Source organism: Neopsephotus bourkii, unplaced genomic scaffold, assembly GCF_033783945.1.
Source record: "Neopsephotus bourkii isolate Nb327-2 ecotype Australia unplaced genomic scaffold, CSIRO-AGI_Nbou_v1 NB_53, whole genome shotgun sequence".
Lineage (NCBI taxonomy): Eukaryota > Metazoa > Chordata > Aves > Psittaciformes > Psittacidae > Neopsephotus > Neopsephotus bourkii.
Genome location: NW_026900570.1, coordinates 8,698,224 through 8,828,487, shown reverse-complemented (window position 1 = coordinate 8,828,487; position 130,264 = coordinate 8,698,224). Strand labels below are relative to the sequence as shown.

At 38.6% G+C, this 130,264-nt stretch overlaps 2 protein-coding genes across 20 annotated transcripts; one reads left to right on the top strand and one right to left on the bottom strand.

Moving 5' to 3' along the window:
- Positions 1–21,916: 21,916 nt before the first annotated feature.
- Positions 21,917–71,729, bottom strand: CUL2 (cullin 2). Of its 3 annotated transcripts, XM_061349921.1 has the most exons (22): positions 71,261–71,418; positions 67,965–68,103; positions 61,912–62,014; positions 59,925–60,019; positions 53,221–53,326; positions 49,156–49,238; positions 46,324–46,410; positions 43,201–43,297; positions 43,000–43,110; positions 41,628–41,790; positions 40,347–40,471; positions 38,615–38,722; positions 36,813–36,872; positions 36,311–36,439; positions 36,128–36,214; positions 35,484–35,636; positions 35,034–35,111; positions 32,966–33,032; positions 31,426–31,628; positions 27,826–27,927; positions 26,989–27,105; positions 21,917–22,521 (listed from the first exon to the last, which is right to left on the bottom strand). In XM_061349921.1, the coding sequence occupies exons 2-22, from the start codon at positions 68,081–68,083 to the stop codon at positions 22,390–22,392; spliced, it is 2,325 nt and encodes a 774-aa protein (XP_061205905.1). In that variant the 5' UTR covers positions 68,084–68,103; positions 71,261–71,418; the 3' UTR covers positions 21,917–22,389. The 3 variants fall into 3 exon arrangements, with proteins under 3 accessions (XP_061205905.1, XP_061205886.1, XP_061205896.1); XM_061349902.1 differs by lacking the exons at positions 21,917–22,521; positions 26,989–27,105; positions 71,261–71,418 and adding an exon at positions 71,484–71,729 and having other exon boundaries at positions 27,739–27,927; XM_061349912.1 differs by lacking the exons at positions 21,917–22,521; positions 26,989–27,105; positions 46,324–46,410 and having other exon boundaries at positions 27,739–27,927.
- An 18,232-nt stretch (positions 71,730–89,961) lies between these two features.
- CREM (cAMP responsive element modulator) lies at positions 89,962–126,546 on the top strand. 17 transcript variants are annotated; one of them, XM_061350125.1, is made up of 9 exons: positions 89,962–90,182; positions 95,066–95,178; positions 95,841–95,964; positions 103,775–103,921; positions 107,766–107,857; positions 107,986–108,128; positions 113,494–113,682; positions 122,151–122,307; positions 126,385–126,546. In XM_061350125.1, the coding sequence occupies exons 2-9, from the start codon at positions 95,138–95,140 to the stop codon at positions 126,386–126,388; spliced, it is 897 nt and encodes a 298-aa protein (XP_061206109.1). In that variant the 5' UTR covers positions 89,962–90,182; positions 95,066–95,137; the 3' UTR covers positions 126,389–126,546. The 17 variants fall into 17 exon arrangements, with proteins under 17 accessions (XP_061206109.1, XP_061206056.1, XP_061206126.1 ...); XM_061350072.1 differs by lacking the exon at positions 126,385–126,546 and adding an exon at positions 124,406–125,125 and having other exon boundaries at positions 89,967–90,182; XM_061350091.1 differs by lacking the exon at positions 126,385–126,546 and adding an exon at positions 124,009–124,626 and having other exon boundaries at positions 89,972–90,182; positions 95,071–95,178.
- The last annotated feature ends 3,718 nt before the right edge of the window (positions 126,547–130,264 follow it).

Below are 130,264 nucleotides of genomic sequence, written 5' to 3'. Positions count from 1 at the left end.
TAAGAAAACTCCCATTAACAATACACTTCTGTTTGTCACATATGGCCTTAAACTGCCAGTCACCTGGCAAAGAATTACAGCCTACTGGGGAAGAAAGTCATCCTTGCCAAATCTTTCTCCAGAAGTCAATCTCACAGCTTTCCAGCAAACCCTCAGTCTTTCAAAAGAAGTTGACCACTGAATACAGCCAGATCTTGCCAGAATCAGAAATACAAAAGCTACCAACCTGCCCATAGAAGGTCTATGAGAAATATTCCTAATTCCTTAACCATCAAAGTTTACACGTAGACACCCAGTACGTAATGCATGTCATGCAGCGTATCAGGTCCTCGTGTAGAGTAGATGTGGGCAAAACCTGCCAACTACTATGTACTAGAACGAGCTCACAAGAATTATAAATAAAAAGGCACCATTATCAATTACCCTTGCAAAACAATAATTCCCTCTCACATCTCATTCCCAGTCATCAAGGAAGATTCACAAAATATTTAGGTTTAAATATTATAATATTTAGCATTAAATAGATACCATTTAGTGTTAAATGGTAACAGAACAAATAGAGGCATTGGGTTTATGTTCATTACAATTCTCTCAACACCTCATCTTCTGACTTGTCCCTATTCTACAAATGCTTTTTCTCTGTCTCCATCCATCACCTCTACTGCTACTGAAAGCCCTCTGGTAGCATCACTTCTCCCACAGATGGGCTAAGTAATTAACACAATTACAGATTACTTTTGTTTGGTTACTTAAAAATGACCTGCAGAACTTCACTTGTTTTATGGAGCAGTCCCATTCTGAGGAAACAGTCAATCCAGGGGTGTGATAAGGAATGAGTAGCTCCGGCAGGGTGGAATTGTCCCAGGTTTGTTTTGCTGCTGAGACAAATGTTTCAGAAGCCTGGGAGTAATGGTTTCCAGTGATATCTGCATCAGACTTGCTGAAATGCTTGCATATGGGAAAGCTTGACCACATTTCACATCAGCTGGTCTAATAACACATACTGCCTCTCCTTACAAACCTTCCTACTTCTGCAACCTTAACTATCACAGCTTGCAACACAATTGCTGTAAAAAAGCAAAAGAGCAAAGAGGAAAACTGCACAGGCACCAGGAAATAAACAGCCGGCTCCATCAGTGAAGGGGAGCAGGGAGGAGGGAACAGGAACCCCCAGCTGAGCAGCTGCCTGCTTATACTCTACTCCTACCTTGCTCAGAGAAAGAAGCTGATGTATGTTTTCAAACATTTGACACCCCCTCACATTCAATCACCTAGTGAAAGTCACACAGAAGACTAACTGCTGGATAGTGTATACTGTATTACACTGAGATATACAGAAGAGAGCCATGAGACTCAGCCAGCCTATTAAGATGACCCAGTCCCTTCCCAGAAGTACAGGCAGCTTGGAGATGAGCTCTGCTAATGGAAGCTTTAATTCTTCAACTTCTGCCCATGTTTCTGCTGCTGTGCCATGTCATGAAGGCCAGGCTGAATTTCAGATTATCTGAATGCTGCCTGTCTAGTCTGCTGTACCTGTAGAACTCCTTTTCAGACTCTTTGTGCTCATCTTAAGTTTCCTGACAACCGCTTCCACTTCAATTTGTGATACATGCTGAAAAAAAGTACTTTATGTAACAAGCAGTGAAAAAATACTTCGGTTTGGGGTTTCTTTGACAACCACCACCTCTCTCTTGAAACAGAAAGCTAATCTCCTGAGCACAGCCAGCAAAGGCCACGTCGTGAGCAGGGTGACAGCTGGAATTCCTGTAGCAGTTCTATTTTGAAAACGTGTCTGATGGGAACGCCTCCGCTGCTGCCAGCACAGGCTGCTGCTGCCTAGGTTAGACATGAAGACCAAGGAAATGCTTAATAGTATTTCAGAAGAGCAAAACTTCAGAAAACACTTTCTTTTGATGATTTTCTACTTTTCCCCTTACACAGGGAGATTTAGGTTAGATATTCTAACCTATGTTTAGAAATTACTATGAGGTTGGTGAGGCACTGAACAGGTTGCCCAGAGAAGCTGTGGATGCCCCATCCCTGGCAATGTTCAAGACCAGGTTGGATGGGGTCTTGAGTAACCTGCTCTAGTGGAAGGTGTCCCTGCCCATGGCAGGGGGGTTAGAACAGGATGATCTTGAGGTCTTTTCCAACCCAGACCATTCTGTGATTCTATGATCCACTTACAGTTGTTATGAAATACTTCTGTGAGGGCACAATCATCAGAATTGGGTCCTACATATACATGCGATGCAGTCTCTGTTGCACAAAGCTGACTTTCTAAGATAAAAGAGATTTGAGAAGAGTGACTTGAGTATTTAAACCAAATAAGCATTACTCTCTTTCCTCATATAAACCATAAATAGTAGCTTCTTTCCATTGTGCCACTTATCGTTACTCGTTGTTTCCATACAAAGATGAGTATTTTCGGGTGAGGATTCTCATCTTGCTGATGAAATGGGGGAGGGATCTTTGCATATAGAGGTAAATAGGAAACAAATGTGTGTATATGAATACATACACACATCTCTATATCTGAATTTTTAAAGAAAACAAGTGGGTGGAAAATGAAAGAACTACTGGTAAAATGAAGGTTATGGGTTAAGACAGGAGAAGGTAACAAAGAGGAGCAGAACTCTGAAAGGCATTTTAGGTGAAGAGAAGAAGCTTCAACTTTGTATGTTGAAATGAGACTCACACATCAGGAAGGAACATCCCTGAAATGACAGCCAAGGAAGCTTGCCATAGAAACTACAAACTCTGAGGCTATGCAAGGTCTCTGTCAAGTTAATGGAGGTTTTAAGGAAAAGCTCAATGTCAGAGTTCTAGCTGCATCCATAATCCTCAGTGCTGAAACCATCCAGTTTCCCACTGGATAGTATTCCTATTTCTTGCTTCTGCCTCTTGTTTTACATTGTCTCTGGTGCTTGTTGGACCTCACCATCAGAATATTCACCTTACTAAAAAGGCAGAAAACTAATCCTGCAATGAGAAAGGGAGAGCTTTCTGCCAGGCCGAGCCCAGGGTCTGGCAGGCAGCAGAACAGGGCAAGGGAGGGAAGGAAATAGATGGGAGCAGGCAGGAGAAAAACTTTCACATCTTGGTGATAACAAATCTAAGCCTAGCTTAGCAGTCACACTTAACTCAGTTGTGGGGGGAGGAGAGTTACAGGAAGCTCAGATGAGGATTTTGGTAGTTGGGGCACAAAGAAGGAGACTTGTAAATATTCATAAAATTAATGCACGATTGGTACACACCTTCAAGAGGGACAGAAGACTTAAAAAACACTCCCAGCTCTTAGACTCCCATAGCAAAGTTGACAGCAGTGATAACCAACAACAGCAGCTCTACTTTGAGTCTCAAATTTCAGTAGCAGTAAGAGATTAAGAAAAGAAGCCAATGGGAGAGCTTGGGGTAGCTGATGATTAGTGAAAGCCATGATGAATACAGGCATAAGAAAGATGAGACAATCAGAAACTGGTCCTCCTGACTGCTTTTGCACTGGCTGTAACTTCAGCACCTGTTATGGAAACCAGAGGAGGACTAGGTCATGAAACCACAATGGAAAAGGTTCCAACAATAGTGTGTTGCAACATAAAAACAGGGGTGGGCATTTTTTTAAAATACCAACTTTGATGTCTATTGATTGAATGTATTCCTGCATCCATAGATAAACAAGAGCAAACGAGACATGGACCTACACGTTTGTTTACTGGTTGTTCTGAAACCTAAAACCACTGGTGTATACCAAAATTGTTAACTATTTCACAGTTGATCTCTCAGCAGGTTGTGAAGAACCTGAAGCCCATAAGCCAGCAGCAGCTTGCAACATCACCTTTCTGGCATTTTGTCTGTTATTGCCAGATAACACAAACTATGCAATACCGTGTGGCACTTGGATTTAAACAGAATCCACCAGCTACCAAGCACAGCTTTGTGCTGTGGGCTGTCCCCTGCAGAAATCCAGGTTCCAAAATCAAGTTTCCCTTATGCTATACCCTGCATACAGCAACAGGTACACCAAGCTTGTGGTTACACATAGGCAGCAGGCTTGAAAAAATTACAATCTAGAGACAATAGGATACAAGTGATATGAAGATAAATTATCCAGCTGGCAACTGTGCTTACTTTCAGATTAATCACAAATCTTTAAATTGGAATATTTTCAATAATTCCTTGCAGGCTAACAAGATCATCAGATCCGATGAACTGCAAGCTCCAGGGTCCCTGCGGAGGAATTCGGGGTAATCAGGCATAAAACAGGGTAATTCAGGATAAAACATGGCAGTAGAGCAGGTAAATACAGCACCTTCTGCTTCCCATTTGCGTTTGATGTAAGATCCTTTCATGACTTCTGAGGCTTCACAGTGATGCATAAGCAGAATGACAGTAGCAGAGAGAATTCTAATACTAAATATTTTTGAGTAATCACTGAACCTGTACTCCCTAAATGCAGACAGGTTTTATGGTTTGTTTGTCTGACTTTATCAAAGAGGTCTGATCTCCCCCATGGGGGTTGCCCTACTACACCTTATCTGCTGTATCTCGTTTGTTTACTCTAGTGCTTTCAGAGATTGTTTTTATGTTGCTTTGCCTTTTTAAACACAGAGAGTATCTTGGTTTGCCTTTGAGTACAGCTTGTTTTCCCCTGTGCAAAGTCAGACAACACTCACCAGCTCTCTCAAAGAATGAAATATCAGACTGCTGATCCAAACTGTCTCTGAAGGGTCACTCCCAGGTGCTGCCTGGTGCCAACCTTGTGTTGGTGAGGAGTGTGTGCTTCATGAGTCGGTGAGCAGGACACACTTCAGATAGAAATGCACTTGACTGAAAGATATGGATCAGAGAAGACTGATGTCCTTGGACTAGATTGCATCACTTCAGCCTAGAGGAATACCCCATATCTCTGTGATAAAGCTACTGAGATTATAGGGGCCTGCTTAGGCAAGTTTGTGAGGTATTTTCTAGGGATGCTCAGCTTATGTCTATTTTATGTGGACTGAGCTTGAACCTCAGCCTGTTGGCCTGTGCAGCAGAATGAAAACATAAGACACAAAAGTAGTAGGTGGGTATGTGGTGAAGAGGAATTAGAGTGCTCAGTGGACCGAGGAATCTCATTTCTTGGATTTAGATCCGTTTTTGTTATGTCAACTTGTCTGATATAATTGTCTGAGGAATAACAAAGGCTGTGAGAAAGTATGGGCTCTGCAGGACACAGGCAGGTCTCATGAGGTAATCATGGCATCTGTTGAGTCCCTGGGTATCAAGTACATGTTCCTCCCCAGATACCTCAAACCGGGGAAAAGAGTGTGAGGTCAGGCCTATAGTATACATGGCATCTACAAACAGGTCTCATTGATTGCTACTTCAAAATCAGGAAAAATAGCAGTCCAGAAGTTACGAAGATGAATAGAAACTTGTTAGCATATTGATCCAAACTGCTGTTACTGGACAATCAGCTTGGAAAAAAGGGTCTTTTTTTTACTCTTCAAAAGTTTGGATTAATTCCAAACTACTCCTTTCAGTAACACATTCAGCTGACTGAAATACGTCTCGTGTCTATTTTTGACAGAAAAAAAGATGAGCCAGATCTTCTCAAAAGCTAATTTCAGGAATTTATAGATAATTGGTTCAGTATGTACAAACTAAGCACTGTGCAAGAGCAAATAACATAAATGGGAGCTTTACACATGCAGATTTGGAGCTACAACCTGCATAAGCTTCTCACCCTCCCTCACCTGAGAGCTTTATATTCCTGCCAGGAAGACACTGGTGAAGCATCAGTACTGGCAACAGCTCTTGGTTCTTGACATGAGGGGCTAGCCTTAATTTTCACCTTGACTTTCTGCTGTCACACTGAAGGCACTTTACTCTGAAGATTAATCAGCTCACCATACACATTCACTGCTAATTTTGGCATCTACTTCTGACAAGGCAGAAATTGTTCTCCAACAGGAAAAGGGAAAATAAACATTTGCTTCCTCCTTCCCTGACTTCCAGGCTGAGTAATACGACATTACATGTGGGAGTAAGTGTAGAGAAGTGGTAGCAGGCAATAACATAACAGTTTAGCATACACGCTCTTCTGCAACCTCCCTTACACACGGGGTAATTTCTCAAGGTATCAGTGATCACCAATGTTACTGCCTGCTGCCACCAAGGACACAGGTTCATTGCACTCTTCAAGGACAACTTTTAACTTGTAATAAGTATATGTTTAGGTTGGCTTTTTGTGGTTTATTTCTTTCCAATTTGGGTGGTACTTATGCTGCCTAAGCATTTATACAGCTTCCCTTGCTGCTAAAAGCAATACATTCCCATCGCAACTGTATGAGCACCATCATTCACATTAAAGAGGTATTTAAAAACCCTAAAGGCTTCACTGAGCAAAGGCCTCTATGCACACATGTTCATGGGAAAGTTGGTGCCTTTTAAAAACGCCCATACAATCTCCATCCTGTAAAGGTGACAGAGTCAAGAAAAGTAGCTGTACCATGACAAAAGAAGTCAAATGCAGGTAGAGTTGAGAATGCACAACTGCAGGTTGATCTTCTCCCAGGATTCCTGCTTATTGACTGACAAAATAGACACCCTGCGCATACTCCCGAGCCTTACTTCTAGCATGGTACCCAGCCTTTGCACCAAGTGTAAGTTTCTGAAAATGTTATGAACCTTTTACTACAGCATCTCAGTGCTTTTCTTCTCAATAACTCTAAACTGAGCAGACACCATGATCCTATTTCACAGTGAATATGTGAAGCAGAGGAAGATGGAAGCCAAAACTGCTGACAGTACGTCAGCTTTCAGATTCCTGCCCAAAGATTCTGAGCATCTCATTTGTCAGTGAATTTTGAACTTGGTAGAGCATTTGCATGTTCAAAATATACAGCCCAGTAACTGCAGTGCTTTCTGTGAGCACCCAACATCCCTGTAATGTGGGTTTAAATCAGGACATCCAGAAACAGTTTGGTTTTGAGACTGTTGCCCAGGATTATACAACTGCAGTTGCATAATGACAATTACATGGCATACTCAGAAATACTAAAACCAGATCTTCCAATTTAGCTCTTCCTATTGTGAAAACAGACACTGATCTGACATGCTTCCTTCAGCCTGGGCAATGTGCCGTAGCTGTGCTACCAGACCTTACTTGCCACAAGCCTACAACCACCTCTACTCTCCACCCCCCTGTCTTCTTCATGGAGATAGCAGCAAGAGTCCTGGTAGGCAGGACAGCAGACAGAAAGCTGAAGGCTGTCAATGCACACGCTGCTTTGTAGCAATGATGCAAACAGCTCTTTGTAGCTTATTCTGGAAAGCTGGATGAAAGTCTGACCTCAGCATTTTAAATTAGTTTTTGCATCTTCTAATACAGAACCAGATCTCCCAGAAGTGCTTTGGCATAAATAAAGTTTGGGGGTTTTTTTATACATTTTATTAGTTTTGTTCCCTTGAGATATCTCATTTAAAAAATAAGTATGAGTAAAGCTAACAAAAGAAATCACTATTATAACATAATAGGAAAATAAAACATGGCTCTGTGCTATGATGAACATGCAAGGTTGCTCTGGAATAAAGCTAACGACTTAAGGAAGATTAACACGTTTCATGGAAGTGAAAGAATATGCAAGAGTGGTTGCAAAAGTCAGCACAAAGGTGCAATCTAACCAGTATCTTCTCTCCTTAAGCATTAGCTTAAGTATAGAACAGCACAAGAACATATTGTACTTCTGTCAGTATTTTCTGTCTCCAGCCATTTTTAGGGACTTCTTGGGTGGATGTGGCCTCTTTGTATTAGTAGCCCCTAACAGATTTCCATGAACTTGTCTTGTCTGCTCCTAAGCCACAGGAACCTTTAGCAGTCACAACATCCTTTAGGCAAAGAGTCCAACCACTCCATTAATCACTATATGAAAATCCACTTCATTTTGTTTTTTATTGGTTTCAGCCTGACTCCTGCTAGCTTCACTTGATGTCCCAGTTTTTTAATGAAAAGAGACAGTGAACTCTCCCTACTCATAATTTCCACACCATTCACAGCTGTGACCTTTATCATGTTCCCCTCTGCTCCCACCTCTTCCCTAATTTCTGTCTGCAAAGCTGTCCTTCCCACTCCAGAGCCATGGGCAGGTACAATATGATGGCTCTTTACCACAACAAAGCTTGGTTGGGCAGGTTTTTAAAGCGTGGCTACGCTGCGTCTGGCACAGCGGGTGTCACTTTTCCTTTAGCTGCCTCATCCTAATTGCATTATTCCATTAGCTCAAAGAACAGAGCTTTATCTTGCAGTAATTGATGCACCAACAGCCTGAGCCTCATGATCACTGACTTCAACCTGGGAGGAACAGGTTATGTCTGTCAGCCTGGTGTTCTCTTCATAGACAACCAACCTTCAAGACTAAAGTCAACCACAGTAAGACCCCTCTGCTTACAACATCCTGGGTAATTCATTTCCCACAGCTGCTCCTGGGTCTTGGTCAAACCCTCAATATTCCCAAATTCAGGACAGAGAAATTGCAAGGTCTTTTCCTGACAAATTTTGGGCCCATCCTTGTTTTCCGCTCATAGCATTCCTTATGGCCAAGCTCCAAGCACAGCATTCACCTACGTAAATGTAGGTATCTATGTGTAATCTACTCACTCAAAGTTCCTCTCACAGTTGGTAGAGATCCAGTCAATAGCATCAAAAGCATCTCTGGAGCATTTCTTCTCTGCAAGGAGCCAGAGTAGCTCAGAGGAAACTACAAAGCACCTACTTTTTGCTAGTCACTGTAGAAAAACAGATGATGAGTATCTCAGGTGCAACCATTTATACCGTAGACTTCTGAAGTGTAACAGCTCATAACATCAAAAAGGATTATTTATGCTGTTAAAATAATGGACACTTTATTCAGATAAAAGGATATATTAATTCAACAAATACAGATTTTTAACAATTCCTACACACTGAGTTTCAAAGTTTGTTATTAAATGCAAAAAAGCTTATGATTATATACTGCCTACTCAGTGAAACAAAACCTAAATCATTAAACCAGAAGCCCTGTGCTTTCAGTAGAGATTTAGAAAATAACTGAGTGCTATAAACCAACTGTAACTATTCTGCAGCTCATTTAGAAAGACACAAACAAGTGTAATTTTATTTAAGACAAATAATCTAATTTCTTTTTGATCTTGTTGTATTTAATATCTGCAAAGGACAAAGAACAAAGCTCCTCGAAGCTCTGTGGATGTTCTGCCCCAGAATCTCAGTCAAAAGAAATTATAAATCATAGAATATCAGGTTGAAAGGGAGCTCAACAATCATCTGATGGAAACATCCTAAGAAGTAAAGACACTCAGGAGTTGCCACCATGCTCCAAGCCAGCAGCAGGTACCCAGCAGAGCAAGGTCATTCATACTGCGGTATCTGGTAGATTTTTGTTATCAAATCTTTGTGATTTGCCTAATAAGTTTTCGGATTAAAGCCTGTAGGTCAAATTCTCTCATCTCCTTATGTGTGCCTGTTTGCTAATGAGAATGCATAACAACCCGGCCTGGCAAATCTAATGGTATTCATTGTGCCATTCAGCTTCATGCTACCTGTTTTCACATTAGCTCCTCTCACACAGGTTTTAACTTTCTCATGCAATTTTATGCATGTTTATTTCATTAGGTCTTCTGAGTATAATCGCTGGCCTCAGCCCCATGAACTAGATGCAATTTACCCATAATTAAAGTCATTTCTCACCTGTAAGGTTCTATACACAGCAGTGTAAATGAGATTAACTGGAACAGCCTGAAAAGTAAACTGTGTGTTGTCCCATCTAGTATTCTCAGACAGCTTTATGTAACTTCAGCAATCTAGTTTCCTACTGGGGGGCCTACTGCTATTACATGTTAATGTTTTGCTGAAATGGGATGCAGGTGCCATTGCAGAGCTGCTAAATATGAGAAGCTTGAAGACGAGGTTGCACTCCTTAAGATTTTTTAATCTGTTTCTAAAAGTTTGCACTGTTAGCACTGCCTATACACTAGTGAAGATGCAGGTACCACTATCTCTTGGTAGCACTACATGCATGCACGCACAGAAGGCCAGTGCAAGCAAACAAGATAAATGAGAGGGTATGCCAATTCAAAGGAATCCATAGCACATGGGTGCAACTGTAGATGAAAGTGTGCCTGGGTGGAAAGGCTGAGAAGTTCAGTGGTTGAGGGATGGGAAGAAGAAATGAGAATGAAGTTTCTTAAGAACTTGAAGAGAGAAACGCAACCAGTGACTAGAGAGGGGGAGTACAAGGATGTGCGGGATAGCTGGTATCAGCAGTGTGGTGGAAGGAGAAGGCAGCCAGTGCATTCATGGTCAGCTCATGCAGAGACCTACAAGGAGTCCTGAAATATTTGCTTTGTTACAGCTTCCAGCTAACATCAAATACAGCATCCAACTAGAACAGGCTGTTCCCTTGCCAGTTCTCTGTGCCACCCCAGTCTAAGACTTTGCTGGTTTCATGTGTATGTTTTTGTCTTAATAATCATATAAGAGGATTTCAGATATTTTTCCCCTGGTGCTTTCACTTTATTTAGCATTGTAAAATCTCTGCTTTGTAGTTCAGCTCTGCCTAGGGTTTGTGTTTTGCACACTCTGATTGAATTGACTGAACTAATCCAGCAGTGGGGCTGCTCAGGAAAATTTGTTCAAAACCTTTGCCGCATGTTATCAAGGAAGAAAATTAAAATCTCTGCTTCTTACAGAGATGAGGATTGACTTTATTAGGCCAAGGTTATTCAACATTAAAATACCATATTGCCAAGCTAAACCAAATAGTGACAAAAACTGTGATCCTAAAAGTTCATGCATAGAGGCACCGTACTTATTTTGATTTCCAGATGTTCCAGACAGGTGGTGTCTCACCTGTGTGCGTGCCCACAACCACCTCAGTCTCAACAGGGCTGAACAGCTCAGCATTGCAGCCAGAGCAGGCTCCAGAATCATAAGTCCCCAGAGGTACTCAGTCTGAAGGGCTTTTCTCAGAGCACACAAGACAGGTGCCCTCTGAAGTGCACTGATGACAGATACTTCCTTTTAAAATAGAACCAAAGGAAGGCAGCAACCGTCTCATCTAGCCTTTTTACTTAATAGCCTGATGGTTAGAACATAGAGCCAGGAAGGAGAAGAACCATGCTCTATTCCCTAAGACTAGAAGTAACTCAAAGCAGCCTCTTAGGGGCACCTAGCTAAAGGTTAACCTGGAAGTGAGCCCTCTCCACTGCTGCTACTTTGTGCTGCTGAGTATAAAGGAATTCAGGACTCCATCACTCCAGACAGAAAGCACATCCGTTTCTTAGCTCCTGCTCCCAGATGAGCCTCTCTGTATTCCCCCAGATCCACAGCACTGTCTACCTTGGTGTATGCATAAAATTGCTTAGTACCATGTTCTTGGGTTTGAGGGACAAGGTTTCATTGCAGATTCAGCAGCCTTAGTTTTATAGTTGAACTCAATACCTTAAAGGTCATTTCTGACATAAATCATTCTATGATTTCTTCAAGGACTGTTTCAAGTGGAGCAAAAGACATTACCTGGGAGCCAAAGTGTGCATTCAGCCCTCCCCACTGCTGCACCAGTGACCAGCCCACCAAACCAGGATCTCTTCTTGGCTCTACTTCTGTACACATGTATCTTGAATTCCCGTCAGTAGAAATAACTACCATTTAAAGAAAAGGGCAATCCACAGTTAAAACCTGTAACTAATAATTGTTCCAACACAATGTCTATTACCTAAAAAAACCTGCATAATTAACTGGCCACAAGCCACTCCAGAACTTCTCAGAATCTCTGCACTTCACTCCAGTTGGACCATGCTCTTCAATGTTTTGAAGCAGAGATCTTTTTTTTCATTGAGTTTGAAGAACACATGTCTTGACTAAATAGATTTTATATGTAATTAATTTCAAACATCGTAACTCTTGCTTTCTACTTTAGATCTCAAAGATCAATGTTCTATGAACTCAGATATTACCAGACAGCAAAGTCAGGTTTCCTCTCCTTAGCAAAACCAAAAGACATTTGCAAAATATACACTCATGTTCTATCTGAAAGTTCAACGATTAGGCCCTGACTTTAGATACAAAAGGCTCACAATGCCATCAGAGGGTCACATTGCCTAGCCATACTTATTTCATCTCTCCTTCACAGAAGCAAGAATCCTGCAGCTAAGTTGATTCACCTTACCACGCTGACACTTAAAATCACAGAGTCATTAGGGTTGGAAGGGACCTCTGGAGCTCACCTAGTCCAACCCACTGCCAAGGCAAATGCTTTCAGCTGGTGTGCTGAAAATGCAGATGAATTTCTGAAAACAAGAAATCATAACATAAATGGTTACATTTTATAATTTTTCTCACCACAAGGTTGTCCTATGTATTCCAACCAGATGGCTAGAACCAGACAATTAAAAATTATTTCTCAATATTTGTTTCTGCCATAAAAATAGGAAAAAGACTCCAAACCCATAAAGACATTAAAGAGAAAGCAAACAGCTTTGAGCCAGGAACCTCAAAACAATAAGGAGGCATTAAGTAGTACAGCACTAACCTCCTAATGGTAGGATTTATTATACTTGTTTTCTATTGTCACACCTTCTCCCACCCATTATGATTTACTGCAGTGTGCTCCAAATGAAAAAGCAGGTATACGTTCATGGTCTGTTCCTCTGCTTCAGGGCTTCTCCCATTCTGCTACAACACTGCAAGTTTGGAAAGAAAGTTTTGTATCTGCACCTGGAGCTGTCTTTGCTTTTGCTATTTCTAGCTTCTTCTCCAAATCAAGTTTAGATCCCGTATTTCATTCACTCAGCACCTGAAAACTGAGGAGCCTTTTGTTTTCAACAAGGGTTTAAAATTTCATGCCATCAGATACTCCACACAGAACTCACAGGAAGAAGGTTTGGAGTTGAGAAAGCAGCTACTGGGAACTCAAAAGTAGTAGATTATGGGGAATCAAACACACAGTTTCTAATTTGAAGTTGTGCTTACAAACTGCCCAGCTGAAGAGCTAGGTTAGAGGTTTTCTCCCATCCTAGACTGAATGCACCACACTTTGAAACACAGAAACTATTTCTATACCACTAGCTCTGTGTCTGTCCTTCTATTTCATACACCCTTCAATCCCCAAACTGTATTTTCCTCCACCTTTTTAGAACCCATCTACTGTAACAGTGATTTGGCTGTTAAAACAACTTCACACCAATCTTGTTTCTCAGTCCTTTTCTCTCCCTGTCTTGGCAAGTGAAGTATCAATACCTTTCAAGAGCTGCACTGCTCCCAGGCCTCCTCAGGATCAATGGTAATCTCCACCCAGATGAATTCTAGTGGCAAAAAAAGGGGTTTTCTGCAAGATGTGGTATCCTTGCTCAGAAAAGGCATTCAGCTGAGATAAAAAAGCATCTTCCCCTTTTTACCCTCCCACTCAAATTTGCTAAGTGGCTGCAGCTGTCCCAGCAGAAATGCATCCCAGGCAGGGTCCTAACTTTCAATCACACCCCCAAAATCATAAGAGCATGGAATCAGCTGGGTTATCTCTTCCCAGCTCCAAAGTGTGTATGCATAAGTTTCACTGATTCTTTATGAACTGTGCTCTTTAGGCTCTCCCTGGCCCCATTCCCTTTTCTAAAGCATCTGCTAAATACTGGCTCCACAGTGAAAACTATTTCCTTTCCTAAAACGTACTGTTAAAACATACTGGACGCTGCTGCTGTGAGAAGCTGGCTTTGGGACTGCTGAATCCTAGCAAGCAGGAAGAAACCAGAGAGGACGTGGTGAGAGCAGGGAGGAGAGAGTCAGTGCCTCTGCCCAGCTCAGCTCCCGTAGCTACCTCTACTGGCAGAAGGCTGCAGTGGGGCCTCTGCTGTAGAACAGGCTCATGCACCTAAAATGTCATCACACTACCAAAGGAAAAGCAATGCATTTTAATTTCTTCATATTTGTCAACCCAGTATTTGACCTTTTCAGCTGAATATAGTGTCACACCGCTCTGCTCCCCCATGGTCACCAGGGCTGAATGCCTCCAAGAGCAGCAGAGATTCTGCCGTAACAATGCATTTTAAAGACAGTACCCATGTTTCCACAGAGCTGTGATTAAATTAAGAGTAATGCTCCTGCAGAGCTAGCAGGGGAATCACATCACATGAGAGCAGCTCCAGGGAAGATGAGGACAGCCCACTAGCAGTACCTGCCCCAAGCAGGTTTGATAACTTTCTGCCGCCCTCCCCAAATATTCCCAATTAACCAAATATTCTGTTGATTAATGAACAATCCCACTGTGTGAAAATAAAACAGTGGAAGGATCTCTTCCTTCCATGCTGCCGCTTCTTTTAGAAACAGTGATTTTAGAGCAGTTGTTACTGAATGTAACTACTCTACAATCTCTGAAAGTCTTTTAGCCTCCAGCAGAGGATGAACACAAAGACACCCCATCACAGTTGCTTCCTCCATCACTGCAGATGATGTTTTGAAAAGAAGTTTGCATTTAAGTTGTCCACACTCTTAACTACTATGTAGATAACTGGAGGTTTTCACAAGCATTTTATACGTGCAAAAATGAATAAAATAACCTCCCAAAGGGTTTCTAAGGGCAAAAGAAGTTAATTCAAGATATTTCTCTCCAGTACATGAAACAACTGATGGTTTGCAGTGCTCCGTAGGACTGGTATCAAAACTCTAGTCTGCATGGACAGGATTTGATGTGATTTTTAGCTTTATAATTGGTGTTAAAACTAGCCATGACCAATGGCAGACTCCTGCAGAAAACCTGGGTATGTGTACGGCAAGAAAGAAGAGCTTGATGCAATGAGATGTACAAGAACAGCCTCTGCAAAGAGAAACGACTTCACTGTGCCTGGAGCTCAGCCAGCCAACCACTATTACAGATGGGGAACAACTCGAAGGCCATTTTAGATAGCACATAAGGAAATTCAGGGAGATGCAAAGCCCCGAGTCCTCCTGCATCAGCAGGACATGCAATTTAAACATCCCACAGAAAACCTCCAAAATAAACCTCTTGATAGCCCTTATTTTCCCAAGTCTGTGTTTTATTTTAGAAAGGGACATAGAAATCAATCAAGCAATCAAAAAAAAAAAAAGCATACCTGCATGTAGCATCCCCTTTACTTGATAGTTTAATCTTTGTCATTACATAGGACCCCTATAACCTGGTTTCCTGAGCTATCTCAGGTAATACATTATTATGAACTTTATCCCACATTTCTTGGCATTTTAATACACACAGTTTATGATCTTTGTCCCTATATTAGAATTAAGTCCACACATATCACACCCTCCTTTGCCACCCACAAATCCCCATGGCCACAGCGTGCTGCCACTAGCAGGGTACCTTTTGCCCACTGTGTTCCCAACATTTCCTCCCCTGCGAGCAGGCGACAGCACTGCCTTTCCCTATGAACCAGTTGGCAAAAGCAAGGCTTGTCCAGACATGTAGCCCTTACGCTCAGAGGAGCTGCACCAGGAAGGGAAAGAGCAGATATTCCAGCTCTGCCTGTCAAGTCTGCATTTCAAAGGTTGTGCCTGGGTGTGGGAAAGAATAAAGAGGGTCTGTGGGTCCACGTGCAAAACCCCACACTTTTGCCCCAACTGCGAGGCTGCCACTCAGGACCTGAATACGTGTTCTTACTTGCCCTTTCCCACTAAGTTAATGTCAAGCTCACGCAGTGACACAAGCTCTATTTCTCTCATTTTATCTGCCAACCTACATATGTGCCTTTTAAAATACACATTTTTAAAAACTAAATGCCTGATCGCTAGAAAGAGGGAACACATCCAGCACAGGCAAGGCTGCTGCCTTGAGGAAAGAGAGACAAGGAGCAGCTACTACAGTTCCTCCATTACTTTACTCAGCAATGGATGACAGGTACTAATTTGTGGAGTCTTCTTAATGGATAGAGGTTTCTTGAGGCTAGAGTCTACTTTCATGCAGATGGAAGTTTTCCTTAGCCCAAAATGAGACAACTGCCAGTTCTCAACAGCAACGTTTCATCTTCCCAAATCTTTCACCAGCTGCAACAGGCGCATCTCTGATTCACAACCATGACTCAGATTTTAGGGAGCGCATGCTTTGTAGGTGTACATCTGTTCCCTTTTAGGGAATAGATGCAGACCTACCTAATTTGAGGCTTCAGTGAGCCTTAGATACACCATTACCCGTACACGAAAACATGTGGCAGCAGACACCCACTCGGGGGAAGGGAGAGGAGAATTTCACTTGGAATCGCTAAGATGAGGCTACAGGTAAGGTTCACATGACTCATTTTCATGGCTTTAGATGGCAGTCAGGCAGAACATATGTGCAGATCCTAAAACGTAGTCCTGAAAGCCTAATTTCCAAGTCTTTCTGAGTCTCCAGGTGGTGACATGACCCCTAAACTTTAAGTGCTCACATACGCATTACCTGTAACTAGATCACTAGCTACCACTTAAGTCTATTATGGATGTCAATAAACGCAGAGGATGAAGTTTTCATCCAGAATTCTGGCGAGTGCTGCTTTCCTCCTGCACTGAGAAATCAGATGGCTCATCGTTAGTGTACCAACACACTGACTGGAACCCATACCCACAGCCACAGCTCCAGCTCCCACAGGAATACTTAATGACTAAGTTACACATTCCTTGTCCCAATTATTGGTTTTTACTCCCTTGAATATTGCAATGAAAAATACACAAAAGCCTTGGGAAGCAGGTAAGTGTTCACCCTTTTGACTTGATTTACCTTCAAGACAACTTAAGTTTGTGTACTTCCAAGAGAGGCAGTAGGCTGTGCTTGTCTTACTGGTTAAGACTAGGGCACTCTCCTGGTCAAGGAAAGAATGAAGACAGGCTCAAAAAGGCCAGGCCTCTCGTTTCTTGAATGTCCACAGGCATCAGTGCTTATGCCCTCTCTTTGAAACACAACAAACCCTAAAAAGAAAGTGTGATGTGCTAGAGCCTGTGCACACAGACACAGTAGGTCAATTTCCAAAGCATAAGAGCCAGCAGACCATTCGTACCCTTCCACTGAGTGTCCTCCTGACTAGTTCTAGGCAGCACCTCACTCCGTGTATTTTACCACTCTGAAAGAGCCAAATGCCTGGCACTGCTTAAAACAAATGCCACAAAACATTCTGAACTGGCTTCAAATACCCAGATGGCTACAAAATATCAGTTTCAGATTTTTTTTTTTGTTCAAACTCAAGTTTCGACAACTATAAAAAAGTTCAAAAGAAGAAAGGACCCATGCATAGAGTTTTTAAGAAAGCAGCCTAAGTATATCTTATGAAACTGAACCAAAACTGTTCAGCATGATATGAAAAATTACCCAAGTATTACTTGTTAGCATACATACCTAGTAAGTTATCGATGATATACCCAACAACAAAAGACAGGCAACAGCAATCTGCCAAGGTTCAAAACTGTCCTCAAACCACTCATCTTTAATAACTGTTGGCAACTACTCTGCTACTGTTCACAGCTACTGGAAAAGAGCTTGATACACATCAGAACTACCAGCTTCCACAAACAGGAGTTAATGCAGTGTTTACCTTTCAATGATTATGATAAGAACAGGCCTCTTTAAGATGAAAACACAGCTAACAATCTACTTATGTATCTATTGCTCCTGTAAACACTAATAAACTTCTGGTTGAAGAACAGTCAGTCTGAAATAATTGGTGCCTTGGCTATACAGACATTCAGAAATGTTTCATCCATCCTACTTTACTTTCTGTCCCAAATTTGTAGTCCCAAATTACATTATTTTCTGTTGCTGGTATAGAACACTACATCAAAGAAGATTAGAAGAGCATTATTTACAGAAACACTAGTGTATGATTTATCTCAGTGGAAGAGTGGAAGGACACACAAAGTTAGTATAATGCTTCTCAGTATAAAATACCAATGGAGACTGATGGCTACACCAGAAGCTCTGGAAAGGATTCATCAACAGCAAGTTCACCAGTGGTTCACATGCAAAGTTTTCACTTGATATTGTCATAGACTAGTAATACACACACCCATCACTTTCGCCATCTGAGCACTGCATTAACTCCACTTCTTGTGGAGTTAACACAAGCTGTGTGTCACTCCAGCCAAAGCAATCAAGTGAGCATTTCAGGTTTGCTTAAATCATTGACAGCTTTCAGTCACAGGGTCAGGTCATAAAGAGGGTGTAGAAATGCATGGTGGAAGTAACTCCCTAAACTGCTAGAACTGTTTTAGAAGTGACTAAGAGTACCTTTTGATTTGCTTAGTACTACTCCTGAGGCTGAGAGTCTTCACTTCTCAGAGAGTAGATTTACTGGGCAGATTAGGGAGTTTTCATGCAGTCTTGTGCTTCATGCTCCTGGGAGAGTTGTTGGGAGCACCACCAACACATAGCTATGTCAAATGCATTACTTACTGCTTTGAATACTCCAGCACACTTCTTCCTCAAATGGGTGCCAAGTAATCATCAACACTGAACTAAAGAGTAATCTTGTTAATTAACACATAAATGTTTAAACTATTCAAATATAAAGAACACAAAAATACAATTCCATTACTTCTCAAGGGAGATCAACTGGCATGCACCCCTCGTCCCTTTTGTGACCTGTTATTTTCTCCCCTTATTGATGCAATTGTGAATTCTGCAGAAGCGAGACAGTAAAAAATCCATATCCAAGCTACATGTGCCTAGTTACTTTTACTGTCATACTTGTTTACCCCCTTCTAGAAAAATGCACATACTTGCATTTAGCAGTCTTGCATTGTTTTAAAATTACTATACCCAAGCAATGTTTTGATTCTTCCTCTTTTGCCTGAAAACTTGCAAAACCTCTCTTTTGTTATTAGCTAGGAAGTGCAGTAAAACCTACCATAGGCAAGTAAGGATAACTTCAGATTTGTAATAAGGGAAAATACTCAGTGCAAGAAAAATTGCTTTGAAAAATATGTTTTTATAGATTGTAATACCTTAATTAACTCTAGGTACTTACCATATTTGGAAACCATGGACAGTCCTAACGTATTTGCTCTAAAGTACAAAGAATTATTCGGCTCAAAAATCAATACTATGCTTCAAGATTTGCTTTTAAAATTGACTTTTTTAAGAAATAGCTTTCTAAGCATAAAGGTATCAGCTTATAAAATGTACTTTTCCTTTAGCCAATTTCTGTACTTTGTTCCATATTTGGAAAAGTGCCATACTCATTGAAAGGTTTCTTAAAAAGTAACGATTCTCTCCGCTTTGAAGACTGCTTTTCATGGTATGGTGATGAGTACCTTTCCTAGTTCCAGCAGCCCTGTATGTATGAACACACGTAAATAAAGGTACGCATTTTTGTTTCCTAGAATAAGATAAGCAATCTGAAGACAAATCATCACAGAAATACATTTTCAGTTAGCATAAGAATTATCAACAATACCAGAGGTAAAACGCATTTTGACATTATAAATGTATGAGATGTATGAAATCATTATGCTTCCAGAGTCAGCCCTGTGGCTCCCAGGAAACCAGTGGGTCATACATGTCAACAGGCTGATAAGGAATAAAACTATCTATACAATTACAGCAGTTTCTTCTAGTGAAAAATTAAAAATGCACAGCATTTTTAGATGTCTTATCTTTCTATAACTTGCCTCTCCTGGTAATACCTATTAGCACTTTGTATTTTTAAATGGTACTTGCCAGATGTGTTGAGCTGTCAGGCTGTAGCATAAACTACATCATCTATAAACTGCACCATTGTGTGCCAGCAATGACTTCAGTGACCTAACCCAGCTAGAGAGGGCTGAATCTCTGCACTACTTTTTTCCTTGGGGGAAGGTGTGAGTTATAAAGGAGAATACAAAATGTTTCCCAGCTACAGCCATGTTTCCCAAGAGGCATTGAAAAGTCTGAGTTTGTGTGTAATTATGAAAGACACTGTCTGGGTATGCCAACTGCACTGAAATAGATGAATGTTTTTAACTTGCTAAACATGTCTCAACTCAGCAGCATGCTTATCTAAAAAGCAAAATAGTACTTTTGATGGTTTTGGTATGCAAAAATTCAGAGATAAGGTAATGCTAAAACCTTACGTATTTGGGTTAGAGGAATAAAGTTTTTGTTTTGTCTATAAAGTGATTCTGAAACAAAATCTGTTAAGGACTGTTAAACCTCAGTCTTAAAATTTTGCTACTGCAATCTGTATTTAAATAAAGCTTTTATTAACCCTTTTATGAAGAAACAAGCTTAAAATCTGTTGACTCATACACAAATTACAAGATAAAACACATTTGTTTCCAAAAGCTTTGGTGTCACTCTTTGTTTGTTTTCTGGAGAAAGGATGTGACAATTCAATTTTCAGGCAAATATTTTTTTTTCTATTGTGTCACAGAACATTATCTCTATTCTGTTTTCTGCCAAAAGGAGTAATGAATTCCTTTTTATAAAGCACAGAAATGTTTCACACCAAAATAGATTAGAAGCAATTCCCATCAAAATCTATGCTAACGTGTCTCCTGTTTATTACACTTACACTATAAGCACCTTTGCTGTCTCCCAACACAACTCTGAACTACCTCTTTAGACAATGACTTACTGAACCATATTATGTTCAGTTAAAAACCCCACTTCTTTAAGACATAAATCCGTTTAAAAAACCTAGATCTTAGCATCATGGGATAAAATGGCATAAATATGGAAGAAACGTTTAGTGCCCTTCATTGTTTATTGCCCGTTATCTGCCCTCACCAAAAGCCATGTAAGGAAAACACTACCACTTCTTGATGCATTTCCTTGATAAATACAGAAAGTTTACTGTACCTTCCAGGTAACATATGAATGCCATGCCACTTAAGAAATATGAGACAGCAACAGTCTGAGAGTCAGAGATAAATCTTTATACAGTGAAAAGCTAGAAAAAGAAAGAAGAAGGAAAAAGCTCCCACCAGAGGGCTTTTTCCCATAAAATCAGTTTGGGATCTCTGGACTTTTAGTAGGTGATGAAATATCACACAATCTAAAAAAATATTGCAAATAATATATATCTACATATATATATATTTATATGCACACTAATAAAATCTGGCAAAAATAGAACATTTAAATCCTGTCAATGATAATTGCAGGCATAGCTACGAGGAAGCTGTTTTTCTGCAGCAGGCATTCAGTGTGTTCACTTTCTTAATGCTCTTTAAACTCCAGTTACTTCCAGTGGTAGAGTTAGTAACTTTTAGAGTCATACATTGCCTATTTGAGAGTGAGTAGTCACCATACCACCCGTGATGAGAAACACAGGACATGGAACAGCCCATGAATTTGTCTGTCCAAATAGCTAGAAATACAACTGGTGCAGAGGAAAACAAAATACGGTAAACACAACTGCATGAGTCAGGAGTGAAAACAAGGTAAAAAAAAAAAACTAGTATAGGCTTATGCGGAAACAAACACAGGTACCTATCCACACAGTGTTTCTGCCCAATGCACTAGTGAAACAACAGTTTTCAATTGCCTGTCTGCTATATTCTTTCCCATTATCAGGGTGGTTTCACAAGCCATATCTTTGATGTTCATAATAACCATTCCCAACTCTTTGCGCACTACACTACTGAAATCCCCCCAAATGCCTGTTTATTTTGTCTTGTAACATACAGTGTGAGATTAACAGACACAGAGTAGGCCTTCAGGCACTCAGAATGCAAATTACCCTAATCTCAAGAAAACAAGATGTGCGCTTCACCATATATATTTTTTTTTATAATCACATCAAACATAACAAACCTTGTATTCAGTTTTATATAAATTAGTTCTTATGTCAGATCTACTTCTGAGGTTATCCAAACCCCAAACATACAACATTATTTTAACTCGTCCAAGTCTGAATAATATTTACAAACATTAATGCTATATCCATTTCTACAATCATTCCAGACACATTATATAACTTTATTTTTTTATTTGACAAGCAGCAGTATCATGTTTGTCATGTTTTTTTTTACATTTTAATGTAGATACAATTATTAGGTTATCTGTCATATTACAATATTTAGGTTTTTTTTTTTTTTTTTTTAACTTTGTCTTAAGATACATTAAAAAACATCAACTGCAAACGTGAAAGGGGAGGGAGGGGAAAAAAAAGCATGGTACCCAACCAATTTTCCACATTTCAGCAATACTTCACTCATTCTTTTAGTAAAGTTTAAGAAATGTCATAATGACATGAGCTTGAAATATCTATAGGCATTTTCATTGACGCTCATGACATGGCACTGGTGATGTTGTAAACAGCAGAAAAACAGGGGCTGCCAAGTGACCAATTATGGAGGCACAGGCCTGCCTCTTCCCACAGGAACACACCAAACAGTGACAGCAATGATCTCCTTACAGTCATACCTGCAGGATAGCAACATCATGCTACATAACTGTATTCATCTGCAGAGGCCTGGCTTCGTTCTATGTACTGTTTGTCTATCAGAACTTCAATACACTTCTTAATCATGCTGATACTTGGGTTAAACCTAGCCCTTGATTGGCTAATTACCTGCAAGAGAAAGACATGGGGTTTCTGTTATTTTTATTCCCAACAGCTATAAATGCTACAGAAATATTCACACCGTACAAACGTAGACAGATATTCAGGTTAAAAATTAGTCAAATATTAACACACTTCTTCATTGTTATCACAGCTCAAGCAAAGTGAAAATTTTGTAAAACTGTATGTACCTTTCCATACTGGCCTTGGTAACTGATTTCCCTTCTTAGACTAGATCCCTTTTACTTCTGTTTATGTATTTTCATTGTTCTGGAACAGTCCTAGACTTGCAAATTTTGAGTTACAGCAGTCTTACTTGGAAATGTAATGCCTGGAGAATGTGCTAATCTTCGCTTTTATGATAACTCATAAAATTCTGAACGGTTAAATTTCATTGCATTGTATTTTTCAAAACTTCCTCTAAAGTTGAACACAATTTTCTCCTCATCCATTACTACTGTTTTTATCATAAAAAGAGATGACATTTTCACTTAATGAAGATTTGTGAAACCTGTGTTTTCTTCTTATCATTAAAAAGTCATGTTTAGGAGAACATATAAGCAGATAAATAGCAAATTACCCCCAAAATCTGACCATGTTATAAAAGCTTATCCATTCCTAAATAGCACGGTTTAACGATATTACAAATGCAGCCTATTCTCTGAGATTCTACTGCACTAGACAATCAAATCTGCATGAAAAAAAAGAATAACACTTTATCAAGCAATTTGCTGAAAAGCCCTAGATGACACTTTTCATCACAGAAGACGCAGCTCAAGTAGTAATCATTTTTGCAAAATTACACTACTTCATTGCTGCTGCAGCTGCCAGGATATGAGATGTGAGCTGGATTTGCTGTGTTTTGTTGAAGTTCCAGCCCATGTAGTGCTGTACACCTGATCCTGGAAGTCACCTGAACTGCTCAGCTGCTCAGAAGGTGTAAACAGAGTTCCCTATCACTGACCTCCTTTTGTAGGCAACTTGAGACAATCAAGATGAACTTCTTTTTGTTCACTGAAGCCAGACCTACGATTTGGTGAAATCTGGTTGGAACTTTGTAATACAGACAGTAAAAAGTTATTTACTGGGAAAGAAAAATAAAAATCTACATATGCATTGTGGAAGAAACTGCCACTGCAGGCAATACTTCAGATGTCTCTTAATACTTCTCAGTTTTGCCCATTCTCTTGTAGAGAAGAGGAGGAAATGATGTGTAGTTAACAGAATATGCGTTTCTATTAACTTAGACAATTTTTCAAACCAAAGATCTTACTAATCAAGTGTCACAATATATTTTGCCTTTAGTTTCTCATTTGTTCTGTAAAGGAAGTAATTTTTATTTCAGCTGGATTCCACGTTCTCTTTACCACTTTTCATGGCTGGCTTTGTCCCAGCTGTAGAGCTTGCTGGAGCCCTCTATGAGCCAATAGCACTCGCCAGGTATAGCTCACCCAGCAAAGCAAACAAAAAGCTCAAACAAGTGAGTTTTGTTGGGCTAGCAGCCAAGGGTCTGGTATGTTCCACAGCAGTACAAATGAGAAGAAACTTGCTGCTAACAAGCTAATAGATCTGCTCAGATTTCACCTAACTTCAGCCCTGCATTCATACTGATTACCATCATCATACTTCATGTATTTACTTAGGAAAGAGAGAACAAAAGATAAAATTTTGTACTGGTAAGGTTTTGCTTTATCAAAGATAATACAAATAAGAAAGATGATACAAATACCTGATAGTCAGAATAAAAAATATCCTGGGAATGACTGCATTCCCAGAAAGGACCTTTCCCCTCCACTTCTCCCACTGACCTTACTCATCTTAAGGGAAAAGCTACCTTGTCCTGCAAAATACTACAGCATGGAGCTAAAAGTAAAACTAACAGGGCATATCTAACACAATTAATAATTCAGCAAAGACAACGTGCTGACACACACAGGTCTACCGAGAACCTTGAGTATTTTCTTGGACACCTCACCCTAAATGAAATGTGTAGTTCTGTAGTCTAACTGCTACAATTAGAGCTAATTACATTAAGGCAAGAAGTCTTTCAATCATATCTCTAAAACCAGTATACTCCTGACCTTGTATCTCAGAAAAACACCTTAATGAGGTGAGAAAATATTAACCATTCATAGGAAACAGACTTCCTTTCAAATGATTCATTCTTACTCCTAAGAAATAAGGCTAGAAATTTTAAGTGAATACATTATATGTAAGTATATAAACATCACGATAAAAGTAACAATGTCACCATAATTAGTAACAATATCACTAATAGTCACTAAGAAAAAAAGGCTCTTGACAGTAAATCAAATCTTACTACAAGGTTAACAGGGGAGAAAAAGGAAGTGACAGTAACGGATTTTTTCAATAAAGGTCAGTCTAGTGAGAAAGCTGAGCATGTTCAACTCAGAACCACATGGCAGTTTGGCCTTATTCATACAACATGAAGCAAAATAAGTCACTGAGCTCAGTGCAGACATAAATTTCCGCTTAACATGAGATTTTCATCTTTGTATGAAAGCAATAATTATATAAAAACTTGTATCGCCACAATTTGCTCTAAAATCTGGCAATAATTTCTGAAGTGCCTAAAAAGTACATCTATATCACGGACTGTAGAGAAGACATTTAACATTTTAAAGGTTTCAGCAGCAGTTTAACTGAGGCAGCATGGGAACTGGCACAAGTTAATTCAGAATGCAAAAAAAAAAAGGAAAAATTACTGCTATTGGATTTTTGTACTGCTTCTCTTTATTGCTTGAGGTTTCACAACTGATCATGTGAGGCTACATCAAGGTCCCCACACTATACTGCAGAATAGATATCAATTATTTAGAAGCCTAGCCTTCAGTTTTAAATTCTCTAAGCCATCTAAGATGCAAGTAGTATTCAAAATTGAGAGCTAAAGACTAAATGATAAAGGACATGATTTTTTCAAAATTGTTAGAAATTTAGTTAAAAGCAAAGGTAGAAAAAAATAATATAGGTGGATGTGGCTGGTAATAGATAAATGAAGCACTAGCTTTACTTTCTGCTCAGTTTTTAACCAAGTAACAACCAAAATGTCCACCTATCCTGCAAGACATCAAGCTCCTGATGTTAATAGACTATAGTATTCTGCAAGAGAAAAATGCAGTAGAGGCATGTCAGACAGTGTCCCTTGAGTTAAACAAAGGAAGTAGTAACCAGAAAAGATCTTTTGTTTCCAAAACGAAAAAAATTGTCATTTATTCCACCCTTACAAACTGATCTCAAGCAAAATACACTTTGAAAACTTTTTCTAAGAATTTGAGAGTAAGGAAAAAGAAATATTTTCAAAGATGGAACAGGGCTTGCCTACCATTTTCTAGCTATAAATTCTTACAGGACTTTATCATAATTGCATGGATGATTTAAGTAACAGGAAACCAAAATAACCAAAGATTTTGATAATAACTGGGACCTGCACTGCCTCATCTTTTAGATATTCAAAATCAGATTTCTTAAATTAAGCTTTCAGAGTATCTGTGTACAAGAACTATTTCAATATCCAAAACCTTTAAGATGCCTCACATTGCAAGTTCTGGGCTTAGCTCTCTGCAGCTGTCTTTTTCTTAGCAAATAAACACTGAGTGGTGGGTGTGGTAAACTGTTTCGTCCCTCACCACAAGACAGAAAGCACACAGCATATCTCAAAACGACTGAAAGCTTCTCCACCCACATGCTCAGAATGGTTGAATACAGCAGGAATCTACTCCCTCTCTCACCAGTCCACTCTGAGGCTCTCCAAGCAAGGCTCAGGAGACATAAGAAATAATTAAACTGGAGAACGAACACCTTGGAATGCTGAGGAAACTAAAACTGGGAACTGGTTGGCAGGAGCAAAGGTTAAGTTGGAATAAGAAATACAGTTAGGCAGGCAACTAGCACAGATGGGAAAGTGGGAGAAAACTGAAAGAAATAGCACTTCTTTCCCAGCCTATCTGTGATAGTTCACAGGTAATTATCCTAGAAACTAAAAAACCTAGATAACCATACTGTTTAATGGAAAAGGGAGATTAAGAAGTACATGTCTCCATATTCAGACAACTTTAAACATTTAAGATATGAATTAGAAAAAGAAAAAAAAAATCACAATTAGAGCTCAAAATTGCCTACGTTCTTCTGTGTAAATTCCATATTTAGATTATACATACTCAGGTTTTCAACTGAACCTACAGCTCTGGCAATGATTCTTACAGGACAGAACATCTGTCAGCAAAGAACCAGCCAATGGGAAAGAGCAAGCAAAGGGACACTTAATGCTTTAGTGCTAGGACACATTTACAAGACTGAGGGTCTTGTACAGTGCTCCAGTTCAAAGTAGACTCCAGTAAAATTCTCACTAATTTCACTGGGGTACCAGCTCTGACATGGGGATGTTTTCTGGTCAGATGTTTTACCCAACTATCCTGAAGATTTTAATGATGCCATACAAAGAACATTTTGTCTTACCTCCTGAATAAGAGCATTATGCCGCAACACTTTACGTGCTTTCATGATACGGACTATAGCAGCTTGAAGATACATTTTTCTGTCTTCATCTACAGCACTTCTGGTCTGTTCCATCTCCTGCAATACAGGAAGAACAGTAGTGCTTAAAATATAGCAAGATCAACAAACACTTCATAAAAATACCTTGAATGCATACTTTCTCCTTTATTAAAAGTGGTGAATTAATTAAAAAAAAAAAATCTAGGTGAAGTTCAATTCCAGGAAAAGTACTTCTATATGTCAAGAATAGCAGGTTTCATGAAAGTTAGAGAGGTAGGAGAGAGACATCCAAACCAGTGTTTTTGCTAAGGAGAAAGGCAGGCAGAATTTATTATAAAGTATTGAGTTTGGCAGCACATACACCTCTTGTACAAAATTCTACGTCTTAGGAGATACAGAGGGAACATGGATTATCAAAACTGGAGTTAATTTTAGTTACCAAAGGACATAAAATTATAGGAAAACAGACTTCGTTGGTTCTGCTGTTCCTGGAATAAACTGCTTTTATAAACACCACCCAAAAAAAAGTTTCATTAGGTAAGACAAGCTAAATGTCAATCCCCCTTGGTACAAGAAGGCAAGTTCTTGTTTATATTTTTCTTCCACTTTCTTACTCCCTATTCTGTCTTCTCCTGCCTATATTTTAAGTACAAGAAAACCCACCACTGCTTAAGCTTTAAATTTAAATCTTACATGGGAACTCTTACATCTGCTTACACCAAGCTACTACAATAAATTCAGTATTAGAACAATAACCTTCCCAGGCTGTTCAAGCTTGAAACACCAAAGAATACTTGCCTGTGGTGTGTCTTTCTGCATTGATGTAGTAATTTTAAATTTTGTTCGTTTACTGCTGAAGCTCATATTTAATGAAAACGTAGACTCTGCCTCTATGTCTTCCTGCAATAGAGAACCTTTTTAAAAATCAGGAGTGGAACCAGAAAATAATAACAACTTACTTTGAAAAAATCGCAGCTAGGGGCTTGCATACACACAAACAATTTCAGGTTTGTAGCTGGAATTCTAAAATGCCACTTGAACCAGGTCAGTTTTTTAAGCTACGGTTTAACTAACCTAGAAATCAAGTCTATTTGAGAAAACATTATAAAGAACTCTGACATACATGAATTTTATTAAACAAGTTAATATGATTAAAGTAATTTCTGTTTTAATACTTCAACAGCTTATTTGCAAACGGTCTCCATTTAAACTCATTTTTTTCCCTGCAAGGAAAGTAGGATTTGCATTTATTTACAGCAGAAGCCCAAGAGAGAGCTGTTGCTTTCATAACCATTACTGATGTTGCCTTCCAGAACTTACAGAAAAACATCTAAGTGTTTTGCTATGTTATAGAAGAAAAAGTTGACAAACTGCAACTTGTACAGCTCCACAACTATGTGTACATTTCTATTTTTTTCCTATCAGAATCTCAACTCTATTCCACATGAAAAGTACAATTCTTTCAATATATGACAATTATTCCCTGCAGCCCAAACACCTTTATATTCAACTGATCTTTGTAGTTTCCCGGCAAGAGCCTGTACAAGTGTCTTGGTTTCAGCTGTAAGAGTTATTTTTTTCCTCCTTTCTAGCAGCTGGTACAGTGCTGTTTCAGCTTTAGTCTGAGAGCAATGCTGATAACACACCAGTGCTTTAGTTGCTGTTAAGTAATGCTTACCCTGACCATGGACTTTTTCAGTCTTGTGCTCTGCCAGTGAAGAGTGGCACAAGAAGCCAGGAGGAAGCAGACAGGACACCTGACCCAAACTAGCCAAAGAGGTATTCCATACCACAGCATGTCATGACCAGTATATAAACGGGGAGCAGTTACCTGGAAGGCTCAGACTGCTGCTCGGGTCAAGCTGGGCATTGGTCAATGGGTGGTGAGCAACTGTACTGTGCATCATTTGTGTTTACTGGGTTTTTTCCTCTCCCTTTAGGTTTTATATTCTCTCCCCTTGTTGTTTCCCTTATCATTAGTGGTAGTAGCAGGTTCATATTGTAATTTAGTTACTGGACCATTCTTATTCCAACTCATGGGGTTTTACATTCTTTCAGTTCTCCCCATCCTGCCTGGGGTGGGGGGGGAAGGGAGGGTTTGAGCAAGTGGCTGCGTGGTGCTGAGTTACTGGCTAGCCCTAAACCGTGACAAGTATTACCAATTCCCAGCAGAATAAAGGTACTGGGCTTCTGAAACTTTGGAATCTTGCCAAAACTCAAGTGCAAATTCTTTAGTGAACACAGTCAATATTTATCTAAATTTATATCCATACCAATATTAATTCTAATTTTATATTCTGCATTACAATATTTTATAATATCCAAGAATGGCATAGAAAATTCAACAAAGGACAAAGATCAAAAGCTTTAAAAAAATATAAACTAACACTAATTTTAGCATTATTCTGCTCACATGGTTGAATATAAACCAAAATAAATTGTGTTGTGCATGAACTCAAAAAGCATGACTCCAACGTTTTCTTTTGTTTTCCTTCTATTAAAAAAAAACAACCAAAACCAAACAAACCCAAAACAACCAAACAAAAGCAAGCTACAACAAAACTGTAAACTGTACATAAATAGTTCGTACTTTTCTATTTGGCTCAGATACAGGTAAAGAGAAGTTACTGTATTTAATTTCACTGCTTAAGCCACTGAAGTTCACTAGCTTATTCAATAAGTAAGCTGATAGACTGTCTACAGATCTCCTTTCACATTGCTGGATGGAGTGCAAAGCAAACAGAATTAGCGAGATGTTTGAATACAATAGCCTGGAAGTTAAAGAACCAGAAAATGCAGTGGCAGATACTAAAAGGTAAAAGGGCTGGAAAGCCATGCCATTCACGCTTCAATGACGTAAGTTTAAAGAAATTTATACAACAGACACAAATAAATGCAAATCCTTTAAATAATGGGCAACTTTCTAAGATTATGAAAAAAATCTCACTGTTTTCTGTAATAGCTCCCAGTGCTATATTTCACCCATGGTTTAACAGACATCTTCCCAGCCACTGTTCCAACCTGAGCTCATTTCTAGATATTGGAAGCATGTCCTATGCTTCAGCCAAGCATCAGATCTTCCTTGTGATCTCACTTTCTATTTTCTAATATTCTCCTGGTTAAAAAAAAAAAGCAGCTATCAGAGCAGCTTTGGATTTTTTCCTCATAAGTGAACAGCTTATCTCAGTTTCTTCTGCCTGATACTGTCTAAGTAACAGGCATTCTTGGCTAGCTGGAAACTCATGCTAAAGTTTGTGTGGCATGTGCAGGCACTTCTGCAGTGTTTTTTACATGACAGACATCTGTGCCCTCTGCTGTATGGGAAAAGGGTAAGTGGTTTCATGTAAGTCATACAGAAGCATGAGGCAGAGTCAAAAACAGAACCTCTATCAGCTATTGCCTTAACCACAAACAAAGCTTTGTTTACAGTTGTACAACATGTACAATTGTGTACAGTTCTGGTGTATTGTGTACAGTTCTGGTGTCCTCAACATAGAAAGGACATGGAAGTGTTGGAACAAGTGCAGAGGAGGGCCAGGAGGATGATCAGAGAACTGGAGCACCTCCTGTATGAAGACAGGCTGAGAAAGTTGGGGCGGTTCAGCCTGGAGAAGGCTGCGTGGAGACTCATAGCAGCCTTCCAGTATCTGAAGGGGGGGATATAGGGATGCTGGGGAGGGACTCCTCCTTAGGGACTGTAATGATATGACAAGGGGTAATGAGTTAAAACTTAAACAAGGGAAGTTTAGATTCGATATAAGGAAGAAGTTCGTTACTGTTAGGGTGGTGAGGCACTGGAATAGGTTGCCCAGGGAAGTTGTGAATGCTCCATCCCTGGTGGTGTTCAAGGCCAGAGCCTTGGGTGAGATGGTTTAGTGTGAGGTGTCCCTGCCCATGGCAGGGAGGTTAGAACTGGATGATCTTAAGGTCCTTTCCAACCCTAACTATTCTATGATTCTAACATGGTTGCCATTACTTTCAGACTCCTAATACCACAGTATTTTATTTTACAATGTCTCTTAAGACTCTTTGGTTTACTACTCTGGCTCCTTTTCATGATCCAGTACAACTCTGAAAGTGGTGCAGTCGAAGAGTATCTTCTCCAACAGCAGTGAGTCTAAAGACATACGGATGAAATGCAACAGAAACAAATAAATAATTATTACCTTTTCAACATACCATGCTGTTACAGGCACAGAGAACCTACATGACACAGATAAGTCTACTTCCTCCTTATAAATAGATATCTAATTGTTCACAAGGGTCAATAATACAGTTTAGGAAAAAAGAAAAAGCAAACAGTGGATTCTTCTATATCAAAAAAACCCCACCAAACCCGCAAGTATTAGAATCACAAGACTGAAAAGATTAAGCTCTTTTATATCATTACTGCATTACCTTGTCTGAGTCATGGTTGATCATTTTAACATCAAGCAAGGATTTGATGGTTTTTGTCAGTTCCTTCTCATTCATTTGTGTACTATCCTGAAGCTCCTTGTAACTAACAGTTTCACTGTTGTTGAAGGCAAGCAACACTGCCATTTGGTATGTAGTGACCATGGCTACATAAGGTTTGCACAAATAATTCATTTTTACTTCACCTGTAATGATACAAGCAGTATTTTATAAAGCAATGGAATGTGCTAAAAAGTTATCTGAAGCCTAACTATTAGAGCTCTTCCTACGTTTCTAGACAGTCAATTCACACCTAAGTACGCATTTAACACTTCTAATGGGAAGATGTAAACTGATGTTGGTTTTATTCTACAGAATATGGTCTGCAACAGAAAAGCCCTTTTAACGAATACTTGAGCAGCAGTGTTTTCAATTAGAAAGGGAAGCCTACGGTGTTGAATTTGAATAATGCAATATAATTTATAGTAAGAAAAAAAAAATAAAAAAGGAAGTTCCAAATAGCTCAACACATCAACTTCAATTAGTAAGACCTTACACAGAATGACAGAATAATTGATTACATGAAAGTTGTTTGAAGGTAAGATTTAAAAACAGAATAAAAGACTTGTCCATTACTTTTTTTTCCTCCACAATAAATAAAAAAAAAAAAGGAGGGAAAAAGAGAAAAGGGAAAAGAGAAAAAAAGAGAAAAGAGAACAAAGAGAACAAAGAGAAAAAAGTGAAAGAGAAAAGAGAAAAGAGAAAAGAGAAAAGAGAAAAGAGAAAAGAGAAAGAAAGAGGGAGGGAGGGAGGGAGGGAGGGAGGAAGGAAGGAAGGAAGGAAGGAAGGAAAAATAAAAAATAAAAAATAAAGAAAAGAGGAAAAGCAAAAAGCTCTGAAGAAATCTGCCTGAAAGCAGATTTATATTTTCTGTGTGAAGGTGAGTGTGAATGAATGGCAAACTTCTATTATCAGACCTAAATTTTCATTATATTATATGGTTGTATGCTAGTCTGGTTTTCACATCCAGGTAGTATGTTTTGGTGCTCAGTAATTAAAACCTGATATTGAAAGCACCTGGAATAAAAAACAATTGACTGATACTAAACTAAACAACGATTTTATATACTAAGATGTTTTTTAACATGTATTTCTATACAGTAAATAGAAACATAACTATAAATACTTACATATCTGATTAAAATATTATCACAGCATTACTTAATATTCAATTAAAGGACACCTAATGCTACAGAAACAATTCCAGCGCAATCATTTTTAACTCTGCAGTTTTGCAGTTACAAAAAAAGTGTAATTCTAGATTTACTTGGATTTAGTAGATCACAGACAACATAAGCAAGTTTACAAAACAAATTATGGAAATACTAAACAGCAAATAATTATTTATAGTTCAAAATAAGTCAATTGACTTTATAGGCAACATAATGTTCCAACTCCAAGGTCTGTTGCCATTTGAAAAGAACTTTTAACAAACAATTGTCAGTTCTATAGAGCATACGTTTAGCAAAGGACTTATTTTTACCTGTACAAAGATAATGTAACCAAGTAAGCTTCCTTCCACTAAAATGTTGACTGTAAAATAATTCAAACTGCAAAACAAAATGAAATTAAATTTGTCACACATATAACTACTTACAACAGCTTATTATCACACTACCACCCCAGGGAAGAAATACTGGTTTTATGTACACCATATTGGATGCAAACATTGCAGATCAATTCTTGACAGAATTTTCCTTTAGAAGATGGGTGATGACTAAACATCAGCCATTTACCGAAACACTTGAACAGATTAACATAGCACTTGATGATTAAATCAAAAAGATTGTTGACACACTCATACTCTCGAAATGTAAAATACTGTAGTTGAACAATGTTCCAAGACGTATCAAGTCTACTGAACTTAAAAGAATTTCTAGGTTTTAGCAATCAATCTTGTGAGGTTCTATTATTCTGTTCCTTCCGATTCCATATAAAAACAAGTGTATTTTTATTTTTTCACCTTGGTGAAATCATTCTGTATTCCACAGCTTTGATATCTTATTTAAAATCAATCCAGAAATTCCTGTGTACACATCAATTTGGTTTACTCTGATTTGGTCTGGCAACTTGAACATTAAAGAAAAATCCAAAAAGGGGGACTTCTGACCTCTTGAAAATTCAGGTGTTTCTCCACCCACAAGCTTACATAGTATGAAAACTAGTATTTGTATACCATTCAAATAAATCTATATTTACAGGAAGCTCTAGTAGGCTTGGAGCCTGGAAAAGCTGCTGAACAATTTGCCCAGATACAGAGGTGATTTCTAGTGCAACTGCAGAATGGTTTTTCTTCTTTCTGTATCCTGGCTAGAATACTGAGAGAACTCTCTTTTGATGGATCAATGATCAAATTTGACAGCAAAGACAGACATTGTTGATTTTTCAAAGATTCCCCAAGGTTATGCTCTGTTTCCTCAAGGAATAAGAAAGAACATTAATTTAGAGCATTCATTCTAGATAGGCAACACATGAATTGCTCCTTTAAACAAAATTCAATAGTGAAGTTAGGCGAGCAACCCAGACTCTGAGCTGCTTCTGATATGCAAATCCATAACAATTTTCCAACTGAGGCATGACTGACAATGATCCTACTTTAAGCTCACAAAGAACAGCAAAATGCCATCAATCACCTTTTGTGGATCCCATAGCATGGGTTGGAAATTGTTACACTGCTAAAACCAAGTGCCACTTAATACAGTGGAAATAAAAGCAGAATAAATAGTTCTAATATTTAGTAGCAATACATTGAAAAGCTCCTTCACTGCAGAAACAGGAATTTCCCACTATAATTTAAACCAATTTAAGGTATAAGAAATGCTTTAAAAAAATCTGGTATATCAAATAATATATTTTTTAATTACCTAAAATGTACTTCAACATTAAATACACTTCAGCAAAGATCAACACATATATTCTGTATTTTAACACGAACATTGCAGAGGTAACATTTAGAGCACCATAATATAATGAAAAGTAATAAAATATTCCACCTCACAAAGCAGAAATCATCACATACAAAGAGAACATTTGGCCAAAGTAAAACCTTCACTGCTTTAAGAATTTGTAAAATTAGCTTTAAAGAAGTTTCGCTCAAAGCTCAATTTTGAATGGCTCCTACGGATGACAGGACAAGAAACCCGCATCTACATTTTCATCCACTATTAAATCTGATCCAATTTAATATTAGAAACAAAACTTTCTTTTATCTAAATATGAAGAATTGGTTTCAAAGGTTACAATCACCCCAGTTCTTTCGACTGGTATTTAGTATTATCTGGTATTTAGTATTTGACTGGTATTTAGTAGTATCCCCTTCATCAACCATGAAGCGTAGAAGAGAGGTGAAAAAGAAAAGCTATGCAAATACATATATAAATTCAGTGTATCATTTAGGTGAACTCTCCAACTTTAATATGGACTGGAAACAAGATAGCCATGATTTACAAACAAAATGAAGCAGTTCAGGTTTTTCTCTGTTAGACTGATGATCTTTTATTTGGAGTTATTTTACATTTTCCACGTTTACAAGAAGTCTCCTACTAACCTACCATCTGTACACTTTTTTCCAGTTCCTGAGGAATAGCAAATGTAGAAGAAGGAGCCTGAGTTAGAGGCCATGCACCAGCCTAAAGGTACCAGGAAAAATAAAAGTATTAATGTTTTCATACAACATATACACTACAAAAAAACCCCCACTATTAGACAGTTCTATATGTTATGCCATAAGTCTAGCAATATCCACCAGAATTTTTACTGCTCATTATGCATGCCCCACTGAGGTATTAATTCAAGACAAGAAACAAGGCATTTTATGTCATTACTCTTTACTGTACCATTGGGTTAATTCTAATAAGAAACACTAGGAAAATTAGTTATTCCACAAAAATCTCAAAGTGTTAGTTTCCATATGAGAACTATTCATGGAAAATGGTTCACTTGTTATCAAAATATAAAAATTAAGTACAAATAACTCAATAGTAATAAACATACATTAGTACCTGTAGAACGTATATCTGAAAACTAATTCCCAAATCTATAATCGTATCCTGGTTTTTGATAAAGTTGTTGAATTTATTGTTGAGATCGGCACTAACACTCATGTCTGTATACATTCGATGGAGCTTGCTGGTAAATTCATAACCACAGGCTTGCTGTGAAGAAACATTGTAACAGGTTTTACAGTGAAAACAGTACTTATGCATATTCACTACTAATATATGGAAAAAATAGTTAGCAAAAGCATTGTTATAAAATTTACAAAGAACACTAGTTACAATAGAAAACAAACATTAAAAACCAAGATTATAAGATTTATTTCAGTTTAACTTTCTATAGACTTACATGAACAACATTATTTTATAAAACTGAAAGATAGTTTATGAAGGTCCTTGGTACTTTTTTAAATGCAAATATCAATTATTTGAATATACTTAATAAAAATACCCAAACCTCATAAAAATCTCAAATGCACTGGTGATACTTAGCTTATATCTTTCACAGACTACTAAGAAATTAGTTTTTCCTTTCAGCTATTGGAAACAAGATCTATTAACTGCTCAATTATCTCTGGCACCATCTGCTGCTTCCTCTCAACATTACATACTGCTAGGTCCACTTATTCTGCATTAGAATATTACATTACCTTTAGTTTGTTAATCATGGCTTCTTCAGAATCCATAGACATAGACAAACCATGAATTAATCTTTTTGCCAACATTCTGGCATAGAACTAGGTAAAAAGAAGACATGAAGATTTTTAAAACCATAACCACATTTTTCAAGTATAAGTGTAACATTTTAAAGTTTATTGAGTATCAAAAGTTACCTTTTGGAATACATCTTTGTCATCAATGTATTTGAAAACAGTAATGAAACTTGTAAGTTTGTCTTCTACTTCATTCTCTGTCATTCCCTTTGCTGATTTCTTCAACAAGTTGTCACAGTACTTGGCCAGCTCAAGTTAAAAAAAAGGAAAAACAAACACAAACCTACTTGTCAAGCTTGAGAACAAATGAATGCCAAGGTAGACCAAACTTCTACACAAGAGTTGAAGCATGAAGTAAGTCACAGTCTACAGCCTCATTTTCTATTACAAGGGCTGTATTCATAGGAGAACAATACATGTATCTACAGAGAATACAAAATCTGTATAAAAAAATAACAACTGCATCAAAACCAACCCACAAAATGTGCACACAGGTTAAGTTATTCCTTACTATTGAAAAACACCACTGAGTTTAACTAGTGTTAGAAATCATCTGTGCGATGGACCCCCTGCCAATCCATTTGACAGCATTAAAAAATAGTACTTTCTATGTATCACTTACCAACTCAGGTGCTTTGCAGATTGACTTCGGCTCCCTATAGTTAACTACTGATGTCAAAGCCTACATAGGAAGACAGAGCAAAGAGAAAAAATGTAAATTGCTTAGAACTTCTTAATTTATGAAATTTGAAGAAATTAAAAATAAACAAACTTCAGACCCTATAAAACTGAACTACACAAAACAGAATCAAAGACAAACAATTAATAAAAGGGTTTGAATTACTATTCTGTAAGAATGTGCATGTTGAATGTTTCTAAGTGGAAAAAGCAGAGGAACAGAAGTTAATTACAGAAATAGCAGAACCAATTAAGTTCTGGTTAAAAACTTAAACATAGAAGTACGAAGATTTTGGTGCACACCATTACGTATGGTCCCAAAGAAAGGAACCAAAGAATAATTTCAGATAAAGGAGATTTGAGCAGCAGCACCTCAAGAGCAGCTTACATGAACAGCATGTGTCTTGAGCTGAAAAACATACATGGTGTGCTCACAACAGTAAGAATGGAAAGATCTTTTGGTTGTTGGATTTTTTGGTAGACTAAAGAGGAGAAAAAATATTGTCAAAAGTGGAAATTCAAAGCAATGCAGTACAAAAAGTATGGTAGCTGAAGAAAATCAGAATACAATGAAAAAGAAAAAGAAGGAGAGAATGGAAGTTTAGAATTGGAAATTGTAAACAATGATATCAAAATCATGTAGTTTCTAAACTACATATCATATTTAAATTAGCATTTTAAACCAATACTGAAACAACAATACTGTATGACCATAGTTCCTAGGAATTATAGTTCTTTTATAGTAACAAACATTATTTTTGTTATTATAAAGAAAAACTGTTGAGCAGCTTTTGTACAATGCCTCAACATTCCAATATTTGATAACAGGTCCTGAGAACCCCTGTGAGAAACGAATGCATGGCTTGTCAAGAAATAGCAAACTCTTTAAAGATCTGACCACTCTTTTGCAATAACACTAAAGACGACAGTAGCAGTTTTGATATCCACCATGAAAAACGGACAGCAGATTAAGTTTTTAAATATTTATTGTAATAAAATCACTGAAATGAAGAGTTGACGTATTTAAGGGAAAAGTACATTGCATATGTGCCAGCAAATACACCTGGCAATCTCATATTACGCCACCTTCTGGTACATGACATTAGCTGCAACTGAGACAGAAATGTATTAGGATATTAAAATAAGTATTTGTTTTAAAATAATAAACAATTATTTTCTCAAAAGCACAAATACAGATGGATAACTACTATTATTACTGATGTATTCATCAGTGTGTCTTTCCAGATTAACCTTGGCTGAAAATTATCTAATCTTACACTATGACCTTACCTTAAAACTGTAATTACTGTAAACACCACAAGAGAACAATGAAATGTATGCATGCATCCTTAGACAGGAAATTGTAAATAGGATTTTAAACATTATGGCAGCAAGCAAACTGAAGTTCAAATGCACAGAAGCGTTATCAAGCTACCCAAAACCACTCCATTTATCTATTTATTATTGGCACTTAAATTTACATTAAAAGCGTCAGCTCCATTTTTGTATTTTGAATTATGATGAAAAGAAGGTATTTTGCTCAGAACACATTTAAGTATTAAAGTGGTCTCCTTCGTACATATCTTTTCCCTAAACACTGGACTGTCTTTTGTTCGATTACATATCTAAACTAGAAAAACTGCATAAGAACGCCACCTCTGAATGTGCTGATGTCCTGAAGAATTTTGGTGAGCCTGAAACAGGGCCTCACATTTTGTTTTCCAATGTTTTTTTTATTTAAGTTACCTTGTCAAGGGCACTCATAAAGTGTTGATCACCGTTCAAAACAGTGTTGATGAGCTGAACAAATTTACTATGTACTTCCAAAACTGACTCCACAAACTGAGTTGGCATCTGAAAAAGGCAGAAAAAACAGAAAGCAAGTTAATAAGAAAAATATTATCTACACATAAATATATCTACATTAGTTGTACATTTTTGCCTAATTATTCTTTCTGATAAAAGTTAAAATCACAGTGATTACATGTTTGAGAGGACTGATCCTGCATTGTTGTCCTCTTACACTACTCTGATTATGTTTTGGAAAGAAGCGTCTATGGCTACATTTACAGACGTTTGAGTCTATACTGCTCTCATGCTGTCTATACTTTGCCGTCATATCCCAAAATCTTTTTATTAGACCTTTCAAAAACCATCAACACTAACACTTAAATAATGATGCTGTGAAATACAGCAATCAAGCCAAAAAAGCTACCAAAATAAGTGAACTGCTGCTTCTCCTACACACTGACTTCAGAGACAGAAAATCTGGATGAACCCTTTGAATTTTCTTATGTAGGATAGTTACCAATCTAATTTAGTGTGCCACATTTCAGCATAACCTTTTGTACAGAAATGACCAATATGACGTAGAGGAGTCCCTACACAGAAAAGCAGGTAGGCAGCAATGCAGCAGTGTGCAATGCACTGGCTGTATCACATGATAGCCCAAATGCGTTCTCAGATCACACATGAAAAATGTTTTGATGCCAAAGTACTTAATCCACACAGTGCAGCAAGTATTTCACATTTTGTATTTATCTACATAAAGCTATGAAGCTGCATCACCCTTATGGCTCTGCATTCATTTCCCTATGTAGACACCTTTAGTTTGAAAGAATAAACTCAATAAATGCACAAAAAATCTCAAAGCAAAATATACTACTGAAGAGTTTAGCCCATTTTCAGTATGCACACAGGAGTCACAGGAGAGTAAGAACTCCTGTGCAGTCAATGAAAGAGTGAATTTACAACAGTTTGTATCTATATATTATTACAGACAGAAACACTGAGTGGATAAAGTCAGCATCTGAAAGTGATCACAGATCCAGACAGCAAGATGTACACATGTACAAAAGTAATGCCAGATGAAAGGTTGGCTGTTTCTGAACAGCAATGCTGGAGGAACGAAAAATGGAATACAGTAATTTAAATACATATGAACAGAAAAAAGTGTAAAACACTTTAGTAAAATAATATAGCTACAGAATTTTCAGAAATTACATAAAAATATGAGACTAAAAAGCTATTAGTGAAAAACACCACACTGAAATGAGGACACGATGTCAAGCCTTTACAAATAACGTGCAATTAAACTAAATGGAATCATTGGTTCCTTATGTACAAGAATGGCAAATGTCACCGACTTAGAGAAATTCAGGAAAAAAAAAATACATGCATGGAACAAAAGGACCTACTTGGCATGACAGCATTAAACATGAGAAATTCCTAGCTGTAGTTGTTTCTGGGTTTGTGTCACAACAACTGACTCTCAGGATAGGTATGTGTCACACAGCTAACTGTGCTGACTATAACCCAATTTATCCATAATGTTCCAAACCAATTTCATATAGGCAAAATTTAAAAAAAAAAAAACAACAAAAATAACCCAAACCAGAATAAACTAAAAAGAAAAGGGTAAACATTTCATCTGGAAAGTTAATCAAACAGGTAACTCGAGCTGCCTGAGAAAACTCACATTTTCCTGAGAAAGATTGCTGGTTGCTCTAAGGCCCTCATCATGGATATGGTTTTGTAGTTCCTGAATCATATGAGGTAAACCACTTGACACAGCACGAAGCAGAGTATACATATTAGCCATGTCTGTAACAGAGATACATTTTTATAGAATATGCTTAGAAACGCTAAAAATCAACACTTAATACAGTACTACCATTTTACACAGAACTTTCCAAAGACTGAAACATGACTAACTGTTCTGAAAACAAAATAGACAATAAAAAATTAACATACACTGGATCACTGACAAAAGCAAAAAGGGAAATAGTAGGGCTAATGTCAGTATTTATTGAGTATTGCTATTGTGATAAAGTCACTCTTCCAATACTGTTTGTTTAGGAGAAACTCCAAGAGATGTGGGCTAGTATGGAAAAGTATTGTGCCAGCTTATTTTTATCCTTGGCTTCACTAAATCTCCCTTGGCATTAGCTCAGTAAAATTAATTATGTAACTTCTTGACATTTTGTTATGCTCTAGTGGTGGCTTAAAATTTTTCTCAGGTTAGAATAGCTGTAAATAAGCAACTTTTTAAAATGAGTTTTGGTTTTTCTTTCTTAAGTATCCAAGCTCTGATCAAATTTGGCAAACTCTTTGGAAATTGAATGCTACTACTGGATACAATTTGACTGCGAAAAATAATTTGTTTCACAGACTGGATACCATCTTCCATAAAAGAATAAGCATTCTTTCAAGGGTAAAAGGCATGTAGTCATCAAGAAGCAAATTTCTTCTAGTCAGGCATGGAATATAACTGTAAGAGCATCCCCCCTTACAAAAAAGATCTGGGATGAAAGGTCACAAAAGATTTAGGACAATAAAAAGTGGCTATGAAAAGAAGCCGAAGTATTTTATAATCCTAACTGATTATGATGATGAAGAATCTGTAAAGACAGAGTCACTGGTTTACAAATGAAGACACAAGCATAAAATATGATCAGTTCTACTGGACACAGGACTTCAATGTGTTTTTAAGGCAACTAAGACAAGGAAAGAGTATTGGTCAAAAAAAAAAGGGTTGTTAACAGTAAAAGAAGGCTTTGACTAGGTATTTAGAAGAATAAGAATGTATTACATGGTAAAAGAAAAATGTCATTCAGGCTTTAATTGGGCTTTCTAGGTAACAGTACTAGTACAAGCTGAAAATGCTTAAGCACATCGTCATTAAATAAAGACTGCACACAACAATGTTAAAAGAAGAAAACAAAAACGATTTCCACTTTCTGTGACCACTGAGACTTACCACTTCTTTTCTCTTGTCTGATAATATTGTGACATTCTGCATGTAGAAACTGCAAGTGATCAGCTACCATTCTCTGTTGGCATTCATGAATTACTTTGCCATATGAGCTGGGATGCAAATATTTCCGACACCGCATTTCTTCATCTTTTAATCTACCCAAAACCTACAAACAAGTTTGGAAACTGAGAGCTGATGAAATACGAACAACCAATACAGAACCACGAATATACAGCAATTTATGTATGTAGAATGAGACACACAAATAAGTAACACCCTTTAAAAAAGAATTTGTCCAGGATGATGAAAAATTAAATTTGCTCTTTTGAATCAGGCTAACAGCAGTCAGTAGTTGTCAAAACTTCTTTTTCCCTTCAACTTTGTCCTTCCCAGTTTCTCCTACTTCACTTCCTACTCCTCCTGAGAAAGTTTTACCACAACACCTAATTATATGATTGTAAGAGTCACTTCACTGTTCCAAACTCACGTGGCTTGTATGTAAACATCTACTCAAAAGGTATAGGAGTGCATCTGAGCTATCAGTAAAAAATTTCTTTATAACTTTAATGAAGGAAATAGGCATTATTATAAAATAAGTCATATGAATACTGACATAAAAGTAATTATATCTGGTGAAAGTGAGGGAAACCTAAGGAGAGAAGGGCATCTGTAGGCTGCTAATGACAGACAAACTGAATCTGCATTTCTTTTGGTTTAGCTGAAGTCTTAGCCTGTCCCTGAATTTCACCTCAGGTGTGCAATCACTAGCTTTTGTTTCTTGTGGTTGAAAGCAGTCTCACAGCCTTCTCAACTTATCTTGTTAGTGTGGCCAGCACAGCACTGAGGACTGGCTCCTAGTCTTGTATTAATCTTTGCTTTCATGAGCAAAGTATAAGAATTACAAGCAATTTAACCACAACCTGACCTCATGCACCACAAGGCAAAACAAAAGAAAATTCACGCTGAGTATGTAATTTTTAACAATGCTCTGTAACAACTCTATCATAGAGCCTTCTCTAACCATTATGTTGCTAGAACTCATGCTACTACAAACAGAAGGAAAATAAGGAAGTGAGGAAGCAATACTCATCATTTTGATACATGAGTCGGGTTTTGCCTTTTTTTTTGTTTTCCTTTTTTTACTTTTAATGAAATTGATTTATAATTTATTACAAAATATTTTAAAACTGACAGTCCATCCATGGGCAAAGTTTGTAGTTTATACTCAGGTTAACCATGACACTAAAAAGTACAGTTTAAACTGCACAAAAGCATACAACAAAGATTTATGGGAGCTGTACGGGAAAACATGCATAATTGGTAAGCTGATAACATCAGATTTCAGTTATTGCATATGTACAGAAGAGTCTCTTACCTTCTCCATGTATTGTGAGCAATTTGACTCTTGCAATAAATTTGAAGCTTCTTGTTTATAATACTCCCCTGTTTCATTCAGAAAAGGACACTCAAAAATTTCCTGATAAAACTAAAAGGGAGATTTTTTTTAAAGGACAAACAATGCATATACTAGGTTAAAATTCAAAATTAAAAAAATAAATCAGAAATGTGTATCTACCTTTAGGGGGAATTTTTTCTTATACTGTTCAACATGAACAAAGGAGTTAATAACCCCATGGATTACTTTCTGGTTTGGGTCTTCTCCACAGCGATCACTGAAATAGGCAAAGTGAACACTCATGAGAATGTAGGTATCTAGTGTAACTCCTCTGATAGCCAAATGAAATAAAATTGGATGAAAGCATTTTCCAATAAATTCCTCTGCTTAAACTGGCAAAACTGAAGATTAATCTTAAAAGAAAAAAATGCACTCTTCTTTCTCTCCATTTAAATTGTTGAGATAACAATTCATAAACTGTTCAAAAGCGTTTGCAGGTCATGAAATTTCCAAGTCTTTGCTAAGGATACAAGTATTCCAAATTACATACTCTAAGCAAGTACTTTCAGAGTTGCATTAAGTTCTATCTTGCATTTGTAGCATTTATTAAATAGACTACCTTTACACTCCTGCCCCTGCCAAAAAAAAGCAAAAAAAAAGCCCCAGTAATAATTTTTGTCAGCATGAGAGCAAGCAGCATGCTATTTTCTTTTCTGAATATCTACTATTCAACACATAGTTGTCAAGTGGAACAAATACCGTACTTGAAGTATCATCACAATTGTTAATCACACATTTGAAAAGGAAACCTTACATTTTTCAGCCAAGTTCTTAGCTTCAAATGAGCGAGTTCAAGTGAAGAAAATATTATCTTTAGTCTCATTCAGTTGAAAACAAAAGTAATCAAAACAAGTGCTTTGCATGCTAAAACCATTAGTGTTCATTCCTTTGCAAAGACAGGAAATAATGGACCCAGACTTAGCGCAGCAGCAGCAGCAGCAGCAGCAACTTACTTAAAACATCAACTGTTCTGAAAAAGACCACCTCTGACATACACTTTACAAAGAAGTAAAAAGCATTCCTTAGCTCCTCAGGTATTAAGTAATACCAAAATATGATTTGCAAAGGTGTATTTACACTTAAGCATCAGCCGTTATAATTGCAAAGGTTTTAATTTTCAAATGTACACATACATACATGTATATAGAACTTTTAATATTACCCAGACTGCACTGAAAAGATGAGTTCTCTGCTAGAAACCTATGTCGATATAGTAAAGTCATTAATATGAATGATTTAAAAAAATTGAAAGAAAAAAAAAGAAGTAAAGCTAGCAAAAATGCTTCACACCCAAGCATTACCATACACCCATCTAGGCTGGGGTGGAATAGGGGAGAAATAATTTTGCAAATTTTATTCATTTTGGTTTGAAATTGGTAAAACCTCTAGAGAATGCCCAAGAACATAAGCTATGGAGGTTTACCAGGACAACCTCAGCAGCATACATACACCAGAACATAGCCATGTGTTCACAACACTGTTACTAATGTACATTGCTTTTAAATACTACCATATACCCATGATGGGTGGAAAAAAAACTAGCGTTCTAACAGATCACAAGCAGTTACTGTATGGTTTACACAGCTTGGTCACCTGTTACAAATGAGCTGACCTACTGGGTAACTGTTTTAGAGGGGATGGTCTCATTTCCTCCAAAATAGGAAGGTTTCCTGTGGTTCTGGTAGCTGAACTAATGAAATAAATCTGTGTTTAGGTACATATAATCATATCCTGCATTCTTGCCAAAGTCCCTCTGCTGGGCCTGGCTATACAATGGCAGAGGCAGAAGCATGCCACAGAAGGGAAGAACTGAAGCATCAGAGCAGGGCCTGGACCCAGGCCCACCCTGGGAGGTCCAGGAGCATGGTCTGATGCAGGATGCATGCAGTTTATGAACACAGCAGGATGTCCTTCAGTGTGGAAAGCTAAGTAACTAAAAGTTCAGCCTATTACGAAGTAGGGCTCTGTCAAGAGACAGGCCAGTGCACCTGGGGTTGGGGTACATGTACATGCGGGTTTGGATGTAGAAAGATACCAGCGACACAAACACAAGAAGCATTACTGTAGTAACAGATGAAGATTCAGCTCCCCACTTCCTGGTTCACAGGCCACTTCACAGACTTCCCCCCTGCAGATGCAGGAGGAAAGGGGGCAGCAAAGGTCAGTCCCAGGGGATTTAAAGGTCAATGTATCAATAGGAAAAAGCTTTAAAAGTGCAGGAGGTAGATGCTCCATGGAAGAGCAGCAATGGGCCAGACAGGCTTTTCAAGCAGAGATCTAATAGCACGAAGGCAATAAATGAAAAGAAACACAGTAATGGACTGAGTTTTGCTGCTCCAGCAGCATCTTCAGGGTTTGGGGTTTTTTTTACACCAATGGCACTCTGCTCCCAAGAACCTGTAATGCAAATGACTACTGCCAACAAAATTTGAAGGAAGTTTTGAGAGTAATTTTCATTAAAGTGGTAGCAGTAGAAGCATCCACTAAACTAAAACGAATCCCGCCAAGGTGGAGGTCTATTAAATGTGCATTTTCCTTCTTGGCAGTAGTGAGCAGGCAATTTGGATGCATACAACTACAGAGCAGCTGCATGCAATTTGAGTTAGCAATGTCACAGGACATCTTGGAGGGCAGAAGGGAAAGATGATATTTGGTGCGGAATCTGGACAAAAAGATTAAATGCTAGAAATGCAAATTCCACTAAGTTGGATGATGATAAGCTTTTTTCAAAAGAAACGAAGAAAGCTACAAAACACAAAGTCAAGGAAGTTGTGCTAGTTTATATTAACTCCACTTTGTTCTTACCATAAGAATGAAGCTAACAGTGGAAGTTTAACATGTACTGCAGTGTACTGCTATAGCCCCCACAGAACCTATTTAAAGGTACAATAATAAATACTGTACTCATTAAAAGAAGGTTCCACCATTGAAAGGAACTGCTCTGCTGTGTCAGACCAACAGCCTATTGAGAACAACTAACTATAGAATTCACTGTGAATTGAATAGCCTGTTTTGAATACTACTAAAAAGTTAACTTCCAATAGCTTTCCTCTCAAACAAATAGTGTAAATGATGTATCAGCTTAGACAGGAATAGGTTCAGTTAGTTAGGAAGTGTTAGTTTATCTTTAGTAGAGAAGCCTCTCCTGGTTAGTCTGAACTAAGCACTCATGTCATTTGGGATAGCACCTGAATGATTTCCAAATTATTTCTGTTTAAGAACTTCATAATTGAATTTTCTCACAATTCAAGATCTTGACGGCTTCCTGTTGTGTTGAAACAAAAATGCGTAAGTTGAGATTCAGCTTGCCTTGTAGGAGGAGTGCTTGGGCTAGAGGGAGGGGGAAGAAAGTGTGTTATATTCAAAACTCTGTATTAAGAGTGCAGTCACACAAGACAGGCTTAAATGATTTAACAGTTCTCTGCTATTCAAAGGGGCTAATTCTGCTCCCTTTTGCTCAGTCAGAGCCCTCTCTCTCTTGCACTGCTCTAGCACTCATCTAGTTCTTTGCTCAACTGACCATGCCGATCTGAGAGAAATAATAGCCAAGATAGTGTCCAGTCATATCAGCAGTTGAGCTGGTTCACTAAGGGACTAGATGAGCACCAAGTTCAGCACAAGAAAGGCAGAAGAGCACAGCTTGCTCCTTTTTGGCATCAGCAAAGTCTTAGACCAGTTTAGCCATCTTGTTCAGCTGAACCACAAGTCACTACTTGTATTTACTTATTTTTATGTACCAAAAAAGTTTGGTTTATTTTATTTTATTGTAATGTATAGTGTATTTCACAACTTTATAGCTTCTAAAAAGTTGATACGCTCAAGATTTGTCAGAAGTTGTCTTTTTAAAATTCTTATTAAATACATAAATAAACCCGAAAGCAAAATTTATGGCTCTGCTCCCCCCTACCTTTTCCAGTAGAGTAATAAACATACTTTTATACGCAACCAGTTGACTACAATATTGGTTATCAATTCTACATATCATTACATACTATGAAAAATCTGGTTACAAGGAGTTCAACTGTCCCACCTATTTAAGTTTGGGTTTGGGGTTTTTTTTGTAAAACATTTTTACACCATGCACACACTTAAGTACTACAGAAGCATCTAGCAGAGAAGTTTAAATATATATATATGTATTAGTAATTTTATTATTTTAAGTAATATTCTTCCCATGCATATTCTTGCACCTCTGCCAGATGTAACTTAGCAATACCCAACTCTTCAAAGACGTTGTTTAATCCTTGAATTGCTGAACTCAATGCTAAAATACATCTAACAGTCACTTGCAGCAGTGTCTTCAAAATTGCCTCTTACAAACTGTACTGACCAGTAGAACTACAGCAAAGAACAGCAATGAGCCCATATTCCCATTATATGGAAAGGCCACCCTCAGAATACCCATAGCAAGCCCTACATTTCATGATACTAGGAAGAACAGCTATAATAAGTTCTGTCCCATCTAGCTCGATACATGATATGCAGATCACCCTGGCTAGATGTTTATATGAATTGTTAGATGTGTATTTTAAGAAACAGAGTTGAATCAACTTCTTTGAGATCACATAGAAGAATCCTTAATAACCAAGGGAAAAAAAAAAATCCAGACTCATGTTTTATTTAAAACTTTCCAAACGGTTTAATAACAAATAATTTAAATTTCTTACAGTCTCAAAACCTTATGCTCCACAAGCCAGTAAGTCTTGATCTAAATATCCTTCTGAGATCTGCTGCCAGCCTCACAGTAAACACATATCATTATTTTAAGAGGCATCAGATGTCTGTTGAAAAAGGTTTTAACAGATTTCTACTCCCACCCACCAATGAAATACACAGATTGACTAAAATGCATCTTCCGTGTCGCTGTGCTTGATGTACCAGAGCAGCATTTTCTTCACCATGTATTAGAGAATCTTCATTTAGCATAAATAAATTGTTATAGTAAACATAGGATAAAGCAGCATTAACACTGGTTACAAAGCAAACATGAGTCAACAACTACAAGTAAATGCTTTCTGGCTTCAGAAATCTCAGACAGAGGTATCATGTCAGTTACTTACTTGCCAAAAATTTGATTCAGGAAGGAAAAATAAAATTGTAGTAATAAAATCAGTTCTTGAATGTCTTATAAATAGAGCTTTCTTCTGACCACGTGCTTGTTCGAGGAACCTCAGTCAGACAAATTGTCTCACTCAATTTACCTACACTAGTCTGGTCACTTGAGTCAGGCATGCAATCACTTAAAAGAATGCCAGCCATTAGGCAACCCTAGAGCTACCCTGAAGAGCAGTAAAAGCGTAGAAACTGATGGAACTTACAACTACACATAAGGGCTGCAATAGATTTCAGAACTTCTGTTTACTCATCAATAAAGAGATTCATTAGGACTTAAATAGTAAAAAAGTTTTAAATCAAAGCTTAAAAGTCCCAAGCCCTGTAACTACCAGGGTCTTTGCTTTAGAGTAACGAAAGTATTCAGAAATAAAATAGGAAATTCCCTCAAAGTGCAAAAAATTTACTTCAATTTCATTCCAGTAAGGTACCAATAATGTTAAGTGAAGCCACTCATCCAAACAACAGAAAAACAGAAGCTTAAGTCTCCCTGGCAGATAAGCAAGAATCATTTTGGGTCCCACGCAAAGCAACATAGCTTTTCTAGCTTTGGCAAATCTTTCTGTAAGTCCTGGTCCTTAAGTTTACTGACAGCACAGAATCCATTAACAGTCAGCATCAGCTGGAGAAAAAGGCAAAAGGCATCCTATGAGACCTGAAGAATTATTCTAACTGCTCCCCAATTCCATTCATTAGAAGGGTTACATTACTGAAACATTAAAGATCACTACCCTCAGATTGCAGCAAATTAATTATTTTCAGAGTCTTTTTCTACACACGCAAATCACAGATACGCAGCTATAATGAGAAAAGCCGATAGAAGACCATCATCAACAGGTAATGAGCTATCATTTAAAAACAAAAAACATAAGAGAATTTGTTCAAAGTCCCCAGGCTTTTCAAAGTAAAAAAGTGCAATACCCCCACACACTGGGTAAAAGTGAAAAACAGACAAGCACTCACTTTTTTATTTCTCGGAGGAGCATCCGGATAAGGATAGCCTGCAGTGGCTCAATCATTAATTTTCTCCACATATCAAGAGCTAGCTGTCAGAATACAATGCAAGCTTATGTCAATAACAAAAATGCCAATAAAACACCCCCAAAAAACCCAAACAAAACCAAAGATGACACAATTCCCATTCAGGATATCAAAAATTAAATTGGTAGACACCCTCTTCTTTCTCCTTTCTAAATTATTTTGTTTGCCTCACACACACAATTTGTCAATATGCTATTTTAGCATTTTTCTTCTAGAACATCTGATTGCATTTGGATGAAGGTCACACAGATCTGTATACCAGCAGCATCAGACAGAATTTCTGGTCAGGAAATGTCTGAATGCACACTTCGCAATCTGCATTCTGCCTACATATCTAATAGGACTGATTTACTTATTCCTTGATTCCACTCTACCAAGGATTATCAAACACACATAAGGATCATAAGCAAATCTGTTACAAGGACAGGTTTTGAGTGTAAATATAAACAAAACATCTGCACAGTAACAGGTAAGTAACATGCCTAACTGAAGTGTTTGAATGTGTGCAGACACCACTATTTCTAGAAATTATAGCAAACCACACCTCAGCTGCCAAAAGGGAATGTCTCTTAGCCAATTTGTTAGAGGTCAGAGTAAAAGATACAGAACCCTTACATCAAACACACAGACAGCATCCCCAAGCATGCATACAGCTTAGGCAAAGTGTTGCAAACTAATACTTGACTTGAATGAAATTTAAATCACTTTCATATTAGGGATAGGTCACCCTGTCAACCAAATATACCAAAATATCTCAAACTTCTGTGGCTGAAGTAATTGCTTCCAAAACATACCATTTTTGAAAATACAACTGCAATCATTCAAAGGAGTTTGTATGGTTAAGTTAAAATCAAATTTAAAACCCAAAGGAGATAATGTGATCCTTCATATGGTGGGAATACCTACACATGTCTGAGACTTATAAAAAACACTGTGAAAAAAATGAAATTACCAAAATCAGTAAGGACAGAGGGAATATTACTGCTAAGAAAGCTTTGACACAACTAACAGGACCTCAGCTGTAAAAATAAAAATATTTACCAGGTATGCATGAACTTAAAGTAGGCATCTACCTATCAACTAGGTATCCACTCTGATCCACCTTGTGGAACGAATCTTTCTTTCAAAGAGCAGACAAATGAACTTGCTGTCTACCATAGCTATCATCCAGCACCCTTGCTGTAATACAGGGTAAAGAAGTCTGGGAGGTAAAGCTGACCCAACTGCAGCAGCAGGCTCAAAGAAGAGCTAAAGGTTTGCTTATAAATCAAAACAGAAGTGATTTTCACCGCCTTGCCTTGTGGACGGTACAATTGCACAGTTAGAGAAAAACAGTTTCCCTAAGACAGGAACTCATTCAGACAATGCTGAACTAAAACAGTTCTGGAGAAAAAAACAAACAAACAAATAAACAACAAAACCACCAAACCAAACCAACACACCACCAAACAAACAAAAAAGGACTGACATGTTTTGTGAGTATGAGGTAAAGGGGACTGCCTCAGGTAACTCTATTCTGCAATGTATTCCCTGAAATGCAGTCTCTAGCATCATGGCCCCTCTTACGAGAGGGACCAATCTGAAACAGCTTCAAGATGCCAACTGGAATTTTCTTGTCAAATAAACTGCAGACAGGTCAATACAGCAACTTGATGTACTAGTTCAAGAGACTTTTTCTCCCGAAGAGAGGGACTGATCTTACTCATCAACCTAGATTGACAATACAGAACATGGCAGTTTCTTCCATTTTCCAGAACCTGGTTTGGGAAGTTGGAGAGGGTAGTGGTGTGGGAACAGAAGGCACATCTTCACTACCTTCTAGCTCAGGGCTCTCAGAATCATTGAACACTCAGGAGTCCAAAAACGGTGATAGCAGCCCAACTCAGAAAAGCAGCATCCTTCACCATGCATTCATTAACAGAGACAGAAAAAAAATTTAAATCTCTTGCAAGCACTGCCACATTACTTTCATCAACCCATCTCATCCTGTATTTTTCCTAGTACAACAATTACTGAGTGTCTGGAATGTTTATCAGGATGATAAACTGTTTGAAGCCATGCCCATACACATCACACACACAATTCAGGTGTCTTATACGTACCTACCATTACATGCCCAAGAAGAACTAAGCAAGCACGTACTTGTTTAAGATTACTGAAAACCTCACAAAGTTTTATTAACACACAGGAGTGAAGCTGGGACAGAAACTTCAGTACATAGAGAGTACAGTTCTGCTTCTACAAACACTGGGCATTATTTCTGCTGAAATAACTTCATGCTGAGACTGAAGAGAATTACATATAAAAGAAACATGTTTGCTCTTGGGTAGATAAAGGACAAATCATTTCAGTCATCTAAAGAGGAATAAATGATAATTCCTTCCATTATTTCAACTGTTGATCTCTTTATAAAGACCTTTATCAAAGGCACTAGTGAAATCTAAAGAATAAAACATAGAAACCTACACAGAGATCATAAGGAGAAAATGCTTTCAAAAAAAGACTTGACAAACTTGGTGAGGGCCTTGCAGGTTAAGAAATGTGAACTACTTTATTTCTGGGGCAATGAAATCACCAAAACCAGTGCTGCAATACAATGCATTAACCTACTTGAGTGTAAGGCTCAAGCCTCCGTTCCTTTTCTGGGCAAAGGAGTAACTGCCATAAACCTAATCCTACACTAGTAATGAAGACATATTATCTTTACTGCCTCAAGATCCAAAATTCACCTCCCGCTACCACCAATTACAAAGACAGTACTTGTTAAAGAGCAAGGGAGTCTTAGGGAGTGAGATAATGAAAAACTCTTTAGCAGAATTTCAGATATCATCATCTGAACATCTTCATCAAAACCCAAAGGCTGCCAGCTATAGGTTGAGAATCTTGATCCTCCCCATAACCTGCCCAAGGGATGAGCTAGGGATGTACCATCCTAGGAACGACTGCTGGGAAGCCTGAAGAAAACTGTGAGTCATTATCCTTCCTTAAGATTCCATCAACATGAGGAAAACAAAATACTCGAAAAAAAAGCTGAATTATTTTGTTCTTCATTGGTAAACATATCATAGGGCAGAAAACTATGGACAAAGGCTGCCACTACCATCCTTCAGGTGATACCTCAGAATGGCATAGAATATGGAAACAGAGGAAGAATTCATTAATACAACAGCATGAAATGGCTCCAAGCACAAGCCTAGACCTATTCCTAGCCCCCAAAGCAGCTGAACTAACCGTGATTCAAACAGAGCTAAAGACTACCTTTGACAATTGTAGGAACAGACTTGGCTAAGACTCAGTCTGAGGAAATAAGGAATAACATTTATGCCATTCTGAGATATCACAAACAGTGCAGCAATATGTACTTCCAAGCTCTGATAAGCCTTTACAGACACCACTGATTAGCAAGCTTTGGAGAGAGTATGGGTAGCTGAGAGAATTTTCAGTGCTGAACTGCCTTGACTTAAAGTACATCATGTTTCCGGTGGTTTTCTTCAGTCCAGCCCCCAGCCTGTCAGCCTTTTTAGGTCTGGTTTTTCTTTCAAAATCTCTACTCAAGTTGCTAGAATAGAAGTACAAAACAGCTTGCCCTAGAAAATAAGATGTACAGAAGTCTAACCTCAGAAAAAGCTGTTACATTTTGTGACATCAAGAAATAGAAGCCTAAAAGTAGTATTTCAAGGGTTTCAAAAAACAAAAGCAGTGCTTTTTCAATTATTTTCTAGATAGTAGCTTCACATCTGCAAAGTGGTATCTATTATCATATTTTAAACTGAAGCTCTCCAGCAGTTTTCATATTTGCCCCCATCATTATATTTTTCTGCATCCAAACTGTAACCTCATTTTACAAAGGGTTCAGTGCTTATATCTTCTACTGTATTAAGTATTCAGATTCTGTGACTCAGAAAAGTCAAATTTAAAAGGACACAGCCAAACATATAGAACTTCTGAATACAGTTTATATCCACTCCCACTTTCAGAGATACTTACCTCTCCTATTTCCATCAATGGTTCATTCATATCCACCCCTCCATAACCATACTGAAGATCAGCTTCAGTCAATTTGTTCTTCTTAATAAACTGTGTGTTGAGGTACCTATAGAAATAAAGATATTCTAATCAAAGCAGGCAAAAATTAAGCTTGTGGGGTTTTATTTTTTTAATAAATTTGGAATCATGGAATGTGTTCCACATCACAAAAGATAACCTCTTGTAACCAATGCCACTGCTATATGTAGGAAATTCTTAAAACACAAATTGCTTCCATTCAAAGAACTTACATCATATTAAAACAAGTGTTAGTAACTGAGATACCCAACAGCACTGTCACCACTTTCTTGGTGTGCAATATATTTGTGTAAGAATTCAACTTTTCAACATACACTACCATATTATTCATACACATATATGCAAAGTAACTGCTAAATTCTGGACAGTTGACTAGTACTAGAGTGATAGCAATCTGTTTAGTTTTAATGATAGAAAAACATTCCCAAACATCAGTTATTTCTAGGTAAACATGTATTTACTTCTACCTGTAATGTTTATTATTTTGCATTTCTCTCAGGCTAAGACACAAAAATAGTGTAAATTTTTACAGGGCCAATATTTGTCAGTTAGGATCCCTTACTCAGGTCATGATAACTAGCAAACAGCTGTATTACAAACTTTAAAGAGAAGAATTTGAAGAAATTATTTTAATTAACAGCTATAAAAAATGTTATAAATGCTTTCCTTTAATTTAGTATTTACTATTGTATGTATAGTTTTTATAAAGAACAGAACACGGTTTCTGCGCAAGACCTGATAAAACATCCCTCTTAATTCTCAGTATTCCCTTAAAAGAAATAAAATGGTTCAGTTTAAAAATGAACAGGGTCCAACTAAGGAAGACTTGTGTGGTGGTGACAAGCTGGAATACTAGCCTAGCCTTGTAGATGCAAGTCTGCGTAGAAGATTATAGGCCTACCACTTCATATACAACTTGCGTGGACATCCAAAGAGCTGGAACACAAGCCTTAGGCATGCTCCTTAATGATACTCATCCCCCCCTACCCCACGAGCAAACAAGGGCAGCAGATACCATTCTGCTTTTCCCTGTTAAGCTTACTGAAAAGAAAAACCCTATGCTCTCCTCATTCACACCCTCTTCCACCAGTACATGTCTTCTCAGCAAATCCAGATCAGGCAACTGATTCATCTTAAAACTAACACAGTCACAAGTGAATAAACAAATCTAACCTAGATAAGGTAGCCCAAGCAAAAAGGGGATGGCAAGAAGTAGGCAGGCAGAAACACTCTTGGCAAGAGCTTCACCACACTCTGCCTCAAAATCAAATTTGCCCACATTTCCTCTCTCCTTCCCCTACTTTTACCATCAGCTTCCAGAATCAAGGACAAGCAAATAAATTCAAAACATATGCAAACAGTATAATCTGAAATAAAGTTCTCCACTGAAGTCATTAACCATTTTTCACCTTGAATAACTACATCAAATACTTCATCTGTATTTCTTACTTTTGGAAGACAATCCATAATGTTCATCTGTAACTTACTGTGAAGACAAAGAGTTGGTCCTGGATTGATAATATCAGAAATTGCCCACTGACTCTTGCTACTATTGAGATAAAACTTTCAGGCGAAAATTTGAAATGCCTGATCATACACTCAGGCCCAGTTACTTGAAAGTGCACCTGTGTTGGCTTATGCTTTATTATCTGATAGGGAAAATAGCAACAAGATGAGAAAACTGAGGTTTGCTTCCTTTCATGGTATTAGCAAAGCAATATACCTTTCGGTACCCACACCTCAAAACATATCCACAAAGCTTCCACTCCAGAAAAAAAAAGTTTGGAATGTAGAAGACTGTGACAAGACTCATTCAAAACAAATAGCTATTTTACAGCAGAATACTGAAAGATGGTGTTCCATCTAAACTAGCAGTATCAGGAAAATGTCTGGTACATTAATATTTTTGTGGGCCATTTATTTCAAGGATAAGGGACTCTGTAATACAGCAAATTAAAATAAATTAGGTATTTAGCAAAGAAAAAAAAACTGCAAAAAAAAATTAAGAATTAGAAGGGTAGCTAATTATTTGGGACAGGTTACTTGGTAACTTTCAAGTATCTGGTACTTTCAGATCAACCAAGAACAAAACTGTAATCACAGGTTACTGCTCTAGGCACAGTGACCACTCCCAAAGCAATGTTACACATCTCAATAGCCCACTGTGTCCTTGAGGGGTCAGATTTCAAAAGCCTTGTCAGATGGACTAGACTTTATTTCTTGTAATGTTTTATTTGGTTTTAGTAGTTTGAATTACACACTCCTGGATAAGAAACCAATATTAGCATTGACAAAATAGACATTGTGAAATTCGGCTTGAATCTAATAAACCTAAGAGAGTTCCTATCTCAAGTCAGCTCCTGGTTATTTTCTTATGTGCCCCATGGTAAAGCCAAAAGAATCTACCTCCTTTAAGTCTTTGTGCATCCATGATATGACACCACAAAACAACACATATTTATCTGTATGCCTAGAAGTACCATACTTCTTTAACCAAAAAGGATAAACACCCTGTATTCAGATTTTTTCCTCCTCTGAAAGCTCTCCAAAGATAAACTTCTGTATAGCCACCCTTTTTGGTGTCCGTGTCTGCCCATAGTCAGACTGCTATACTGGTCCCCAAAATGGGTCTACCAGAACAGTATACAGGAATAAACCTAAACTGAAGTGTTAAGGAAATTGCTTTCGGAAAATTGCACCGAGAGAATGCTGCTAATGATTTTGCCACTCCACTGCAAGTGCTCAGGGGCAAAGAAATGGATAGACCTTATGTGGCAATATCATCCACCCTACTGATGTACAGGAGGCAATTTTTAAAAAGTAACTAACTAGCTAGGACTGTTACAGTTTGTTTTCAGAAGCTTTCAGATTGGTTTTTAAGATTTTCTTCAACCTATCACTTGCACAATTAAATTGCTTTGCAAGCTACAGAAAGCATACGCAACCATATAAAGAGATAAATAGGTACATTACAGTGCAGAGCATGAGACATACATAAGATGAAGATAAACTCAGAGGAGCACAGAGAAAAGACAAGACATAATGGACACAAGCTGCAGCATGACAAATTCCAAAGAGACACATAGGGCAATTTCTTAGAATGAGTAATCAAGCACTAGAACAGGATGCTCACAAAGGCAGCAAAATTTCTGTCCTTGGAGGAGTTCAGAATTTGACTCAACAAAAAACTAAGCCACCTGGTTCAACTTCTGAAGCTAGCCCTACTCTGAGCACGAAGTTCAAACGGATGCCCTTCAGAGGTTCATTCACACCTACTTTTTTTTTTTTTTTGCTAATGTTTCAATGCAAACATGCAATGGCGACTTCACAAGAGCTATATGAAAAGCACCAGAACCACTGTGCTTTATACAAGCAGAATGCTTTAATGTGTCTAGTAGCATGCACATACAAGCGCTCAGTGCTGGAAGTTTTCATAATCCAGTATCTGTTCTGATTTACTCTTAAAACATTACTCACTGGTTTACAGATCTGTAAAATAGTGTTAAAGTAATTTACCACAATTTGAAGATTAGCTAATAAATGAAAGCCATTTCATTACAAAGCACTGCAGATACTAAAACCTTATTAACCCAACAGCTGTATCAAAATGATGAGACCAATAATAAATAGCTGATATGGAAATAAATCTCCCACAGCTACCAAATGCTCTAGGCGAAAATGAAGATAGTTCTGCCAACAGAAGAAGTTTCAGTGGAAAAATATCATTAACATTGGGACTCAAATGTTCTTGTTTAAATCTTCCCCATATTTATTGCTACGTATCACAGTATGTTAGAGTATGTTACAGTATGTTACATAATTAGTAAACAAGATTAAGACCTGCAGCTTCTTAACACTTAGAAGAAAGGGGACTGGAGAACAGTACTGGAACTATTAACAATTATGTTACAGTTTACTGTTGATACTATTTGAATCAGAATACAATTTACTCTTATCATGACAAAACTGGCTGAAGTTTAATCCTGAAAGAGACAGAATATGTCTCACATAAAAAGTACAAAAATACATGGAACTAAAATTAGCCAGCAGGACTAAAAATTACTATACATTAATATGCTAGTATTATTACAAGTGCTTGGAGAAAAGAAAAAAAAACAAAACACAAAATGGAACAAAGCAAAAGTTGCACTACTCGTGTTTACTTTTCAGGATTTTATTATGAGAAGATTTTAAAATTTCAACTGTTAAAAAAATACAAGAAAACTCTCCAGGTTACTTGAAATAAAGGTACACAAACCAGATGTTTTACAAGTACAATTACGCAGTAAAACAGTTACAGCACCAAGACACTGATAAGCTCCCATGTCCTGCATTGTTTTTATCCATCACGTTTATCATCAGAACTTACAAAAACAACTGAAGAAGCTCTTTTAATATGAAGTGTTCCTTATTCCACCAGTTTTATCACCTTGGTTTAGACATGCATGTATAGGATTTTAGCTTTCAAAATGATTACATATTTCTTTCCTAGTAAAATTCCATCAGAGGGGTAGGTAAAAAAACCCCAAACCAAAATCAACACCAAAGAAAGAAAACATTAACTCTATTGCCAGTCACATGATTGGTCTTGAATTTTATAAATTTTGCTCAAAAGGAAAGTGTGCCACATTTTAGTAACACTGCAAATATTACCTATAAGGGTAGAAGCACAGATGTGAGTCTATTTAAATTTTAAAGGAATCTAGTTAAAAAACAACACTAAGATTACCAGCTGTAAAGATTAATCAGTTTTCATTGTTGGAAGAATTATGCAAATTAGAACCTGGGATGCAACAGAATCAACTAATTTATAGAACCTTTTTGAGAGCAGGTGTGCAAGTAAGAAAAGAACTACAACTGCTTTATAAAAAACAGCCTTCAGAAGTACTTTCACCAAAACATTCTCCCAGAAAACAATAAAATTGATGTAACACTTAATGAAGTGTGTCCAGTGCATTATGACCCTATGAATCAAGCACTGGATTATTTCTTATTTTCATGTGAGAGGGTCTTTTAGTCCCCGTTAGAATGTACATTTTATTACAGAAAAATCATACTTTCACAAAGTCATGACCTTTGGAGACTTTTAAAAGATGGTATATGACAAAATTCAGAATTTCAACACAAAGAAAAAACATATAGTATTGAAGTAAAATTATTTCCAACAGAACACCTAACAAGTACATTTTCTGGACCAAAACACAATATGCAGAGCAGGAAGAAGAGTTAGAATGGGCAAAGCTGATATGAGATAACTTCAGAGTTTAAGAGCTTGGCTTTGTGGGTATATGAATGCCACTGTATTGAGCTTATATCTACATACAGGTTAGTTCATGCGCATAATAACTGTCTGGGGGGAAAAAATGCCCTAGGTTTGCTTAAAAATAAAACAAAAAGTCAAGGTCACGCTGCTGGAGAAATATTTTAATTTGCTGGTTTATGACCAGAAGCACTCAAGCACTGAGAAAAACTGCTGCAGAAACCAGAATCAGCAAGACTTAAACACATTAAATAGGATTCTTCTTTTCCCCCCTTTATCAGCTTCCAAGTTAAGTCAGTGACACACTATGGAACTAGAGTTTGCAAGGCCACCACATTTGTTCCCAGTCTGCTAGTGATAATTTAATATGATTCTACAAGACCACACATACATATCTCTAACATAATAGTAAAGGTCTTCAAAGCCTTTGTAAATCCTCACATCATGCCATCAAATAAGTACCATATTAACAGTGCCTTGTAAGTTATATTTACCTACTCAGTATCATATGCATAACAGGCACTAGAATGTTCCACCTACAGTCAGAGTGGAATTAAAATTCAAATCCTAGCAAATCTGAAGCCATCTCAATACACTTACAATTTTAGCAGCTCCTGAATAAGTAAGTTTCATCTGCTTAAGCTATTATTAGTGCCAATAAAACGTATTTGTGATGAAGAAAACAGTAGAAGTACAAAAATAACAGAGGTTAGTTATGTTTTTATTTATAGACTTGGTTCTAATTGTCTAAAAGACAAAACAAAACAAAAAAAGAAACCAAACCAAACAATGTGTAAAACTGATTGCCTGTAAAAGTCTATTAGTTTATGAAGTTCTCAGAAAATAAATAAGGAGCAATTTTTACGCCCTCTGCAATCCCTGTGGTCCAAACATTCACCTGAAAAGAAAGGACCCAAAAAGCACATAACCTTGTCTGAAAGGCTCTTCTAGGAGGGAAATCTGTGTTTTTGCCAAGGCACATGGCTAAGCTTTGAAACAAACCATGCTGGTTCAACTGGACACTTCAGTACAATGAGATCCTTGTAGAACACCTAGGATTATGAGCTACTTCACTGCAGGTTGATTAGCACCAACATACTACAACATCAGAAACAACAGAGGTAGAATATACTAGTAATGGAAGAACAGTAAGAATCATCTTACATAATTACTTCAGTGGCAAGAAAAACCTGTTGAGGCATTATTCCTCTTTTTCTTGTGTTCGATCACCATAACTACATTCTCTCCAAAACTGACTCTGGGAACATTCAGCTATTGCTGTCTAATCAACATTCTTCAACTTGAACTGCAAATCATGTTGTAATTTGCAGTAATTTGATAAGGTTAACTCATTTGAAAAGCTTACCTGTATAAACAGTCCATATAGTCTGCCCCTTTGCTATACTCCTCCCAGTATCTGTGATACATAACCAGTACTTGTTCTTCAGCTTCCAGAACTCTCTGTGAAGGAAGGCACACACCCCTCACAGAAATTAGTATGAAAACAGCATACATACATAGACAGTTGTAACAGGATTATCATTTTAGAATAACAAACACATATTCAAAATTAAAACCACACCTGAGCTTTAAGCACTCTAAAAATAACATTGTGGCAATGATCAGGAAACAAGAAGTCTTGATGCTACAAATTTTGTAGTATGAAGCACCACGTACAGAAGTTTTGGTACGTCAGCTACAACAGCTTTATTTTACATTTAAAAAGAACAAACACGATAATGTATTGTTTTCCATTTATCTTTGCAGAAGTACCTGCTTGAATAAGCATGGTTCATACTCTCATGCTGGTGGGATAATTCAAATAACTATTTCCCCACTGGACTCAGATCAATTTTAAATTCATGCAGCCACCTGTACTCTGGAGGAGCTGCCTGACTGTAACCACTTAAAGTCAGCCTTACTGGTTAGACAGGCCCTTATACTTACCAAGAATCCTGGAATAAAATAAGTTTAACAAAGCAGATATGTACACACTTAAATCTTAAATTCTGTAAATCTAGGCCCAAATCCTTTGGAATTTAAGCAAATCATCATCTAAAAAGTTGCCGATGTACTGAACTTCTCAAATTATATTCACACTTCAAGGAAATAAGTTCGACAACTTAAGAACTATTTGTGAAGGAGGATGAGATCCTAGGAATTCAACTAGAATTCTCTCTAGAGTTTGCTCAGGCTCAAGCAGCAAAGAATCTTATGCAAAAAACAATGCAAGAGAGGTAATCTAGTAGACAACACAGTCAGGAGTGCTTTCCTCCGCAGTAAGAATTTTGGAAAGGTTTCCCAAAATCACCTCAAAGACAAATGGTAGATAGTCAATTAAAAAAAAAAGAAAAAAGAAAAAAAAAGAAGAAGAATGTATGGATGTATGCCTTCTGCTACTTCCCACAGTTTCTACTGTGCTGACATCTGCCTAATCATCATAAGTGCGCTCATTTCAGCTCACTAAATAAATGAGGAAGAACATTTTTTGGCCAACCTGTTATTTTAACAAGTTGATTTAGTCTACCAAAGTGTCAGAGGTATCCTTTTTGCAACCAGTGAAACTAAACATTAAAATACCCAGTCTATCTTGTCAAATACACAGGCAACTAAGCTCAAAATACAGCATAAAGACATTAAGCAGAACTATCCAGAGTCTGCAATTCTTGATTCCTTATAGAGACACCAGAGACAGGTGGACATCTTGTTTAAATCTACTTCTCTTTTTACTGAAATACAAGGTGACACTGTTCATCCATCCTATATACTACAGATAATGAATCATAATTCTGTTGAAGTTGGCTTAGCTGATGAGACAGAAGTTAATGCACAGCTACACAGGTATACAAGTATTGTTATCTGTCATAATACAGTAATTTGACATTACTTTCTTCCCTCGCAAGCATTTTTGTCATTTTATTTCCCACGTATTTCAAAAGTTTTCTTTGGTAGACTACATACAACTGGTATCTACTACAGTAGATAGTTTCACATTGTAACAGACGAACTATAGCACATTTGGAAAATGAGGACATTTCTGTAACTTGATTCGTTATAAGCATTCAAAAGAAAAGAAAGAACTTTTCAAGCCAATTAATATTTTGCATAAACCATAATTACTGGCTTAAAAAGAAAGTTATTTCATGTAGCATATAAACATTGTCTACATTGTGTCATGTGATGTGTGTTGATATATCAGATACACATATATTCCGTCTCTGGAAATCTGTCGTCTGTAATTTAATCTCGTAAAACCTGCATACCTTCATGCATACAAAACAAACAAACCCCCTTACTGAAGTCAAAAGAGAACAAACAATATCTACATGTACATCAGTAAGTGTATGCATTACCTTGTGCAAATGGCGTACGTGATTTTCCAAAAAAATTTTAGTCTCAGTATAAAGTCTCTCTCCAAGAGGCTCAGGATAGGCCACACACAAAGCATAAATGTCTCTGGGCTCAGAGTCAAGGTTTGTATCTGCTTGAACTGTGAAAACTGATCAACGAAATTTAAGACATACAGTACCTTTTTTTCCTCCCACACGCTCATTTTAGTTTTTTTTTTATTTTTTTAACATTTGAGCACAAAGGATAAAATGGATTGTTTTCTGAAATTAGTGCAAGTCCTGATCTTTAAAGAACCTAAGTTCTAAAGTTTTCGGCATCAATAATAACTTCTAAGTAGTGGAAGGCAAAGGAATGTTAGAGCTAGAATCCTGGAACTTCTGTCAGCCCCATGTGGACATGGCTTCTACAACTTAATTGCTTGCCATCTATGAATAAGATTATCTCAAAGTGAAAAAAAACAGTTTTTATCCAAAAATTCTTCCTCTGAATACACAGCCAGTGTGAAACTGCAACTCTTTGGATAATGGAAAGAAGCACTCATTAGGTCAAGAGTGTGATTAGTCAGCTATGGAGCAGAACAAACCTGAAGTGAAATCGACTTCAAGTTTTCCTCCCCCAAACCTAAAACATTTTATTGTTCCTGCATTTTCCCCCCAGCTCCACAGGTAAAACAATTTTGTAGGACACTGGAAATTAAGTCATCACAATCCTTGTGTGGATGTAAAACCTTTGTTTTATTTTTAACCATTATTACCATTTCAGTAATCCTGTTTAGATCACAGCCATGAAAAACAGTTGTACTTGCTCACTTAATTAGGCAGCAGCTTTAGCCTTTAAGGTAGTTTTGTAGTATCTACACCTTTGGTTTGTACGGCTTATATCAAGTTTTAAAAAAGTTACTTTATACTTTTGTCAGGAAAAGAATTTATGATTAAGAACTTTGTTTTCAGAAAAGTCAAGCCTGAGGTGAACAACTGTGGGAAATAAATTAGTTCTGCTAAAATCAGTTAAGAACTAATTTTGAGCACTTTATAAAACCAGTCATGCTGGAAATAAGGATTTAGTATGGTTTACTTTTTAAGGTAAGCTCTTTAATTAAAGGAACATACAAGAACTGTTTTCCTCTAGCCTACCTTAAAAAACCATATAGCTGCGTAAAAGGAGATAGAAGACGTAAGGACAGTTAACAAGTCACCTGCTTCATCTACAGAATAGTGTCAAGCTTTCATCAGACAGTTTTCCCAAGAGCATGTTTCATTTTTTATATAGAAGTACTACTTAAAACAGTGAAGATACTGATGCAGGACAACTAAATCAAAAAAAGCCTTTATACGGCAACTGGAATCTCAGAGAGCTTACGCTTAAGCACAGTCTAATTTTGAGTACATTTTTTTCCTCCATATAGATCATCTGTACATGTGTTCGCTTTGGAATGGCAGGAAGCATTAAATGGAAATCCCAACAAATAAATTAGGCAATAGTCACTGCTTTGTAACAGTGGCTAGCCCTACATTACATCAACTTACAAAGTTACGACCAATAAAATAGTAAAACAAACTCTTATATTACTAGTGAAGAATTACAAGTTTTCTTAAACAGCTTGTAACAAACAATTGTTTTTCACACATTCCCCCCCTCAAATGAATGTTGTCATTCTAAGGAAGGTCTCTAGTTGAACACATCATCAATATCATTCAGACTGGAAGCCTCTTCACTATGCAAATAAGATATTTCTGAGAATGGAAATTTCAAAATTAGATTTATATATATATATATACTCACAAGCAAAGGGGACATGATTCTTTTTTTCCTTTTTAGATCTATAACTACACAATCTGAATCACCAGAACTATTACAGATTTCTGCTACAAGAGCAACTTACTTCAAGGTTAGAGGTAACAAACGGTCTTCATCGCAATGGCACAAGAAAATAATAACAGCAGCTAATCTGATAAAAGCAGCAAACATCTGAGTTCATCTAGTCTTCAGTTAGGAGTACAGATGACTCGACTGTTGCAAACTAGTTTTAGTTGCAACAAATCTATTTAAGAATGAAAATAGTCTCTCTACTCTTCCATGATGATGTTCATCTTCTAAACTTGCCTTTCCTTACTCCAGAGAACAGTCAAGCTTTCTTGCAAATGAAGAAAGCCTAATCTAGTATTCTTCCTTGACATATGACACCCAGTTTCCACACCTGCTGAAATTAAACTAACAGCTTAATCACAGAAGCACTTCCACAGGCACCTGACACATTTTCCTGTATCAAATTATAAAAATCAACACCAGGCTACTTGCTAGATAATAAGTTTCTCTGGATTCTCTACAAAAAGCAGCTATCATGACTAAAAAAAAAACACATTACAAAGCAGCTTTGCCACAAAAAGTTCACATTCTTGCTCAGTATGTACTAGTTTGTTAATCTAACAGCATCTTTTGGCCTAGAATCCAAATTTAAGAAGAGTGTTCAAAATGCTGTAAATCTCTTAACAAAAAGTCATTGAGGGGAGATTAATTTATCCAGTGATGAATTAAACATCACTGATATTTTAGTCCATAAACTTAAAGCACATTTTTTTCTTTGCTGCTGTCGCTTAATAAGATCAGGAAGAAGCTTTTATTTCTCATTATTTTGTCTTTAATGGTGAAAGCCATCTGTCCTTCCAGTTTAGCACAGAGTTTTGCAGGGTGATAAAGGTCAAGGGAAGCTGAAGCCAAACTGCTGATTAGGGGCTTTCACTCTGTCTTGAGAACATCAAAAGCCTTGTGCGATATAATCGCTTCAGTAGTTGCTACACAAGGGGCATTACCCAGCAATAAGAAACTGAAGTGATTCAAAACTAAGAACATAAAAAAACACACAAACCAACAAATTACCATCAATGACAAAATACTGCTTCCAAGCCGTAAAAGCTCACAAATACTGTCCTCAGGGTTAAAACAAAATAAATAATCTAGTTAAGGCCCTGTATCTACAGAAGATCTATTCAAAACCTTCTTTTAAGAGCCTAAAGTAGAGCTTTTGGAAAATTTACGTGACTGTTACTCTTCCTCTGTAACAGAATCAAAATTCACAGAGCACTTGAGGACTCATAAAGAATTATGATTATATGAACTTTATTTACTCTTCCTTCTCTTTGAGCTAGTTCTTACGTTAAACATACATGTTTGTAAGTTTCTGGTTCCTCACTGGAGCCTTGTAAAATGGGGAATTAGAGGAGGGAGAACAAACATTCAGAAAAATGGAAAAAGCAGCAGGTGACAATGTTGTATAATTTAAACATAATTTCATTTTGCAGTACGGCTACCTTCCTCCCTGGGTACTGTTTATCTTATTTATTTGGTTGGTGGAAAACCCAAGACAGTAACAGGAAGATCCTGGTGTTCTACCTGTTCAGAGAAGTTCTGCTGCTAAAAGGTAGTTATCAAAGTACAGCTGAACTACCACTCTGTAAACAAGCTTCATTAGCCTCTTAAAGAGCACTCCCTAGCCTAATGAATATTTAGAGGCAATGTCTTGAAAGTTACACAAAGCATTCATAACAACCAAATTATTGTAAATAGTATCTCAAATAGAGAGACATAACTGTCACTTATTTACCAGACAATGAAACAACTCCAGAAACACTTTTTTTTTTACAGAGACACTTAAAGGAAATCTGAAGGACAAAGGTGGTTCAAGATGACTCACAGTTTAAATAAAGTGACATATGGTCTTCCAAGGGATCTTTTTGCAGATTTTAACTCTTACACAGTTGTGGTTCCCAGCTCATTGCCATTCTAGCATTTCAAGTTTGAGATATAAGCTATATTTAACAATAAAATTACCATCAGAATAACAAAGAAAACATTATTACAGACAAGTTCTGGGGAAGTAGCGAGGCAAAAATTAGTTCTAGAAGTGGTACATGCACAGTACAAGCCTCTCACTCCTAAAATTCTACTAGTTTCCATACACCATATGATCTCAGCTATCTCAAGCAGCACAAGAGAAAGCAAACGTTTTGTAGACTACATTGCTGCAGACTGAAATAATAATTCTTATCCTTTGTTTCCACACCATTGTTTCAACTAGAGAGACAACAAAGATCACATGGTACTATAAATTAAATAACCCATATGAATTTCATTAACACAGTTCAAATAATTTACCGCCTTTTTATGCTGCTTATTAAGCAGCAAGAAAAACAGAGTTAATATGACATCTCTTTAAAATCCCTGTAGTGTTAGTTAACTGATTACTCTGATTAAATTGAATCTAACAGAGACTAGAAAGCTAACAAAGAACAAGAAAATGTATTTTTAAAATGTCACATCTTCCTAAAATATATCATTATATTTTCTTTATATATTTAAGCTGGTAAAAGCTTTCACACCTGCTGTATAGAGCTGCCAGTTTCACCAAGTTATTGAATACTCAGTGAATAGTTCATGTTAAAACATTAGATTTGGTTACAGGTAGCAGAAGTACTAAACAATCAACATTCAAGCTGCGAGTTACAAGTTACACAAGCTCCTCAGACCATTCAGCCACAAAGAATAAGCCAAAAGGCTCTTGCCAGCGCTAAATCAGGCACAGATAGTGCTACTTTCCAAGGAACATAATTAAGAGATGATAGCAAGTAAGGTCTTACGAATTACATTCCAAATGATTCTTTCAAGACTGCTTCCTGAGTCTGCTATTGACAAGTACTGCTTTTCTGATGTTCAATTAACTGAAGTAAATCCCAGAAGAGGCTCAACAGCAGACTTGTGTACAAGGCCTCCATGTAAAAATTTCTAAGTGAAACACTGTGACAAGAGGAATCAATCCAACATCCCATTCAATTATTATTTGAGATTTAAATCTACTTTAGGTGTCCTTCATGAAAGGTTTAGAGCTTTAAGCTCTAAAGTTAACTGCTTATTAACACATGTTGCACAATACAATTGCTCACCACCTACTGACCAATGCCCAGCAATCTGGGCCTTCCAGGTAACTCCCCCCAGTTTGTATATTGAGCATGACTTGCTGTGGTATGGAATATGCCTCTGGCTAGTGTGGGTCAGGTGTCCTGTCTGTTTCCTCCCAGCTTCTTGTGCCCCTCCTCACCAGCAGAGCACAAGACTGAAAAAGTCCTTGATCAGGGCAAGCATTACTGAGCAACAACTGAAAACATCAGTGTTTTATCAGCGCTGTTCTCAGATTAAAGCCATAACACAGCCCTGCACCAGCTACTAAGAAGGAGAAATATAACTGTTACAGCTGAACCCAGGCCAAATAGAATCATAGAATAGTTAGGGTTGGAAAGGACCTTAAGTTCATCAAGTTCCAACCCCCCTGCCATGGCAAAATAGTTACACTTCTTTTAAAATAAGTAGTTCACTGAAACTCACATCTTGTAAAAAACTACAAGGCCATTTTACATGTAAAATGCAAGCCTTTCACTACAACAGAGGCATAGCTGTGACCTGAACAGCAAGAACATATGATCACAGCTAGAAAGAGCAGTAAGTTTTAAACACAGCTTAGCTCTCAGGAACAGGGATAATAACAGTGGAGAGAAAGGAAGGGTTTTTTATAAACCCTTGCTACAGAAATGGCTAATATGGTACAGTACATTTGGAAGTGCAGAGAGAGACATCTTTAAACAGAACCTCACTAACCCCACATCCCCAAATTCAAAGGTGTGCATTCTCTGTCTCGTATGCTTCCCCTCCTAAGCATACACGTCAGCATACAAGAAAAAAAAATCATTATCAGAACTGGGGAAATTCAATCCATGTACTTACATGAACAGCTATAGCAAAAGCTAAGGTTTAGAGCTACTAAAAGTGAGTAAAACTCAGACTGATTTACGTTTTACTACCAGCATGACATTCACATAGAAAACTTCCCAAACATACATCATTTCCCATCCCTTTCAACGTATTCACTGGCCCACAAGCTTAGTAACAGATAGAACCTTACGAAGAGCTTCTGATTAAGACCACTGAGATTGATAATAAAGCAAGCCTACTCCACGCTAAACATATCATGTAAACACATTAAGCCAGATCTTCACTTAAAGGATACGAGAAGCGATCATTCCACGTTGCTCTTTCAACATAGTCCAACATAACAACAGCTTTAATTGTTGTTAAAAGTTTGTTCCATGTTTCATCAAAGTCAACTACTCGTGGTTTCAAGGACATTGTGGGGCTTTAGTGTTAACCTGCAGAAGAATTAAACATGTCAAACACCACTAAACAATAATTTAAAAAGAAAAAAAACTTTCCTTTGACATTTTCAATTTAAATTTTGCACACTGTTGCTCCACCATGATACAGCAACACGAAGAACACCCACATCTGCTTCCTCACCATCCGAAATCAAGCTCACAAGCCCTTACTTTAAACATTATGGAATGGAACATTAATGTTGCATGAACAGCCTATAAGATAACACTGACTAATCTAACAACATTGTGCCTCAAAATTCCTTACCAAGCCACCCATTTAAGAGTGTCATATGAAGAAAACAACTTTCCTGTAGATTTTAGCTTGTTCACTTTTATACAAAGATAATTTCAGCTGTATCCAAGAAAATTTTGTTCAGGAACACACTAAGCATGTTACCAGAGTATGTGAATTTACTACTGTCAGTTTGTAGAGTACGTTCACCTCAAGGTTTCATGAGACATTTTTGGTGTTATACTTAAAAAGCCACAAAATCCAAAAGCTTTGATCAGGATGACAAAAAGACAACACATCTAACACAGAGCATTATGCTGAGCTTATTGCAATGCAGCTTATTGCACTTTGCAGCAGGACAAATGGTGAATTATTTCAAAAAGGAAAGAAAATACAGAATATTTTTAATAAATACATCAATATTTTCAAAGAAGACAGAAAATATGGCTTGAAAATACAGAATCCATATAGTAATTTCATATAAAAGATACTGGAAGAGATGTATTGAAGGAACTAACTAAAACTAACTAAAACTAGAGCAAAAGGTACTTTAAAAAGAGAGTTCCCAAGAAACAACTGTGGAGTTTTCTTCTTTGTTTCTATTTTTCTGTCCTATAAACTATTCTGGAAGGGACATGGTGTGACATTCCATGCACAAGTCTAGCTCCAGCTCAGACACACGACATTTTAAGCGTAAAATAAAGAACTGAAAGAATACTTATATTTCCATTTTAAATAGATGGGCAAGGGACTTCTAACTTGTTTTCCCAAGTTTCCAAGGTCAGAAGGGAAAAAACATACAGCTAGTGACAAATTTGAGGCACAAGAGGGACACCTCTACAAGGGAAAGGATCAAGTGTCATGCTAAAAAGCCATTTAGCAACCAGCTCACTACATTAACCACTACTGGCTTTTAATTTTCTCAGACAGATTAGTTTTCTCAAACTGCAGGATATAGAGCTTCTCAGTTGAATAAAAAAAATCCCCAAAAAACATCAGGTGTAACTTTTACACTGTGGGCATATAAAATGCCACCCTGACTAAGCAAGCTCTTCAACTGCTATGAATTCAGGAGCCACGAAGGGTTGTTTTCTTCTACCTGCAACTCAACAAATTCTGTTTAAAATGTAATCAATGTATCACCCAAGTCACACTTGCTTTGGTTTCATGAAGAAACTGAGGAGTAACTAACTAGTATCAAGGAAGTGGTATTATCCCATGTTTTATGAACAGGAAACTTCTTCAAGAAGAACTGAAGGTCAGAAAGTGGTACTTGCACATTTACAGTTCAGTAGGAACATTTGTTATGTTTGCAACATGGTTATTACCGCTTTTGGAAACACAAGAAATCTTCATGTCAGTATGTCAGCAGCAGCTTACTACACAGAAAATCAGTAAGAACTGACAAATCCAATAGATACCTGTCAAAAAGTAAGCTGAAAAACACAAACTGATTTATGTTTCAAAGAAACATGAACCTCGGTAGAAGTAAACAACAGTAGGGCTCACTTCCAGGATGGGAAAAAGCAAGCAGCAGTCTTCCAAAAGCTCTAATATTCTTCTTTCAGAAAACACAGGAGTATTTGCAGCTGACCCCAAGAAGAAAATAATCATGGTCTACAAAACCTGTGAGAATCCTAGTAAATTCTTGTGGTAACAAAGTTATACTTCTTTGAGCATTATGTTATAGTCTGTTCTCTCCAAAACACACCTGGTACCTCCAAGGTAAAAGAACCATTCCATCATTGATAAGCAAATCTGAGGGGACGAAGCAACGGTGAAGAAAAAGTCCTCCCCACCACACATCACACAGAATCAGTAATACCGTGTTTAGTATCATCAAAACCTACTAATATGTAAAGTATTACGCACCCATATACTCACAAAGGTATTTTGGTATTAAATAGTTTAAGACAGATCAGGTTGCTATTTGGCATTCTCTTACAGCTTTCACACCAAAATGTGTTTTATGGATAAGTTACCAAATACAGTATAACTTTTTCTGCAAGACACTGGGGTTTTGAGGTTGCTGTGCTTCAACATGTGTCATGCACAAGCTCACCAGCTTACTTCAAATGTTTTCTACTGATGCAAGCAACTGCCGTGATAAATATTACAGCAGAGCAGAGTATCTACACCATTCAGCCGGTGGAAAACCATACTACTTTGACAAGCCCTACAGTAACCTGACATTGTTGAAACATATTTACAAGAGACTATCCAGAGGTGTTGCTTCCATCACCTCGTCCTTTAAAACATACCCCTGTCATACTGCACACATTTGTTCACACAAATAAATGCAGAGCTTTAGCGAGCCCCAAAACACTCCCCGAATTTCCAGCCCATTTAGACATCTCGACAAATATTATAAGCCAGTGGTGCGTGAAAAGCCCAGGGCAGGAGCGCCCATACCACACATGTCAACAGCGCTGCCTGCCCCACCCCTTGCCCCTCAGATCCCAGTCCGCCCAGCAGCAGCGGAAGCATCCCGCTCCCCACGGCCCCCCACAAGCCGCGGGCAGGGCACGCACGCTTCCTCCTCCCCCCCCTCCCCCCCCAAAACAAAAGCGAAACTGGCCGAGAGCGCAGCTAGGAGGGACGAGCGGCCGCACCACGCCCTCCCCGCCGGGCCAGGGCACGACCCGGGGCAGGGCCCGGCCCGCGCCCAGCCGCGGAAGGAGGGCGCTGCCGCGGCACCAGCACAGCTGAAGGACGGGTGCTCCGGGCGGAGCGGCGGACCCCAGCGGGGACGACTCCGCGGGGCGGCAGGCTGGGGGGCCTGGACACAGGGCCGCCGCGTCTCATGCGCACCCGGCCCAGCAGCCCGCAGCACACGGGGACCATCGCCTCCCCTTGGGCGCGGGTCTCCCTCCCCTTGGTCCGGCGCCGCTCCTGGCCGGGCCGGACACGGAAGGTTACCTGGCGGCAAGGGGCCCGAGTCCGCGACGCCTGCCCCCCGGCCGGCCTGCCTCGCTCCCTGCCCTGCGGCCGCGGTCCCTACCCCGCTCTGTCCTCACAGCGCTGCCATTACCCAAGCCACTCGCCCCTCGCGCCCCGCCTCTCCGCCGGCACCGCCACTGCCGGGGGGGAGGGTGCGGTACAGCGGCAGCTGGAAGGATGCGGGGCCTCGCCGCTTCCTCACCCGCCGCGCTGTTGCGCTGCGCACCGCCGTCCCCAGGGTCTCCCCGCCGGCGACGCGATGGACGTGGGGTGACAGGCCCCGACGAGCTGTCAGTTTCCGACTCCCGCTCCCCCGCCTGAGGAGGGGGGCTTGGTACAGCCCACACTACGGCAAGCACGGACGGCCGCAATTCCCAGCGGCGGATCACCCTGCGACCGCATGGCGCATGTCCCCGCGCACGCGTTGCTTTCTTGCTGGTGACGGTTTCCCCCCGGCACATGCGCACTGCCGTCTTTCTTGGGCGCCGAGCGCCCAGGCTACCGCGCTGCCCGAAATAAGAGTTGTAGTGCCTCGGTGGGCAGTTACTTGCAGGCGTCGGGAGGCTGGGCCTTGTGTGAGACACCTCCCCCGGGTGCGGGGTGCCTCGGTCACCAGGGGTCTCTTGAGGAGATCCGGGTTCCACAGAAGATGGAGGTGTTTCTGTCGTGCCGCGCAGAGGAAGCGGGCGGCTGTCTGCGCCTGGGTCTCCGTGGGGACTTCCGACCACAGTTAACCCACTTCCATCACACGCCCGAGTGGAAGAGGCCTTTTGCAATGACGGCGCTATGCGGGGCCAGCTTGTCTCGTCCCGGGCCGTTCACCTTTTTCAGCGGGGCGCCCGCCCGCCGCTGTCGTTACCTGACCCGTCAGTACCTTGGCTGGAAACAGCAACAGGTTTTTAACTCGAAATAACTTAAGTAAAATCACTGTGGAGACGAAGTAGTTTAGTGTCTTCGCGTGCCCTGGGCACCCGTGATTTCCATTACAGAAGTGGGCTAGATCTGATGATGGAGACACCTTTGGGACTTGCACCAACACAGGACTAACCGATCTGCTGCTCGGAGGGCGCGCCCGATTCCGTCTCTTCTCGCGTCTTACTCGCAGTAACTAGTCTACTTCCTTCTGTTTTGCGGGAAAGTGGGCCTTTTTCCTGAGCCTTTTCCCAGAGACAAAAACTGTGTGTGCTTTAAAGCTGTCTTTAGTTTTCATGGGAGACAGACTGTGGGACAGACAGATGAGGAATAGTTCCAAAGTACATCAGAAAACATGTAAAACCAAAATGTTAAGGGCAAAAGTGTATCAATATTGTTGATTTACCATGGCTCTGCAAGCTGTTTGGCACAGGGGTACCCACTGTAATTCCTAAGAGCAGGGGAACCATCTGACTCCCTAAGCCTGTTTCTTCTCCCTGTCTCCAGATGAACCATAGGTTCATCTGAAATGCTACAGAAACTCACACTTGAGTTTTCTTGTGGCAGCTTCTTGCATCTTCCCCTGAAATCCAGATTTCATCTAATGCTCCTGAACCCATCCATTCTTAAACACTGGCACAACTTTTTAATAACTGTATCCCTTCTGTGGGTAAAGAAAGACTGGTATTCAGAGATCTTCCAACAGACATCTACTGGATTGCAAAGGAATACATAATATCTCCTTAGCGTGTTATATAATCTCCTTGCTGGTTTTCCCGATATGTTCATGAGTACAGTTATATCACACAAACTACTTGTAAGTACATGCTTTTTATTTCCTTCATAAGGTATCCATTTCCAGAAAAGTCTTAAAACCAGCTCATTATAAATTTAGCTATTTAAATTTGTTTTTCTTTTCTCTTAGGAAGTTCAGATGTGTGAGGGAAAGGAAGACAATATGAAAATTAACTGCCACTCAAAATACATCAAATTCAGTATAGTTATTACTAATATAATTGCTGCATTACTCAAATTATAACACATTTATAATTCTAATTTCTTTTTTTTTCCTGTTATTTGGATGTTTTCTGCCAGAGAGAAGTCTCTGATTTCAGCCCGTTTGTTTGTTTAATTATGGACATGCCACACAGCTGCTCTCACAATGCAAGAATTTTCATGCCTCTTTTCTCCTTTACATGCTATTCATGTACACCTTTTTTCCCTTTCCAACTGAAAATAGCAATACTGCAACTCTACAGCTGGTACAGTTAGGTTTTGTTCTGAAAAGTGACTCAAAATTCTTTTAGAGTTCCCCTGTAATTTCCATAACAAACTTCTTCAGGCCTGGATGATAGGCTTATATATGAATATAAAACCCCTGACTTCAAATGTTTAACTACCTTTTTGATGCATATTTCTGTATCTTTCTAAAACTTTATATAGGTGTCAAGTTTACATAATTAGGGTACTCCAAATTATCTTAATTTGATGTATATTAAAAACATACCGCATCTAATTGACCTTAAATTTTGACAAAAATAAGAATATTTGAGGCTCTCAATTTGGTATTGGTCTCCACATGGACAGTTGCCCAAAATTATATAATAATCAGGCAATTACATCAGCAGGTCATCCAGCCAATCCACTGTTACTGTTCATGAGATCACAAGTCTGAAGTAAACCCTCTGAAAATCATGTAGTGTGGATATCAAGTCCTTAACACCAACAGTTGTTTTAGCCAAAGAGCATCAAAATGGAAAAATATAATGTGATAAACACCCAGAGTGTTTTCTCAAAATCTTTCGCATGCATTTACTGCAGATATGGTTCAGTATTCTTGCCTTCAGGTAGTGAGCAATATTATGGTGACATCATACTTTTTTTTTTTTCCAGTAAAAGTATTTTTTTGCAGTAAGGACATTCTAAAATAGGCTAATTTTGCATCTACAAAGTAGCTTTCTAGAGCTAAGCTATCCAGTTTGGATCCCCCTTTTATATCGAGAGAAGCAGGCAAGTCATTTATCTCATTGTAGTTTCCTGCATTAGGATGGGATAAATAGCATCCAAGAGTCTGTTATAACGGAAACCTAGTGAGATTGGTTCGGATAAACTGCACCTTAAGTGTCTTGTTTTAAAACACAGAATCATAGAATCATAGAATAGTTAGGGTTGGAAAGGACCTTAAGATCACCTTGTTACAACATGGATAGTACCAACTTTAAATATGGCTAGAGATGGCTGCTGTGAATATATTTCTTAATACTGGCCAGACTTCAGGACACTCTAGTACCTGCTGCTAAATATAGCTGGTCCAACTTCATTCCAGTCAAAGTGGAGTAGAATCTTACATTTCATCTTTGAAAATATGCATTTCAAATTAAAAATGTATTTGGGACAGCTTTTCTAGAAGTGCCTAAGTGACACAGAAAAATTAATCAGGGCCAATGGAATGTTGAGGATACACAGGCTTCTGCAGCATTTCATTGAAAAATTAAAAGCATGTTTATGTGAAAGGTATTACATAAACCCTATGTATATTAAGGAGGTTGTCCAGAAACTTCTCTGCATCAATATTTATGTTTTATTAAAACTAAAAAAAAAAAAAGGATACATTTAGAGTATACTGTTTAAGTATCTACAGAGACGCGGTTTTCTGGAAAACAGGCATTTATTTGGGGGAGCTCTCAATTGTTCAGATTACTCAAAACTCATATCAAAGTAACTGCTTTTCCAAATCCTTGCCCATTTCATTTCCAGTGCTTTCAGTTTTTTCTTTAAGCCTTAATAATTTTCTCTTGGTTTTAATTAGTTTTATTAACTTGTTCTAGACATTTTAAACACCATTTCAGCTGCCTCTGTTTTCAATGAAAAAAAAGTTCTTTTTCTGTTTTGCTGGTTGTAACTCTCTTCTGTTTGCAGGGTCTGTGTGTCTGTAACTTCCAGGTTTTCATTGCTTGTTATTTTCTGCAAAAAGTGTTAGATTTTATCTGTGGCACTTTTTGTAGGACTGAAAGCTCTTTTTTGTGGTAGCATTAGCAACAAGCTTGCAAAATTAAGCTCTTAGAAATTAAGATACATGCTGGCACAATTAAGTTACACTATTTAGTCCTGCTGTGCAAATGTATGAATTGTACAAAACTCTATCCAATACCAGAAGTATTGGTACAATCGAGTATTGGAAAGAGTGAATATCCACAGTTTCCACAGACTTTGTGGATGATTCAGTCAGCTGATTGGAGCTAGCCCAGCTAGAGCCGCAGCTGGCACGCTACGGCGATATCGAGGTTCTACCGAGATTAGGAAAATCAGAAGGAATAGCGCAGAGGCACCGCGATTCCCGACATTTCCCGACATTTCCTGATTCCCGAAGTCCCAGCAGCCCTTGCGAGAGAGCGGCTGACGTGGCGGGGGGGCGTTCCCACAATGACGGCGGGAGGTTTAAACTCGGCTGAAACTCGCTACTCGCATTCAGTCAGCTGATTGGAGCTAGCCCAGCTAGAGCCGCAGCCAACATGCTACAGCAACCGCGAGCTTCTACCGGGAGTAGGAAAATCAGAGGGAATAGCGGAGAAGCATCGCGATTCCCGACATTTCTCGACATTTCCTGATTCCCGAAGTCCCAGCAGCCCTTGCGAGAGAGCGGCTGACGTGGCGGGGGGCGTTCCCACCATGACGACGACCATCCCCCTGCCCCTTGACTTGAAAAAGCCTTTGAGAGGGCAGCGACACGTCCCCCAGGTGCAGGGAAGAACAGGTAGGTCGTTTTGCTGACCAATATGGTCGTCTCCAGAAAGAGAGCTAGCAGTAAGAGGGCTGTAGGAACTCAGACAGAGGCCCCGGCCCTAACCGTGGCTGTTCAGGTCTCTGGATGCAGGGAGTGCCAGAGCCTGCTGCTGCCGGGGGAGGGAGGACAGCATTCCACCTGTGGGAGGTGTGAGCAGGTAGAAGATCTGCTTAGCTTGGTGGCTAAACTTAAGGAGGAGGTTGAGATGCTGAGGAGCATCAGGGAGTGTTAAAGGGAGATCGACTGGTGGAGTAACTCCCTGGCTGGCCAGTTGGAACGGCTCCAGGGAGATACCCCCCAAAAGGGGATGGACCCCCTGCCCTCTCAGACAGAGGGGGATGGCCCGAGACAGCCCCTGCCCTGTAGCTGTCGCCCAGAGGTAGGGGACCAAAAAGATGATGAGGGTTGGAAGCGAGTTCCGGTTCGGTGTCGTGGGCAGCCCTCCTCCCTTCCTGCCCCGCTTTCCCAGGTGTCCCTCCGTAATAGGTTTGAGGCCCTGGATCTTGAAGGAGAGGTAGGTGAGGATGTGGTGCAAGGCCCGCCTACAAGGCCACATAGGAATAAGCAGTCGACTTCACACCTCAAGACTGCCTCTGGTAAGAAAGAAAGAAGGGTCATTGTAGTAGGTGATTCCATTATGAAAGGAACAGAGGGCCTGATATGCAGAGTTGACCCTCATCATAGGGAAGTGTGTAGTCTGCCTGGAGCCCGGATCAGGGATATCACCAGGGTGCTCCCCAACCTGGTGCGCCCGACAGACTACTACCCGCTGCTGGTCTTCCAGACGGGTGAAGGGGAAGTTGCTTCCCGCAGTCTGAGGGAGATAAAGAAAGACTACAGGGCCTTGGGGCGGATGGTGAAAGACTCTGGGGCTCAAGTGATCTTCTCCTCACTCCTTCCATCTTCCACTGATGATGTAGGACTGAATGGGAAAATTCAGTCCATAAACAATTGGCTTCGAGGCTGGTGCTGCAGGCAGGGCTTTGGTTTCTTTGATAACGGCTGGTTTTATAGGGCACCGGTCTGGACATTGGCATGTGGGAAAGGTTTATCGCACAGAGGCAAAAGGATGCTGGGGCATGAATTAGCAGGGCTCATTTGGAGAGCTTTAAACTAGATTTGAAGGGGGATGGGGTTGTAGCTGGGCTTGCCTCAGTGGGGCAGCGCTCCGGGATTGATGAAGACTGGGAGGCCTCCTGTAATCCTAGGGTGAAATCGGTGTGCTCAGCTCGCTCCCTGAAATATCTGTACACCAATGTGCGCAGCATGGGAAATAAGCAGGAGGAGCTAGAAACCTGTGTTAAGTCAGGAGATTATGACCTGGTGGCAATTACAGAGACGTGGTGGGACAGCTCACATGACTGGAATATAGTCATGGAGGGCTATGTCCTTTTCAGGAAAGACAGGCCGGCCAGGCGGGGTGGTGGGGTTGCTCTTTATGTGCGAGAGCAGCTACAATGCGTTGAGTTCTGTCCGGGGACAGATGATGAGCGAGTCGAGAGTCTGTGGGTGAGAATTAAGGGGCAGGCTGGCAGGGGCGATACTGTTGTGGGGGTCTGTTACAGGCCACCGGATCAGGGTGAGGAAGTTGACGAGACCTTCTATAGGCAGCTGAGAGCGGCCTCACAGTCACAGGCCGTGGTCGTCGGGGGGGATTTTAACTTCCCTGATGTTTGCTGGAAGGACTACTCGGCAACCCAGCCGCAGTCCAGGAGGTTCCTCCAGTGTATGGATGATAACTTCCTCATGGAAATGGTGGATGAGCCAACCAGGAGAGGTGCGCTGCTGGATCTCATCCTCACTAACAAGGAGGGTCTGGTCGAAGGAGTGAAGGTTGAGGGCTGCCTTGGTTGCAGCGACCATGAGATGGTGGAATTCAGGATCTTGTGTGGTAGGGCCAGTAGAATAGCAAGTAGAATCGCAACCCTGGACTTTAGCAGGGCAAACTTTGGCCTCTTCAAGCAATTGCTAGGGGAAATCCCATGGGCTAGGCTGCTTGAAGGTAAAGGGGCCCAAGACAGTTGGTTGACGTTCAAGGACTGCTTTTTCCGAGCTCAAGATCAGAGCATCCCGACACATAGGAAGTCAAGGAAGAGGGTCAGGAGACCTGCGTGGCTAAATAGGGAATTGCTGGGTATGCTCAAGTGGGAGAGTTTACAGGTCATGGAAGGAAGGGCTGGCCACTTGGGAGGAATATAAGGCTGCTGCTAGAGGATGTAGGAAAGCAGCTAGGATGACTAAGGCCTCCTTGGAATTAAAGCTAGTGAGAGGGGTCAAGGACAGCAGAAAGAGCTTTTTCAAATACATGGCAGATAAAACTAACACCAGAGGCAATGTAGGCCCGGTGATGAACAGGGCGGGTTCCCTGGTGACAGAAGATACAGAGATGGCAGAGTTACTGAATGCCTTCTTTGTCTCTGTCTACTCTGCCGGAGGCAGTCCTGAAGAGCCCTGTGCCGCTGAGACCTCCGATGAAGACACGTCAACGGAGCGGTCTGCCTTAGTCGATGAGGAATGGGTTAAAAACCAGTTGAGCAATCTGGACATCCATAAATCCATGGTTCCAGATGGGATGCACCCGCAGGTGCTGAGGGAACTGGCAGAGGTCATTGCTAGACCGCTCTCCATCATCTTTACCAAGTCTTGGGAAACCGGAGAGGTGCCTGAGGACTGGAGGAAAGCAAATGTCACTCCTGTCTTCAAAAAGGGCAGGAAGGAGGACCCGGGTAACTATAGACCAGTCAGCCTCACCTCCATTCCTGGGAAAGTAATGGAACACCTTATCCTTGGTGCCATCCTAAGGCATATCAAGGATAAGAGGGTTATGAGGGGCAGTCAACATGGCTTCACCAAGGGGAAGTCATGCTTGACCAATCTTGTAGCCTTCTATGAGGAAATAACACAGTGGATGGATGATGGCAGAGCGGTGGATGTGGTCTACCTTGACTTCAGCAAAGCGTTTGACACAGTCTCCCACAGCATCCTCGCAGCTAAATTGAGGAAGTGTGGTCTGGATGATCGCGTAGTGAGGTGGACTGTGAACTGGCTGAAGGAGAGAAGCCAGAGAGTTGTAGTCTATGGGGCGGAGTCTAGTTGGAGGCCTGTATCTAGTGGAGTGCCTCAAGGGTCGGTACCGGGACCAGTATTATTTAATATATTCATCAACGATTTAGATGAGGGAATTGAGTGTACTATCAGCAAGTTTGCTGATGACACTAAGCTGGGAGGGGTGGCCGACACGCCAGAAGGCTGTGCTGTCATCCAGAGAGACCTGGACAGGCTGGAGAGTTGGGCAGGGAGTAACCTGATGAAATATAACAAGGGAAAGTGTAGAGTCCTGCATCTGGGCAGGAACAACCCCAGGTTCCAGTATAGGTTGGGGAACGACCTGTTAGAGAGCAGTGTAGGGGAGAGGGACCTGGGGGTCCTAGTGGACGACAGGGTGACCATGAGCCGACACTGTGCCCTTGTGGCCAAGAAGGCAAATGGCATCCTGGGGTGTATTAGAAGGGGGGTGGTTAGTAGGTCGAGAGAGGTTCTCCTTCCCCTCTACTCTGCCCTGGTGAGACTGCATCTAGAATATTGTGTCCAGTTCTGGGCCCCTCAGTTCAAGAAGGACAGGGACCTGCTGGAGAGAGTCCAGCGCAGGGCAACTAAGATGATTAAGGGAGTGGAGCATCTTCCTTATGAGGAAAGACTGAGGGAGCTGGGTCTCTATAGTTTGGAGAAGAGGAGATTGAGGGGTGACCTTATTAGTGCATATAAATATATAAAGGGGGAGTGTCACGAGGATGGAGCCAGGCTCTTCTCAGTGGCAAACAATGAAAGGACAAGGGGAAATGGGTGCAAACTGGAACACAAGAGGTTTCCACTTAAACTTGAGAAGAAATTTCTTCTCAGTGAGGGTGACGGAACACTGGAACAGGCTGCCCAGGGAGGTTGTGGAGTCTCCTTCTCTGGAGACATTCAAAACCCGCCTGGACACGTTCCTGTGTAACCTTATCTAGGTGTTCCTGCTCCGGCAGGGGGATTGGACTAGATGATCTTTTGAGGTCCCTCCCAATCTCTAACATACTGTGATACTGTGATACTTTACATTAGATACCAAATCCTTACCTCTTCTTCACACTCTGTTCTAGAAGACTGCAGTTAAGGAGCCACGATTAAGAAAACAATTAGGAAGAAGAACATGAACATTCATTATTGCTTTTTACACAAGGCATTTAAAAATTACTGTCTGATTTAAATGTACTGAGGAATGAACAATTTCTAAATCCCCAAATTTTGTAAAATCTGCACATGCTTTTCATCAATTTTTTTTGACAAGGCTGGCCAGAGAATTACCACCTGAAAATACACAATGGGATATTCCAGGAGCTGGAAATGAGCAAACTGTGAGTTCTGCAGTGTGTGCTGCAGAAGTCAGCCTGTTCCTCCCACACCACTGACTCCATATCCAAAAGAACAGAGAAGTTCTCTTACAGTCTATTGAGAAATAATTCCGATGCATCTGCTCAGATCATTAGAGCATGTGTACCAATGCTTTACTTGAGTGGATACATGATTTATGCATAGGTTTAATTCAGTGCTGGCTCTACAGTGGGCCTGCTCCTGCTTGATGAAACACAGATGTTGATGTGGTGAATTAAGGCTGCTGTGCAGAGAGGCCCAAAAAATACCAGCTAAGAAAGTTGCCATTTGACAGAGTTTAATCAATTAATGGAGTGTTCAGCAACCGTAGTCATGTCTTGCCATGTTTCCTAATGATGTCAACTGTCCAGACCTACTTTAAATCCTGCTTAACCTGGGCTTAGTGTTACCTGTTGGCAAGCTGTTACCTTGGCTAGCGGAGCTAAAGTGGGTGTAACAAGTGAAAACTCTAGTTGTTGTAGGATCACAGAATCACAGAATCCCAAGGGTTGGAAGGGACCTTGAAAGATCATCTAGTCCAATCCCCCTGCAAGAGCAGGGTAACCTAGAGTACATCACACAGGAACTTGTCCAGGCAGGCCTTGAATATCTCCAATGTACGAGACTCCACAACCCCCCTGGGCAACCTGTTCCAGTGCTGTGTCACTCTCACAGTAAAGAAGTTTTTCCTGATGTAGGATGATCCTATGGTGAAGTAAATTCACTATGGTGAAATGATTTAATTTCTCAGTAAATTCCTATTGATTCTTTGTCAGGTGTCAACTACAGGAATGAGCTACGCAGGTTCATTTGCAGTATATTCATATGCCACCTTAAAACTCTGACATCTGGTCATTGTTCTAAACAGTGTTGAAGTATTTCCTGAAATCCTCCTTTGTTTATAAGATTTGTTTGCTGTTATCTGATACTTTTGTTTCTCTCTCTGTATTAATTTGTTTTCTCTTACATAATATATTCTTTTGGCAAGAGCTGTCTATTTTGTTTTTGTTTATGCTACGTCTAACACTGTATTATTCTGGTCTAAAATTAGGAATCCCACAGGTCTCTGGTAACACAAACACTATATGAAACACACCATTATATGACCTACTGCTTTGTTTAAAACCTATTTTACTGAGTGCAATTGGAACTGACAGTAAATAGTCCACGTGCCTCACCACCACCATTTCATTTGCAGATGCCTTCCATGTTACTACCTGCCTTTGATTTCAAATCCCATTTTTACAGTAACAGATCTTTTAGGCCTTTTTCATGCAGAAAAAGAGAGTATTTGCTGAATTCTGAGCAGGTTATTTGTCCCTCCTTCCCTTGCAACTACACCCTTTAGTTTGTGCACAGGGTTTAGGCTGGATTATTTATGTTATATTAAAATTTCATCAAATGAATCAGGCCGCATTATCAGTGCAGCTAATATTACAATAATTTCAAAATATTTTTATAAGAACAAGAAAAATGAAAGCAAGGATGAACCTTTATTTCATTACAGCTATTTTTAATCCAGACTTTTATTGTGGCTGTCAGTTTTATGTATGATGTAAAAAATATAAGTGTAAATTGAATGTAGCTTTTGAGATTATAAAAATCACATAGTAATAAAGTAGCTTTAGTATTTGTAGCTTTAATTTTTTTAAGTTTATGAAAAATTCAAGTTCTGTGATCATTTTATCTGCTTAAACGCCTTTAATTCTTAGAGAAGCCCACTGCAATCATGTCCACTAGATGGCAGTGCCGAATATATAATATAAATAAATAAATAAATATCAATAGCCGTTTAAGAGTTCAAACTTGCACACCCTACACAAAAGATAGCAAAATCTACATCTTTTTTTGTTCATGATACAGGAAAATAAACAGAAGCCGAGGTCTCCCAAACAGCATCCATTATTTGCCCATCAACCGCTTAGTGCAGCACCCAGATTTGTGCTGTCCTTCCCCAGGACCTGAGATTGGTTGGGGAAAAAAAATCAAAAACAAAAACCAAGAAAACAAACAACAACCAAACAAACAAGCAAAAAAAAAACAAACCACAAAAATAAAACCAAAAGCACCAGTGTATTTTTTTCTTTCATTATGAAAAAGGGGCACCAACTTAGTTTCCTGTCCTTGTAGCTAGGTATAGTTAAAATGCTTGTATATATCAGCAAACCTAGATAATTTTCTTTTCTTATGCTTTTTGCCCCAAAAAATCTTGCTAAAAAAACCTGCTGTTTAACATTATTGACAAGTAAAATTTTGTATTTAGAACTTATATTTAAAGGTCAATGACTTGTAAAACTTTACAATGCAGTAGCTGAATCGAAATGATTCTACTTAGACGACTTCTCAGATCTAAAACAGCTTTATATTTGAGATGTCAAAATAGTAAAAGCTTTGGAGCTTTTCTTTGTTGCATTACAAGTTTGGATATCCCTCCTGTTCAGTTACTGTATAAAGTGCAGACAGCTCAGGTTGTTACGGGCTGGTGGAATTAGGCATAATAATTTACTCACAAAAAAGTAATCGGGCATTTAAAAGGTTTCAGTGTTCCTATTTATCACATTGCTAATCTAAGCAAACTTGGGGGAAAAAAAATAAAAGAGCTTCAGTGAAGCTCTTATGTAATTTTTTTCTTGACCTGCTGAAAATGGAGGACTCTTGACTGGGTCATTACACAGCTGGGTTTAGATTAATTCTTGGGGTTTTGCTTTCAGGGTTTTCATTTGAATATGAAACTGCTCCTGGAACTTACTATAGTGCATAAACTACTAGGTTTAATTTTTCATGCATGAAATCCCAAAGATAGTATGTGCTACAAAAGTGCAGTAACAGAGTTGAGTACACAGAACTGTTAAAACCTTATGTATCATTTCTGTCTGTTGCATTAAGAAACAAAAGATCCACATGAGGGCATTGTATGCAGTAGAAGGAGAGTCAGTAAGTTCCACGGGAAGTTAATTTCACCTCTACCTATTCATGAATAAGAAATACATTTGTTTACACTATCAACAATGAACCAAACAAAACACTACAACCAATATTATTCTAAACTCCTAAAATGCTAGCTAATATTATTCTAAACTCCTTTCCCTTTAATTCAGAAACTGTGTAATTGCCTTGATTCGATCCCCCTTTTTAGCATTATGACCACTTTAAATAAAAAATTCATAAATCATGTGCACCCTAGTAAAAGCATATTAAAAATAGTCCTCATAGATGCTGGTAGCAAAATGGAAAAGTTATTACTCAACAGATGCTGTGAGAGGAATAAGTCTGCTTCTGTTTGCTGGGCACAGTGGTTTGGAGAAAACAGTCACTGCAATAAATCTTGAGTGGGTCTACCACTGTACTGAAAATGTAAACCCCAGCATACTGCTCTTTGACATCTCTGGGGGGGGTATGTATAAATACACACAGATGGAAGAAAATGTTTCTACTCAGTGATTGCACAAACATTAGTGGCAATGAATCTTAGACAATACAACTTAGCTTTGAGACTAGGTTGAATTTGCAGAGCTGTTGTTTTCAGGGGAAAAAAAAAAAAGGAAAAAGAGCAATATCTGCCTTCACTAAAGTATGATAAATAGGAAACATCTACTGCCCATTTCTGAAACATTTTCCAAATTAAACTAGACATCAGTCCACTGAAAGTTCCCTCAGGTTTGTTGTGTTGTTTTTTTATTTGAGTTTTATAAATATTTGTCCCTCAAATAGTTCAGTAAAACACATTTTTCATACCTACCAGAGACTGAAACCTCCTGTAAAGTGCAAAAGTGGCAGATGAATAGAATGAGAAAAAACAGTACATAAGTAAGCCATCTGGCAAAATAGCATCATCAAGGAGATGGATCAGTTGAGCTAGCATTTGATGGAAGAGATTTCCTTTTCAGGAAAAATATGTTGCTTTAGCCAGTTAGTTGTATTATTGGTAGATTAAGAACTAATAGCTCTTGACATGAAAAAAATACAAAAGCTCTGTCACAGACATTGTCAAAAGCCTGATAATCTCCTGTTACAGTGAATATTATTCCATTTAATTGTTTTCCACTTGTACATTTTCCTTCCCTTTACAGCTTCCAGACACCTTTACTTTGCATCTAGTATACTCCATTTCATAGAATGGTTTGGGTTGGGTGGGACCTTAAGATCCTCCAGTTCCAATCCCCCTGCCACAACCAGGGACACCTTCCACTAGACCAGGTTGCTCCAAGCCCCATCCAACCTGGCCTTGAACACTGTCAGGGAATAGAACATCTGTTTGGAAAGTGAGATCAGTTAATATTCATAACTACAAAATAATGTTTTATACAAACCTTATACTTTTCACCAAAGAATTTCAAACATCTCTATAAACAGTAATAAACTGTAAGCAGCTAAGAGTGCTGTTAAGTACATATTAAGTTCATGTTGTGACAAAACAGCCATACAGCAGAGTAAATGAGAAAATTTCAAGCAAGAGATCTCAGTTGCCATTCTCTTTTTCGGCTGCAGCAGAAATATCATCATGAATATATCCTGAACTCAGCAGTCAATTCTTTAAACATTTCAGCCACTTCACACTGTTACCTAGCCAGAATATGATTTTTCCACTATGATAATTTCTCATTAAATAAGCAACAAATGAGTACACAGCAATTCAGAGAATCCCAAGTTATTTGCCAAACTATGAGTTTCCCCATGGATTTCTTTGTTCTGGCTCCAGCATGCAGAGGAACCTGACGTAGGAATGGTAGATGAGAAAACTGACACTGTGAATTGTGTAAATCTGTTTCTCATAAAGCTTTTCTTACAAATACCAGTTATTAACATATCACTTGGGATTCCTGTATAGTATTTATAAAATTAGATTTCTAATTACGAAACCTAAAAAATAATTAAGTAAATTCCCCCTCCTAACAGACCATATGGAAAGTTGTATTTTAGACTGTACGTCTGTGCTTTGGGGTGAAACTATTGTAGCATTACTGCAAGTTATTATCCAAAATCAAATCACTACAAACCAAAGAAAATCCAAGTAATGATATTTTAAAAAAAATTGAACTAGATTAGTACTCAATACCCCCTTCAACAATTATAACCTTCAAGCCATTGAAATAAAGATACCGTATTATTTACATTACGTGTTATATATATGGCAGTGTTGAGCTAGCAGAGGTGCTGGAAAGTCTCACAGCTGTTAGGCCAGACTTCTTACTAAGCTGTACCTGGGACTCCTCAAGGCTATCCCTTCCTGTGCTTTTGGCTTCTGCAACCCACAAAAGTCAAGGTGGAACCTTAGCACACCACTCATTTACACAGTATCGATTTTCAGAGGTTCCAGTGACTGCAGTAGCAAAAACTAAAAGGATCAGTAACTTGCTCATACTCATTCAGTCACTCCGTCTTACTTCCATCTTAGTTTAGGAAAGGAAACAACTAAACAATTATAAACCTACAGATGTGTGACATTTTTAAAAAACCTATATACATTTGAAAAAAAATCCAAAATTATTTACAAAGCTTTTACCTTTTACAATATTATTCAATATATGCCTTTTTTAAGGGTGTTTCTATTTGAAAGCTAACATAAATGTATGTTTTTCTGTCATTGCTAGCTGTTTATTAAAAAAAGTAAAATAAATTACAATTTATATATTTATATTCATTGCAGTATTTTATAGTTTATCCTCATTACAGTGTGCTTCTTCCCTAGTCTGCTCTGTGTTTCAGAAAGATAAAGATTCTGTTGCAGCATGAAGGTATTGGTTACTTGTGACTTTCATCACACATACAAGATAAGTTATGAAAACTGTGGCTGTGTGTTGAATGCACTTTCCTGTGACTGCTCTACAACTTCTACAATTGTCCCTTCTATTCTTTTAGAGGCTATGTAAAGGTGGAGGTAGAGTTATTTAATGACCAGCTAAAGCTTGAGTGGTCCACAAAGAAATCTGTGGGGCAATTATTTTATTGCAATTCAGTCTCTTCTAGGATCATATACTCAGTAAGGAATTCATTTATGACATACGACAACAATTACAAACATGCAATCTTTAAGAAGATAAAGATGTGGACATCAAATACCAAATTGCTTAAGTGCAGAAAACCATAATGCTCTTAGAAAAGCCTAGCGCATTCATTAAGCATTATGTTAGGCTATATTTACTGGAAATATTTCAGCTAAGCATTCAGTGGGAATTATTTCTGGCATAATAAACTACCTATAAGTTATCATTTTCTTCATATAAATAGCATTTAGGACATTTCAGACATAATTTGATAGACATAAGATTTTGATAAATTAGACATAAAGATTTTTCTTTAACCTAAGTTAGATTTCATCCTTCCTAAATGTTCAGGATGTGTAGGTGTGGAATGGATGAAGAGTCATATGTAACACACCAAATGGCTCTGGAATTAAAAAAAATCACAGAACAAACATTTCAACGTCAGTCAAGATGGCAATGCTGGGAGCAGTGCTATAGTGCATAATCAAAGCAAAAACAGTTAACTGCCAGTATTATTTCAAATAGAATGCCAGTATATTTTTCTGTCAGTTTAACCCGTATTACTTCCAAATGTCTCAATTCTAATTGAAAATAGATTAACAAACCATATATAAGTAGCATATCCCTTTTTCTGTTTGCATATCCCATGACAATCTATGTATTTTTTACAAGAAAACTACATAGATGTTTCTTAAGATTACAACTGAAATGCACCAAGCTCTTTTAACCCTATTGCGTAAAAAAGTCTATTCAAGATAGCTGTGAAGACCCAGTGTGTAAAATCAGTTGTCTGAAGATGACATAGATGGCATTCATATCGATGTAATATGCACTAGTGAAGTGTTTCTGTTCCCTGTGAAGAGAATCATGTTTCTTTTTGTGTCACTGCCAACTGAAGTTGTTCCAACTCTCTGCTTATGTATTACACTCACCCTCCCCCTCAGTTGAAGTATTCTCTCAGTGTGATGGTGCAGCAGGTATGACTTAAGAACTGACACAGGTTCAAAGAAACTTTCTTTCTTGATACATTGTATCTAAGCAGAATGACTTCCCCTGGCAGGGATCTGGCCAAGAAGTGGTATCAGTGTAACCGAATGTTTGGGAATGAGGTGCCAGAGGCAAATGGGGGGGCTACTTAAATTGACATTGCTCTTTCAGTTTCACTTTTCTTTACAGAACTTCTGATCTTGCTCACCAAATCAAAAAAACCCCAAACCAGTTAAAAAGTAACTGCTACTGAACCATTAGATACTTCTTTGAACCTGCAGGACATATCAACAGGTTGGACCTTTCAGTTTAGAGAGAGAAGATGACCCTGGGTAGTCATTCTGATGGCAGCAAAGTGCCTGGATTTCAAACCTCTGTTCTGAGCCATATTATGTAAATCATGGCAATCATAAAGAATCCTGACCTGTGCAGTCATCTTATAGATTGTGTTTCGTCTTAGTGTTTGAAATTAAGTTGGTTCATATCAGGGACTGATACCAATTTAATTAGAACCCATTTTAGGTAGTGATGCACTTCTGTAGCAGTTGTTTTGGCCTAAGCTAACAAATACAGAACCACAACTCTGCCACAGCCAGAATGCAACACTTCCTCTTCACTGCCCTCCTCTTCGAGCCTATCACCTTCTAGAAGCTGTATCAAGAGCTGAAGCTGGTCAATTGTCTTTCTACCAACCAGGACTAAACCCCTTTGCAGTTCACTCACTCCTCTGACACACTTCATTAAATTATCAAGAAACAAGGAGTAAATAGTAATGCATTCTTAGTTACACATTTCAAACCGGCTTATGAGTTCAAAACTAATAGAAAAGAACTACTTTGCCAAATCCACACTGTCAGAGTTCAATCAAAATTCTCAGCTTGTTTATAAAAAAATCACTCCAGGGCTTTCCATTATTTACCACACTCTTTCAAAATGTTGTCCTGTTTGTAATCAGACTTTATCTTTAAAAACATTTGTGAGGTCCTACCATTATCAAAACCGCTACTTTTGGCTTTTTGAGTATACTAAGCAAAGATGGAATTTCTTTCAAAGGCTTCAGCAGTTATTCTCAGTAGTTTTAGACTTACATGCTTATTTGGTTATCTTATTGTTCTATCAAATATTTTCTAATTGACCAGAGGTTTTGTAGAAAAGCAGTTCATTTGATGAATCGGCATGTTGTACCTAATGGGTTAGTTGTCAAACCAGAAAGTTATTAATCACGGGAAGAGAAACTCCTATTTAAACCCCTGACAATACACATAAAGTATATGCAACAAACAAAAGGAGGGAAGCAGAACTGAAAACAGGAAGGGGGTGTTGTTCAGTATTTCAACAAAGGAAATGTAGGATGAAAACTGAAAACTTGTGTAAGTATCAGTGACATGAAAAATATTGTATTCTTTGCACTACATTGAGATTCTGATTGTGTTAAATAACTTCTGTGAGTCAAATTAACAAGCTTAAATGCTTAAAGGCAAAAACCTTTACTTCTTTTTTTTTAAGTACAGGAAATCAATAACCAGGTTCTCTTCATTCTATGACTAAGACCTGCACAGACATATCACCAAGCCTGACACACACATCCTCCAATTCTTCAATCACAATGAGTCATGTGAAATTAACTTTGTTTTTTTCATTCTTATTTAGCACACTATTGAATAGCTTCTCACAGAAAAAAAAAAAGTAAAAATAGGTAAATATGTAACTTCAGAATCTAAGTGGAAAGATGTATAGACACACAATCTAAAATATATGGTTGTATAATTCCTTCTGACACTGCTTTGTGAGATACTGAACAGCAGTAAGACAGAAGATGTTAAAACACCGCTTGTAAGAGGGTCTAGGGCACAAGCATTTATGCCATTTAATATTAAAACTGAGAATACGGGCTTTACACTTCCTGGAACGAGAAACGCTCAAACATATAGTACAAACCAAACATGACTCATGACATTTGAACGTATCCGGTGGCAGCGAGGGGGAAATAACGCGTGCAGCTCCCGTTGGTTATCCCTTGACAATTTCTGATTTATTTAGCAGAATAAACACAAAACACAGTGTCAATACGCAGTATTCCGAATGACTGCTGCATGGGACGTGCTTTCAGCAACCAGAAGTTATAAATGAGCTGTGGGCACTGGTTTCGCGGACGGTTGTCCCACCGCCCGGCTGCTGGCCGCTCCCTCAGCCTTGTACCTCACCAAGGAGACATCAGCAGCCTGCGCGGCGCCCCCTTTCCCGGGGGAAGCTCGGGGAAAGCGCCGGCCTCACCTCGGATGTGCCCTGCGGGGAGGCCGCCCGCCCTTATCGGGACAGGGAGCGTCTGGCACCGCGCCGCTGCTATCGCACACCTGGAGTGCGAGCCCGGTCTATGGAGTGGTACCACTGAGGACACACGACCCATCCCGAGCCGTGACAGCCCGGCGCCCGCGGCTGTTAGCCAGCTCCACACAACCGGCGTAGTATCCCCTCCAACCTACACACACCCCCCACACCCTCCCCCCCCAGCTGGCCCGCCCTTCCCCCACACCAGACGGCTCGTCCCACCCCTCAGCCAATGAGAGGCGCTGCGGCAGCCTCGCTGCGACTGTTGGCCAGCGCGCCAGCCGTTGGTCGTCCCGCAGCCAATCGTCGGCCAGCTTGAGCCCCGGCCCCTCCTCCTTCCGCGGCCGCTGGGGCTGGGAGTCACCGCAGACGCCATTTCCTCAGCGCCCCCGCGGCGGCGCGGCTGCATCAGCGCTGACGTGAGACCGACGTGCGGCTCCGCCCGGCCCAATCCCCCCCACCCCCTGTGACGGGGGCACCACGTACAGGGCGGCGGGTGAGTGCGGGAGGGGGCGGGGATACGTGTGCGCGCAGCCCGACCCCCCGCGGGCCGGGAGCCGGGGAGAGCAGTGGGCAGCGGCGAGCCCCGGCAGCGCAAAGGGCAGTGCAGTGCGATGCAGTGCAGGGCAGGGCAGGGCAAGGCAAGGCAAGGCAAAGGCGGGTAGGGGGGCGCTCTGCCGTGCGGCTGGGCTCAGCCCCTGCCGTCGGGAGCGCGCAGGAGGGGGCGGAGGCGCGTCCTCGCCACGGCCGAGAGCGCGCTGCATTTAGGAACGGCCGCGCAGGGCGCGCCTGCCTCTCTCGTGCCCCTGGCTTGGCTCGGTTTGACGGCCCCGAGACGTGAGGAGCTCGGGAAGGGGACTTATGGAGTTTCCTGCTCCGTTACAGCCCGGGAGCCGGCAAGCTGCGTCTCGGGCTCTTTCTCCGGAGCGAGGCTTGGGAGGGAGATCGGTTCGGTTCGCCTGTCGGTAGTTCGGCGAGTTAGGGGACAGGGCAGCGTGCTTACCCGCTGTGGTCAGACAGCCGGTGCCCCGGCGGAGGGGAGACTGCTGTCCCATGCGGGGTGAGCCATGGTGCTTGGGGCCGTTCTCTTAACTAGGTAGGCCTCATTACATCCTTGCCCGTAAGGTTTCCCAAGCTGGGGCAGGAAAACGGGTGGGAGATGGTCACAGTGGGCTTCGTGATACCTAGGTCCTGTTAAAGGTTTGAGGGTTCTGTCTAAATCCACCACTGTCCTATCAGTATCTTCCTTGGTGCGGCGTGGAGCCGCATGTTAAAAGATTCCACAGGTACTGGTGCTTAAATCATCTTTTTACTTACTCAGGGGCTGGTTGGACTCTTCTAAACGAGGGCCATTCATCCTCTTCACAGCAGACTCAGCGCTGCCTTGTCTATTAACGAGGTGGCAGATGCGAATTGAGAGGTAGCATGCTTGTACTTACAGTCATCGTAGACTTGGGTTTAAATTATTTTTTTTTTGAGGGTGTAAATAGTTTTAGAAGAAAAGGAGCGGGAAGAAAATGAGGAAACATTAGAGTTTAGGACGCACAAAAAACTTCGTGTTCTGCTGATACTGAAAACTTAACAGAAAGATTACACTTTAAGAATTAGGTCTGTTATGCTGTTGCTCATTTTAGCCTGGCTGAATGCTGTGACCACCTTACCAACCAGTGTGCTTTGCAAAGCAATATAGTAAAATATAACAGGCTTCATACTTGAAACCACAACAATCTTCTGAAAGTAGCACATTCTGAGTTTTCACACTCACCGTTGGGTCATCAATAAATGCAAAACAGGTGTTTGTAAATTCACATCCTTGCTCTCTAGTAACTTCCCTGTGAATAAAAGCCTACAAAGAGATCTGGAGCAGGGGTTGAAATGTATTTCATAGCCCCTTACAATATTTTTTGTAATAAGCTACCTTTGTAAACAGTCTCTAATGTATAAAGTGTTGTTGAAATAAAGAAGTTGTCTTTAAAATGTCTCTTGAGTATTTAATTAGACAGTTGCACATTTTTAGTTTTGCAAAATGTTATACCAGTTTGCTTATGTAGCCTAATTTCACCAGTAGGCATTGCTTGTATTAAGATTCAGTGATTTAAACCAAAGAGGAGTATTGGGGGAAAGTGAAGGGATTTTTTGTGTTCTCTTTTTATTGCACAAGAACACACCTTGATAAGGATGCTATTCTTCAGCTTTCATTTATAGACAGAAGTATAAAAGGTTCACATCTTTAGCTATAAGTCACGTTCCGTTTTCTTGGTCACTTGGGCAACGTTTTCCTTTAGCTGATGCTGCCTGCCAGTTTTGTCCTGTCAGGACAAATGTTTCTTCAGCTGCTGCTGTCAGCTGAAGAAGCTTTCAATGTGCACTATATATATCTCCATAATTGGTGTTTACCTGCTACTGACTTACTGTACCTTAGACTTGGTGACTGCAGTAAACATATGCTAATACGTATTGGAACCTTACTAGCTAGTTAACAGTTAAAACCTGCCTGATCCTGAAGGTTTGCTGCTTTTTAGGAAGGAGCAGCTGTTTGCCTGCATTCTGGAATGCCATTCCTTTGCCCCCTCTTTATGCGAGGGGAGAGACATAACTCATTAAAAATCCTGACTGATACTTAAAATTGCTGTGCAGCCAAGGTACAAAATGTAAGAAATGACTTAATACCGAATGTAGGACTAAAGCTTGTATATAATTAATTATACAGTGAAGAAAAGCATTATGTAATTTTAAATGGGACCTAAGAGCATATACTTTGTAACTGTTTGCTTGGTTTTCCTTTAAAACAGAAGATAACCTTTAAAGTGTGGTATACTACTAATACACTTTTATAAAGTATTTTAAGTGATTGTCAAAATATGTATTTTTTTTCTTTGAACCTTAAAAGCAATAAATGTTACAATTCAGTTTCAGTGGAGACTTCTTGAGTGCAGTACATACAGAAACTGTTTATTTTGGTAATTTCTGTATCAGATTATTAACTGTTTCTTACCAGTCTGTATTACTGGTGTTTTAGAAAAAAACCCAACCATAATTACAGTCTTGTTCTGTGTTTTTCTGTATGCTTATTAAAAACAGTTTGATATATTTAGTAAAATTATTTATGAGATAACCCAGGAAATGGAAAATCTGTACTGTTTAGGTTACAGTAATCTGAGTTTATGAGGGTGCACTAACAAGGTGCTAACCTGGACCATGCAACTCAGGAGTTTCTCAGCATGCTTGGTCCTGAGCTGTGCCCAGGCCCATGGGAAGTGACACGGGTGTGTGTGGCTGTACTGCTTCCATGAGGTGGGCTCAAATGACTTTGGCTGGGCTTCACCTCCAGGGGCAATAATCCCCTATATTATGTCTACCGAAGAGATGTGCTACATTTTGTCTGTAGTCATCTTTCTCATTGAAGTTGTGTAACAAGATAACTGTTTTAAAATTACTTATGCCCTTTGTTATTTATTTTTTTTGGTTTTATAGCCTATAGTTAGATCAACATTTTTAGTCGAGCCTCTGTTCACAAGCATACTAGATTTACCACATTGTCAAAAAGATGTGTATTTTAGGCTGTCTAGAAAGGGTATTTTGCTGTGTTCTAGGGCAACAGTTGCATTTTCTGGTAGTAAAAAGTGCTAATTAAAAACAGTATACAAATTTTCAAAATTTACTCCATTTTGCTTAAGATTTAAAACAGGGAATCATTTATGAGTGAGAAATTATAAAATTATAAATGGAAAATCTATTTAAATTCTTGAGTTTTTCATGTATGTCATAAATACTAATTACATTTGTCATTTCACTGGCGTGTATAACCCTTGCTGCTGTTTTTCTAATTTAATATAGATAATCTAAAAAAATAGTCCTTTTTACTGTATTTTTTTAAAATACTAGGAATAACTTTATTTCTGCTGCACTGATGCTCTTTTCATAGTTATTTAATAACTCAGTAATTGGATTATAGCAGATGAAAAGACTTGGAGAGGAATATCTTGATAATCAATGTAGTAAAATTAATTTTTTTTTTTATTACAATGTTCTGCAATCAGTGAGGAATAATGCTAAAATTTATAAATGAAACCCTATTTTTATTTATTCATTTAATTTTAGAACATGAAAAATGGCACTCTCTCTCTATGTAAAATTTCTGTGCAATGCACTCAATGGGAATAAAAGCACTTGTGTTTTGTTTTGTTTTTCCCTAACAGTAGGTTATCTATGACAGATGGCTTTGGTTAAGAAAATACTTCAGGGCCTGTCTAAAGTGAATTAATTCTGACTAAATCTCACCTTTAGGAAGAGAGGTTTTGCAATTAATGTTTTGCCAGTACCTATGCATGATTTAATTTTCCTTGGTATGTGAGATGTTGTGAAGCTTATGGAGGCATTTGTACATGAATCAGGTGGAGCTTTCATGTTTAACACTCTGGATGGTCCTAGGTTACTAAGGAGGAACATTTTTTTTTTTTTCTACTTTATTATTGTGATGCATGAAACTGGAATGATTTAGTAAGATAAACATCTCGTTATGAAAAATTATGGTGGAAAACTTGGTGAAAACATTCTCCTCGGAGTTTTTCAACTTTGATGAATTTCAGTAGATCTTTAATTAGATTGTATCTAAAGAAAAAGGTAATAAGTAACTAACAGGACAGGAATGTAAAAAGATTTTAGGTGTAAAATGTCTCCTGAATCTACTCTGAAGTGATACTAACATAGAGTATGTAAGTTCTTTTGGCAGAAACACTAATGTTAACCCATAAATTCTTGAATGTGTACGGCTTGGCTTACAGCTGTTAAGTCTGGTCCGCAAAATACCATTGGAGGAATATAAGCTTGAACTACGCTTCTCTGCATCTTTTGACTGAATTCCTTTTTGGTTTTCCATGCATTTATTCTATGCAGAAAGGGTGATGTAAAACTAATTATTTATTCTCCTAAAAAATTGTGGAATATTCTGTAAAATAGTGCAGCAAATGGAGCTGGGTTTACATGTAATTAATTTTAATGGAGTTAACTTTTAACATGTGCAACTTGGAGTCAGGCACGTGGGAGACTTCCTTCCCCATCTCTTCCATCTCTCAGTGTGGGACCTGAGCAGAAACTGCAGTAACTGGCAGCCAGTTTAAACAGTTGAACTTTGAGTTCAGATGGGCTTGCCATCCCTGATTTACAGTAACCAACAGAGAGGAAACAAGATGTGTTGCCTCTTAAATCCCACAGCTGTAGTATCTTCCTTTTGCGGCCTCAGTTTCTTGTTTAAGTAGGTGTAGGTGGGAGCACGCTGCAGGGTTCTCTGCTTGACCCCGTCCTGTCTGTTCTGTTTGTAAACTGACCTGTTGCTATGTCAGTGTTTGTGACATCACCTGTTCAATGTTGCACCTTCAGTGCAGGCTTTGGTAGGAGAGAGAGGGAGCTGAAGAGAACCAAGCTCTTGTTTTAAAACTCACAACTTCCGGTATGACTAAATATGCCAAGAAATACAGAAAAGCAACTGCCAGGTAATTGCATTTTTATATAGCAGATATATTTGGAAGCTTTCTCTGTGGCATTTAAACTCATAGTTTAAATTGAGGGTCAAGGAATTGCTTACTCTTGTATGCAATTTACCCTTCTTCTAAAGCTGCAAAATGGGAAGAATTGTGTGTCTTAAGCTGCAAGTAGTTACAGGCAATTCAATTGTAGATCCCAGCTGAGGTTTGATATCTTGGAAGGTTTGAGAGGGCTATAGCAGCACATGGCTGCTGGACAACTTGAGCCTTGGCCATGGGGAGATGTGAGGCACAAAGGACCTGCTGTGAGCAGTGCTGTTGGGGCTTCTCTGGAGTACTCACTGCAGGGGAGCCTAGGCCTCTCTGCTTGTCCCTCTCCAAGCCATTTCCAGTACTGCCTCTCCTTGCAGCTTTCCAAAGTTCTTGTTTTAGGGCTTCTGGCTATATGAATCAATATTTTAATATGGGGGAACCTCATACTAAAGGAAGGAAGGACCTCAGTTAATCTGGAAGGACCTCAGTTAGTCTGGAGTTTTTAAAGGAATCTTTTATTTTCTGTTGTTAGTTGTCTGCTCCAAATATAAAATGGTCTGGAATTGCATTTTTCTCCCTATGTGCCTGATATACCTCCCTGTACTGCATTATTTAGATGTGCATGTGCTTACTTTTAGACAGATGACCATGGAAATGGTTGAATCACAACAGGATGACAGTGCAGGGGATTGTATGCCAGAGAGAGATGCTGTTCGTCTTCAGAATCAGCCAGGCCGAAGTCATATTTCTCAAGGGTCTGAGGTAAGCTGAAACATGGAAAGATGAGAAGGGTCAAGAAAGAGGTATTCAGAATAGTTATGATTTTTGAGTGATTCATTTATATGGAGTTCTCTTGTTCTGTAAGTCTTGTTATTAAATAGGAAAAAATAGCAAAGGTATATGGAAAACTGTGCATGTGGTATTTAACAAAGAGCTAGTACAACACGAGGTCTGTTATAAAGTAGCACTTTTAGGAGACCAGGTTTTTCAGAATGAATGGTAGGCACTTCTTTTTTTTTTCTTTTTTACTTTTCCAAGATGATTGTGTTTGTTACGGAGATGAGGATAGGGTCTTAAAGAGTTAAGGTGTTTGCAAGATCTAGCATAGTTAAAACATTGTATCTTTAAGAAGTGGTGTAACAAAAATGAAAAATGAATTAAAAATAACTGTGGTTCTTCCCTAGTTCTAATTTTTGTACAGAATGTGTTTAATTCTTTCGGAAGTACATTTTTAGTGTATGCTTATTTTATTTCATCCTGTGCATCCAGTGACAGTGTCTGAAGTACTAAAAATATACATATTCTGTATGGTAGTCATACCTGGATTATTCTTTGCTAGTTAATGGATGAAAGATGACATAGTAATAACCCTCAAACATTAAAAATATGTACTGAAAGGTTCAGTGCTTAAGAGAGGTAATATTCTTGCCAGTACTAAGATTTATAACTTCAGGAAACTGTATAGACCCCTTAGAAGGATCTTCAAAAACACTTTATGAAAGAAAGGAACTGATTTAAAAGACATCTTGTAGAATTTCTTCATCACTGGAAGTCAGAAGTTACTCGGTAAGATTTGATGCATGTGTTGGTATGTTAGATAATTGATCTGCATTTTCAGGACTGAATGCAGCTGCTTTTTATGGGTTCTTTCAGACACAAAGTAAACTGCAAACTATTTATGAGTGCTTATTTGTTAGCTTTGTAACCTATGGCATATGTTGTGGTTTTGATACATGCAGCATTAGGAATACTGCAGGGTTTTTGGAGGGAGGGTAGGAGGGATTGTTTGTTTGTTTTCCTTTAAGAATGGAACATGAAACCAATAAGCTTATTTGGTTTGCTCTGTAGATGTAATCCCCATATTTCTTCGATAGTTCAGTTCAGATTTTGTGCCCTAACTTCACAGTGTGATTTACATGTAAAATCTATTGGCATGTGCAGTAGTCTCTGAAGAAAATACCTGTCAATTCTGTCACTTGGGATTTCTCATGATGATCTAGAGACAAAGCTGTCACTAATGCTGTTGGAAGGCTTCTGATGGGTCAGGGAATACATTTTTTTGTGTTTATCTGCATTTAATGCTTGAGCACATGTGAAGCTTCAGCCATACTGCAATAGGCCTCGAGTGTTTCAACTAAAACTAGTAACTGAAGTACCAATGGATCTCAGTCCATCAGCAGTAAAATGAAACGTGCACTTCAGTTTAAAGGCTCAGGATAACAGTTGAGAGTTTACATCTGGGAGTCCCTCTTTTTGGTCAAACAGCCTAGGGAGCCAGCACTGCTCTGCACTTGTAGCTGGAGTCAATGTCCCTCCCTTGGGATGGACAATGCCAGAAAACTGGCGTTGATGCAGTTGTGCCACTCTAACCAGCAGTGAAGCAGGGGGCCTCCAGGGGACAGCCCTGCCCCCTCAGCTGTCCAGCAGTGCTCCAAACCTCACTGGCTGCCCCCTCACTGCTGTTCCCCAGGCCAGGGCCTGCAGGCCGCAGCTGGGAGTCCGGACCTCCCATTAGAGCCTTGAGCTTGAACTGCCACAGCATTTCCTGCAGTAAAACAGGCAGAAAGCTTATTGCTGAAAGACTTTATTGTGACATTTCTTTGGTTTAAGATGAGGAGGACTTTCTTAGCTTATGTTCCTACCTGGCAAGCTCAGAAGATGAGGTGCTTTGTCATGGTGATGGTTGGAGGTAGACACTGGGAGGTAAACCCCTGCTCAAGGCAGGGACCGCATGTGGGACATCTGTCTGCTTTTGCTGGTGCAGGGTGGGAAGATCAGGGTGTTTGTTAGGAATTCATGGCTGTGCTGCTGGTCCAGAGTTTGTGTATTTTAACTGTTACAGAAGGGTGCAGGTAGTTCTTTCTCCCTTTGGCCTCTGGAGGAGTGCAATTAAGAGAAAACAACCACTTAAAGTGACTGAAATATACCTTGGACTAGCTTCCAATCATCTTCCCTACTAATTTACTGCAGATGTATGGAAATGTGAGAAAAGAATGACTGAGTTCTTACTTAAAGGTAAAATCATATAATAGTTTGGGTTGGAAGGGACCTTCAAAGCTCATCTAGTCCAACCCACCCGCAATGAGCAGGGACGTCTTCAACTATGTCAGGTGGCCCAGACCCATATCCAGCCTGTCCTTGAATGTCTCCAGGAATGGCGCATCCACCACTTCTCTGGGCAACCTGTGCCAGTGCTTCACCACCCTCATTGAAAAGAATTTTTTCCTCATATCCAGCCTGATTCTCACCTCTTTTAGTTTAAAGCCATTACCCCTCGTCCTGTCACAACAGGCCCTGTCTTTCTTATAGGCCCCTTTTAAGTACTGAAAGGCTGTAATAAGGTCTCCCCAGAGCCTTCTCTAGGCTGAACAACCGCCACTGTCTCAGCCTTTCTTCATAGGAGTAGTGCTCCATCCATGATCACTGAAACCAGCAGACATCTCTGCGGTTTTCTTTTTTGTTTTATGTTGGGGGGTTTTTCAGCCAAATATTTGTTCAGCCTTGGTTTTGTTAAGTCAAAAGTGAAGCATTTTAATATGTTATCTTTAAGTACTGTAATTATCGTTTTCTGTGTATTGTAAGAATCGCAGAATAGTTGAGGGATCTTTTGAGAGCATCTGGTCCAATTCCCCTGCCCAAGCAGGTTCAGCCAGCTAAGGTTGCCCAGGACCGTGCCAGACAGTCTTTGTGCCAGACAGCCCTTGAAGTGGTGATAAAGCACTGCTCATCACTGATGTCAGGAAAGTATATCCAGTTGGGTTGTGAACATCTCCAAGGATGGAGTCTCTACAACCTCTCTGGGCACCTGTGCCAGTGGTTGACTGTCCTCACAGTAAAAAGGGGTAGGATTTTTATGTTCAGATAGAATTTCACGTGTTTTATTTTCTTACTTTATTAGTAAAGAAAATATAGTTTGGGGGTTTGTGGGTATTTTTGTTGTTGTTTGGTTGTTTGTTTGTTGTTTTGTTTTGTTTTCTCCCTATCTTGTGTAATAGATACTGCTAATGCATTTTTGGTGATAAAAGTAAAATTACTTCTGCAAAAGCAAAAATGAGTGAATTAGAAATATAAAAAATGAGATGCATCTTTCATCCACTGTGGCAAAATTGTCATTTTTCTGTCTTGAAAGGATTTTTATTTTTTTTTTACAAAAATAAGTAGTGTGAAATAATTTATAGCTGAGTTTCTTGCATCCCTCACTTTCAGCCAGTTAATAAATTGACAGAGTATTGTTTTAAATATGTTTTCAATGTCATTTCAATAAGCTCCAGCCTCCAAAAGAACTGGGTAAGAAAATATTAATTCATTAAAATTTTGGTGATTGTCTTTAGAAGCTGTTGGACATGTACAAAAAACCTGTAGAGAAGCTTGATGCCTTTTTTCAGTGAAGAACAAAGGTGTGAGATGGAATATTTCTCCACCTGTGTTTAGATGGGCTCCATAAGTCCCTGTTCACATGCACAGATCTTACATGAATACATACAGGGCTGTTCTTAAAAGGAAGATAACTCGGGAATATTCTGATAATGCTGTGGTAGCCAAACTTGTATCTTGGAGCAGTTATATCTTCATTGGTATTCACAGAGAAATTATATGTTCCTTTTGCAGCATTTCTAGAAGACTTATTGCATTCTGTGTTGTCCTGTGCTCAGCTACACTAAATTTAACTGTAAAAATGTAAGATCAACGTACTTGGACCTTTTTAAGATTTGACAAAAGTACTTTCAGTTGTGGTCTTTTCCTGTAATCCTACATCTTTGTTTGGTTCTTTGAATCACTTTTTGTGACCTTTGTCTTGTTGTCTGTCAGTAGAGTTGTCTGTTGCCTTGGTCTGAATTACCATCTGTTGACCTTTCCATGCTGGTTCTGGACTAGATATTGATAGAGATTTACAATGTGAGAACTGCTGTCAGAAGAGAGCAGAGGAAGTTTTCCAGAGCCTGGAGTGCATAGCCATTCCAGGTTGGCACTGCTCAGGTTTAGCACCTAAGGGGTATTATCCTTGTGGCCTCTTGCCATCAAACCTTGTGTTAAATCTTGCTCCCAACAGATTGAGTCCTGCAGAATTCTGACAGACTGTTTTAAGTATGGCTATAAAATCAGTCTGCCAAATGCAACTCCAGGATATTTAGTTAAGCTGATGTTAGAGGACTGTAAACCTGCAGCCTTGTCACCATTTTATGATTACTTAAGGTATGTCACCAAATGGCTGAAATCAGCCTAACCTTGTCTTCCTTAAAACCATATGCTGCTTTTTTTGACGTTAGCTGTGGAATTGACCAAAACATCCCTGCCTTCAGCTTTTACTCATAGAGGCTACTCAGTGCCTGAGTGCAGTGAATGCTTTAATCTTTAATTAGGTGAATTCAGGATGGGTTTGCCTTGTCTTTTCCCACAAGTACTTTTCACTTCACTTCTGGAGTCCTTGTAGTGTTTAGTTTCTGCAGCAGGGACAGTACTCGGATGAAGCTCTGTGTGTACTTCATATCAGCATATTCAAGTACTGTGCACTTCATATCAGCAATGTTTAAGGCATGAGGGGTTGAGTGTGGATGTAACCTCTAGAACCTCTAGTACTATGTAGGGAGATGTTATCTGACCTTGGGCAATGAGAGTGTGTATATCCACAGTATGGCTGTTCAGATGGACAGTGCATCTTGAAATCAGATAATGATGAGTAATGTCTTTATGACGGTTATGAACCTCAGTGTGAAGATAGTTCATGATCTTCTTTTGCCAATGGAATACATGGTTGATACTTGTTGAAACCATTAGGCTTAACAGTTGCATACCTAAGAGGAAAGCATCCGAAAGGACATTACAAGATCTAAGTCTCTTTGCCATTGCTAGGGACATAACCCTTAAACTCTTTAACCAGATGCTTAATGTGTTATGCTTCCTCTTCCCCTTTGAGTTCCTGAGTTGCTTCTGTGGACTGTTTTCAGTTTTTGTGCCAGACAGCCCGTGAAGTAATGATGTTAAAGGTAGCATTGCTCATCACTGATGTCAGAAAGTAATTTTTTTGCCAAGTCTGTTTCAGTCAGCATTTATGTATGATAGTGTCAAAAGTACTGGTATTTTAGTTAACACAAGAATATTCAATTTGAAAACAATGCAAAAGGAAATGTGCATTTTTATAAATGTTAGAAATCATTAAAACAATTTTGATTCACAAGTTGGAAATATTTTATTTCCGTCTTAGTCATAGAAAACAAATTTAAAACAAAATAATTGCAGACATTTTAAAGAAAAATGTGTAGGTTACACATTATGCAACCTTTAGATATATGTGGAAACTCAGCAAAAAGCAATTAAATTAAATGGAACTGTTTAAAATGGATTTAAATGTAAATGAACAAGCAAATTGCTTTTGGTTTGATCCAGTTTTAAAATGCTACTGTCTTCTCTTCCCTCGTCTCTATCCCCCATTTAGTCTCTTCCCTGTATTGTTGGGAACAAAGCGATTTCCATCTGTCATGATGTAAACTTCAGTCTAAAAGAGTGTGGTTTTCTCTTTTCCTTGTGTGTTTCTACTGAATAAGCGGCTTTTAAATGAATGTAGTGTTTTTTAAACTTGAGTACTGGATTACTGCCTGATTGTAGGTGCCTGACCCATTGTGTACTGAAAAGAAACTCATAAGCTGTTCACCTTGTACTTTTTTGTGTTGTACTCAAAATGTTCTTTCTGATACACAGAGTATTGTATCAGATTTCAGCTCTTGCGAAGATAGTAGTAAGTGGAAAGGTTTGATGAAATTACCTTTTTAATAGTTTGAAAAGTTAGCATATTTTGTAAGCATTGAACCTGATCTGTCTTTCCTTGAAGCTTAGGTTTAGGATGATGTCAGCTCTGACACAAAAGAGGTCATATTCTTCAGATTCTGGAGACTTTTTAGATCTCAATCTCAAATACCTATCTCAGAATAATATTAGTATTTGGTTTTTAGATTGGAAGAAGGTTCGTATGTCCTGTTTACATGTTGCCATTAAATGCCATTTAAAGAATAATTGTTTCCATTTCATAGTTCGAAATGCCCTCGATTGTTCTATTTCCTGAAAAGTGGTTCAGTTTCCCATGACAATTGAACAATCACATAGTAAATGTCGACAAGATCCTGTCTCTGTTTCCTAGAAACATTGTTTCTTCAAGATAATTTGAGCCAACATCTGGTCTTTTTGATAGTAGTGCATCTTAATAGCAATTAAAAACTTTCTCTAAAGAAAGGAATGTTTCCCAGACAAGGCAATCATTCAGGAGTGAAAGCTTCTTTCATATTTGGTATTTAAAAATCCCTTCAGTGTGAACACAGAAAAATAGAAAACTTTCTTTAACTTTTGTAATATTCAGCATTCATCAGGTTTTTTCTTCATTGTCATCTATTCTTACCTTTGCTTCTCATACCAGATACCTTTTGGGTCTGAGAACAAAGCTGGGAAGGGAATAATACCAGAATTTTAGATACGAGTCAGGGTCTATTCTTGTGCATGCAGAATATAGAAACAAGGCTTTTTCAGTGCAGTTTGCTTTGAAAAACACAAGATCTGTTATTGTCATATGATTTATGTTTGTCATTCTCTTCTGAGTTTAGAGATGCTTCATCGCACAAAACTTGGCATCGTAGTGTTTTCCCTTTGCTTCAGGATTTGTTTCTGTTAGTAGACTTAACAGGAACAACATAAATATTGAACTATTTCTTGGCCTGTAGGTGTATAACTGTTTCTTAACCCATTCATCCTCATTACTGATGGTTTAGAAACAAGGCATGGAGAAAGCTGTGTGTGCTCTAATATGTCATCCAGAAAAGGCATCAAATTATTACGAAACAAAAGAGTTTCTTCAGCTGTGCTATGCTTAAAGAAGATTCAGCTGTTCTTTAATTTTTGTTGTCATATTGAAATATATATATCTAATTTTGCTGTCATATTGAAATATTGATATCTAAATATATATATAAAGAGAATTTATTAAACTGAATCAATTTAGAAATCAGTGTATTGCTTTATTTAACAGGGTTGGTGGTTTTTTGCTGTCTTAATAGTTCTCTTGTCTCTTGGGGAGACATCTATCTGAAAAGCCTACCTTCTTGCCAAGCAAAGCAAGCAAAACAAAAACAGTTCTGGCTTTTTTTTTTTTCTCAGTTTTTTTTAATTTATTTTTTTCCTGATTAAGACATTCTGCCCTGTATGTTGTTGCAGTGACATACTAGTTCAGCAAATATTGATACTATTCTTGCATTTCTTCCTAACCTTCATGCTAACAACAGCAGATTTAGTGTGTGATACCTTAGGGTTGTTTCCACTTAAAAAAAAACCATGAAGTCTCAGGAAAAAAAAAAAAAAGAAGAAAGATTTGCAATTTGTTAGGGGACAGATTTAAGCTTTCCATACCATTTAGAAAGACATCCACCAAACTTTTACTAATAAAACTAGTATCTTTCTGTGTGTGATAACTACACACATCTAAGCTATTTTAAATATGGCATCAAAACAAGTTTGTTCAGTATCACTTCTAAAAGCATCTGCTGAAGTCTTAAGACATGTTACTTAAACATGATGGTTGTAATTTTTGCAGGTTTCTGTAGCTGCATCAAGTGCTGGAAGAGGATCTCCAGCTCTTACTCTAGCGCATTTGCCTTCTGGTCAAACAGTTCATGGCCAGGGTGTCATTCAAGCCACACAGCCCTCAGTCATTCAGTCACCACACATGCAAGCTGTTCAGGTTAGCTCTTTTATTGTTACATTTTCATGAATATTTGGTAACTGATAACTCTTCCCCCCAACTCCATTTCCAGTTTCTCTTCATTCCTACCAGTGCTGTAAGATTTACTCATAAGGTGCAGGAAATGGGGAGGTACGTGGCAAGCTGCCAACCAGTAGCAGCTCTGCAGCACTGTGTAGTGATTCCTTAATGCTTCCTGTTTAACTGGTAAGAAATTGTGTCTTGGAACCCTGAACTTATGAAACAGCAAATTTATGTAATAATGTGGCCTTACATTAGTGTACCTTGCAGTTTTTCTGTGGATTTTTTTCTTTTAATTCTAGGACCATCATGTTTCTAATGAGACTATGTACTCATAAATTTGCGAATATCTCATACACTATTTTTGGAAAGGATCTAAGTGTAATGGAAGTAAATGTGTTGTAGTGAAATGATTACTTGTTGGTTTTAGCAGGCCCTTTTAGAGCATCTGGTATTGCTTTTTGTGGGTATGGATATGAAAAGACCAAAAATAAGGGCAGCCTCAATGTAAACATGTATTTGGCAAATCTTCACATATTTAAAGTTGCTGATGTTGAAAAACAAGGACCAGTGCAAAATGCTTAAGATATTTCTGAGCTTTTAAATAGGAAAAAGGCTAGAGAAAATCGACTTGCAATGTTTTGAAAATGACTTGGCCTCCCATTGGTGTTTTTCTTGTAGCTAAGAATACCTTTGCTCTAGTTTTCTTAAAATCTGATTGTGAAATGTCAACTGAATTGCTCTTTGCAGATAGAATTGGTATCTCTGGTAAGAAAGGCTGTATACACCTGTTACGCATGAGCTGTTTGACCTGTAGTCATTGAATGTGTTAAGGAAAAAACATGCGTTGTTGGTCTTCTTGTGAAGCCACCTTTAATGTTTCAGACTTACTGGCTTTCAAGTGCAGTGAATAAGAAGGCATACGTAAGTATGATTTATTTTAGAGTTTAGAGAAAAAGAATAAAACCTTGGCAAGATACTGAATATTTTATTTGTAAGGAGTAGGTGTAGATGGGACTTGCAAGGTTTTGAATTTCTAGCTATTGAAACAGGTGCAGTAGATGTCAAGACACTTGGGTTTGGTCAAGCTTGAACTCAAAGTAAAGTATTCAAAACAAGTATTTTTTAAAATGGAATTCTTTCTAACTGTAATTTACCAGAGCAAACTTCATTATGTAAGCATATTGCAGTTATTCCAGGTAGCTGTCTGCTTTTCTTTAAGTCAGTGTAGTCAGGATGCATTTTGCTCCAAAGCTCAGAAGGAATTTCTCTGGAATCTCTTGCCAGCTGCTGTGTCGTCTTAGGGGAGTGAAAGTTGACTATTTGTTGTGTTGAGTAAACTCTGTCTGTTTTCCCTTTCCCAAAGGAGTAGAGACAGGAAAGCTGTGCCCTGATTAATACTGATTAGTCAGTTCCAGGGTTTTGCTCTGGTGCCATTTGAGCATGGTAATGGCAAATAAGGTGACTCTAGAAGAAGGGTTTGAAGATGCTGTAAAAGACTCCATTACACAGGTTGTTTAGCCTTTCGTGATCCTCTTAAGTAATTTATCCTGCCATCTGGCATTTCCTCCACATCATTTGGCTTTAACTTGATATTGTATCTTTGCCAGAAAGTAGGGAACTTGGGAAACAGTATCAGTTTACTTTACAAGAGGAAAAAAATGTATGCTGAAAGTTGTTGTTGAGGTTTTGCTTGACTTCTCCCTCTAACACCTGCAGCTTTAAACCAGAAAATGTTCAACCTTTTTTCTTGTAATGATGTTGTATTTTGGATTAAGGGAAGGCTTATCTATATCATGTTCCTTACTATTTTGTTAATGTTGTTTTACTTGTTGGAAAGTTTGAAGTTAAGATTATTATTTGACTTTTCTACTTGATCCCCTCTGTAGTGCGTCAGTTATTGGCAGACTAAGTTAAGTTTGTTCAAAAAACACAGCAGTTTAGTAAAGTTGAGGTCTGAATGATGTCCAGGAAAAAATGACATTGTTTTTCACTGGTCAGCATTGCGAACGTTGTTGCTTGCTATTAGAGCAAACCAAAACATTAAATTTATTTGTTTTGACGAAAATTAGAACTTTTGACATTTCTTCTGCAAAATACCCTCTTACGCATTAAAATGCTTAAATTGCCTTTTGATTTCCTTACCTTCTTCCCAAAGTATGATTGTTCTTGACTTCTTTGTCCATCTTCACAAACTAGGGGTGGCTATAGGTAACCCTTAGTGGGATGGGAAGGTTTAAAGGCACTAGGGGCTTGTTTTCTTGCTGTTTGTCCTGAAGCAATTAGATACATATTTTTTTGTCTCCCTTCCATCTCACCTGGCAGAATGAGAGCTCTGTTTTCGGATAGGATGTCCAGGCTCCTGGCTATGTAATACTGTTTTAGTTTTGAAGTTCTGTGCCAGAGCCTTGAAGGTCAGTTGACAAGCAGATCACTGTAGGGTACTGGGGGGAGATTACTTTCAGACGATCTCTTTGCTGGTCAGCATTGGTCCATTCTTCAGAAGGATGGATACAAAATTCCTGAAGCTCTCTTATTTCTGCCAGTCAGCTCTGAAGCCTGGTTTTGAGCTCTACATCTGTAGACAGGCAGAAGTACATACCTCTCATTATTTCTGGATGGTTAGTTTCTGGATGGAAGTTTAAGAGTTTTAATGAAGCTTCCTACATACTACCCAGCAAAATGAGGCTACATTTAGTATTTTTACATAAAACTGGAAAGTAATAGAATTAACCAGTGAAGAGAATTTTGTTCTGCAGTAACCTGTAGTTTTTTCAAGGTGTAGTTTTACAGATTCAAGTTGTTGTGACCCAAGCCTATACATTTCCAGAACCTTCCAATCACCTATTTTCTGTTGAGGTCATGCAGGTTTTATTTCTAGCACCAGGCACCCAGGTCTGGCAGCTGCAATAATTCTGGAGCTCTTCTTTGTCTTCCCTGTGCTGCCTGCAGCGATTCCAGGTCAAACACTTGAGCCTTCTCATTTGTTGTTAGCTTAACATAGTGCTTAGTCTGAAACTGAAGTCTGATCTGTCTTTATGTGAAAAGGTCATTTTCCAAACTAGCTTTTACTGCACTTTCAGTTTGAAAATCTTAAATGCCAGCAGTTCTGAGTAGTAAAATCAAGAAAATAGGGTGTTTTTGTTGTACACTAATCACTTTCAGTTCTGTATAATAAGATAGTTGCTGGTAAAAAGTGTGATTCAACTCTGGGCCTTAACATTGTCTCAGGTAATTTTAAGAGAAAAAGAACCTGTGAAAATACTACTAATAAAGGTCTAAGAAAATGAGGGATTGAACTTGTCAGAGGGTTCTGAAACTTGCAGAGTATTGCTAAGCAGTGTATTTGTATTTATGAATATGTGTTGGTAAGTGTAATAAATGTGTAAATAAATGCATTTTCTAAGTAGCTTTGGTGTGGTTGTGAAGAGGCTTTTGTATTGTATATTGTTCTTTAAGGTGTATCAGTGCAATATTCTGTATTTTAAATGTTTAATTTCACTCTAAAAGCTAATTAAAACGTGTACTATATTTAAAGAAATCTATCTTCAGTACTTTTGCTAGGTGTCATTTACAAAAAAGTAACCTGGATTATTTAGATTTTTTTCTTTCAAATAGAATGTGTCATCTAAATGACTGTATGTTGCTAACCTCATATTTTATGATTTACTTTGGTAAAGGAAGTCCAAGATCACATGAATAGTGATCAAATAAGTGCACAAACTTCATGTATGCAAGCATAGAAGGTTTTTTTAAAAGTATTTTACTCTGTTGCTTTTTTTTTTTAATGAAGTTATGAATTTCAGAAACTTTGCTATTACAGGCAGCATCAATTGCAGATGAATCTGCAGAATCAGAAGGGATAGTTGATTCTCAAAAGCGTAGGGAAATACTTTCAAGAAGGCCTTCATACCGGTAAGGAATTTTAATTTGAATTTTTAAAGGCAGCTTGTATATTACAGCAAAACTGTCTGATAAAAGCCTTATTTTTCTCATGGATATGGAATTTATATGTATAAAATTATCTTCTTTTTTCTTTTTAGAAAAATTTTGAATGAACTCTCATCAGATGCTCCTGCAATACCAAAGATTGAAGAAGAAAAGTCAGATGATGAAGGAGTGCCTTCTGGAATTCCTGCAATGGCCATGCCAGCCGGCCTGTATCACTCTAACACAGGGCAATACAGTATGTTTCCAAAGATTCTATGTGAAGTTGCAGAACATATGTAGGAACAACTTTGTTTCTAAGAGTTCCATAATGAAGTGTAGATGTTGGATTTTGGTGAAAAAGAATCAGAGCTTCTGTATTTCTAAATAATTTTGGGGTTTTTTATTTATTTTTTCTTAACGTGGTTATTATAAACTTTCAGTCTGTTTCTTGTAAAGTTTGTTGGTTGCTAGATTTTGTCCTTCTAGAACTCCTATGCATTAAAAATGTGGAGATGAGGCTCACGTGAAATGAAAAATATTGGCACTTTTGTGTGAATATTCAGTGCTGTAAATGATTGTGGTTTCCAATGGCTGTAATTTATTTTTTATTAGTGCTATTCATTACATGAAATGACAGTGAGTTAAACTATTGTGAAGTCTAAGGCTGGAGTATGAAATTATTTCTTAACTTTGACTTTGTTTCTTAAAAGAACTATGTCTCTTCCTGTCCACTTGTCAAGTATGAACACTAACTGCAGAATTAACTTAAACCGTGTTCTCCAACATTTGGTACTTCATCCAAATTCAAGTTAAAAGTTAGATTCACAGTTCTGTTCTGTGGATTCATTGCTTCTTTTTTTAATTCTCATATTTAAAAATGTTGGATAACTCTCTCACAGCTTCTTTGGGCTTCATCAGATATTATCCAAGGGAAAACTTTCTAATACCTCTTTTTTCAATTATGTATTAAACAAAACTTCGATTGTACAGGGTTTTTGTTGGGGGTTTTGGGTTTTTTTTTTTGTTTGGGTTTTGGTGTGTTTTTTTTCTTTCTCTCCCCCCCCCCCCAAAAAAAAAACAAGAGAACAGAGGAAATGTATTAAAACATTGCAGTAGTATATAAAAGAGGCTGGAATGGCTTATCACCCCTACAATTGCTCAGTTATTTAATTCATGCAACTTACCAACTCTAAGAAAGCAGAATTTCCCTATCTACCTCTTCAGCATAGAAAGTAATTTTTCTTGAGTTCCTAAGCTGCTTTTCTTACCTTTTCTGTAACCTATAGACCTAAATAGGTGTCTGCTTCATGCTGTTCAGCATCTTAAGTGCTCTCTTCAGTGGACTTGTGGTCATGCTAAATTGCAGTTATCTGGTACAGAATGTGACACGTATTCTTGACCAAATTACTCTTCAAGTTTTGAATTATATTTTTAGTTTGGCTTAGGTTTAGTTAAAAATATATTTGCAGTTTCAAGGCTTAAAAAGAAATGCTGTACTGTCTGTACTATGTTCTAGTGAGCCTTCAAACCTGAGGGATTTGTAAGAAATTAGAGTTTAGCGTTTTTAATTGTAATTTCCTCTAGGAAACAAGAATTGTACTTATACTAGGAATGTCATGCAGGAGGTGATTCTTAATTAAAGATGTTTCAATTCGTGCATAGCTATAAATCACAGTGGCAGGGAAGTGTATAAAAGAATAATGAAATTTATAGGTTTTGCTTTTTTGTTCAATCAGACATTAACTTTTGAAAACTCAAGCAACAGGGAACATCACCAACCATATGCTTAAATAAACAGTCCACAAACAATTGATTAAATGTCATTTATCATAATTTAAACTTTGCTTTTGCATGAACCAAGCATAGATTTCTGGTTTCTGCTGCTTTTCCTTGGAATAAATTATAAACATAGCCTAAAACATGTGCTGTGTATTTAAGGTAATTTAACTTGTTAAATAGGTTCTCATCCATAATGAGGCATTGCTTCAGGATGCAGTGTCAGCTTTTATAGACTCTCCTGATTCTGGCTCAAAACTTTTGAGAGCTCTGTCTTCAGGGAAATGTTTTTTCTTACCCAATTTATTGTTCATTATAATTTTTTTTCTTTTATTAGTTCAAATTTTAAAGTTAAAATCTCACACATCTTTTTCCTCCAGCAAATGTGTGCATTCTCCAGTTCTGGTTAGGAAAAATTGTTTCCAAGTGGTAGCTAGGATGGTCATCTCTTTGTAATGGAGGGGGTCTTAATCTGGAATTTACCAAAGAGCTTGACTGTTCACTTCTGGTCCTTAAATGTGTAAGGCACAGATCTACAGCATTTCTGAGTAGCCGTCCTATGATTCTCAGGAAATGTTGTTAGCTAAAGCCAGAACACTGTGTGGGAATGCAGCATTACCTGTGTTGATTTCAATCTGGATGTGGTTCAGATGGTCACTACATGTATCTGTTATCTTCATGTCTTCTGTCAATACCTCTTTACTTTTGCTTTTAATTATTGTATGAGTACTCGTCTCTTCTTGACTAGCATTAGTTGCATGGGTTTTCTTGTACAGGCATCCAGCAGTTCATGCATTAAGCTTGTAAAGTGTCCATGACAATGAAGAATTGGAGAGTTGGTCTTTCAGTGTCACTACAGCCATCTGTCCTGTGCCCTGGTTTCACACATCCCTTATGCTCCTTTATTTGCTCATTCCTTATTTTCTCTACTGTTCTCTCTATCTCTGCATAGGAAAGGCAGTTTAGTTGAAAAGCTAATTTTGACTGTATGTTGGTGTTTGGATGTCTATTTTTGGAAGATGTTGATAGGTAAATTTTTCTGAAAAACAAATACATTTTTTTTCTGTTAACAGCAGTGATGGCTGTTCTTTGCTTACTTTTTGCCAGCCAAAACAGTATGTTGCCATGGTTTCCAAGTATCTTTGTCCCCAGAGCTTCTTGGCTTTAGATTATGGAAGCAGAAAGACTGACAGGCATGACCACCTAGATAAAACGCCTCTCTGTTACCTTCATTAGCATATGAGTTATCTTTCTCTAAGGGAAATGGGTAGTTTGGCATGAGGCGGTGTCTTGTGTATGAGCCTTGTAGCCTTATCTGACTAGAAACCTATTGTGTTTGCTGTAGTTCTGTCATGTTAGTTATTGAATACTGACAAAACACAGGTGTTTTGCCTCACCTGTGGTGGTAGCCTAACCATGCAAAAGATGTTGGAGCCTGTATGCAGGATTTCCGACATCACATGTTCCCCATTATTAAGGTAGGACTCAAGGTCCTTGCTGACCCTTTTTCTGTATTGCAAATAGGGCTCTGCTTGCTCCACTATGAGAGGAATTCCCCATGTTTTCCAAAAAGAAGTTAATTTAGATGCTGGGATTTGGCAATTTCGATAGATTACTACACTCTCAAAATATTAGCTGAGCTTCTAATAGTTAATGTTGTCTAATTTACTAATAACAGTTTACTAATCAACTGTTAGTATTTCCAGTGCTCTTCGAAGTGTTATCTATGTTTCACTTTCAAGATAACTTACTCTTGTCAAGACAGATCTTTTGAAATTAACTATCTCCAAAACTTACATGGGTGTGTAATGAATCATGCATTCACATAACCAAAGCTGAACCTTCAAGAAAGTTAGCCAGTGCTGTGAATCTGAAAGTGAAATCAGGAGCTGGCAATCCTGGATCTATACTTATATATGACTTTTGTACTATCTCAGACCACTTTAAGTACAATGACAATTATTGTAGTTCAAAAATACCTTTCTGGGGGAGAAAGTTTGTTACTTCTTGAGAATTGGTTCTCATCTAAAAGTTCTAAGACTATTTTAATTAATGTAAGAAGCATGAATTTGACAGGTGGACCACTTGGTGGATAAGGAATTGGCTGGGTGGTCACATTGAAAGAGTTGCGTTCAGTGGCTCGACGTGTAGGTGGAGACCAATGATGAGTACTGTTCCTCAGAGGTCTGTACTAGGACCAGTATTATTTAACATCTTTGTTGAGGACATATACAGATATTGAGTGCACCCTCATCAGATTTGCTGATGACACCAAGATCTGTGGTGTGGAGGACATGCTGGAGGGAAGGGATGCCATACAGAGGGATCTTGAGAGGTGGGCCCATGCAAACCTCATGAAGTTCAGCAAGGCCAAATGTAAAGTCCTGGCCCAGGGGTCAGGGCAATCCCAAACATGGATACAGGCTGGGTGATAAGAGGATTGAGAGCAACCCTATGGAGAAGGATTTGGTGGTACTAGTGGATGAAAAACTAAATATGAGCTGGCAATATGTACTTGAAGCCCAGACAATCAGTTGCATCCTGGGCTGCATCAAAAGAAGTATGACCAGCAGGTCAAGGGAGGTGATTCTTCACCTCTCATGTAACTCCACCAGGAGTACTACGTTTAGCTCTGGGGCCCTCACTGTGAGACAGACATGAACCTGCGTGATAGGGCCCAGAGGAGTGCCATGATCAGAGGCTTGGAATATCTCCCTTATGAACCTTATCACGCTGAGAGAGCTGGAGTTTTTTAGCGTGAAGAAGAGAAGGCTTCAGGGAGACCTTATGGCATTCTTCCAGTACTTAGAGGCAGCATACAAGAAAAATGGGGAGGGACTCTTATCAGGGAGTATAGTTATAGCATGAGGGATAATGGCTTTAAGCTGAAAAAGTATAGATTTACATTAGATATTAGGAAGAAATACTTTACTGTGAGAGTGGTGAGACACTGGAACAGGTTTCCCAGAGAAGCTGTAAATGCCCCATCCCTGGCAGTGTTCAAGGCCAGGCTGGATGGCGCTTTGAGCAGCCTGGTCTAGTGGAACGTGTCCGTGCTTGTACAGGGGGGTTAAAACTAGATGATCTTAAGGTTCCTTCCAACCCAAACCATTCTATGATATTTCTGTTCTTAAGAAGGACAATGCCAATTTCAAAGTGAATATACAATTAATAACCTATGTAGGGAATTTTTTTGTCTTAAATATTTAATTATAATGAGCAACAAAGTATGATTTTATTTGTTTTTAATGGGGAAGGTATATTTATATCTTTCATATTGCTGACTATATGGGGGGGAAATCACAAACTTTGTTTTGTTTTTATATAAGTATTGAACTCTTTGCAGCTTGGAAAAACATTGTTGGGCTAGAGTTACTCTCACACTAAGCAAAGGATTGTGAACATCAGATCTAGTTAGCTCTTTGCCTAGATGCTCTTCCTTTGTCCTGGGTTTTGTTTTGTGGGTGTTGCTAAACATAGTTGTTAAATTTTTTTCTTCTTTAATAACTTTCAGTTTTGTGTTTATATGCCTATAAGTTACTATTTTTATTTTTTTTTCTTGTATTAAAACTGTTTTAGGAGGGTTAATACTTCTGGAAGTGTAGAGGTAAAATGTGTGGAACACGGCTTTTTATCTGTTACACACATGGCATGTACTACATTACAGACTTGATATTTGTGGAAAGCAGTATTAACGTTGTGCAAGTTGTACTGTACAATTGATTTTAAGCAAGGAGAGAAGCCGGAGTCCTATCAGACAGTGTTTATTTTAAAGAGAAAGATGTGCTTTTTAATGTTTAGGTAATATCTCTTTCTGTTGCTTAACTTCTGCTTTTTATCTTTAGTTACTATAACTCAAGGTGGTGCAATCCAGATTTCTAATCCAGCCTCTGATGGTGTCCATGGACTACAGACATTAGGAATGACAAATTCGGGAGCTCCTCAGCCAGGTGCTACCATTGTGCAATATGCAGGACAATCACCACATAGCACACAACAGTATTTTGTTCCAGGAAGCCAAGTTGTTGTTCAAGGTATGTTTTATTAGGCTATTGCATTTTAGGGTTTTTTTATGCAAACCAGTTTTTTCTTAAAAGGCTTTTTATTTTGTGTTGACATTATACCTGTGTAACAAAATGAAAGGCAGCCTTAGAAGGAGACTCAGTTTCTCTGTTTAGTAAAGCAGCTACTTCTGATTAAAAAGTTTTATCAGGAGGAAATAACAGCATAAAATAACTTTCTACTTTGAGTTCTTGTGTCCAGAGTTGGAGAGAGATGTTTAATTGCAGTAAAGGCACTGTTACAGGTCGAAATGAGATGCTGAGGATGCATCTTATTTGATAATATGAAACTAATTTGGGTTTTTTTTTTCAGCATTTAATCAACCTGAAGTTCTTTGGATATGTTTAAGGCAGAATTTCCTTGCAATTTACGACTCTTAGTAGAAAGGAGATCTTTTACTGAATCCAGTTTTCTCACAGCAGAACACTTTGTAGGTCCTATAACATGCACACATGCAAAATGAACTGTGAATAGTGAATTCTGGAACCTTACTTTCCCAGCCTTTTGGAAATGCTGAGAGAGACTGAGAACCAAAGGTATCTTGGATTCTTACCAATACCAAGGAAAGTAGGGTTGGTATCTGGGTTATGCTGAGGAAAACCTTTGAAAATGTGGAAGAGATTTCTGTACAGAGACGCTAAATGAATGGCTTCCATGGATAATACAGGGAATTTATTTTCCCTGTTTTTTTTTTTTTAATGGGTACAGAGATGTGGGGAGGGCTGTATGAATGCTTTCTTAAGCCAGAACAGCTATCTGAAATAAACCATGAAAAGAGCTAGTAAGGCTTTAAATATGTTCATGGGGCTGATGAGGTATCTGAGATAGTTGGTGAAGTCCAGATTGAGGTGCCATTTTTGCCCTAATATGGATATTTGAAATAAGCTCTGTCTATGTCTGTTTCTCTCCCTTTTCTGTAAAGGAAGTCCAGGATGTAAATAAAGCTAATAGTTTGTAGATACCTGAACTTGTTGAGGCAATGCTAAATAATGATACCAAATTTTAATTCTTCTGTTGCCTCTGGTTAATTCTTCACGGAAATACACTGTCTTCCCAAAACATTGCAGAAGCATTTCAAGGGAGTTTTGGGACTGTAATATATTAAAAAAAAAAAAAAAAAATCTTGGCCAAAATGTTAGTTTTCAACATGCAGAGAGTACTGTTATACCTTTCTTAAATATTATTATGAATACATATTTAGGGAAGCCTTAAGATCCACATTTGGCTGTCCCACAAACAAATTTCCCACTTTGGCAGTTAATGTTTTCTGAGTATGAGTAACATGTTTTCTATATGTGCATAAACATCCCTTAAATTAGAGGACTTTGTCTTTCCAGGTTGACTGTAGTGTTTGTATATACTGCTTTGAGTCTTCAGAGCTTCAGGGGTGGAGCGTGGGTGGGGCAGAATGAGCAGCTCCTCAGTTGCTTCCTTGAATCTCCCCAGTCTGCGAAGCAGCACAGAATTTAGGGATTATATCTGGCAGCATTTCAGTTCTTGGGAATTTCATTTGACTCTCCTTCCTTTACAGACTATTTGTTGCAGGGTTGTCTTTAGACAGGGCTGTCCTCTAACCTCCCTAGTAAGTCTCAGTGATGGGCTCTACTGATAGTGTAGCCCATCAAGTGTCTTGCCTGTGATGAAAACTTCCAAAATGGATTCAGAGACAGTTACTGAATACTTGCTATATCCTGTTTCTGGAAGCTTCTACATACTTTTAACTAAATTGATCTGTTCTCTGTACATGCTCAGAGAAGCTGACTTGTTGCAATTCTCTCTTCCGTTGGCCCAAGCAAAATGCTTTAATGATGCTCATAGCTGTTGACACACAAGAAAAATGGTGTATAATATATAAAGGGAAATACAAAGGGAATAGTAAGTGACCAGGAACTCAGGGATGATGAGAAGGTAAAAGGTTTCACCTTAGTATATACACTGTTGATACCAGAAAGTCTTTTAAAAAATATCTTTAATTAAAAAACTACATAAAAAGAGTATGAAAGCACCTGAGGATGTTTATGGTAATACAGATTTCTTTTCGATAATAATTGTGTGTCATCAACAAACCTGAGTTATTTAGGATGGAGTGAGACAATGGATTTAGTTTGATACATACGTCTCTAATATGTGTTTATCTTGCCCATGCTAGAAAGTCTGTAGTCCATTTGTCACTTATGTACACTTTGTACTTGACTCTTTTCCTGGTACTATGCTATTAGGTGACTATAATGGGAAAATATTATAATAGGAAAGAAACATTCTGCTTGGTAATATTCCCACTTACATATATTATTATAATGATTCTAGGTATATAAATTTTAACTGTCATGAAAGTAAAACCCCAAACAAATCAAAACCAAGCAACTAAAACAAACAAACTGTGCAAAAAAACAAGCAACAACAAAAATCCCAAACAAAACCAACAATAACAAAGTCACACAAACACCCCTCGAGACAACCCCCTTCCCCCAATATCCTAGGCAACCCCCCTGAATATAGTAGGGCAGGAAAGATCTGTTTAAGATATTGTGTGTATTTATATTTTTTCTAAAGTATTTATTGATGAATCTCATGTGCAGTAATCACATAAACCCTGTGTTTGATATTTTTTCATAACCTCTGATGGGGAAAATGAGTTAGTATAAAAGCACTAAAGTTGTTGATCCACTGAGTGATACTCCATTTGCTCCAAGTTTACATTCACAGGCAATATCAGAGGCAGTTCTTATGTCCTGACAGTTTTCTGTTACATTTTAAGGTTGGTTTGTTTGTTGTTTTTTTTTTGCTTGTTGAAGCAGAAGAGTTTAATTACTAGTGAGAATGTGTGTAAAAAAAAAAAAAAAAAAGTCTCAAAAATCATTCTGTTGGGATCTACGTGTGTTTTATGATGTGTTCAGTGATATGAACAGTGGTGTTTGACATCTGAGGCTTGTATTTCTTGCGTGCTTCAGTTCTGATCTTGTGTTTATCTGATCCTGAAGTAGTCCTGTAATCATAGGGTGCTCCTTTTTTGCACTGATGCTTCCATTATTTCTGTCCTTGGCATAGTTTCATAGCTGATGAATTACCGCTCTGAATTTATTTCAAAGGCCTTAGAAGTTTGCTATGCCCTACATACAGACCAGAGCCTGGGCTATTGGTCTGAAACAGGTTTCATTTAAATTGGTGTAAATATAGAGTAATTCTGTTACAGCTGAGTTTTTGATTTTTTTATTTTTATTAATTAAAAAAACCCTAAGTCAACCAGATCTCCTGGACTTCATTTGAAAAGGAGGGAATGGGGGAGAGGTAGCCCTTACCCAGAATTACTGTTACACTGGAATCACTAGCTTTAGGTTGACTGACTTTGTTGGAGCTTTTTTCTACCTTTTCTGAAGCTTTTAACTTAAATGAGTGGGTTGTGGTTCCCCCCCCTCCCCCTCCCCCCAAGCAAGGAGTTTCAGCCTTTCGTTTACTTATTGTTACATCTTACTAAGCTTTCCTGTCTTGCATGTCTCTCTGGCAGAGGTTTTAGTAGAGCTGCAGCCTTTAGTAAAAGGCAGCCTTTTAGTAGAACTGCTTCAATCAAAACGATTGCATGTCTTTTTAAAATTTCACTGTCTTCTATCCGATCATGACTTTAATTTGGATTCATTTGTAAATGCTAGAGCCATCTTTTAACTTCTGTCAGTCGGTGCTGTGAATTTTCAGGTCTTGCTTTATAGGCAGCTTTGTGGTGAGTGCTTTCTCTAGCTTTGTGAATAATTCAGGGGAAAAGAACAGAGCTAGGCTTACAGAAATGTGGAAGAAGGAGGGGAAAAAAAAAAAAGGCTTACTGGAAAAGGAGTTCTTTGGGCTGCAGTTTCAGCGAGCTGTTCCAGTGACAGAGCATATTAATGACAATGGTAAGCAAGTGAGGTCATTGTGATGTCAGTGCTCTTGCTTGTAATCCCGCACATGCTGGCTAGTTTGGAACACTTCATGCTGAGCTCTGGTAGAGGAACAGGAGAATCGTGTGTGCAGACGCTGAGCATGGCTGTAACAGGAGATGAAACAGGTAAAAATTTTGCTAATCTTTTCCATTATCTTTTTGGCTGTCTAAGCAGTGCTTAGTTGGTATTTGTGACATTTTCTTTAGAACCTGTTTCTATAACTCTTTCGTTTTTCAGACTGCACAAATAGCTTCTGATTATATGTAGTTAGTGTAGGATTTCAGGGCAATTTTAACAGTTTTGTTTGGGAGGGAAGCAAATCATAGTTAGTACATGAGTTCTTGCACAGATTGATTCAAACAACTAATCTTTACTATTAGATGCAGGATTTTGCTGAGAAATCCACCACTTAAATTCATTTTATTGTGGAGATGGTCATATGTGTTACCACGCTTATAACTGTTTTTTATTTTATACAAATGACAGTGCTTTTTGTTTAGTAATAAACTCTTAAGCCTATTTCAGCTCTAAAATCTTAAGCAGAGCTGAGAGAGAAACAGTGTGAAGTTTCAGTACTGTAAATAAGCCCTGTGCTTTCATTATTAAAGAAAATGCTGAATGCAAACAAATTTGAGAGTGATAAATTTTAAGTATTACAGTGCCTGCTTGTTGTCTCCTCCACTGTTAAAATGGTCTGTTCCTCAGCTAATTGAGTTCAAAAGGCTGACGTCATTAGATTTCCTGGAATCGTGTTGAAGTAGGGAACTGGAAAAGTTAAACTCCAAACAAGATACACATTGACGTCAGCTCCAAGTCACGCTGTGATTTAGTCAGTTCCTTTCTGCTTCGTCAATTGCCTCTGGCAGATCTGTAATATTAACTGATTCGCAGCCGGGACCTACGTGCTGCTGCTCATTGCTGCTACCTACTGTTTCATTAATCTAAAGATAAGCATCTTCTCCAAGTCGATGTTTTGGTTTTTCATGCTCAAAGAGATAATGATTCATGCCTTGTTGAGCCAGTTTAGTGGTGAAGTTGAAAACCCTTTGATAATCTAGTTCCATTATTATGATTTACAGAAGAATAGAGGCACTAATACATGGCATGCATCGGGCTTTTTTTCTCCTGGATAGTTACTGAAAGAACTTAAGTGCTGGGATGCTCTCTAGTGTTCAGCATATTACTTTTTTCAAGGTCCTGCTGATATGAGGTAGTTGATTTAAAAAACAGTGAATTTTAGTTTTTGTTAATTTCTCAGAGCTGCATTTACACACTTTTTCAAATGAGGTTTGTTTGGTTTTGTTTGTTCGCTTGTCTTCCTATTAATAATTTTCTTTATGTAAGTCTCAACTCAAAAGCTTCAGGTTTGCAGTGGCTTCTTACTCCCTTGCAATTTTAAGGAGGCGAAAAAAAATTAAAAATTACCTGGAGCAATGTGTTAGGGAATACACCATCTCCAGGTTTGTTGCTTAGCTTTGTTTCAGTCCCATGTATGGTATGTCAGGAATTACTTTAACTCTCCATGGATCTTTGTTGGAAATAGTCACAGAGGTTTGTCAGTGGGATTTTTGTCTCAAATGCTGAAGTGGAAGGTACCCTTCCCTGTGATATGCAGATACATTACTAGACATAAACCATGATTTTATCTTTTTTTCAAGGGTATCTTACAGCACCACCACCACCACCACATACCCCTCATCTCCTGCTTAAAGCCTGTTTCAACTTTCCCCACGACTTTTTCTTGGAGGAAAGAGTATTTTATTGTATTTTCTGGAGATATTATACAGAAAAATTGCAGACTTTGAAATAATTGATTTGCAATAATGTGTGGGTTTATAAGGTCTGTGCACCAAAAAGGTTATTTATCTCTGTTACCATGTTGTTAGATTCATAAATGAGTCAACTGTTAGGAAGGCACAGACACTGCTGGAACCTGCTCAAACTATTCATGCAATGTGTTGCTTAGTGGTGTTTGCTGATCCCAGCTGAGATAGGGAGTCACTTTTGTTAAGTGTTGTTGCAGGTACATGATCATAGTGAGTCTTCTCCGGGCTGAGTGCAACAGCAGCAGTAAGTCCTATTAGCTAATATCTGACTGTAAATCAAAGACAAAAAAATAGTTGGTCTTGCCAGGCTGAGATGACCTGGGTTATGGGCCTTTCGTCATTACTTGATCTACAAAATGCTTCACCTGGACTTCTGATTCATTGTAGCTACTGCAAACCAAGATAACATCTCTTTTTTTAGATAGTAATGATAAAAAAAGATAGTTCTTACCATAAGGTCTGTAAAATGTATGTAATATGGCCAGCATAAAGGTGAGCCTGAAGGATTTATAAAATTTCATTTTAAAAATAGTGCTAAGAGATGTGGAGAACTTAAAGAAAGAATTAATTTTCTTCTATATGTACAAGGCCACCAAGCCTTGTGTTCAGGGTGGCTGCCTGTTCAGTGCTCACAAGGCTGTCCTGAGCTGATTTCTCTCTCCCTCCCCCATCCCTAGGGGATTATCTGTAACCCAGGCCAGTTCACTGGTCCTGTTCATCTTGTAATTCCACAAACACTTTTACCAGCAGGATGGAGAAAGGGGGGAGGTGTAAAGTGTAAGCTGATAGTGATTTCAGGACATGGCTATGGAATTGTAGTCTAAACACAGCTTGAGCCTATTTTTTGTATTTAATTAGTGAAGCACCTGCATTAACTTAATAAGAATGATAGTAATTATTTTTTTTTTGTTTAGGTTTATTCCCTCCCTGTAGTTGACTGATTTCTCTTTACTCCTGTATCTGTCAGCCTCCCCAAGGTGTTTTTGTCTACATTTTGTTTTTCCAAGTTGTCCAGGTTTTGGCTGGAATAGAGTTAATTTTCTTCATAGCAGCTGATACAGTGCTGTGTTTTGGATTCAGGATAAGAATAATGTTGATAACACACTGATGTTTTAGTTGCTGGGCAGTGCTTACACTAAATCAAGGACTTTTCAGCTTCTAATGCTGCCCTGCTAGTCAGGAGGCTCGGGGGGAACACAAGAAGCTGCGAGAGAACACAGCTGGGACAGCTGACCCCAACTGACCAAAGGAATGTTCCATACCATATGGCATCATGCTCAGTATATAAACTGGGGGGAAGGCTGGCTGGGGGCTGCTGTTCAGGAGCTGGCTGGGTATCAGTCAGTTGGTGGTGAGCAATTGTTATTCATTTGCATCACTTGTTTGTCTTGTGTTTTACTTCTTTTTGCTATTTTCCTGTTCATTACAATTCTTTTTCTTATTATCATTATTCTTTTTATTATATTTCAATTATTAAACTGTTTTCATCTCAACCCACACATTTTCTTACTTCTACCCTTTTGGTTCTATTCATCCCACTGGGAGGAAGGGGAAGAAAGCAGGTGGCTCTGTGGCGCTTAGTTGCGGGCTGGAGTTAAACTGCGACACCAGTTTTTTTCCATTATCTAAATATTGCTTTAAAGAATTAAAGTATAAATGAATTCTAACATAAAAGCCTCTGAAATTTAATGTATTATGTTCAGTCGCTTTAATGACAAAATTTGGAGTTTGGTGTGTGATAATATAAAATATTTATGGAAGGGAATAGGTAAATGCTTGCTTGTCATTTGAAAAGAGATACTTTTTTTTTTTTTCCCTTCCCTGTGACAGACAAGACACAGTATTTAGGACTTTAACAGTATTTTAAAGTTGGGGTACATCATGTAGGAATGAAGTACCTCAGAAATACAGAAATGAGGGAGACCATCAGGAAGGTATTGGCTCCAAATAACAGGTCAGATTTGAGATCTGTGTTTGGCTTGGGGAGAGCTCAAAACTGGTAGTAGGCTCAGGAGCTGAATATGAACTTTTGCACTCCAGCTTACTGTGTAACTATACCCCTTCCTGTGAAGCAGCCACTACTGTCTCTTGCCTGCTAATTCTGCAGCATCCTATTTGTGGTCCTTTTTCTCAAAGAGCATATCCCAGTTCACTGTGAGCACTTGGCTGTTCATTTTCATTCTGGCAACAGCAGCTCTCACTTGTTTTCCAAAGGTTTCCATGCTGCTGCTCTAAATGGAGGAAAGGCAGTAAGGCTGGTACTGTTGCTATCCCAGGGAAAGAGGAGAAAGTTGACTTCTGAAGCTTCTGTTGGAGGACAAAGGGTGACATATAAATTTCAGTGGCTGCAACAGCAGAACCATACTTTTGTGGGATTGTGTGAACAGGAAATAAGTATGGACACTCTGTCAGTGTTTTTCAAGCAGCTTTCCCTGTCTTGTCTGAAAAGAGCTGTGTGGAAGCTTTCACAGGCTTTAGTCTGGCTGACTAGTGGGACCATGTGCTACAGCAGTTTAGATAACTTATAGTGTGGAAATAAATGCTAGAAAAATAACAAACGCAGCTGTGACATGACAAGCCTATGAAATATTTTGTGTAGCAGGGATCCTGGAGAACTCATCAACAGAAATCTGTTGTTCTGTGACTTTTGTGTAGTTTGTTGGTTTTTTTTTTCCATAAATTTTAAAATATTCTTTTATACAGCTGCCACTGGAGACATGCCAGCTTACCAGATTCGAACTCCCACTACTACCTTACCTCAGGGAGTGGTAATGGCAGCCTCACCGGGGACTTTGCATAGCCCTCAGCAACTGGCAGAAGAGGCAACTCGCAAGAGAGAGCTGAGACTTATGAAAAATAGGTAAGACTGTATCACAATTAATAGTCAGTGTTGCAAAAGAACCTCAACCCCAAAACATTCTAGTGAAACTTTCTTCTTAAGGTCATGAGCTCTGCCTGTGAGTGATAAAGTGAAGGCAAGAAATTGTCAGTCATCCCACATCCTTATAGCACTGTGTATTGGCTGTTAACTCTTGGAAAACTAGAGTTGACCTTATCACCATGGATTTTTAGTTGAAAATATTCTAGAAATTCAGAAATCGGTATTACTGTTGTCCCTTTCTGGTAATTTTTGTGATGATCTGGAGGTGTACTTGGTGTTGAATTCCCCCCTGATCCACCAACAGTGAAATGACCAGTATGGGTTTGTTCATCTTGAAACATCCCAGCAAAGAACTGGTTAGAAAAATATCTGAGGATCTCATTAGCAGTTGGCCATTAATGATGCTCTGAAGAGGACTTATTCTAGGGTGGAATGATAATTATAGGCTTTCCAAAATAATTGGCTACTGGGATAAGTTACTGTGCAGTGCCTCTGTCATTTTGTGAGGCATATTGTATGAGGTGGCTGTATTTTTTTTAATTAGTTGGCATGGGCTTGACTGTGTGCTGTAACTGCCAATCGTTCTCTGTGCTTTCTTCTTGCCGTTTTTAGGGGACTCTCCTTTTTTTAAATGCATAGCTACTGCAATCAGTGGCAGTTAGATTAGTGGAAGAAATAGTCTGCCATGCAGATCTCTAATGCATTGAATAGCCACTTGCTTTATGATTAAATTATGGTATTGCTTTGCTCTCATGCCTGTCCTTTATTTTAAATTACCCATGAAGATCGCTGCATTGTGCTTCCTTGTGTTTCTCCTCTTTTCAGTTTTATTACTAGATCCATCCTCTCTCTCGTATAACTTGCTGGAAACTTACTCTCATTATTTGACGCTTTATCATGTTCCAAGATCTTAAAGGAGCAAGCTCCCAGTACTTCTAAAATTTATTCTGGAATTGAATGCCTGTTCAGTCACATGCTTCTGAAAATACTGCCCAAAGTGTTCAGCTTCAATATAACAGAATTCTTAGCAGAGCTATGAGAATGGCTCCATGCTGCCATTTGCCAGCAGCAAAAACACAGACATCGCTGATGCATGTGGTTGAAATGTGCCCAGGTGGACAGCTCTAAAATGCTAGTAAATTGTACTTGTTTGGACTTAAATTTTGCCGTAGATTGTTACATTAAGGTAAAGAAATGACAGCAGGTTGTAAGCTTGGCATTTAGCTTTTTGTCTGAAGAGAGTAGTGTTATGCTTGTATTTTCTGAAAGTATATTCTTTGGTTTGATTTTAAGATTCTGATTGCAGAAGACAGTACCGATAAACACACAAAATGGAATGTGACTGGAAGAAGAAACGCTGCTTTCAGTCTTCATGTTTAGTACAATTCAAGTCAATACACTGTCATTTGCTCACTGTTTTGCTTGGTTCTTCTGTGTATCAATTCCATCTTTGTATTTGTTGATGATGACTTTTTTTCAAGTTCTAGTTTTTTGGAATTGTATTTTAACTGTGTTATTGCTTATGGCTGTTACCTGCTGTTCTGTTTGTGCAATCCAACAGTTGTTGTTGGTGGTGGTTTTTGTTGTTGTTGAAGAGCATGGATTGCAGGTAATTTCATTTATCCAGTCTTTGCCATATTGTGGCTGTTCCTGTAGTCATTTGCCTTGTATTGGTTCCAGGGAAGCTGCCAGAGAATGCCGCAGAAAGAAGAAAGAATATGTCAAATGTCTTGAAAATCGTGTGGCTGTGCTTGAAAACCAAAACAAGACTCTCATTGAGGAACTCAAGGCCCTCAAAGATCTTTATTGTCATAAAGCAGAATAACTGTCTTTCATTTGGACCTCGTTTATTATGAACTTTAGTCAAGGCATGAGAGGAAGCAATTCTACAGATTGCCATATGAACTTGAGAGACACTTGAGGCCCTTGTGGAACCCAGTTTTGCTTAGTGTTTTCAGAGTGATTTGGGAGAAATTCCAAAATTTGGAGTTCTGATGTAGTGTCCGTAATCTGCTGAGCTTTCTAATGGCATGCAAATGGCTTTTTTGTTTGCACTTTTTACTTCTGCTTTTTGCAGGGAAGCTGCTAAAGAATGTCGACGTCGAAAGAAAGAATACATAAAACGTCTGGAGAATCGTGTTGCAATGCTAGAAGATGAGAACAAGAAACTTATGAGGGAGCTTAAATCCCTAAAAGACACTTGCTCTTCCAAAACAGATTAGTAAACATATTTATTAAACTGTGAACTGACTAAAATATGACCAGTTGCTTTATAAGATAATACATAGCCAACATGAATTATGGCTTTCTTTTTGTGTCATTTATATTATATTCCAACTCCTAACATTCCTGAATGCTTTCCTGCTTTTTGTCAATTCATAGCTCTAATTTCAGGTTTTTCATGTTCCTCCTTTCCATCTCCCAAGGAGCCAAATGTTGAAGAAATGTAAGAAAGTAAAAAAGCGCATAATTTTTAAGAGCTGTTTTTTTGCCATATATTTACATACTACTTTTTACGTGTTAACTGAGTGACCTGCACATAAAAAATATTGTACAATTATTTTAGATGATTCGTGAAGATAACGCATCCAGTAATACAAAGAAAATCAAACAACCCACGGTATCTCAGGAAAGAGTTTATAAAAGAATGTTATGATTACATATATGTACTAGCATACTAGTCTACAGATGATTTTATGGCATATTTTTATATTAGTTGCTTTGTGGAAAAAGTATTGTATTGCTGTCACTGAGTGCCATGGTTAAAGATAGTTTTTAATAGAACCATGTTGTTTAACCTGTGTAGTGTCTGATTTCCTTTAAAGACTTGGTTATTGAAGATACTTTAAAAACCCATGAGTATCCGGAAGAGGTTAAAGGAAAGGAGTATACCTGATCTCACTGGCATGATGTTAAGTATAGTGTAAATACCTAAAAGAAGCTGTCTGTTGTAGGGCTGCTATTTACTTAAATTTCTTTTAGTATGTAGGCTGTTTGATTTGTTAGGGTCTGAATATCAAAATTCAGTATTGAACTCTTAAGTACTTTATATTCTAGATTCTGGCCAGTTGTAGACAGTTGCCTATAGCAAAGGCTTGATGGTATAGTTCTTTTTACACTTTCTGCAAAATGTTGAGAGGAAGTAAAGATGACTGAAAGAGGAAGGCTTTCTAATAAACAGTAACTATCTGCTGATTCATGGGGTTCCATGGGGTGCCTGTAGGTGAGAGCTGAAGATCTTTAAAATAAACCCTTGCTTAAACCAAATTACAGTTCTGGTGAATGAAATACATGCCAACTTTCCATTGTGCTTTGAAAGAAAATAGTGCTTATGCAGAATTGCTTCTGGGTATTCCTTTAATTCAGGAGTGATCTAATTGTTTGTTGGCCAGTACAGTCTGTGAGCAAAGTATTTGGGAGCTTTGCTGGAATTAGCAGCATCATTCCCTTACTGATGTTGTAGGAAGAAAGGCTTAGTTCCTACTTAATCGGTTTCCGGGGGGGGGGAAGTATGTGTGTATGGAGTGGGGGGAGGGATGGGATCATATCACTGAAGTCACTGAGACTTCTTCACTTAATTTAAACTGAATTCACATTTAACCCAATCTTTACTCTGACACTGGTAGGATAGGGTGTGTGTATATATTTTGGTTTTTACTTTTTTTTTTAATTCTTATTTAATTTGTCTGTTTTGCTTTCCCAAATTACTTGAAATTGAATAATTTTCTCGAATCTTTTTGAAAATCCCACTAGGTACCTACAAGAGACCATTTGCAGGAAGAGGTGTTCTCTCTAACTTCCCACAGCCCCATCAGTTGATTTAGAAGGAAACTGACTGCCTTTTGGACCCACAGGCTCTGCTGCCGGTCTGGAACAAAAGTAAAGTCAACTCTGAAATATCTGCATCACTGTGAAAATACATCTTAAAGTCGGCAGAAGTCAAAGTTTCTGTTAAAGTTGGAGAAGTACAGTCTGCAGCCTCTAGACAGCAACAGGTGTCCAGCAAATTGTAGTGGCTCTGTCACCAGAATCTGTTGGTTTGTTTTTTTGTTACAGATAGGCATTGCACCTGACTCTCAAGGGATTTGGAAACTTAAGAGGAAGAAACTTGGGCATGTAGTGCATGTCTCCACAGTAAAAGTGTTTCTGTATCTTCACAACAGTATTTGGTACTAACTGTAGTTAGAAATTTTATAGGAGAAATCCTTGTCTATTCCACGTCTGTGTAGTCAACAGTCATTCCCTTGCTACTTCTTTTACAGAATTCGATTAATGTTTATTTTTTATTTAAATATTGAGTGTGGGTGGTGCTTTGTTAATAATGAGAGCTAACTGCTCTTGGTGCGTGTTTGGTCATTCTGGAAAACTCCCATTTGATCCATCTATCTACATGAGGGAAAAGTATCCTGCTTCAGAAAAGCCAACTGCACAGAACCTGGCTCATTTAGATGAGACTAGGGAGAAAAAAAAGTTTATGATGCACATAATTCTTCCATGCTCGGTAATTCAGTATTAATTTGACAGAATTAGCAGCAGACATTTCTGTAAAGTGAAAATGAGTTTGTTGGTGAGTAAGAACATTTAAGATTCAAGTCAGTAAATTAGAACAAAGATGTGTCTTGTGAAGGAAATAACTTACTTGAAAATGAGCAAAAGAAGATCTGCACGTATGCCAAGAAACCTGTTGTCAAATTGCTGCTGAAGAAATTACTACTTAAAACAACAAATCCAGTAGTGAGTTGGTTTGACAGATGTACATTGAAAACTTTGTGAGAGAATTCCCTGAGAGTAAAGGAAGATTAGAAGGAAAAGTCAGTGTACCACCAGGGTTTGTCAGAGAAATAATACCAAAATGCTTAAGTGAGATGGGACTGCAGGAGCCTGGGTCACTGTATATCAGTATATCAGAAGATTAAAGAAATAGGATATATGCTAGGATACACAAATTAATTTAGATTATAAAGGAAAATAAATCATACTAAGTCTTCCTTAGTTTTGTTTCCTCTTTTAAGGGTCAGTATAGCCCTCAAGTTTTAGATCGGTGTGTGACTCATTTCATTCAACATCAGTGTCATGTTTCTGAAGGTGTATCAGCACTGGAATCCAAAGTAGATGCATGTGCTATGAATGAAAATTTTCCTTTTGACTTGGTGTCCACTAAGCTTGCATTTGTGCATGTAAGTCCTGTGCTTGCTAATGCTCCTCTCGCAGGGCAGAAAAGGTGAAATTGTTGCTTCTTCATGAAGGAAACTGAAGTTTGACTGGGGGCTGAATCTGTAACTGCTAAAGCTCTTAGGAGGTGACACATATTTTATAAGCTGTGCTGCCTAACAGTCTGGGCAAAACTGCTTATGTTTGTATAATGGCACCCACTTTCTGGATACCAGGTCAAGAAAAGGTCAGTTTATATTGGTGGTATTGAACTTCTTAGAGTAAATCTTAATCTAAATCAGTTACTGTTATTTTTACTGAGGATATATTTTTATGGGAGAAACTGCTTTCTGAATGTGATCTGTCTCTTCACTTTGTGACCAGTTTTGGTTTACCAAAAGGCCAAACAATCTTGTTGCAGAGAATTACCATGTGGATCAGACGCTGAGCTCGAAGTATTTCCTTCAGTGACAATGGCTGGAAAAACTGTCCCTTTGACTTTACTCATGTCTCCTTCTTTGTGATATAGATATGATAGATCTATATTTCCTGTACTTCTATATGACAGATCTATATTTCCTATACTTCTATATCCTAGAAGTACTATCATCTAAAATTGTACAGTGCAAGTGTGCAAACTGTTGGTTTTTGTGCAAGGTTTGTGATCTGGCTGTCAATCACATACCCAAGGAAACGTTACCAGTGGCTGTTGTGGTTCAGGTGTGTACTGAGACTTGCCCTTTGTCCTCATTTTGCTACTTCAGTTCCCAGTCAAATCAGGCTCTGGGTTCAGTGTACTTTCCAAAGAACTTCTCAACCATAAGATCAAAACCCACCTTCTGTCTTGTTGCATGTGTGTGGTGTTTTAATGCCTTTTCCCACATTTTGATGCTGTTTCTGCTCTCAGAGGTTGCAGAGAATCTGCAAATAGCAGCTGAAGAGGTGTTCAGTCTTAATTATCTTACTCAATCACAGTCTCATTTGACAAGGCTGGGAAGCACCTACTTCTCTATTAAAAACATAGCTCTGAGCTCTGGATACCAGTATAATTTCCAGAGGAATCTGATTCCAGTTCATATTTGTGAAGCAGAGTCCCTGGTATGGTTCAGGAGAAAGGCCTTTTGAACACAGTATTATTCTTAATACAAAAACATTAAATGTATCTGAGTTTGTTTATTACAAAAGAATTTGAGCACTGCCCAAGCTTTGATTTATCAGAGCCAGGATTTTATTTTTTTTCAGTACCAGGAAAGAAAAGACTGACATTCTTGTGATTTTCATTCTGAAAGAAAACTGCATCCCTGCATTCTCCCTTGCTGAAGCCATGCAGCTGTTTGCAGATTTCTTTGTAATAGATAGCTGGAGGATCTGCTTTTACTTTACAGGAAGCTGTATCCAAGACTGCATGGATGTTGTTTTGTTTTTCAAATAGAATTTCACAGTGCTCAGGGGAAATGGTCTCTTGAAAAATGTCTTCAATGTCCTAGAGTTGTGGGTGATGAGGAATGTAATAGTCAGCTTCCTCTTAAGGTACAGCTTTGAGTCACAGCTGTTTTCTTCCCCGTCTAAATGGAGTGGGGAGCAGAGTTATTAAGATAAACCTCTAGGTTATCTGAGCCGAGCTGTCTGTTGACTGTGTTGAATAGCCTCAGCTGTTGTGGTCTGGAAAAAAGGGATTAAAATAAGTATATTGTGTGAGTAGGTGTGGGTTTGGGTTCTTTGGTGGTTTTTTGGTTAGTTGGTTGGTTTGGTTGTTGGGTTTTTTGGGGGAGTGGGAGGTGTGATTGTCACTTCCCATGGATTTTTCTGTTTGCAAGAATAATTGTAGCATTTTCTGCCTGCACTGATGCAGTCCTAAGGAGTGCAAGCTCTGTTGTGTCTCACTTGGTTCTCCAGGGTTTTCTTTTCCTTATCAAACATAATTGCTTATGTAGTACCATTACCCTGCAGACATCAGTGTAATAGCTAAATCCAGTGTGATCTTTTTCTGAATGAAGTATCACTTAAAAGAAAACAAAAGGATCTGCTCAGCTTCTGGTTTGGATTGACTCATTTTGCCCACTTTTCTGTTTAAAATCCACTTGGTGTTCATGTATGTGGGGGTGTACGACAGAAATGTATTGAATGCTGAGCAGTTCAGCAGCTGATAGAAGTTGCTGCATTTTGATTGTTAGCATTTCTGTATAAAACATCGTCTTATGGGGAGAGGGTTTAATTTGGTTTAGGATTTTTATCTTTTTTTTTAAGGCACTATGAGGCTCTTCTGGATGAGGGATAACAATAATTTCATTATTCCAGCAAAAACTATGTTAGTCCCAATATTTGCTTTAAACAATGAGGAAAATGAGGGCAGTTTGATACTATCTCATGCAGACTGGCAATGGCAGGTAGCAAAAATCAGTTAATTCTTCTGTCTCTAATGAATCTTTCTCAGTTAATTTTCTCAGGTTTCTGGGTGTTTTTCTACTGCAGAGGTAGAGCTTTCTTCTTGCAAATTGCTTGGTAGATACATTTATGAAGCAGAAGCTGTGGATATGCATGAAGTCTCAAAGAGAGAGAGGGTAATAGGAGAGTTGAATGCAGTGTGTAGACTAAGGAAAAAAACGCAAGTTTATTGTATTCTGTATGACTTGAATGGAAAAAACAGCGAAGGAAGTGTCTTTGTTATGGTAACTGCTGAGGTTTTTCCTTTCCTTTAATAGCCGTATCAGTGGAATCGGGTGTGATTAATACATCTTGTGAATGGAATTATAACTATAAAAATGGTACAAATCAGAAATCTGGT

What these genes read in the sequence shown, in the direction of transcription:
- CREM (XM_061350072.1), top strand. Translation starts at nt 95,138, where the DNA reads ATGACTAAATATGCCAAGAAATACAGAAAAGCAACTGCCAG. An exon ending in TACAGAAAAGCAACTGCCAG is followed by an intron (nt 95,179 to 95,840) that starts GTAATTGCATTT and finishes GCTTACTTTTAG; the next exon opens with ACAGATGACCATGGAAATGG. An exon ending in CTGAGACTTATGAAAAATAG is followed by an intron (nt 122,308 to 124,405) that starts GTAAGACTGTAT and finishes TGCTTTTTGCAG; the next exon opens with GGAAGCTGCTAAAGAATGTC.
- CUL2 (XM_061349921.1), bottom strand. Translation starts at nt 68,083, where the DNA reads ATGTCCTTGAAACCACGAGTAGTTGACTTTGATGAAACATGGAACAAA. An exon ending in AGCCGTCAAGATCTTGAATT is followed by an intron (nt 43,298 to 46,323) that starts GTGAGAAAATTC and finishes TGCCTATTTCAG; the next exon opens with TGATCGCTGTGGAGAAGACC. An exon ending in GTTACATTATCTTTGTACAG is followed by an intron (nt 31,629 to 32,965) that starts GTAAAAATAAGT and finishes GTATCATTACAG; the next exon opens with GTGAAGTAAAAATGAATTAT.